General features: G+C 37.2%; 1 protein-coding gene across 2 annotated transcripts; it reads left to right on the top strand.

Annotated features, from left to right (window-relative positions):
• Nucleotides 1-13250: 13250 nt before the first annotated feature.
• On the top strand, nt 13251-72646 carry plod2 (procollagen-lysine, 2-oxoglutarate 5-dioxygenase 2). Of its 2 annotated transcripts, XM_048174697.1 has the most exons (20): nt 13251-13733; nt 36286-36377; nt 36555-36691; nt 39647-39810; nt 43132-43244; nt 45089-45152; nt 45546-45643; nt 49403-49504; nt 53828-53953; nt 54046-54167; nt 56228-56332; nt 57181-57306; nt 58646-58787; nt 64479-64541; nt 65723-65836; nt 66085-66150; nt 68557-68661; nt 68920-69066; nt 71274-71399; nt 71498-72646. In XM_048174697.1, the coding sequence occupies exons 1-20, from the start codon at nt 13637-13639 to the stop codon at nt 71651-71653; spliced, it is 2265 nt and encodes a 754-aa protein (XP_048030654.1). In that variant the 5' UTR covers nt 13251-13636; the 3' UTR covers nt 71654-72646. The 2 variants fall into 2 exon arrangements, with proteins under 2 accessions (XP_048030654.1, XP_048030655.1); XM_048174698.1 differs by lacking the exon at nt 64479-64541 and having other exon boundaries at nt 13253-13733.
• Nucleotides 72647-107500: the final 34854 nt, after the last annotated feature.

The raw sequence follows: 107500 nt of genomic DNA, 5'->3' as shown, positions 1-107500 counted from the left end.
TTATTTATATAGCGCTTTATACAATACAGATTGTTTCAAAGCAGCTTTACAGTGATGAACAGGAAAATAATGATTCAATGATGAAGAATTCAATTCTGCTGTAAAGCAGCTCTAAAATGACAATAGTAAACAGTCATGGTTACGTTGAAATCAGTTCAGTGGCTGTGGCATTTAACGTCCTTGTTAGCATGCCCGTCTCCCATGCCGGAGATGCCGGTTCGAATCCTGCTCGGAGCGGGTTGAGTAGGACTGGTTACGTTTTAGTGCCGTGACCCGGATGGGAGTGAGGTTTAGGGGGGTGCATGTAACGGGCCAGCCAGTAAGAGCTGTGCGTGTAAACCTCACTCCCCTGACCTCAAGAGGCACGCTAGAAACTGCGGTCCTTGTTAGTGTGCCTACCTCCCATGCGGGAGATGCCGGTTCGAATCCTGCTCGGAGCAGCTCTGGAGAAAGCAGAGATGTCATCATCCAGCTCAGTTCAGTTGTCATCCAATAGGGTCAGTGCAGTCAAGTATAGTATTGCTGAATATTAAGAAGAAGATAAAAGTGCTCCATTCTCTTGCACTGAACATTTTGCTCAACAGCTGACTTTCATCGAATGGAAAAGAGCAGCTTAAACATTTTGATTTAAATATCTCCTTTTGCGTTTCAGAGTAGAGAGAAGAAATTCATATAAAGGCAGAGGGTAGTTTTTGGATGAACTATTCGTCTATGGCACTCCAGACAGGTCGTTTTACTGTGATGTTACCTGTATGATATTTTATAGTCCATTTCACTTTCATGTATATTTAATCGTCCATGGGACACTGCGAGTTTATATCCACTTACAAGAACTGCTTACAGGGAGCAAAAATAGATTTTTGACTTGTTGGAATAATATTGTCTATTTTGGAAAGACTGTCGGGGGCTCAAATGTCAGAGTTGTAACAGTCTTGTTATTAAAAGGAAGAATTTTTAAGTCAATCAGATAGACAAACTTGCTTTCATGGCTCACTCAAAATACCAAGTTTGGACAGAGCCAAATCAATCTGCCAAACAGGATGCTGACGTGAAGTTTTCCTCTCGGATGTCCCTGTGAACCATGGGTGAAGCTTGGTTTGTGTGCTAAAGAGAAAAATAAAGCCTTATAATTGCTCAGGTAGCATTACAGGCCAGTGTTGCGATGCTTTACCACAAACCGCTATGAGTAACAAAATAAAAGATGAAGGATTGAAGCAACTCTGCACCCTTTGAAGAGCCTGCCTTTTATTTACTTCTGACTAAATGAGTTTTCCAAATAATATACTAAAAACTGTGCCAAGACCACTATGTCATCATGTGCAATGACCCAGATTTTATGATTTGAATATTTTTCTTTTTATAATTGAATGTTACAGTATCTAGACAAACCTTGTATGGCAGCTTTGGGAGCCATTTTGTGCTTTTTTTGAAAGAAGATTTCTGGACAAGGACTAATGTATACATACCCCATGCTGTACTGTGATGGGAGAATGGTATAAATAAAGCGTTCATCACTGAGCTTGTCAAACCTTAAGAGCAGGGTTGTGTTGAAACAGCTAAATGTTTACTTAAGCTTCGATCGGTGTGAGGAGAACTTCTCTGGCTTGTATCTCCATTTTTGTGTAATGACAGTAAAATAAATCGTTCCCTGTACTCTCATCTAAAACCCGGAAAATCATCTTCTGTTTGTTCTGTAACAACTAACCTTTATATCACGCCCTAAATCAAAGTAAATTGATGATAATGTTCTTTATCCTCTAAGAAAAGTCTTTCTCTGTCTTTAAAATCTGGTTAAGAGGAATGTACTTTTAGGACCAAAATGATGTTGATCCAGAAACATGTCCTTCTAGCTAAATCTTGGTAAACCACACAATATATTCACGTAAGTGACAGTCAGGAGGAGTCATTGTACTGAATTTCAATTCTAAGCCAAAATAATAAATTTTATTCCTTACAACTTAAGTTTTGTTTTTTTGTTTTTTTCTTGATTAAAATGCCTAAGTACTGAAAGTGATTTACTTTAGTGGGATACTTTGACTTTTAATTTAGTAAGTTTTACACAATACCTATACTTTAACATAGGTGTATAATTATTTAAAGTATAAAAATACCTGGTTGCATAAATGTACACACCCTTTTATAATATGGCATGGCATTCTGTTTGGAATTAACGAATCACAATTCTTGCTGAAAAGTAATTATAATCACCAGTCATCATTTAAGTGATGCTGATTAACCTTGAATAAAAGTAAGCTGTTTCTGTAAGATTTTCTTAGTTTCCTCTTGGTCACACCATATTACTGAAGCCATGGCCTGCAAAGAGATCTCAAGAATACAGGATATTGTTTTGTAATGGCCCACTTAGGGCCCAGACCTAAATACAATCAAGAAAACAAAAACAAAGCAAACATAAATAAATAAAAACATGATCGAATGATTTGAAGAAGGTTTGCACACAGTGGATCCCCCCACAATATGATCAATCTGGAGCATGAGTTTTGTAAAGTTGATAGACGCTTATTCATGAAGACTGTAAATGCTGTTAAAAAACAAATGGTGTTTTAACCAAGTATTAGTTGAGGGGTGTGCACACTTGTGCAACTCGCCTATTTTAAGTGTTAACTTTTATCTTTCATTGTTTTTGCCTTAAAAGTTTCTGTTTGATTGTTTCTTGGATTTTGTTGGTTTTAATATTGCATTCATGAGTTTGAGTGCCCATGTAATCATAGCATACATTGTTAACAGTCTAGGCGTGTTGTCCGCTATGGAGGAGCTACTTGAGCTTCAATTTGTATTTCACCACTAGGTGGCGCTGGTGCAAAACTTCTCAGATTCCTTCAGGGCATTGTGCTGATGACCAATACCGAGTTTCGTAATGATATGTTCATGCATTCTTAAAATACAGCATTTTAACACAAAATTCAGAACTGGATATCAATCGACTTGGCTTGGTGCCCAGAATCTAATGAGATTTTATGATTTTTTTTAACAAACCATTCAGAAGTAAATAGCCATTTGTTGTATCTCTGGACCAGTAGGTGGCGCTGAGCCGAAACGCAGCATGTAATCTCAGGTCATGCTTGCGATGACATGGACCAAGTTTGGTCTGAATATGATAAAGCATTGAGGAGATATAGCCTTATGTCTTTTTTCACAAGCGCTACGTAAAATTTGTTTGCACGTTTTTCGAAAACGGTTTGACAAATCAACTTGAATTCCACAGCATGGTCCAAAGATGATCTGTTTAAATGTTTGTGAAAATCGGAGCAACGTCCTAGGAGGAGTTTGAAAAATTAATTTTTTCGGAAAATTTAAAATGGTGGGAAAATTTTCAATGACAGAAAAAATCGAATTTTTCTATGATCCCTACATTTTTGTAGGGTCTGCTCATGCCCCACTAAGGGTTAGGTTAAGGAGTGTTGGAGCTTCATGCTTACTTTTCGTTAATAAAAATGGTACATTTTTGTATGAATCTGTGTTAGTGATGGAGTTGTTAGGTTATATTAATTTTCTCACGAGATCGGTTGGTCAGAGCTTATATATCCATGTATTCATGGAGAAACTTTGTTGGTTCTAGAACACATTTTCTGCCAAAACAGTCCCAATCCTTAACCTCTATCCTTAAATTCAGTGGAAAATATTTTGATAAGCACTAACCCTTGTCCTACTGTATCTCGAATCTAGTTTATAGAAATGCTGTTCCAAGACCAACAAGGCTGCTGATCCAGCAACATGTCCCACTTTGCGAAATCACAGTAAGCCGCCCAAGACAATGCATTTAAGTGGCCAAGAACATCAACATTCTACATTATTAGGTCTATGATACAGTGAATGATAGTATTATCCTTTCAAAATTAATATAACCTAACACATCCATCACCTCTCTCATTAAATGAATTCCACGATAGACAGCTCTCCAAGCTGATGCTAAAATACCAGAACATTCCTACAGTAGAGCGGGGGATTTACACTGCCTCAGCTCCAGATACAACGTACACTTTACCTTGATTTATAGGGTTCAACTGAAGTGCACATGTCAGAAAAGACAGAAGTGTGAGTTTTCTCAATTGAGTGCGAGTTGTTTTCAATCACCAGGCTAAATGACAGGCTGTATATAAAGGATGTTTAGGAATGTGCTGGCATACTTGCAAACAAATAAATTATGTCACTGTTTACATATGCAAACTTCAAGGACCCCTAGAAACAACATACTGTATGCAATTTCCTGTGTAAGTGTGTGAAGACCACACATTCAAACAGAGGTCCCACAAACATCTGTGTAAACAAAGCTGGGAGATACAGTCTTCCAGAGGGATGGGACACTGAGAACTGGCTCAGATACAGTGCAGCTGAATGAATCCACTGAAAACTGGGATGTTTAGGAGACTCTCCTCTTGGGTCTTGTCCAGATGTGATGGGCTCCCCTGAGATTTTCTCAGATATGCAGGGAACTGACCATATAAATCCTGCTTATGGTGCACATTCCTCGTAAGGCTTGTCCTCTCTTTTTCCTCCTGGAAATGGTGATGGTCAGGGTATATAAATATATCCGAGCATCTTATTTCAGGCTGGCCTCTCTAATGATCACGTTTGGTATTACTCTAATGAGAGACTGCTCATGAAGCTCACCCTGTATAATTAAACTTAAAATGAAGAAGTCTCCCAAGAGGACAACTAAAGTTACCCAATGGAGCCCTTCCTTGGATCCACCTAACTCCTCATTGCTTTAACCATCTCCTCAGTCAAACTTATGATGCCGTTGTGACCATGTCTCGTATGGTCAATTTGACTTTGTTTATTCAGTGGAAGGCAAAAGCAGATGTTTAGCAGAATGTTCATGCTGCTCTTTTCTGTAAAATGAAAGCATGCAGTGACTAAAGCACCACAAAAAAAGCACCAAAGTAGTCCATACTTAAAAGCTTGTGCACTAATTTTAAGTCATCTCATGACATATGACAGAAACAGACTGAAATGTAAATTATGCAAATTATATTCAAATGATATTCATATTCACTGTGAAAACATATTACATTAAGTTTGATGTCTATAAGTTGTGGGCAGTTATGGCCTAATGGTGAGATACTAGGACACACCTGTAGGTGTGTGTGTGTTCAATACTCACTGCTGTGTGTATGCACTTGGATGGGTGAAATGCACTTTTTTAAATACTGAATTGACTGATTATTAAATATTGATTGATGTTCGGTAACAACAACAATACAAAATGTATAAATTAAATTTCAGTGTTTTCCTTATTGTAGGGCCTCAGAAGATGTGGAAAATTCAATGCAGGGTCATATGTACTACTTTTTTTTTCTTTACATTTTCATGCTTGACAGCATCTCGGTCACTATACATGCATTGCTTGGAAAAGAACAGCATGAACATCTTCAAAGTTTTTTTTTTTTTTTTTTTGTGTGTGTGTGTGTGTGTGTGTGTGTGTGTGTGTGTGTGTGTGTGTGTGTGTGTGTGTGTGTGTGTGTGTGTGTGCGTGTGTTTCACAGAATATACTTCAGTGCAAACTGAATGGAATGTTTTCAGACAATTAAATGCAAAATAAGACCAATTCAATGAACAATGTATTTTAGATTACATTTATATTAAATGTAATTAGTTGAATATTAGAGTACTTTTTCGCCCACTTAAGTAGAACTTAAGTATGTAATTTTATAATTACTTCTGTTGTCTATAAAATATGGTCAAAGTGAACTGCCAAACGTATTGACAAGCATATACTGTTAGATTGTTTTAAGCAATTGTTTGGTTGGCTCACCAATATATTAGATTTTTCTAATACATAAAATAAGTGACCAGAGTTCTTGTGGGGAGAAGAATTTATTGAAGGTAGTAGCGTAGCACAGTTCTTCAGCAGCGATGTTAACATGTCAGCCTTCAAGAATTTTACCCTAAAGTTCTGTCTGTTATACAGAGACTCAATACACAAGATTGAATACACAACATCCGTCTGGCCTACACCATTCAGTTCCTATGGGCCATTTGGTTCACACCTACTGCATCTAGAGGCGCAGTAACAATGTAAATGCATCTGACTAAGGCCACATCTACACGAAGCCAGAGCTTTCCCTATCCAATCTTTTTTTCCTCATTCTAAAAAAAAAAAAAAATCCGTAAACACAGCATTGTCTCAAGAAATATCTGCGTACACACAAAATCACTTAAAACCTATTCAAAATGATGTAGTATATATGCCAGACCAGTATGTGGCGCTGTAATTCTGCCACAGAGATACACTAAAAACAGGGAATAAGACTCGGAGCATGTGCGTAAACCTCGCAGTATAAAAAACTCTAGTAAATTTTAGAAATAAAGCTTTATTTTAGTAAAGCTAATAGGCTCAGTGGCTTCAGCAGCATGAACACAAGCATGTAGTCCGCCGTTGTTGTTGTTGCTGTTACGTGGCGTGGCAGTGTCTGACTAGAGTCGGAGACGTGGGGTGATGACATCTTGTTTCACAAAATATACGAATTAGCTGTATACGAAAATGCAAGGGTGTCGTTTTTAGATTTATCCACTCTGGGGTCCGGTTTAAAAAATAAAAATAAAAAAAATGCGGTTCAGGCTCCCAAAACGATACAAAATCTTTATGTATACAGTTAAACGCAGCTCCGTGTGGACGGGCTCTAAAGCTTAACACTGTATGATAAACTAATGTAGTTTATATTGAAACTTGCATGTTATGTATCTAAAATATATTTGTGATTACACATTTGTAATGAAGAAGAAGTTGTAATTAAGTACATCCCTCTACTGCACACATGCTGATGGCACATGAAAAAAAAAAATTCCACACATTTTTTTGGTTCATTTGGGAACATTTTATTGATAAAAAAATAAAAAATAAATTCATAGAATCATAGAGAAAATTATCATCAAAATCAAAAAATTTAAAAAAAATTCAAGAAATCATTAAGTAAAAAGGGAAAAACGCTTGAAAGACATTGAAACCTCCTTAAAAAGTACCCCTTATCACACATCGTTGCCCTGAGGCAATGAAAAGAAAAACTGAATTTCTGAACATGCAAAATAAAAAATAAAAAACTTAATAAAACCTGACAAAAGGCTTCTCTATACCTTCATACACACACACACACACACACACACACACACACATTTTTTATGTACAGTTCATGTCATTTTAAATAAGATTACTAAAGCAAATAATCTTGCCTTCTTGTCACACCATGTGCTCCTGTGACCATGTGTCAGAACAGGACGTCCCACCTTTAAATGGTGCTTGATAGTGTCTCACACACCTTACTGGACTGTTCTTTGGTACTTTCTTGACCTTTCTAATTGGTTGTAATCATTTAAAGAAAAATGTACAAAACATAGGGCTTAAGAAAACGTTCTGTTGCCTGAGGGCAACACTGTGCTGTAGAGGGTTAAAATATATCAACTAAATGTAAAATCAAATAACACTATTATAAAATTATAAAGTACTTGACGTATTCTTTAGTATGTTAGTCAACACATCAAAATAAGTGCATTTCTTTAAAGCATGACAAAAGATAATTGAAACAAATACTTAATTTGACATTATTTAAAAGTGCACTTTTTAAAGTACTTAAGTGAAATGAAAAGTAGACCTTTTATTTCATTGTTATAATATTATCTGCAAATAAAATGTGAATTAACTACCCTGCTTGTGTGGCTCATAGACTCCATACCCTGTAATGTGTTTTTCTGAAATATCCAACGCTGTTATCTGCCTGTCTTCGATGTTGGAAATGGCGCCATTGCGGACGCATTGATTGCCACCCATATGAACGATGGGTTCTTGAGGCTGGTTATAGTGCAGGATGAGAAATGTGTTTCCCTGGAGGTCAAGTTCTCTTTATGATTTTGGCTGAAGTGTGGGATTTCCCGTCTTCACTTCACTCAAACCAGTATACAGATGTGGAAATGAGGTGGTCAGACCGAGAGCGACTGGTCTATCAAGAGGCACTGCATGCTCTTCTGTCGTTGCCAGTTTGTAATTAACGCAAAGTGGCAGGATCAAAGGCGTATATTTGAAACAAAAAAGCTATTATTGGAAATAATTATAGCAAAGGATTCATCAGGTCCATGAGATCATGGCGTCTTGGATGGGTGACTCATCATCGTAATCGAGAAACCATTTGCCAGGCCTGCCAGTACCGCAAAAAGACACGTATATGTATTTTCGGTTTGCCTCACTTGGGGAAAAAACTAGGTGGGCTGAAGCTTTTAGATTGTCTTACTGTGTGGTTCAAGACAAAAGGTCGCTACGTCTGTTAAAATGTTTAGTCCTGATTCATTTATTGGTTCTACCACTGCCTGACTCTGTCATCAACATCAAAACTCACTGTACTTGACATTTTCAATGAATGGAAATATAGATGGAGATTCATGACTGCCTTAATTGCCTGCAGACACTTAGATTAACTTTATTGGCCTTTTTTCTGCCTGGAATAGACACCATACCTTTGCCAGTAAGAATAAAAAATAAGGTGAATCTCTCATTTCACCCCAGAAATAAGAGGAAAACAGCTTCTAAATCATACAGAATGATCTTTTTTTTGAAAATCTAAAAATAGCAGAAGGTTTCCATTGATGGGTAGATTTAGCGGTAGGGGATAGAATACAGTTTTAAACCATTACAAATAAAAACATGCATTGAAAAACTTATGCTTTGTTCAGACTGTAGGCAAATCTGATTTTTTTTTTTCTCTCAAATCAGATCTTTTCAGGCAGACTGTCTTCATATCAAATAAGATTTGTGTGTCCAGGACTCCAGACATAACCAACCTATCTGCATGGGTTGCTTTGGCAATGACATAGGCGTACCCACGTATGTGACGAGGCTTTCAGGTAAAATGGAGGGGCATCGTCTCGCTCCCCCTGTCAAATCGCTGAGTTTTTCTGGTGCAACAGAGGAGACTGTCACCGCTTTTGACATTATTGTTTGCATTGCGCTAAGAGTGATGTAAAAGATCATTTGAAACCAGAGTGTCCACACTGTAAAAATCTGATTGGAATCACATTTTAAACCACCTCCAAATGAAACAGATTTGGGGCAAAAACTTTTTTTTTTTTCCTTTTTTTGCTGTCCATGCTTTAAAAACCCCATCAAAAAGTGCAAAAAATCTGATTTTTGTTTGCAACATTAGCCTTAGTAACACTTTTCAATAAGCTGTCATTTATTAACATTAATTGATGCATTAGCTAACATGCACTAAAGACTCAATATATTTTTAAAGCATTCATTTATCTTAGTTTGCATTAGTGAAATTCTAAGTGTTCACTTTGTGTTCATGTTCACAGTTCTTTAACAAATGTTAAAAAAATACAACTTTGGAATTTAATGTATTTCTAAATGTTGAAATTTCCGTTAATTAAGATTAATAAATTATGCAGAAGTATTGTTAATTTTTAGTTCACGTTAACTTATATGAAAGGTTTATAGTGTTATCAAATACCTAAAATGCTGTACAACAAATACCTTGATGTAAAAATGTTACAAATTCAATTCAATTATTTTGTTTTAACTCGTTATTCTGATGGGAATTGGTCAGGACTTGTTGTCTAAATGTACTTGTTTAATGTTGAAAAAGCATATATTATTCTGAAACTATTAATTATACATTCTTTCCATTTTGGGTTGAAATATGAAGTGTGGTTTTGTGAGATTTACCCTTTAACTGCAATAGTAAATTGACAGATTTCAGAGAACATGATAATGTCACTGGCAGTCTTCTGCCTCTATGAATCAAGATATGCATTAGCTTCTCTTCACTTTAAAGCTATAATGATGTAAAAGCAATCTCATACAGTTAACCACCCACACAAAATGTGTACATCCATGCTCACATCTATATTGTTTCGCAATGAATAACCAAGACCAGATGTAGCAAATGTGTTTCTCACTGTATAATACAGAAGTGATTTCAGCTGTTCATGCTTTAATAGTGGCCCCCGCTTCGCGGTCCATACAAACTCCTCTCTCACAAAGCTGTGAAATGTCATGGGATGTGCATTATCGAGAGTACTTTTGCATTTATTTATCATTCCTGCCATTATATCTGAAACAGTTTCCATCGGCAGCGACAAAGACAGAGAACTGTGAACCTTTGATGAACTCGTGTTTTGAGTATTTGTATAGCTCACTGCTACATGCATGAGTGAAACTGAATCGTGTAAAAAGATTACATTGGCCTCCGTGACAGCAATCAGTGGCTATTAAGAATGTTGGACGTGAACCAGATTAGCTCATTATAACACTGTATGCAACAACACCATATGTCTGAGAGCTTGAGACCACAATAAAATGCACAAATGGCATGATCAAGATCCAACTCTGCCATATAGTTTTTATTTGGCACAGAGGATCTTTCTTTTCAATGTACCGCAATGTCATTGTGGTATAGCAATGGAGCTCAATTTATATGCCCGCAGGGAAAATTATACAACGTTTAGTACCGCAGTAATCAAGCGGTCAGTGAATCTATGTGGGCAGCCTCAACATATTTGTTTTCCAAGTTGGGGATTTCTTTTGTTTTAATGCTGAGCTATATTTCATTGCAACATTATTATATGTTTATGAAGCTATTTCCTTATAGACGTTGTTGCCTGGTTCCCACAATGCATGCGATTTTTGATGGTATACTTTTGGTAACACTTTACAATAAGCTAATGCATTAACTAACTTTAAGCAATGCATTTGTTACAGTATTTATTCCTATTTATTGACAACACTTCAGTATGGGGAACACATATTCACTATTAACTACAACTTTATAAACTCAATAAAATTCTTAATTTATTAATAGTTATTAAGGTAGTTTTTGTAGCATTTAATTTAGGTATTGGGTAGGATTGAGGGATGTAGAATGTGATCATGCATAATTAGCATTAATATGTGCTTTATAAGTTCTAATAAACAACCAATATACTAGTAATATGCAAGCTAATAAGCAACTAGTTAAAAGTGAGAATTGAACCCTACAATAAAGTGTTACCACATTAGTTAACTGTTCATTGTTAACAGATACAAATTTTGATTTGTAATAATGCATTAGTAAATGTTAAAATTAACATATTGACATAACTATTTATCCATTATTAGTCGATAATGAAACGTTATTGTTAAGTGTTACCATACATTTTTATTACTATTGCTACACACACATATTGAATGTTTGTTATATCAGTGCAAATCTCCCATTGATGTATATTGTTCTTAACAATTGCTATAATAACTCTAAAATATCCTTTAGAAGTAAAATTAGACTTTTTTAACATTTTTCTTTCAGTTGACATCCCCAAAAGAATGTTCAGTATCAGTAATTTTATCCACAAAGTATAACACAAAATGGCATCAGATGGTACTACTGTACCACGCTCTTACAAATAAAGGTTCTACTTTTTTTTTTTTTTTTTTTTCTTTTTGCTGCAATTCCATTGAAGAACCATTTTGGGTTCCTCAAAGAACCTTTCAGTGAACAGTTCTTAAAAGAACCAACATTTTAATAATCAGAAGAACCACTAGTAACACTATTTTACAGTGTCCTTGTTATACATTACATGCAGTTACTGTAGTAATAACTTAAAATCATGCATAATTACATGCATCTAACCCTAAACCATCCTTAACCTATAGTAAGTACATATAGCTAATTATTATTATTCAACTGTATAATTACACTGTAACATGGACATCTTAAAAAAGAGGGTTACATTTTATTTTAAGGTGTCTTTGTTACATTGCAATTAAAGGATTAGTTCACTTTTAAATAAAATTTTCCTGATAATTCACTCACCCCCATGTCATCCAAGATGTTCATGTCTTTCTTTCTTCAGTCAAAAAGAAATGAAGGTTTTTGATGAAAACATTCCAGGATTTTTCTCCATATAGTGGACTTCAATGGGCACCAAACGGTTGAAGGTCAAAATTATAGTTTCAGTGCAGCTTCAAAGAGCTTTAAACGATACCAGATGAGGAATAAGGGTCTTATCTCGCGAAACGATCGCTCATTTTCGAAAAAAATACAAATGTATATGCTTTATAAACACAAATGATCGCCTTGCATGTGCTTCCGGTTTCTGTATTCTTCAAAACGCTTACGCTGTATGTCCTATGCCTTCCCTATACTTACGAAACAAACGTGGCGCCAGTTCCGTTTTTTCCATTTAAAGCCCTTTGAAGCTGCACTGAAACTAATTTTGACCTTCAACTGTTTGGAAGCATTGAAGTCCACTATATGGAGAATAATCCTGGAATGTTTTCATCAAAAACCTTCATTTCTTTTCGACTGAAGAAAGAAAGACATGAACATCTTGGATGACATGGGGGTGAGTAAATTATCAGGAAAATTTTATTTAAAAGTGAACTAATCCTTTAAGTACTCAGTAATATTAAGTAACTACATACACTTACTATAGGGTTGGAATTAGGGTTTGGTTTGGTTTAGGGTTAGTTGCATGCAATTATGCATAATTTATAGTTATTTTTATAGTAACTGCATGTAACATATGACACTAAAATAAAGTGTTACCAAAAAGGTGTAACTGAACTGTTTTCCACTTTAAAGAAACTTCTGTGCATTGGAAGTCATAGTGGGGACTTTATAGATCTACTTATAGTTTTTATATTGAGCCACTGATATTTTCTATCCACTGCCATAACTGTAACCCTCAAACCTTTTATATTTCCATTAAAGCATCATTTAGTATGTTCATTAGCCATTTTCCTCATGAGGGCTGTTGACTGCTCCCCATAATGAATGTGATTTCAGATTTTAAGGTCATTGTGGGGTCATTTGGTGCTCACAATGTATGGAAAACCTGACCCACTCTCTACACACATACGGTTGCTTTTATATGATGATGATGAGGACCTCCAGTTTACTTACTGCTAGATTAAGCTGATTATAAATTCTATAGACTAACCCTATCCCAAGCTTCTGGCATTTGAAATTTCAACTAGATTTTTAGGTTTTACTCACTTCTTTGCTTTATATTCAACTTATTTTCATCCATTCAGTTTATTTCTCATATGCACTCTGTAAAAAAAAAAAAAAAAAAAAATTCAATTTAACTTTCAAAATTTTAGTTTGGTTTTCTTAATCTATAACTCATTTCAAAGTAGTCAAAAAGTGCAGTGAACTTAATGAACTTGCAAGTTCTAACACAAGCGTATTAACATTTTACTTTAAAACTAAAATAATAATAATAATAATGAAGCAGCAGGTTTTCACTTTTACTGTGCTACTCTTTTATTATTCTGTTAGTGAAAGCAGCGTGTGACTCTGGGTGTGAAATAGGGCGGTGCAGGGGGGCATTATTTGAGCTCGTGTTTGAGGACTGCAGGAGGAGGGGTGCTCAAACACAGCTGTACTTGTTCAATCACACGCGCTCCTGACTGTCACCCTGTCTGGGGAACATCGAGGGCACCATCACAGTCAGCTCGTTCTTCGGGGACTAACCAATACGCTTATTGCTACTGATTTCCATTTGAAATGACTTTACTTTGGTGATCTTCGAGAAATGTTTTATCACTGACCCGGGACTTCTCGGACACACCGCGCGCTGACCAGCAGAGCCACACAAAACTTCGCAAACTTGCTCGTTCACACGGTCTCTGAGGACTGAAGCGACGATGGAGCATCATCGGTGCTTCTGCGCGTTCATTTTGGTGCTGATGTCCTGTGTTCATTATTCCCTGAGCATGGAGACAAATAAGGATATTCCAACAGGTAAGAGAGCCCGTTATATTGGGACCGCGCGCTCTGCTGCGTCATTGACACTGAATGCGACGCGACTAGAACGCTCGCGTTAAAAGCTGCCGCTAAAAAATATGATCTGAGCAATTTACTAATATGATGGTAACACTTAATTATTAATGATAACCTTCTTAAATCATTAACTGGTCAATAGTTAATGCCCCAAATATGGATCACCTGATTATAAATGAAAGCTCTTTAATGGTCTTTAATGTGTGAAAGTTACTGTAAAACGTCGCCTTTCCTTTATTGCTCATGTAGAGGAGAAAGGGCATAGTCACATGGGGAAGTTGTCACAAGGGAACATTTTAAGACAACCAACATATGTGTGTGTGTGTGTGTGTGGTGTGTGTGTGTGTGTGTGTCCTGGTAAACCCTATGTTATTTGGACGAAATGTCCACACGAAGATGGCAATATCAGAAATCTTTGTCCTTGTGGGGACTTTTTTTTTTTTTTTTGGTCCCCATGATCAAAAAAGCTTATAAATCACTAAGTGACAAGTTGTCACATTAATTACAATGTCTGTCCAAAAATAGGTTCTGGGCTTTTTGTGCTTCATTGTTTTACCCAATAAATTTAATATATAGGCTGTTTAATGACAGGTTACCCCAGATATATGACAATATTAGCCTACGGAAGAGGATTAGGGCCAAGCAATAATAAAAAAATAAAACCATCTCGAGATTAAAGTTGTTAAATTTCTAGAAAAAACTCTTTAAATTTCGAGAAAAAAGTCTAAATAAAATGTTGAGAATAAACTCGTTAAATTACGAGAAAAAACGTGTTAAATTTCGAGAAAAAAGTCGAGATAAAATGTTGAGAATAAAGTAATTAAATTACGATAAAAAAGTCGTTAAATTATGAGAACACATTTTTTCTCATAATTTAACGAGTTTATGCTCAACATTTTATCTCGACTTTTTTCTCGAAATTTATAATTTTTCTCATAATTTAACAAATTTGTTTTCGAAATTTAACGATTTTTTTCTCGTAATTTAATGACTTTATTCTCAACATTTTATCTCGACTTTTTTCTCGAAATTTAACACGTTTTTTCTCGAAATTTAACAACTTTAATCTCGAGATGGTTTTATTTTTTTATTATTGCTTGGCCCTAATCCTCTTCCGTACAATATGCCCCATAATAGAGGCCCCAAAATATATATATATATATATATATATATATATATATATATATATATATATTTTTTTTTTTTTTTTAATCGATAAAATGTTCCCAAATTAACCAAAAAATGATGTGGAATATTTTTTTTTTTCATCTGCCATCAACATGCGTGCAGTAGAGGGTTAAATGTTTGTGTCTATACAGAAAATGATACTGTAAAAAAAATAAATAATAATAATTGTTGGTTTAACTTAAAAAAAGTAAGTTACCTGGTTGCCCTAAAGTTAATACAACAAAGGCGATTGGTTTAATCAACAGAAACGCAAAATATATTATGTTATATGAACCACATTAATGATCTAAGTTGATTTGACAAAATAAAAAATGTGATAACAAATCATGAAAATAATTTTTTACAGTGTTTCAGAAATAACTCACCATGAGAAATATTCACTGGAGAATAAAAAGTCTGAAAACTAGCCTCAGTAAATTTAACTGAAAAGACCATAATAGACCTTAATGACGGGCTACCTCATATATATGACAATATGCCCCATAATGCTGGAATTTATAGCTTTAATATTTGTGTCTATAGAGAAAATGACTTTCAAAAAACACCATGAGAAATATTCACTGGAGAAAAAAGTCTAGCCTCAGTCTCCACTACAGAACACCTTGCTTCTCGCTGGGACGTGAGGGATGTCAGGTAGACCTTTTTCACACAGTCATGTTGCGAGGGAATGTGTGTGTGAGAGGTATAACACTATGCTGTTTAAACTACAAGGCTGAGAGTGCAATAACTAAACTGTTCTAAAATTGCAAAGCACACAGTTAATGCACACAATAATGAGTCAAGCATTTCTTTGAAGCACAAACAAGTTTTTTAATTACTTTCTGGATTCCATTAAGCTGTACAGTAATTTCTTTGCAATAATAAAACATTTACAGCCTAAAAGCGTGTTTAAATAATTAAAATGTCTCTATGTTTTGTCAACATTTGCCTGTGCATTTTTAGTTACTGTACAGGAATATAAAGTTCGAGTGTCAACAAGCCTAGTCAGAGGGAAAAATATGTCCTACACAGTTTTCATTCATTTTGGCGTTCATCATTTCCATGCAACATGACTGTGGCTGTCTTTATCCTTGACAGTGCATTTACATTGTATGCACAAGGCGTTAAGCTTAACCCATCTATCAACCCAACTCTGAGACAAAGTGATCTGTGCTTAAGGGTGCAATTTATTGCTTGCATTACTGTCAAACATTTTATAAACAACCGAGCTCTCAATTGGGTCTGGAGACTAAAGTCAATCAGTTTCTAATGCAGTTAGGCAATGAGCATTACATTTAGGTCAAGTTCTGGAAAAATGGAGCAACAAATCTTTATTGCAAGCTTTACTTAAATAACATTCCAAATCTTTATAGAAAGTTCACTGGGTAAAACATTCCAAAAGCAAAACCCCAAAGTGTCAAATGTCACATTTGAGTATTGTACGACTGTGATTTCACACAAATGGAGGCCAAAGGTGTGAATATGTATAGGCTATCCGCTGAGACGGTGACGTTTGTAACATCTGCTGTTAAGTATAACACAACTAAAGTACTGTTTAAGGAGTCAATCTTCTGTTTCACATTTGAAGGTGTTCCTGTACAAGTCATTGAGCCTTGTCACCCGCCAAAAGTGCTGTTTCCATATCCATTGTCATTGCAAAAAGTGTGCTTTTTTCCTTTTCCCTATTCTTTTTATTTTCTAGCAAAGGAAATCTACTGCCAGTTCACATATTTACTTCTGCTAATCTTGAACTACAGCATCTTGCTTGAACTAGCCTAAGATTGTTTGCTGGTCTTAGATAGTTTAAGATTGTCTCTTAGTCTGATTATCTGATTTAATCCCTTTAAAATCAGCCAACAGACCAGGCCAAGAGCATCAGTCCAGTCTAGGCTGGTCTAAGAGGGGTCAGAGACAGCTCTCTTGACTTAACAAATGTGTCTGTACCTGTTTATACTCCTTTATTTGGTTGAATAGTTGATGATATTTCATATGATCTATTTTTAAATAAAGCTTGCATTATTCATCATCGACAAACGGCACACATCATGTGTCTTTAAAATCAACATGAAACACCGTTTGTGAGCCATTTTACTTCCATAATCTGAAAACATGAGTGAAACCAGAAAAAGTGTAGGGTGGGACTTGATTTTATCCATCAGAAATTGATTGGATTGTAAGAAGTCAGATAGTTGGAGGGGAGGGGCTGAAAAAGAAGAGGGCTTGATGACATCACCCAAAAGCATAGAGTTCAGTACATGGAAATGACATACAGTGAGTCTCAAACTCCACTGTTTCCTCCTTCTTATGTAAATCTCATTTGTTTAAAAGACCTTCGAAGAACGTAACAGTCGGGATCATTAATATGTACGCCCCCAATATTTGAATATGCCAGCTCATGTTCAAGGCATTAGACAAGGACAGCCAGTATTAACGTCTGGATCTGTGCACAGCTGAATTATCAGACTAGGTAAGCAAGCAAGAACAATAGCGAAAAATGGCAGATGGAGCAATAATAACTGACATGATCCATGATATTTTTAGTGATATTTGTGAATTGTCTTTCTAAATGTTTCGTTAGCATGTTGCTAATGTACTGTTAAATGTGGTTAAAGTTACCATCGTTTATTACTGTATTCACGGAGACAAGAGAGCCATCGCTATTTTCATTATTAAACACTTGCAGTCTGTATAATTCATAAACACAACTTAATTCTTTATAAATCTCTCCAACAGTGTAGCATTAGCCGTTAGCCACGGATCACAGCCTCAAATTCATTCAGAATCAAATGTAAACATCCAAATAAATACTATACTCACATAATCCAACGCATGCATGCAGTATGCATGACGAACACTTTGTAAAGATCCATTTTGAGGGTTATATTAACTATGTGAACTTTGTTTATGCAATGATAGAGTCGAGAGCTCGGGAGGGGGCGGAGAGCGCGAGCAATTAAAGGGGCCGCAGCCTGAATCGGCACATTTCTAATTATGCCCCAAAATAGGCAGTTAAAACAATTAATTAAAAAAATCTATGGGGTATTTTGAGCTGAAACTTCACAGACACATTCAGGGGGCACCTTAGACTTACATTACATCTTGTAAAAAAAAACGTTCAATGGCACCTTTAAGAAGCTTTACAAAAAAATATTAATAATAATAATTTTGATTTGGTGACATCCACAGATAAATCACACAAAATAAGACCATGCTGAATTTAAACTGTACCACGTTTCATATGCTGTCGGTTAAACCACTGAAAGAAATCCGGCTGTAAATTTCCGAATTTAAGGTGCACAGCAGATTCAAATCTAAATTGGTCTCTTAATTGCCCCTGATTTTAGTTTTTTTTCCGTACCTTTGCACACAGTAATTAAGCTGCAGTCATTAAGAGTTACTGGTGTCTAGATGACGCATGCTCTCCTAAACACAGGGGAAGATATAGAAAGAAAAATACATGGCTTTATGTAGACAGAAAGGGAGTGAACGGCACAGGAAACCTCTGGCTTTTGCGATATGACATCACCCCAGTCTGAAAACCCATCCATCAGCCTGTGTAGCCCAGAGACTCAAACGTTTAAATCGGAACATTCTGGTCCGGGACTCTAGATGTCATCTACTCAAATGCCTGTGGGGGAACTAACACCTTCTGTGAGTTTTCAATGTCCACCCACGTTTAGCCCTCTGTGAACCTTTCACAATGAAATACTGCCCTTTGAGTTGAACTGCAGTGTGAGATTTACGACTTCCGAGTCCCAGTAAAACAGAACATATATGCTAGTCTATATTGTTGACTGCTGGACCTGGCAGCACAAGCCTGCAATTGGTCTTTTGCAACATGGTGTCAGTCAGCCACACACTTGATTAAAGAAGTCTGGTTTATGTAAGCAGTTTAGATTGATGTAGGCTGTGTTTGTCAAATCGTTAAACGATTGTCAGAGCCAAAAGACACATAACAAGAAATACAGTTGTGTCGTCAAATCCAAACTCTAGTCTTTTATTTATTCTTTGATCAGGTTTTGCAGGCAGCTGCTCAGATTTGGCAGAAATGATCATTTCTATCCCTGTGACTTTTATTTGATTGACTATGAGCTCTTAGGGACACTTCAGCATGTCTGTTCCCATAGACAACACTTAACACTTCAGCCTTCAGTAGCATGTTAAAATGACAGAATAAAACTCCAAAGATATAAAATATAGTAGGCTAATGTGTTTTGCTTTTACTTCTTTTATCAAATAAAGTCAAGCTGATTTTACACTCTCAGAAAAAATATGCAAAAATTGTACCTTTAGGAGTACAACAGCTGGTCACTGGGGCAATTTGTTAACAAGACAACGATGTACTAAAAACAGAAAAGTTTTTCCTTTGCGTTTTTTTGTATACAGACGACAACATTGTCAAAATGATCCATTTAAAAATGCTGTTTTATTCATGCCAGGCCAGTAGTTGGCGATGTCACTTTGTAAAGAAAAACGACGCACCTATAGACTGTAATATGCATGCACATAACGTTTTCACAAATTCACGTTTTTATACTTTACACAGAGACGATAATGGTATCTTTCCAAAAACGTGCACTTTGAAACCCGTTTCGAAAAGTTTGCGCTTTCAGGTCTCCAAAGTGTTGTGGTCGTATAAATGAATGGCCAAAACACAAACAGTTTTTCGTTTTTAGTTGAAAACAGTGTTGTATTTCTCAACCCTGCTCCTGAAGGACCCCCAACACTGCACATTTTCTTCGTCTCCCTAATCAACCTAATTAAACTCTGAACATGAAATTGGTGTGTCAGAAAGAGACTTTGAAAATGTGCAGTGTTGGGGGACCTCCAGGACCAGGGTTGAGAAACACTGCTCTAAGGTAATAAAATGCACCTTTTAGGGGTAGATAAGGTACAAAGTTGTCCTTTTAAGGGTACTGCCACAGTGACAAGCTGTTGTACCCATAAAGGTGCAATTTTTGGACATTTGACAGTGTAGGGACTGGTGTGGAGCCAGTTCATCTGGCCAAAAAACATTTTTTTCTGATGTGAAAACGCACAGAATGTTCTTTAGTGGTGTTTATTATATTCTGGATACTAGATCAGGCTTGTTCCCTCATTCAGTGGAAGCCTGTGGAATTTTACACTCACTTTATCCATTAAATCAGAACGAACAGCGTGTGCATCTCCTTAAGCCATGCAATTTGAGGTGTCATTCATGTCAATACCATGTAGTGTGAAGTGAGTTGCTCATCAAAGTTTGAGCAAACCACTAATGGTGTGTGTCCACTGGCGTGGAGCGAGTGGAACAGTGTGGGTATTTTCAGTTAATTCTTGTGAGATCCAAGCAAAATGCACATGTGGAAGATTGTGGGATTTTTGAATGTAGAAAGTGTTGGGAGTTGTAAAGTCCAAAAGTTGAGAAAAACTCAACTTAATGCAAATGAGCTGGACGGCAACTAGTCGCTGTGAGGTGCAAGAAGTGACGTCTGTCGTGGTTTACATATTTATAAATTTAATTCATTTTTCTGATGCAATTTGGATGCTTTCATTGTTTCTTGACTGGTTGGGTTTACAAAAAGTGTATTAAATTGTTTAAAGGGAACCTATTATGCCCCTTTTTACATGATATAAGTCTCAAAGAAGTAGCCCTACAGATCATTTATTATACCGTGATGTAAATGCCAATTTTTGAGTGGAAGGAAGAACATGCTGTTTTCGTGCATGTATCTTTAAATGCAAATGAGCTGCTGCTCCCCACCCCACTTTCCAGAAGAGGGCAGAGCCTGTACAAACCTGCCTTGAATACTCTGCCAAAATCTAGCAAAACATCTGTTTATTTTGAATATCATCTCTATCATGGTCACACTCAGATGACATTGCAGTTCTTTGATATCATCAAAGTTTATTATTTGCGAACGTTTTAATGGGCACCTATTATGACCCTTTTCACAAGATGTAATATAAGTCTCTGGTGTCTCCAGAATGTGTCTGTGAAGTTTCAGCTCAAAATACCCCACAGATCATTTATTATTATATGCCCTTATTTGGGTGAGAGCAAAAACACGCCGTTTTTGTGTGTGTGTCCCTTTAAATGCAAATGAGCTGCTGCTCCCGCCCCCTTTCCAGAAGAGGGCGGAGCTTTAACAGCTCAACAACAACAAAGCTGGAGAATCTCACGCAGCCAAAATGAGGATTGTCAGTAACGGTGTTCAGCCTTACATTGTTCAAACCGGAGTCGACACTGATGGAGAGACTCAGGAAGAAGTTACAACTTTTAGAATGAAACTGGACGTTTCTGAATGGTTAGTGGATAAATTGATGTAGTTGCTGTGGAGTTGATTCAACTCATCCACTAGCATGTGCCGTCATGTTCATCTTTTGTGGAAATCCAGCGTTGAATTGACCCTCGTTTGTGAAGCAGTCTGGCGTAAAATGACATCACAAACCCCATAATTTACATAAACCCCGCCCCTGATAACACATAATAATGGGGGTGGGGTTTATGTAAATTGTGGGGTTTGTGATGTCATAAACCCAGGAAGAAGCTCATTGTAGTCCCTACCAGCCATTTGTTGTAGTCCTTAAAAAGCGATTTCTGTAAAAGAAAATATCTCCCTTTGCATTGAACTTTGAGCATCGTAACTTTGCAGATGTTGTTTATGATCAAACAGCAACATTACACACTAACTAAAAGTAAGAAGTGAAATCATAATCAAGGACCCCTTTAAAGCCCTATCAGTTCTGATATATGGTTTTCTGAGTGCACACATCCGAAGCATGCACACAGAAAGCTGGCTGTCAGACGGCATGTCCTGCGAGTATTAAACTGATTTCTCTATTGCGTCTTATTGTGCTTAAACTGTCAAATGCATACAAGGTTGTGTCAAGAACACACAAAGTTCACAAACACAGTCGGTAATGTCTGTGAACGTAAACAGCAGGGAAATAAATTGCATGTGTATATTAGATCTGTGTATTAAAGTGACAGCAGCATAATATACATGACCTACTGATGTAAATGCTGTTAATATGAATCATAAGAAATAAGAAAAATCACTACACTCGATTAAATAACTAAAGCAGCTTTAATAAGAATGCATTTCTTACTCGAATGCTGCTGTTAAATGCTCTGTTGAGGAGTTAAACATGGCGGACTGTGTACAGCTCACTGAGGGGAGAAGCTACACTAATAGGGGAGATTCCTTTGCCAGTCGTAGCCGTGGCCTGTTACCGTGTTATGTCACATTGGAGTACGTTCCTGAACGGCTCGTTTTGAGACAGTGTTGCAGATTTATGGGTAAGTCGATAGATTTTTACCACAATAGGGTGGTTGCACACACTGCAGACACATATTAACAAACTATATAAAAGTGAATTTTGCATAATAGGTCCTTGGTTGAATTTTGAACAGCACTGAACAAACATGCACAGAAAAGCCCAAAGTATACTTCAGTTTTGACAGTAGCGTATGTGTACAGTGGAACTCTAAGAATGAGCAGTAGTGATGCTTGCCTTCGTATTTCATGTCCTTATTCAACCCCTATAACTGTGTGGCCTTCAATCCCAAAATTACGAGGGTTTCCCGAATCAAACAGAAGCCGTTCCTCTGCTTGGCTTGTTTAATTGGTCTGGCCAATACAGCATTCCAACTCCAAGGCAACGCTCAACTCAGTTCAGCACAGGAAGTGACCACAGTAATTGCAAGCATTAGGTCACGGCAGGCGCAGTTTTGATGATGTTAACCAAATATCCTCGTCCTTTTTCTCTGTTCTTCATATACGTGATTGTTTTTCCAGCCAAGGAAAAATAAATAAGAGTTACTGGTAAGTTAAAGCCCCAACTGAACTACTGTGGGCAAGCCCATGTTAAACCAGATGCTGCTGACGTCATGCAGTGTTCCATTCTAGAGGCATTTACAGCTGCTTTAGAGAGGTGCGTTCGAAGCACAACCCCCTCTGCCAGTGTACTAGAAGATTCTCGGGTTATAGACATGGGGGCATGTTTAAACAATCAAGGAAATTTCCAGGCCCCCAGAGAGAAAGTTTTTCTATTTTAGTTGCAGACAGCTGAAATAATGTCTGTCTGCAATCACCCACCACCCGTTTCCCCCTTGTTTGTTTTGTGCCCAGCCTTCAAATTTGTTTTCTGCTCCCTAAGTGATAACACATTTGGCAGTCAGCTGGCTACAGACACAGAGATTTAGAACGTGTTATGAAGTATCTGTGTTTATAGTATCTCGTTGTCGAGTCGCAGCTACCTGCGGTTACATTAAAATTCTTCCGATCTGACGTTGGCCGTTTTTCCCACAGTGTAATGAGGCGTAAGTCTGACCTCTAGATATTTGTGTGTATATGTATGTTCTGGCAGTTGATTCTGGTGATTTTGGTTGGGATTTCACTAACATGCTCATGTTAAGCGGGCAGAATAGGGTGCTCCCTACACCAATTCGGAAGTGCTGGTCTGTTGGAGAAGCACAGTGACACACTTATGATGTGAATGAATGGGAGCTGTGGTAAAGCCTGGCTGTTGAGGGATCAGACCGCCTAATGAGGTCAGTTATATGACTCAGTAGTGTTTCCCAGAACTGCCTGAATTGAGATCACCTCTGTTAGCTGTCGTAAGTGTTCTTATTACAACTGCAGGCTTCTGTTTTAGAAATAGATTATTTAGTTGATGCTGGTAATAATAATCAAAAATAATAATTACTGTTTCAGTTTCATTCTTTATTAAATTCATAAACAAATTGATTTCATCATGTTGCTTTTAGAGACCTAGTAGTTGTAATAATACTGCATTGTTAACTCCTAAACATAGTAGCTGCTGATCAGTGTTCTGTTAAAGTGCAACAATTGTAAGGACAATCCCTCTGGAGCAATCTGACGTCAAGAATTTCCCTGGAGGACACAAGATTGTGATCTCAGTTAAATCTCTAGTCTTACATTCTTTTAGTTGGGAAAGAATTTACAGCTGTTGTTTTAGAATGCCAAATCCTCAACTCTTGAGCACACCATTATTGCGCCATCTTGAGGAGAATAATTTGACTTTATAGTGCAATAAATATTAGTATTAATTTATAAAATATTAACATTTAATTTTAAATGATGCAGAAAATCTTACAGGCAATACAAAGGCCTATGCGACAAAGTGACTCACATAAAGCAATTCTTTTTTTCATTTTAGGTATGCAAACTTTTAATAGACAAAATTTGTGTTGTACTTTTGAATAGTGCACTGCATTTTTTCCCTACATCATTTGCATTATGCCATGAAACTCTAGATGGCGCAAGCTGATGGGTCTTAATACAAGCTGATTGGTCCATGTCACATCTGCAGCCAATGAGCTTGTTGCTCACACATTTATATGGCTTTCACTATAGCAGTTTGCAGCACGCTTCAGAGTTCCTCTAAAACCCACCACCTTCCCCAGCTCCACCTGTACAGATCTGCTATGGGTTATTCATATATGCTATTTGTGCAGCATAGGGCTGGACGATTAATCGAAAAGTAATCTAAACTGAAATTCAGAACCTCTAACCAACGTAATTTTCCCATATCAGTTATTTCGTTTTTTTAATCCTGTTATACTTCCCACTTAAAAACCGGCTAGCGCGCATGTTGCCATGTGACTCCGCCCCGTCTAGTCAACACTCAGGTGAACACAGAGTCAACACAGAGATGGCGCGCGAGCGGTGAGCCTTGCATCTTTACTAAACTTTGGCAGTTGTATGTGTATTACGGTTTGCCAGTTTAGACATTCAAGCCATTAGTCAATTGGATGTATATTATTATACTGAGCTACCGTGCTCGCACAGTGGCATTGTGGCACGAACACTCATACAAACAGTAGCTGCGCAAAACATGAAGATTGCGCACACTGAGGAGCAGAAACTAGTTGTCAGTGCTGTCCTGTGAAATTCAATAGTTATTATAGCATATATTTTTCTACTTTTGAAGTAACTATTTACAACCCACAGCTTCACAATTAATAGAGGGACACACGCAATCGCTCTCATTACATACTGGTACTGTACTAATTTATCTTTATCTGATTTACAACGAGCAGAAATCTGTAAGAAATTTTACGAACCATAGATAAAATAACTGCTGAAAGTGAGCTGTTATGTCAGATCACTCTTTTAATAGGAAAAAAAAAAATCCCACCTTTTAATAGTCAATCTTATTTACAGTACAAACTTTTTTAAATGTACGGAAGAGGATTAGGGCCAAGCAATAATTAAAAAAATAAAACCATCTCGAGATTAAAGTTGTTAAATTTTGAGAAAAAAGTCGAGATAAAATGTTGAGAATAAACTCATTAAATTAACGAATTTATTCTCATAATTTAACAAATTTGTTCTCGTAATTTAACGACTTTTTTCCTTGTAATTTAATGAGTTTATTCATGTAATTTAATTACTTTATTCTCAACATTTCATCTCGAATTTTTTCTCGAAATTTAACAATTTTTTTTTCTCGTAATTTAACGACTTTATTCTCAACATTTCATCTCGACTTTTTTCTCGAAATTTAACGAGTATTTTCTCGTAATTTAATGAGTTTATTCTCAACATTTTATCTCGACCTTTTTCTCGAAATTTAACGAGTATTTTCTCGTAATTTAATGAGTTTATTCTCAACGTTTTATCTCAACCTTTTTCTCGAAATTTAACGAGTTTATTCTCAACATTTTATCTCTCAACATTTTATCTCGACTTTTTTGTTGAAATTTAATGACATTTTTCTCATAATTTAACGAATTTGTTCTCGTAATTTAACAACTTTTTTCTCGTAATTTAAGTTTATTCTTGCTTGGCCCTAATCCTCTAACGTATAAATGAACTATGAGGGCAAAAAAACAAAAAACAAACAAACAAACAAAATAATCGCTCATTAATCGTAATCGAAGTAAAATGTTCAATTAATCGAGGTTTTGATTTTAGGTCATAATCGCCCAGCCCTAGTGCAGCAGCGTATCAGTGTATGTATTCTGCATGACCTTATTCTACATCCCTTAATCCTACCCAATACCTTAACTCAAATGCTACAACAACTACCTTACTAACTATTAATAAGCAATAATTAGGAGTTTATTGAGCCAAAATTTGTAGTTAATAGTTAGTTAATAGTGAAAATTAGACCCTAATCTAAAGAGTGACCTGCATTTTATATTGTTCATGGCATCAGTATATTATCAAATAATGATGAAATGATGGAGAAGAGCACCATTAATGCAGATGAGCTGTCTAGTCAAGATTTTCTACGTTTTAAAGAGCCCATTCAAGTGCATGGATGCTAATGGTGGAGCAGTCAGAACCAGCTTACCAGATGGGCAGTAACACCATGCAAGTACAATTGATAATTCATTCCCCCAGTATGATTTACCCACCTGTATGTCGAGCCACCAGAGAGCTGACCGAAAAAAGTGTGAGAGGCCATGTTATTGTAGACTGAGAGCTTTCTTAAACATACTCTGTCTCCAGAGCCTCAAGCATTACTTAGAAGATAAGCTGAGAGGGCCACAGAGAAAACAGAGTGTGTTCTCTAGTTTCCCAGTCATTAAGTTGAGAAATACTTACTTTAAGTAAGCAGTCTTTTGTTTTAACTTGGACTCTGACTGTCCCACTGAGACTTAATTGCTCTATGTGGTAGAAGTTGTGAGCGTATTACTGTACCCTTCCAGTGTATTGTGAAAGTTTACACAGACGGCCCTGCACTGTGTGCGCACAGGAACACTTTTAAAGCACCACTCTGAGAAAAGAAACAGCTCGTCTGTCTGAAGCAGCATTCCTCTGGACCTCAGCAGTTCACACTGATCTGTCAAACACTGTCTCCTCTGGTGAGCCCAGACTATGTACTACATTCAAAATAGACATCTTTTAAAAGTCCACACCGCTTTTTCCGAAAATTTCTCTCTAAAAACAGTGTTCCTACATCAAGGAGCGGAAAGTGAAATTCTTTGGAGTGTTGGACAGTGACCTCTCTGTCTGCATTGAATGTCTGCCTGCACTACATTAAGCATTAGGCCTATCTGTGGACTCCATTAACACACATTATTGCCCTACAGGGTGCACACTCCCATAATATGATTCTTCTGGTTTAGTAATTCTTACTGCTTTACATGTAGACTACATGAATCATGGAAAATAGATCTCGATAGAATGCATTATGTTTAATCACAGCTGCTTTAAGCTGCTTTAATACTAACACTTACTATTCTATATATCTATAAAAAAAAAAAAAAAAAACACCTTGCTACATGTACTGTGATAGACTAACTGGGACTTGTCACATCACTTGCATATTGTTGCCCTATTGTTGGTTTTATTGCTTCTTTGTTCTACTCATTTGTAAGTCTCTTTGGATAAAAGCCTCTGCTAAATGATTAAATGTCAATGTAATGCAAATGTACTCTAGAACTACTAAGCACATCTAATGCTCAGTTCCTATGAAGCTGACATTCTCCATATGCCAGACATCTCAAGATTAATAGCACATCATTATTTACTTTCAAAAGTGGCTTTTGAGAAAGTAATAAGAGAAACAGCACATCTAATCATAAGTTAGAAATCATGTTTAGTGGAGAGGACGTTTAATTTAATAAGCATCACTATAACTATTGCTCATAATTGGGGCTTTTCAAAAACCATGACTCTAAAAGAAGTCAATTGTCTGTTGTCATTAAACAATGGTTAACATGACAACACATTAAGTAATAAAGTGTAGGTACGTAATTCTTGAGCATCAGAACAGAAAAGCAAATTGAAAATTATTAGCGTAGCTGCTGTTCATAACATTAAAGGTGCCCTAGAACTTTTTTTAAAAAGATGTAATATAAGTCTAAGGTGTCCCCTGAATGTGTCTGTGAAGTTTCAGCTCAAAATACCCCATAGATTTTTTTTTAATTCATTTTTTAACTGCCTATTTTGGGGCATCATTATAAATGAGCCGATTCAGGGCTACTGGCCCTTTAATTCTTGTGCTCTCCGCCCACAGAGCTCACGCTTGCCTTGAACAGCGCATAAACAAAGTTTACACAGCTAATATAACCCTGGATCTTTACAAAGTGTTCGTCATGCATGCGGCATGCATGCGTCGGATTATGTGAGTATTGTATACTGTTGTATTGTTTACATTTGATTCTGAATGAGTTTGAGGCTGTGCTGCATGGCTAACGGCTAATGCTACACTGTTGGAGAGATTTATAAAGAATGAAGTTGTTTGTGAATTGTACAGACTGCAAGTGTTTAATAATGAAAATAGCGACGGCTCTTGTCTCCGTGAATACAGTAAGAAACGATGGTAACTTTAACCACATTTAACAGTACATTAGCAACATGCTAACGAAACATTTAGAAAGACAATTTACAAATATCACTAAAAATATCATGGATCATGTCAGTTATTATTGCTCCATCTGCCATTTTTCGCTATTGTTCTTGCTTGCTTATCTAGTCTGTTGATTCACCTGTGCAGATCCAGACGTTATTGGATGCCCTTGTGTAATGCCTTGAACATGAGCTGGCATATGCAAATATTGGGGGCGTACATATTAATGATCCCGACTGTTACGTAACAGTCAGTGTTATGTTGAGATTCGCCTGTTCTTCTGAGGTCTTTTAAACAAATGAGATTTATATAAGAAGGAGGAAACAATGGAGTTTGAGACTCACTGTATGTCATTTCCATGTTCTGAACTCTTGTTATTTGACTATGCCAAGATTAATTCAATTTTTCATTCGAGGGCACCTTTAACTAAATATAGTCATGTGCATTTGATCTGATGTAACTGGAGTACAAGGATATGAGATGCATTATGTGAACGCTTGGCTAAAGAGATGCGTCTTTAATCTAGATTTAAACTGGGAGAGTGAGTCTTAAACCCGAGCATTATCAGGAAGGCTTTTCCAGAGTTTAAGAGCCAAATGTGAAAACGCTCTCTGTCCTTTAGTGAACTTAGATACAGCCAGAAGAGTGTGAATGATACGGAACTTAATAACCAGTGTATAAATCATGAAATTGGTCTTATAAGATCATATTTTCTTGAGCTAGTAAGAACTCTAGCAGCTGCATTTTGGACTAATTGTAGATTGTTTATTGAGGATGCAGGACAACCTGCTAGTAATGCATTCCAGCACCCAGTCAACCACCCAGAACACCTTTGCAACCGTAATCTTCCTGTGAAATCTTGTATTTGAGCCGAGTGGAATGTTTAAGTCACCTGCTTATCTCCGCATCACTGCAGACGGTGCCGTTCGACCAGCACAGCAGGAGTCGTGCGTCATCACATACTTGTTGTGTGTACTGTATAGCTATGGCAACTGATTGTCTCTAAGTTTGGTGAGCTGGACTTGTCATCCAGGCCTCAATCTCTCTAGCATAACACAAAGGAAGACAGTGGCAAGTGTACACGTTGTCGGCTGCTGCGCTCGTTTGTTTTTAGCTGTTGTTTTAAGGTTAGGTCACTTGTGGGTCAAAGCAATTGGGGTTTATGTGTTGGCCTTAGGGGAAGACTACAGAGAGAGAATGTAACACTCCACCCCCGATTGCCCACCCTCTTCCATTATGCAAATGTTTCAAGACATGCTGGGAAATAGCCTCCAAATCTTTTCTGGTGTGACTTTCAGATCTGTGTAGCCAGAATGGAGTAGAGTCAGATGGATATCGTGTTGTGATTGATTATATACAGAAATGGATTATCGTGAAACTTTATTTTAAATACAAGCAGAAAACATTGAAAGATGCATGCCGGCTGCAGAAACAAGAGTCCCAGTGGTGTAATAAATTCTAGATTGGCTAAGCATAGTGTATACAGTATGTGAATGAAAAACATGGGCGTATTCTGAAAATAATGACATTTAGATGTCGATTCTAAACCAGATACATAGCTCAGTATATCTTTTTTAAACAAGCAATCATTGATTTATCCAGGATTTACACATCCCACAGGAAGATGTTATTTTTTAGTGGTTGCTCTCTTAAAGCTCTAAAGATTTTTTAATGGAGATCTTAGTTATATTACAGTGAAGATAATTCTCCTAAAATCCCATAAGAGAAATCAAAATAGAGATGAATGAGACACTTTTTAAGAATATGTATGGAGCTATACAATTAAACGTGGCCATCGTAGCTTGAGGTTATTTGATCTTGTAAGAATTTAATAAGAAAGTTCATAAGAGAGTTCATATTGAGATTTTGATAGAAGGCTTGCATCTCGGCAAATCTGGGCACATCTTTTCTGAAAACGAGGAGATGCTGAAGACCCCAAAAACCTCAAATGTAAGTCACCATTTGGTCACTATTTGAATTTCAACTTGTTGCTTCCTAGGAGAAACAGTTGAGATGAAGAGATTGTTTCCTGCCCATGGGAGTGAACAATGATTAAAGACCCTTCAGATTTTCTTTAACGTGACCCATGTTTAAGGCTGACGTAACCACTAGAGCAAGCCTTGCAGACATCATATTTCATCAAGAGTAGCAGTCCAGAAAATTTCATTGTATAGATTTCCCCAGCTGTTACTTTAAACCCAACCTGCTTTTAGAAAGGGGCTTTCTCAGACAATGAGGCTCAGTGAGACCTGGATGTTTGTAGGATGCCGTGTGCACAAGGCGTATCCAGCATGACTCTAGTGGCCTCCCGTTGGGTATTACATTACCATCTAAGCATCCGCATTAAACATTTACTGCATGCTATAGAACAGCATATAACTTATGTACGTGAGAGGAACCAGGCCTTTCAGTCTGGAATTTAGAAGTAAATCAGAGGGATCATAGTTAAAAAAAAAACAAAAAAACAAAAAACAATGAAGTATGCTTTGTGATGGTCTCAAGGGCTTCCAGCCTTTTCTTGAGAAGTCCCCACCGATTGTATTGTGTTCTTTAGAATATTTTGGCTCTTGACTCATACTTTATTCATGCTTCCATGGAAGCTGTAGCATTTGGTTTCTAACTTTGGGGGGTTGAATGTTGGAGGAAATTCAGTGGAAGTTTCTCGTATAGCTATTAAAATGCTGAAAGTATGTACACTCTAATCTACAGGCTTGAAATGTATAGTCTAATAGATGAGAAAGAGAGAGAGAGATATCCTGTTGGCCCATTTCCCCCCCCCCCCCCCTCCCATTTACTTAGATGGTCCAGCTGTAAGTATGTAACCTGGAGGCTGCCATCTTTTTGTCATTGACACTTTTTTGTTTTGTTTTGTTTGTTTTTTTGAGCCATGATCATATTACATAAACATATGTATATGTTAGGGGTGGGACAAAAATATTTTTTTAAATATATTTAAAAAAAAATAAAGCGCTATAAATAGATTTCTTTGCTCAAAGCGTCACTACTTCAAAGCGGCGCTCAACACATGAATGAGGGAAACGTGAACATAAGTTAACTAGCCTAAGAAAAAGAGGTTATTAACAAGATGGCGGACAACAGAATGAGTAAAATAGATGCCGCCAACCACGTTTAAGTTCAAAGTCTTGATGCACTTATATACCATTGGTGTGACAAATTAGACATCTTTGACGTTCTTCATCGAGCGCTTAGATATAGGCTACATGGGAGCATTTGAAAGCATATATTAGGGATCCGCTGATAAATGCCTGCTTTCGAACGCCTGTGTAATATCTGTGTAAGCGCTCTGTGAAGAACGTCTAAGGGTCTGTTTGCACCTGGTCACTTCATGCATTTTCTCTGATCGGATAGCTATCCAATCGTGAAAAGACCAGGTCTAAATGCCCTCCGAAACGCATTTGAGACGGATTTAAATCCGATCGCTCAAACCACTTCAGGGGATTGTCTGAGACGCATTCCAGTCAAAACTGTCTGCATCAATCTAAATGCATCTGGTTGTTGAAACTACATATGTAAATTTTACTTCTCCCAAAAATACTAAAACTGAAACATGTGAGAGTCAGATATGACAGCGCTACTGAATCACGCATTGCCGCAGATCTCTTCAGCAAGCTGACGCGCAAACTGCCGCATATGAAAGTGAAAGTAAGACGCATAACACACAATTATCTTCATTAAAAGTAATGAGAACTTACCAGTGCGGTTGCTGCTCTCTCCTATTGCGTTCTTCGAGTTTGAAATTAACTGATGGTCAATAAAATGCACCTCATATTTCTTGCTTTCGGTGACATGAACTCTATTAAATCTACATATATCGCAGGAACTGAAGATCGGATTTATCCGTTTTTAACCTTTTCACTTGCATTTTGTTTTCATATTAAGACCAATATCGTGATGTATCATTATAGGATTGTCTAGCGATATATCGATTATCGCAGAATCACTGACTCGCGATCATAGACTGTAAAAAAAGATGGACGACGCGACGCCGCTTCCTTCCATTGTATTGAACTGAAGCCAAAATGGGCTGATGAATGGGCGCTGACACGTTACGCAATACGTCAAAAAAAAAAAAAAAGTTTGGAGCCTGGGCATGCGCAGAAGGAATCGTCAGTGGAGCCGGAGGCGGAGTCGCGATATCAAACTTCCGCCCAGACGACTGTGTCATCATTCATGTATTTTAAATAGACTATAAAAATTATACACAATTTAAAAGTCTACCTATAAAATAATAGGCTATTCTGTTTCTAGAGCAATAATATTTTTGAAACAGCAAATTCAGTAGATAAAATCAAATATAATATGCCACTAGAAACAACTCTAAATCGTCAGAAACGGTCCTGCCATTTTAAATCAAGTTCAACTAACGTTACAGGAGATCGATTGCTGTAATTAGAGTAGGCTATCATTAGTTTTGTCCTGCTAATTATTATTTTATACCCATAAAAATAATAAGTAACTGCCAGATAACGATCACCTGCTTTTTCCCGACATGGTTAACATTAGGTGCGTTATCTTAACTAATAACATTTATTAATTAGCTTATAACGCCCACATTTGATGTTACAGAAAAAAAGTTCAGTGATCCGTCAGATCCTGTAGGTCGGTTGGTACAGTTTACTGCTGAACAACTCATTTTGTTGGTGTTAAATAACAAAGAAATCGAAAATTAACAGTTAGTTAATACATCTTCAATCTCCCCTCGAAGCTCCGACAGTCCTCAGACAAGCTGTCAATCAACTTCGAATCATGATGACACGCCCCGTTTTTATAGCATCAAATTTCTAGCTAAAATCTAAATCATCACAAAAACGAACAATTGAATATATATCAGTGTGATAACAACTACCTTAAATGACCAAAACCATCTTTCAGAAAGTTTTATTTGAAGCAGAATTTATTTTTAAGTTTTCACTGAAGTCTCATTCGACTGCATTGAGAGGGCGGGGTTTATGACCTGTACTGCATCCAGCCTCCAGGGGGCGATCAAAGAGCCCGTGACTTCACTTTTCAGAACGTATGAGACACACCCGCTCGCGATATTATCGTTATCGTGAGCCATTTATCGTGATCGTATCGTATCGTGCGGTACCCTCCGATTCCCACCCCTAGTATATGTTAATGCTGAAAAGAGCCAAGAGCCCTAGAATGCACACCAAAAACAGCAGTGACTAGGGAAAAACTCCCTAATATTCTTTGGTAAGATGAAGAAAAATCCTTAGGACAAAATACTGCACATTCATCCTGTAAGTGTTGTTGTTCCAATATCAATAGATGGTTCGGTTTTAAACATCTGACCCTGACATTTTCAGAAGGGCTCAGAAATAGATTATTTTCAGTGAGCTATATTCTTAAAATGTGAAAATCATTGGATTTTTAAAGTCAGTATGAACCTGAAGTTGCATTCGAATTTACTTCAGAAATCTGGCTTCAGAGTGAAACTGAATATTAAATGAGAAGAAATAGAGTTAAGGTTAGGGATGTGGATAATAGCATCAAACTGACATCAGAGAAGGAACAACATTCCAGAGGAGAAACCTTTTTTTTTTTTTTTCTGATTTTTACCAAAGATTATGAAGATAATCACATTTTTTTTTTTTTTTTTTACTGTGCATTAATTTACAAAAAAGTACAGAATTTTAAATGTTCAAATGTTCAGAAATCAAAATATAGTTAGTTTTTTTTTTTTTTTTTTCAACTACTTGTTTCAAATATTTCCATGTTTGGCTCAGTACAAATGGGGTACTAACACTTTATTCTGAAATGGTACAGTTGAGCCATTTCATGAGGTGAGAAATCCTGTTGCTCCTGCCATAACTCCTTATTTTATTGCTGGACGTGTAATAATGTGTTCCATTCCAAAATGAATGAAGACACTGACCGGTTGTGACTTTTCATTCAAGTCGATTTTCACAAGACATACTGAGAAACCCACCAAAGTTGTTCCTACAGCAGAGAAAGTATTTTAAGGTGCAGGGGTTTTTTGGTGGTCAAATAGCTTCTTCTAATCCAGTAAAGTCTGCAAAGACAACATGCATTGTGCCACTTTAGTTCATGGGCACTTAGTTCTGTATACCTGTTTTTTTGAAGGGGTCATGAACTGCATTATTTTATTATTTTATAATGTTTCCTGGGGTGCACTTATAATGTTAGTATGATTTTTACATCAAAAAATATCATAATTTAGAAATAAAAGGCATTTTTCCTACTCTGATTTGAATGCTCTGTTTGAAGGGGCGTGTCTACTGTGAGACTTAAATGTAAACGCCCACTGCTGTGATTGGCTGAAATCTTTGCATGTGGAAATAACTTGTATTACATGTGGAATTCTCTCGAAAACGTTTAGCACGTTTTTATTATAAGGTTTACTAATCGTGAAAAGTGTTGATTATAGCATTATATTTAGATCGTGACATGAAAGGTTGCAGTGATGAGCATGTAGCTGATCGTAGACATGTTGAGTGCATAAATTCAGCGATCTCGTCATTGTAACTCGATTTCTGCACACTAATGAATGCTTTCATCATAACTAACAGTGCAAACACGATGTAAATAAGAGATTTGCTGATTCTAACAGTTTTGGCAAGAGTCCAGAACACTCAAGCTGTTTGATTGACAGCTCCAGCGATTGTAAAGGGAGCGTTCTTTGATTGCTTTCTCTATATAATTTAATCTCAGTTTAAATAACCGATTATTTTCATCCTACTAAGAGAAACAATGTGAAGTTGAAAGTTTAGTCACAGGTTTGATTTACTGACAATGAATGATTTTGAGACAAAAACATCTGACTGTACATGAATCATTACATACCAGGATCCAATATAGATGGCACAGCATTGTTTTTTAATGCCAGGCTCCACAACCTGGCACTGCACAACATTTTGCACTCTTCAAAGGCATGATTATCACTTAGTTGCTCGATCCAGTGTTAGCATCTGTTATTTACCTACTACTACTTGTCATGCTCAAATCAGTGGGCGGGGCTACTGAACTTTAGGTTCGTGATGTCACTAACCCAGGAAGAAGCTCGTTGTAGTCTCTACCAACCGTTTGTTGTAGTCCTTAAAAAGCATTTTCTATAAAAGAAAATATCTCCCTTTGCACTGAACTTTGAGCGTCGTAACTTTGCAGATGTTGTTTATGCTCAAACAGCAACATTACACACTAACTAAAGTTAAAAAAGTGAAATCATAATTAAGGACCTATTTAAGCCAATCACCTGCACTGCAAATACCATGTGACAAAACACATGCTTCTGGACATGACTTTTAAATGCAAATCAAAGCACTGAAGAAGTTTTCTGAAGGCCACACCATCATGTGCAAGAACAATTGAGGTTTTATTCTACACATGCTTGCCATTTGTTTTCAATCAGTGCAGTTGTAAAACCTACACTGTTTACAGTGTTACAGCTGACGTACAGACATCCTGTTTCTTACTCTTAAGTTTGCTTAAGATTTCTCTGGGGCTGTTTTCCAAACCAAGAGATGACGGACGATTGAAGTTACCCAGCCCTTCACACCCCAGTCTGGAATTTATTTTCCCACACTGCTCTACTAGAGGGTCTGTACCTGCTCACTGGCACGTCCAGCGGAAGTGTAGCGGGTGCTTGAGAAACTTAAGCCCCTCTTCTGCTAACTAACCATCAGCACCACTGTTACCACCATCATATGTAACACCAATACTCATTATGGAACATGTCCTGCCAAAACCATTTCAAATCATGGTGATTTTTACTTTACTCTGCATTTATCCTCTCTACAGGAGGGGATGAACTTTAGGAATCAGTCTTGCGAGTGTTGACATAGGTTTGAGGTTTGGTTGTAGTTTGGTTTGGAGTAATAAGAAACCCTTTACTTCATACTGTAGGCAAAAAGCAACATATATAGATGTTGGTAAAGAATCTTTTAGTGAATGGCGGGGTTTTGGAAAACGTTAAGAATTCTAAATATCTTTAGGTTTTTGAAGAATACAGCCCAGACATTTATTTATTTATTTATCGATTATCTTCTGTCACCAGAAAAACTGCTTGTACTCACTGTTGCAACGGAGGAGACGGAAGGCTACCACCGCTTCATGCAGTCAGCAAACTACTTCAACTTCAATGTGAAGGTAAGGTTTATTTCTCACTTTAAACAATCACACAATGCCATGCACCAGACTCTCTCACACTACTGTGCGACTTCTCACATGATGGGTGCTTTATTTCTTTGAAATCATTGATAATATGCATGCAGATGGTGGTGTAGTGGTAGTATGTTGACTGAGCTTCTGTTTGAACTGACACAGGTGTTGGGGATGGGAGAGGAGTGGAAGGGAGGTGATGTGGGTCGGTCCATTGGGGGAGGCCAAAAGGTTCGACTGCTGAAGGAAGCCATGGAGTCTCTGGCTGACCAAGAGGACTTAGTGGTCTTGTTTGTGGACAGGTAGGTGTGCTTATCATTTGAATGGTTGCCTATTGGGAAAAAAAGATGGTTGGATGATATTTATCTGGCCATGAAGCTGATTTCTTTTAATACTTTGATGGGTTTGTAGATGTTTTGAGAACTCTTCAGATGGTCAGGCTGGGACCAAATATATCAGTTTAAACAAGCTAAGACCGCATTGTAAAAAGTGGTAATGTGCAAATGTTTCCTTTTATACCTGATCTAAATGTAGTTTTGTTAGTGTAACCTAATGCATTTAGGTTCATTTAGTGATGTTAAATAATATTTTTGATATGTGTTTTTATATTGTAATAAAGATGGACTGGGTAAGTCATATTGGCAGCAGTAAAGCTTTTATTTAATATCTTGTTACTCTTTACACAGCACAGGCAGAACATTGAGGTTTTCCCAACATGGAAGAACTCTCTTAAAGGAACATTACTGACAATTACTTACAATGTCTCTTAAATTAGCCATGACATATCAACTTATAACAGTCATAAATAGAATAAACTAGATGTTACAGTAACACTTTATTTCGATAATCCACTTTAGACATTCTACTAACTCTAAGTAATGTTGCAACTACATGTCATTAGAGTGTTAGTAGACTGATGATCCCCCGACAGACATTCTACTCAATATAGGCAACTTTGCAAGTACATGTCAACTTAACCCTAACCTTAATCTAACAGTCTACTAATACTGTAATGATGTTAGTTAGTTGGCATGTTGTTGCAAAGTCACTTATAGTTAGTGGACTATCGAAATAAAGTCTAACTGATGTTACAACATGAAGCAGAATAAAAAACAACTTTGTAAATTTGAGATGCTCAGCCAAGATGTACGGCTAGTGTAAAATTATTTTCTCACCACACTAAAACAACTGGTTTAAATGGAAGCTTGTTTCCACCATGGATTAGAGCAATTTAGAACATAATTGCGACTTTTTATCTCACAATTCTGACTTTTTTCAAGCTCTGGCTTTTCTCACAATTGCGAGTTTATATCTTTTCCCAGATTTGTGAGATATAAAATCGCAATTGCATGTTATAAAGTCAGATTTCCAAGATATAAACTCTCAATTCTGAGAAAAAAGTCATAATTGCGAGATATTTTGCTTTTTTCTTTCTTGCAATTGTGAGTTTACATCTCACAATTCTGACAATTTTTCAGTTCTGACTTTTCTTGCAATTGCGGGTTGTAAAGTCAGATTCATAATTGTCATAATTGCAAGATATTTAGCTTTTTTTCTTGGAATTATGAATTTATATACCACAATTCTGACTTTATAACTTGCAATTGCGAGTTTATATGACGCATTTCTTAGAAAAAATGTCAGAATTGTGAGATAAAAAGTTGCAATTAACCATTTTATTTTTAATTCAATGGTGGAAACAACCTTCCAGAAATTTAAGACATGTTCAACCTTGGGTAAATAAAAAAAAAAAATAATAAATAAATAAATTAAAGTGGGTTTTAGACTCTAAGTTATGAAGCCTGTAATAATCCTAAACTGCATTGCATGGCAACAACTAAAGCTGAATAAAATATGAACAGTCTGAAACATGGGCAAGACAGCAGAGGATTAAGTATTAACGATTTATAACCTTTGTGAACAATTCATGTGTGAAAAGCCCATAAATGGTATCAGATTTACTAGACAGTAAAAATACTGGTCCACATACCAGAGACAGAAAATGATCCAATATTCATTTCTCTATGCTGTGAATAGACTCTAATTTGCTATAAAATGCTTACTTTGCCTCAATACTTACTATACTTACTTACTTAGAGATTACCTGTAATTTAAAGTAAATGATGCCCAGCAAAATATCTAGTCTAGATAAAGACAAAATAACTGGCTAAAAATGTATAGCTTTCCATCAACAATAACACGTGTGCCATAAGTGTAAATGCATATCCTTTTCCACCCACCTCAGTAAGAGAAATATTACAGTACCATTGCCAATTCAATGGGAAACAGCAAGACTCTGTGTGAAGGTAAAACGGTCGGGCATTTGTTCAACAATTTTGTAGACCTACCTTTAAAACCAAGGCAGGCTCTGGTGGCTTTTTGCTCAATTTATGCAAATCAACCATAATAAATTGCCTGTTATTTAACTTCATCATTCAAGGGAAATTACAGCATGTCAATTTATAATGAAAGTTTTTTGCTGTGCAGGTCTGGGTGTGTTCTACAGAATTGTGCATGATTATTATGATCACAAAGTAGAAAAAGATTAGTGTTTGAAGTTAACTTCACGCTTACCTGCCAAGTGCAGTGCCGTTTTATCATAGGGTCATTTGTTTAAATCACCTCAAATCGAATCAAGTCCTTATTGCTGAACTCTCTGAACTCTGAAGCAGATATTTATACACACTCCATATCTGGAATTACACATATTTCTAGGTCTCCTAAACAGCTCAGAGTTCAAAGAAGTTTAGAATAACAACATTCGGGGCCGTGCGTCAGTGAATAGCTAGCCTTATGTACAAGCTAAACATTAGGAAAGTAGCTAGGAAATCAGAGTTCAGGGTTCCTCTGAAATATCTTTTACAGTAATATTTCCCTTAGAGGTGTAGTTGAGACCATAGCTGTGTCACATATTCCAGAGATGAATTTTAAGTCATGATAGAAAAAGGGAAATAATTTGTGTGCACAGGTGTTCCCCAGACGAGAGGAAACCATGGTGCCTCCCTCACAGTTTACTTCCTCTGAAGACATTTATAGTTACTAACGTTACCAGGCATATTAATAGTGTCTGAAATAGAAGACCAAAATGCCCTTCCAGCAGTTCAGTGAAAATAGACACAGCTGATTAAATAAACTGGATGTGGATTAGCAAGTATCATTTGTGCAACTGCTTGATGATGTCTTAAATGTGAAAATCGCTGATCCGTTGGGAGCGTGTTGAACAGGATAACAATTCACTTCTCCTTTTCACTCTTCAGTTATGACCTCATCTTTGCTGGTGGACCTGAGGAGATTCTCAGAAAGTTCCAGAAGACCAATCATAAGCTGGTGTTTGCTGCTGAGGGAATCATCTGGCCGGATTCTCGACTGGCAGAGAAGTATCCTTCTGTCCGCAGTGGGAAACGCTTTCTTAACTCTGGAGGTGTGTAAAAAAGGGAACGGGAAATGATGTGAAAATATGAAAGTCGCTTCGCCATGAAGTTATAAAGGTTTAGCAGACAGATGAGCCCAAAGTCATTGTATTATTGAGATTTCAACTCCTTCAATTCAGTTGAGTTGGATTTCTACATCTCTTATATTGTATCAAAACACTATGAGAGATGTGATCTTACACTGACTGTGTTAAATAACCCAACAAAGGTCATGCAGAGTAATGTAAATGTCTTAATCAATATTCTATAAGGTCATAAATACCACACATAAAAGCTAGAAACATTTGTATTAACTTGAATAAATCTGCATTTACATGATATATATTTTTTAAATTCATAAATGAGCTTCTCACCAGTTCTGATGTCAAAACATAAACTTTTGCATCCGATTGGCACACATTTTTGGCTGTTACCCCAATTTAAGCACCTTTATTGCCAATCTGGTAATGTATTCTTTGTGTGCACATCTTACAATTTGATGTCAAAACTGGACTGATTTTCTTATCTTATAGATTTGTACATTTTGCCTTCAGTAAACACAGTTTGCATTTTGCAAATGTAAGGACTAAAACAAGTCTTTCAAGTATATGAACAGACATTTTTATCTTTCATGCGTCATTGCGTTACAACACGTTTCAAACACATTGTTACCACAAGGGGCGCTATAAAGACCCATGTGAAATAGGTTGTTTCAGCAACAGTTGAAGTTAAAGGGATAGTTCACCCAAAACTGATAATTATCCCATGATTTACTCGCCCTCAAGTCATCCCAGGTGTATATGACTATCTTCTTTCAGACGAACACATTCAGAGATATATTTAAAATATCCTTGCTCTTTCAAGCTTTATAATGATTGTGAAAAGGCCAAATTTTGAAGCAAAAAAACAAAACAAAATGCATCCATCCATCATAAAAATAATCCATACGGCTCCAAGGGAGTTAATAAAGGCCTTCTGAAGTGAAGCAATGGGTTGTTGTAAGAAAAATATCAGTATTTATCAGTATAAATTCAAATAACTAGCTTCCGGCAGATATCCATACGCATAGCGGAAGAGTGACCTCTGACCCGACACATGACGCAATGATGAACACGGAAGCTCAGAGGATAGAGCAAAACACAACACCGGTCACAAATTAGAAGAAATTTTTAAGAGGAGCTTCAGTTTGTTCAGTTTCAGCCTTTCTTGCATACCGTCATCTGCCGGAAGCTAGTTATTTGAATTTATAAAGTTTTAAATATGGATATTTTTCGTACAAAAACCAATTGCTTCACTTCAGAAGGCCTTTATTAACCTCCTGGAGCCATATGGATTACTTTTATGATGGATGGATGAATCCCCCCCCCCCACTACCATTATAAAGCTTGGAAGAGCAATGATATTTTTAAATATATCTCTGATTGTGTTTGTCTGAAAGAAGATAGTCATATACACCTAAGATGGCTTGAGGGTGAGTAAATCATTGGATAAAACTATCCCTTTAAGAACACATGCACATTAAGAATGTGCACAATTGATTTGTACAATTGTTTAGTCGGTTTTAGTTCTTCACAGCTTGTAATACCTCATGGTTTACATTCTTCAACATTCCATGTTATTTATGTTTGCATGTTTTGCTTGTGCATTCTTTAAGCAAATCACTGGAAGACTTTATGCACAAGAGGTCATGGCCTGCTGCCATTTAGCCGTATCGTCATCGTGCAGTTTGCCCCGGATGCTTCTGTGTGGGTTTGTTTGGTCTGGTAGGATTTAGAACAATGCGAGGAGGGTGATTATAGAGAGCGAAGGACAAACAGTGGAATTTCATTATCGGTACAATATGATAGAGAAAGTGTTTTCTGTGTAAACGGCCAGCGGCGGCCACTCACCCTGTGGAATTTCCTGAGGGCCACCAGGCATAGTGCACTATTCATACAGGGGTCTTCATGAATGGTGCATTCATTTGAGTGTGTGTACGTGCGCGTCCATCCATCTTCCTCGGACTCTCCGTTGAAGAATGGTAACGTCAGCCCCTCTGAACTCTAAACCCTGTGGTCATTGCTCGTCTAAACTGATTCTGTCTATTTTAATCTGGTCAATTACTGCTTTGACTGCAGCGGTCACTCCGTCTTGTGTAGTGTCCTGTCGGGGCGTTGAGGCTGTGTCATTAACAGGACAAGTTTGTTTGTGTTGGACTTCCTGTTCGATTGCCTGTACATCCAAAATTGAAGGTTGGCTTTATCCCTTCAGCTGCTCCGTAGATTGCGGTGACTGCTGTTTTGTTTCGGTTGGACTAGAAATGTCATGTTGAGCATGTTTTCGTGGAAATAAGAAAGACTGCATGGCATAGCTTGTCTCTTTCTGATCGTCCCTCATGTCAAGATTCGTGAAGGTAGAGTTGATTCGATCTGTGGGAAAAACAACATTTGGATTCTAGATTCAAACCACATGTCATAATGCATTACATCTGGCTTCAACTATTGCTTTCGAACCTGGGCATTATGTCAAGGGTTTTACTTTATTGCACTGTAATAAAACAAGATTCATGTCACCACATCTGAGGTGACTGCCTTGAAGCTAAGAATATCTGCTAATTTCGCGAATGAACTGACATGTAAATCATATGTGCTTGAAAACTTGCCTTGTTTAGCTTCTTTTGGATTTTAGTGGATCGATGATTCATTGAAAGATCTCAAGATGTCCAGTAAAATCATTTGAGATGTGTCGGTGCCTACTGAACAGATTTGTACAGATTCCTACTAAAGCCTCTGGAAACATCAATTTGATGTGTTTTAAATGGTTTTCAGACCAGCCTATGAATGTAGGCTATAGAAAAAGGTTATTAGGAATGTCTAGGGCGGTAACTTAAAATAGTTCCTAATTCCTGCAGAATGATGGTATCTAAAACTGCACAGAGGCCAATGTGAGAACCAAGCCCTACAATTTTCAACTGTGGTTAGAGCTTCAAGAAAATGATGAGATATCCGTACGCAGGTTACTATAGAAACATAGAGAGCCAGCACATATACTGATCACTGTCCTCCATCTTGAGTGGATGTAGAAAGTCTATGCCATCTGAGGTTAGTCGTGACCACACGACACTTGTTGTTTGTTGGTCAGATGCTTCTGCCAGACTTCCCAATGTTTTGAGGGTTTGAGGAACCACACCAGAATCTGGAGTGATATTTAAGATTCTCAGAGAAGACGTAATTGAAAATGGAACTGTGTCCAGACATCCCATAATGTCAACGCTTCACACGTATCTTTTACATCCTATACTTTCTTTTACAACACAGACAATCTATAAAAAAACTACATGATGTCTTTCACAGGCTTTATCGGCTATGCTCCATACATACAGAAGATTGTGAACCAGTGGGACCTTCATGATAATGATGATGATCAGCTATTCTACACTAAGATCTACGTGGATCCACTTCAGAGGGTCAGTGAAGAAGCAAGCCTCTGGTGCTTCTCTGTCATTTTTGACCGAAAAAATTTAAGTTTAAGTTTTTGGGGGGTTTTTTCTCCATCTGAATGCAAAACGTACGAAGAGGATTAGGGCCAAGCAATACTAAAAAAATCAAACCATCTCGAGATTAAAGTTGTTAAATTTCAAGAAAAAAACTCGTTAAATTTCGAGAAAAAAGTCGAAATAAAATGTTGAGAATAAACTCATTAAATTACGAGAAAAAACTCGTTAAATTTCGAGAAAAAAGTCGTTAAATTACGAGAAAAAAGTCAAGATAAAATGTTGAGAATAAAGTCATTAAATTACGAGAAAAAAGTCGTTAAATTACGAGAAAAAAGTCGAGATAAAATGTTGAGAATAAAGTCATTAAATTACAAGAAAAAAGTTGTTAAATTACGAGAAAAAAGTCATTAAATTACAAGAAAAAAGTCGATAAAATGTTGAGAATAAAGTCATTAAATTACGAGAAAAAAGTCGTTAAATTACGAGAAAAAAGTCGAGATAAAATGTTGAGAATAAAGTCATTAAATTACGAGAAAAAAGTTGTTAAATTACGAGAAAAAGTCGTTAAATTACGAGAAAAAAGTCAAGAAAAAATGTTGAGAATAAAGTCATTAAATTACGAGAATAAACTCATTCAATTACGAGAAAAAAGTCGTTAAATTACGAGAAAAAATTCAAAAAATTTGAGAATAAAGTCATTAAATTACAAGAAAAAGTTAAATTACAAAACAAATTTTTAAATTACAATTTGAATAAATTCGTTTTAATGACTTTATTCTCAACATTTTATCTCAACTTTTTTGTCAAAATGTAACGACATTTTTCTCATAATTTAACGAATTTGTTCTCGTAATTTAATGAGTTTATTCTCAACATTTTATCTCAACTTTTTTCTCGAAATTTAACAACTTTAATCTCGAGATGTTTTTTTATTTATTTATTATTTTTTTTATTATTGCTTGGCCCTAATCCTCTTCCATAAAAATGTGGTAAAGGTTTTGTGAACACAAAAGAAAAAAAAAAAAAAAAAACATCATGGACATGATTAAAAAAAAGGTTAAATGGTCCTGAACATTAGAAACACAAATGATTGGAAAACAAGTCTATTGGAAACTTTTGCTACTGCACCCAAACAAAGTCTTACTGAAAGCTCATTTTTTGAGATATAAAGCTTAAATTTGGAACACAACTTGATTTTCTCACAGTTTGAGTAAAATGTGTTTTGGAAAATATATATTTCATATAAAAATTGAAAATAGTATTTGTGTGCATTTTTTTTTTTTTTTTTTTTCAAAATAAATGTAAAATTCTATAAATTTTCTTAAGTTCACCTTTTAAAACTTTTTTTTTTTCACTTCAGCAATAATCTGGCAAGTGTCGTCTTTAAAGAAAGAGACCAAACTTAAGTCTGTGCTCCAAAGCATTCAGGATTTATAACAGTTTAAGTTGGAAATTTCATGTTCCGGTCTTTGCACAAAAACTGAATAAATGGATTATAACTACAGCATAAATATAATTTAGTACCATAAAATCCTCTAAACTACACAATATTAATATATCGAACTAAAATATAGTACATTTTAAAAAAAGTCATTTTGACCGCTACGCGAAGAGCACCAGAGGGTTAAGGCACTGTGAGAGCACAAATGCTTGTAACTCGACCACATGCACTTATAAAACGCTTGCAAATGTATCATACCACTCAAAAGAAAACAAACTGGTTAAAAATACGAAACTATAAACAGTTTACACAAGGACAAAGGTCACACGTCCTATTTTACACAAACTCAAGTTTGTCCTCTTCTTTATTTTAGGAAAGGCTTAATATGACCTTGGACCACAAGTGTGAGATTTTCCAGAATCTGAATGGAGCAGTGGGTGAGTCAATCCAAGATGCTGTGTAAAACTTGCTATTAAACAATTTGTTTATTATATTGCATCATACATAGCTGATGAATAAAGGGGTTGTCAAAGTTTTGATTTAGATTTTTCATCAAAACAGTTTTGGTCTTGGTATTAGTTCTTGGTTATCTCTTTAAGTACTTGAGGCAAGCATCACCAATACTACTGCTCATATAAGGATTTGAACAAAACCCTAAGTGTAACTCATCTCACACCCTTTGTTCTACAGACACCTCATATTATGTAGCTTACTTGAGAAGAGGTGTACAGTATCTAGTCCCAGTGCCCAGACTTGCCTGTCAATAAAACACTCAAAATAATTCCATGGACTTACTGATTGTAAAAATATATATATTTTTTTTTATTTAGATGAAGTTCTCCTAAAGTTTGGGACTGAGCGAGTGCGAGTGAGGAACACTGTCTACAACAGTCTGCCTGCGGTTATCCATGGAAATGTGAACACCAAGGTAAATGTCTTCTTTCTCTGCATGTCAATGAATAATGCAAACAGTGTAGAAAATAGACCTGGATCAAAATACATGTTTCAGTCGCACCTTCTGCAGTTGGTTCATTTAAACAAATAAATATTTCATATACCTTCATTATTGTTCCTCAAAACTGATCATATTTTCCAGTAGAGCACTACATGAGGTATTTTCAAAATGATGCTCCTGACTGTAATTATACAGTTAGTGACTAAATACTAGACAGTCCTTTTGCCGAAATATTGCAGTCATTGTCCAACTCTCTCCGCCTTGCTGTGGAGTTTGACATTTTACCAGGATGCCTGGGTGATAATGTAATCTCAAACCCGTAGAGCTTTTCCTTCTGCTCTTCAGTGACAGATTAAATAAACACAGCCCTGCGTGGAGTCATCTTCTCCTAATGCCCAACCATCTGTGCTGTTTCTAATGAATAATCATCCATCCAGAGCTCACCCTTATGCTCTATGATTCATTCAAGCTGCCCCGTGTCCGTCCCTGATGATCTCTCTGATCTCCAGTGTCTTTAACATGCCCTGGGGATTACAGATGTTCTCGTAAATACTCAAACAAGGTCCAATAAAAGTAACAAGGCTTGAGGATACACAGTAGTAGCTTACGACCAGAATGTGAAGCCAGGGGCTTGGTTTACAGCCTCTCTTCATTTGGATTTTCTGTCAGTAATGTTTAAACAATTGACCTAGCACTTGAGGTCATGACCTGTCTCAGCAGTTAACTATAAATGTTAAATTATCTAAAATTTTCTAACATGGGATGAATAAGAAAGACTGCATCTGGAGACCATCTGTAATGTGGTTGAGGCTGGATTGAATTGAAGATTCCCTCCTTACTATTACATTCTAACTTCCTGTAATCGAAAGCAGCATGACAGGAGTGTGTGCAGTTGTTCTGCCAAAACCTGTATCCAGCTGCCAGTGAACAAATTAACAAGGAATAAGGGCTTGAGTTCCATGGAAGAAAAACTCAGAGTTTTGGCACATGGACAGTTTTAGATTAGGGTGCAGTATCACTTAACAAATCCACAACCATGTATTAAGGCAAGTTGTTTTGGATAGAAGCATGCAGGCATTGTATCTTGATTCCCCTAGTTCTAATGTTCATGACAGCAGTCTTCTGTTTCTGGCTGACACACATACAGCCGTGATAGCAGCAAGAAGGTCCCCGGTTCGAGTCTCAGCTGAGGGTGGAGTTTGCTTATTCTCATTAGCCACTTTGCCAGGGCTTTCAATGGGCCAGGCTGGGTTAATAGCCTCGGACCTGTAGCACCGAGCCCAAAATCACTCTGCATTTCCACCGTCGGGCCAGAAGCTCCGCAACACTTCACTAAAACCTGTCCGTACACTGCAAAAAATGCTGTTCTTACTTAGAGTTTTTGTCTTGTTTCTAGTGAAAATATCTTAAAGTTCTTAAATCAAGAAGCATTTTCTTGACAAGTAAAAATTATTTTCTTGTTTTCAGGAAAAATAAGTCAAAATTAAGTGAGTTTTTCTTTAAAACAAGCAAAATAATCTGTCAATGGGGTAAAATAATCTTATTTCAAGCCAGAAATAAGATGTATAATCTTGTTTTCGGTTTGGATTAAGATTATTTTGCTTACCCCATTGGCAGATTATTTTGCTTGTTTTAAGGAAAAACTCACTTAATTTTAACTTATTTTTCCTAAAAACAAGAAAATATTTTTTACTTGTCAAGAAAATGCTTCTTGATCTAAGAATGTTTAGATATTTGGACTGGAAACAAGACACAAATTCTAAGTAAGAACAGCATTTTTTGCAGTGATATCAGGACTCTCTGGAACAACATCACACAAACCCATTATTTCACCAACAAATGGAAGTTTTGTCAGAAAACTAATCAGAAAAAAATCGCTGGAAACTAGCGAGATCGCAAAACAAACACAATAAAAGCGGCCATTTGTTGGCATTTTTGTTGATTACTTAAAGATTCATAAACCCAAGCATCAATGTTTTGCCACAGTTTTACAATAATAAGTGATGCATTGATCATAATGAATTAATTTGTGTCAAGATTGCACATTAGTCACAGAAATAAAGTGGTATTTCCCGTTATTTCACAAAAGAAAGAGGACGCATATATTTATTCAGTTGCATCTGCATCTGTTTATTTGTAGTCACAGGACAGTATGTTTACATCACATTTAGAAAGAATGATCATTTCTACAAATTTTCCACCAAAAATACGACCTGAGGAGCTTTAGCACTCTCTCCAGTGACAGTCCCAACAGTTTCATTTTCAGTCAGACTTAGCTCCCGAAAAGCAGGAGTCGCTTTATTTTATGACATATGCAGAGCTGAATATGGATATCAGACAGTCCGGTTTAAAAAGATGAGACTAAAGTTACTGACAGATAAAATAAATACATGATTGTGATAGCCTAAATGATTTGTCTGATTTCCTCAAGTGGTCGTATTTACCATGTTAGCGCATATAGCTCTTTGCATGCATATAAATATTTCTGCCTTATACAGTGATCAGAATTCACATCAGATCACAAACAGAAGTTATTTTAAACTCTTGCTGCTGTCTGAAAGTCAGTTTTAAGTCTTTAGTGCTGATGTCAGCTGGTAACCTATATGAAATCATCCGTCTCCAGACTTAGATAAACACAGCCTTTGTTTGTAACCACTCCCTCAAGCCCGAACTGGCCCGCTTTGGACCAAGGTATTTGGCAGGCCAAAAAACCCTGGCCTTTGCTCCCAAGAAAGCCCCGACGAGGCACGATCAAGCCCCGGAAGTGACAGTGGAAATGCGACTGGCCCCAGGACGCACTATCACGCCTGATTTGGCCCGACAGTGGAAGCACGGCTATTGTGTCCTCCGGGTGCTCCAGTTTCTCCCACAATCCAAAAACATGCAGTATAGGTGAATTGGAGATGCTAAATTGTCTGTAGTGTGTGTTTGAGTCCCGAGCCATGTAACGGGGAGGGTTGGGGGGTAAAGACCTGGCAACCTACCCTGGTAAAATCATTGACAAGAAAACTCATGGTCAGTCTCTCGCGTATGGCGAGCGAGGGCCATCGAATCACCAAGAGTCGGATACGACTGGAATGGTTAAAGAGAAAGAGAGATAAACATAGCAAATGTTTGCAAGTGTAAATAATATTTGATCTGGGGTCCCATGGGCTTTACAGAGGGTCCCTTTATCACACCAATCAAAAATAAATATTTAAAGTTTATTTTTCAGCAAAATTTGAGGCAACCTGTTTATGGTAACAAGTAAATTTAATTATCCTGATCTAAGATAAAACGAGGCGTTTCCCATAAGCCAACACACAAGAACATTATTTCCCTTCAGCACTGTTAATCTGCTTGATCTCCCACACCGTTTAAATACAAAAATGATGACCAGATGCAAGTTTTCCCTCCCCGTGATGCTGTCTTGTAAATTTCCAGCTGAGACGGACTCATTCTTTAATGTGTGTTGCGTTATACATCTAAAGTAACAGTCCAGTGATAATTATAGTTCTAGTTACAGTAGTTCATGACAATTTGACAGCAGGATTCATTTTTGGGTTGTTGTCCTGACCAAAATTGGATTTAACTACTAGAGGTTGGGCTGGAATATGGGTGGACATTTCCTATCCTGGAGCTTAAATCATCTGGACCATGTAGAATAAATATTTTAGAATATACATATTTTATATTTTTAAATGTATAATAAAATAAATAACTAAACAAAAATGTATATTTTTTTTCCAACAGATATACTTTAATTACTTGGCCAACTACATCCCCAATGTGTGGAACTATGAGCGAGGCTGTACCATCTGTGACCAAGACATGGTGGATTTGTCTCAGCTTGAAGTGAGTCATCCAATGAAAGCCACAGTGGCTGTTTTTGTTCCTTTTCCTCTCATCACCAGAAAGTTATATCCTAAAACTGCCATTTAAAACAGTGCAACATTTCCAACACTATTAATACATCTTTGTATATGTAAAGTGGATAACTAGTTCCTTTTCAGTTTTCACTTTGAGATAAGCCAGGAGAAGTGAGGCATGGGAGTTATGTGCCATTTCCAACAATAGCATGTGTCTTATGCCACTCTATGTCCCTTTAAACATTCCTAAAAAGATTATACATGCCCATGAGGAGCCACTTGAGGAAGAGGAAGTTGTGTACTGCTGTGGTACAGGAAATGGCTTTTGGTTTTTGAACGGTTTCACTTACTGGGGTGTTGCTGTCAACCAGACCTCTCTTTAGCGGGCGGCTCAGTGTGGGGTTTTATCCACAGGGCAACCTATAGCGGTCGTCCTGAAAATTTGTCGTTGGGTTCAGCTAAGGTTGGCAAAAAGGACTTTGAGTTCTTTACATTAAGAGTGAGTTACTGAGGCAGGAAACAACTCATTTCTGCTTGTAGCACTTGCCTGTGCAAAATTGACCACAGTGTTGGAGCTGACCTTTTTTTTCAGAATTTCCTAACACACTGCTAAGGTTTTCTGAGTGGTTTCTAAAACATTATTAAAGTTACAATGAAACAGATTATACTGACACTGTGTGCAAATGAGATGAGTAAATGCATGTTCACATTTAGTCTAGAAGTACAATAAGAATCATGTTTACAATTTCTCAACATGAGGACAGGAGAGCTGGGGATCAAAGCAACTTGTGTTACTTATTTGAAAAAGTAACTTATTAATGCATTACTTTATTAGTTACTTGAAAAGTCAAGTCAAGTCACCTTTATTTATATAGCGCTTTTAACAATGCAGATTGTGTTAAAGCAGCTTTACAGTGATAACTGGCATATAATTTTGGCTGCACAGCAGCTAAATGGTGTCATTATCCATCTTAAGTAAATTCAGTATTGATTAATTCCGATGTAAGAATCAATATTTATTCATTTAGTTAATTTATCTATATCAGCACTGGAGTAAACAGTGATGTCATCATCCAGCTCAGTTCAGTTCGCATACAATGGTGTCGATGCAGGCAGAACAAAACACTGTTGAATATCAAATGTCAAGTGTCCCCAACTAAGCAAGCCAAAGGTGACAGCGGCAAGGAACCCAAACTCCAACAAAAAAAGTAATCTAATTACGTAACTCAAGTTACTTGTAATGTGTTACCCCCAACACTGTTGCTCATTGTAAGCTAATACATTACCCTGATTATCAAAAAGAAAAAAAAAAGTTGGTTCTATCCATCAGTTGTTTATTAAATTTTTAAATGTGGGCATTGCATTTAAAACTGAAAAACACATTTTTGTCAAAGACTACGTCTGGATCAGATTCATTACTATGATCAAAACATAGATGGAGTAGATCAAGTCCATCAACACCCCCAAAGCTTGCACAGTCGTAACCACTTCCTGGGTCGACATTTCACTCTGTAACTTTAGACCATTTTTATTTATATGCTGTTTATTGTTGATGATCGCATTATTTTTCATATGCATCTGCTTACATGTACTGCTTCTTCTTTGCCTGTGTTTTGATCTTGAGATACTGTTCTCATTTGGAAGATGTGGGATAGCACCAGGGGCGTAGTTTGTGGGGGGGATGGGGGGGAGGTAACCCCCCCCAATATTCAAAGCCATCAGTTGCAACCCCCCAATACAATACAACCATACCAACATTCAACCCCCCCAAAGTTGAAACCAAATCTACGCCCTTGGATAGCACCCCCTACTGTATTACAGTTGAATACATGGAAAGCCGTAAAAACGCATCAATGGCGGGGAAGCATTTTCTGATAAAATTGAGATAACTCGTCAATGGAGGCCAAGGTGGTTTTTAGGCTAATCTGGGTGAGTGCTTATTGGCCCAAGTCAAAGATCCCAAATGTCTAGTTATATTTTTGACCGTCTGTCACACATTTGTAGATTGTTTTATCATCCTCCTGGCAGAGATTGTAAATCAAATCTCTTAGAAAATGAGCACATTTTTTTTTACCTCAACAATCTACATGATATGAGATATGTAATCATTGTGAGTCGCGGCTGAAGGGCATTGTTAGGCACAATGTGAAACTGAGTAAATTAAAGTTATCAGCATCAATAAATGGATCAACTGTATTTTTTCTTAGTCTCTTGGGGAGGTATGTAAAGATATACTTGTTATTGTTATTGACAGATGACTGGTCAAGTGAAACAAAAAGCCTATTTTTAATATTTGATTTATTGCTAAAAAACATTGGAAAGGCTGATGAGATGAGGCCCAACCCAAAGTCTGTTGTTTGTCGAGGGAGTGGCTGGGTCGAACCACTCTCATCTGCTCAGTGGTTTTGGGCTGGTTGTTGAAGAAGGGACGAGGGTTCAAAATCTCACACTGCTTATGCAGTGGTTGAAAGGGCCCCCGTTAAAGGAAACTGTCCCGGTCTAGACTCCGCAGAATCCCCTGTGTCTCCTGTTTAGTCCCTGCTCTTCTGTCGGTAACAATTTAAAGACCTTTGGCTCGATCCTAGGACACTCCCTTCAGGAACCCAGAGCCAAGGTCGGAACTGGGAAATTACATGGTGTCACTCAGCTCCCGTTTCATCTTGTGAGCTGTGTAGACTGGTCAAGAACCACAAAAGTAGTGGTGAACGATCTATGTAACCTTAAGCTCAATGTCATGGGAAAGGAGCTTATACTTTCTCTCAGACCTCCAGCAGCGCTTCTTCCTATGTGAGAAATAAGGCTGGATGGTATGATGGCACTGTATATTATTTTCTTATACAATCTATACCATAATCAGTGTGTAGGGAAGCTTCATTATTTACATGTGAGAGAGAAACATAAAGAAATGTGAAAATAGAGTGAAAGCAAGTCAGGATAATGAAAATCTTATTTAGGGGTGTTCTAGAATCAAAGTCCCTTTAAGACAAGTCATTTCACTCAGCGGCTATCTTTGAAATGCAAGTGCAGCTCCTATCTCTTTGAATGGGGAAACATCAAATTCTCCAAAGCTGTTTCCAAGCTTTCGATTCAATTTCATATTTGAAATCATCAATGCAATCTGACAACAACTGTCTCATACATTTTGTTTCTAAATGCTTGAATCATGACAAAAAAACCTGGGTCCCACTTTATATTAAGTGGCCTTAACTACTATGTACTTGCATTTCAATTAATCATTTGATACAATGCACTTATTGTGTACATACATGTTTTCACATCGTACTTATATTTTAAAAACACATGCATGTTATTACATCTGTAATTAATTTCTGTAATTACATTTATGTTGACCCATCCCTTACACATTACCCCTACCCTTAAACCTACCCATACCACCAAAACTTTCCCTAACCTTACCCGTGTCCCACCTCAATAGCAGCAAAAGTGTTTTGCAATACTATATGACCCCAATAAGTACATTGTACTTATTTTTTTGATGCAAGTACATAGTAGTTAAGGCCACTTAATATCAAGTGGGACCAAAACCTGTATTTTTCAGGCTGGATCAAGCCAATGCGCATGCGCAGTCCTAAATGCGTGTCTCTTGTGCCTCATTTTGAAGGCGTGTGTCTGACTGTTTCTATATGAACCGGAGCTTCTAATGCAGATATGCAATGACTTTACCAATCGGCGATTGCCTCTTATTTATAAGGCGGGACTTATTCCACCATATTGCGCATTAAACTTTCTCCCATTCAGAACAATACAAGATACTATAGTCTTTGATAGAATTCGGCTGATATACATTCACAGGTGTAGTATTTTATCTATTTTACTACGGTTTGATTGTAGTTTATCCATTCAGACATATGAGTTCTTTTGGTTTTTAATTTAAGTGTTGGATAATGTGACGCTGTTTTTGCACTGATACTAGACTTATTTTTATGAATAACCGTATCTTTTTTGTGTCTATGAAATAAAGAGACAAAATAATCAAACTAGATTAAGTATCTTTTATTGTTCAAGTATTTAATGGATTATTAATAGCCATGTGATGGATTTCCAGCTTTCGGCCCAAGGGCAAGCGGTTTGGAGAATGGTTGGAGAAACATGGTTATTAAAATATAAACATGTTGAATTTCCAGCAAAATATTTATGTTGCGATACGCAATCACTGTGCAATAAAATGACTCCAGCTGTGATATTTTTTTTGGGTTATACCGCCCACCCTTAGTGAACACATTGTGAATAACTCAACGGCATGAAGAAGTATTCATGTTTAACCAGGCTTTTCTCTTTATCTAAACAGGAATTTCCACAAGTGACTGTTGGTGTATTCATCGAGCAGCCGACTCCGTTCCTGCCAGAGTTCCTCGAACGGTTCCTGAGTCTAGATTATCCCAAAGATAAACTGAACGTCTTTATTCATAACAATGTGAGTGTCAGGCTGACAAAGCAATAAGAAGCATTTGACCTTTTGGATTTTTAGAGATTGTTACCGTTCTTGTTCCATGTCTTGTTCTTCAGGAGGTTTACCATGAGAAGCACATACAGAAGTTTTGGGAAGAGAACAAGGATGTATTCCGCAGTTTTAAGGTTGTTGGCCCCGAGGAGAACTTAACTCAAGGAGAAGCAAGGAACATGGGAATGTAAGCGTCCCTTTAATTTAAGAGTGACTCTCGAAAATATGCAAATAACGAACTAAATTACAATGCAAATCTGAGCAATTCAAGCTCTAACTCCTGATCAAAGATACACACAGACCTTTTCCACATGTCAGCACACTTTCAGCTCCTTACAAATAAAAAAACACAGGAACAACTTCCGACTCACCACAAAGCAGTAAATCTGCCCCTCCTATTGCAATGTACCAACAAAACACAGAAAACGCTCCTGTGAACCCTTCTATTTGCTCTCAGTTTAGTACTCTCCCAAACACTGCAGTCTCCAAGATTCCCAGTCCGGCTCCAAAACCCTTTCAATCTGCTTATGCATGTCCGATTTCATACAGTGACGCCAAAAGCAATTAACACACATATGAAAAAAAGTAAATGTCACAATACTTTCTCACTTGACTTTCCTGAGTCTTTTTCACAATTATTTATAACCAGCTTCTTCCAATGTTATTATTGCTGCTTGTTTTAGTGTCAGTGTTATTAATGTTCATACTCAGGAAACCCCTAAAATCAGATATTAAATTTCAGTTTGAGATTTGCACAGACAAGCCCAACAACTAACATCCATTTTAGTCATGTACCATCAAATATGTTTTAGGACTGCTCAGTGGATTGACTATCTTAGCTGGTCCTGATGCTATTTTCACTGCATGTCTGTGTTTGGCATTACTGCTGTCATGGAGATATCACTCCAGTTGTTTATCTTAATTAGTAGGTCTGAAAAATGCTGGTTTACATAAGACGTCAGAGCAGACATTAGAAAATGTTTGTTTCAGACACCTGCTATTGTGCTTCAGAGCTGAACACAGAAGAATATATAAATAATTGAGGAACATTACTAAAAGACACTTATGTTTCATTTGAATATCAAATTAGTCTCAGATGTTCTTCTAAAGTACCTTGTACTGTGAGACATAAGTGCTCATGGTCTTGGGAGAATGTGTTGAGAAATGTTTACGTTTGTATACAGATCTCTGACTTTTGGTTGCAGACTTCGGTAACTTGAGCAGTTTTCAAATTTCAGGTAAAAACAAAACTCAACTAAGACTTCATTAAAATTTTCCATTTGCTTTATGAATTTAATATGAAGTAAACATGTGAAAGCCCTAGTGGATTTTGTAAAGCAAACCTGTCCGATCACAAATAAATGAGAGCAGATGCGAATGTGCCTTGTTATTTCATATGAAATATGTCAAAAACTACCGACTGATTTTGCATGTTGATTTTGCACTCCTGACAGAAATTATGAAATTTGACACTATAACCATTTTTTAATCACAAATAGTGGTCAAATATTGAAACTACAGTCCTAAAACTTTCTAATGATAGACAGTTTCAAGACGAACTCTTTCCCCGTCACTAACAGAGTTTTCCATCATTTATGAGACGTTTCCCTGCCATTGACGGAATTTTCACTGTTATCTGGTAGGAGGTGCTATTATGCATCTTCTAAAAGAGTACAGAAATTGTCAAATTTGCCCCTATTTGGGTGTGAGCAAAAACACGCCGTTTGGTGTGTGTGTCCCTTTAAATGCAAATGAGCTGCTGCTCCCACCCCCTTTCCAGAAGAGGGCGGAGCTTTAACAGCTCAACAACAACAAAGCTGGAGAATCTCACGCAGCCAAAATGAGGATTGTCAGTAACGGTGTTCAGCCTTACATTGTTCAAACCGGAGTCGACACTGATGGAGAGACTCAGGAAGAAGTTACAACTTTTAGAATGAAACTGGACAACAACGGGGTTTATGCAAATTTTGGGGTTTGTGATGTCACTAACCCAGGAAGAAGCTTGTTGTAGTCCCTACCTGCCGTTTGTTGTAGCCCTTAAAAAGCGATTTCTGTAAAAGAAAATATCTCTCTTTGCATTGAACTTTGAGCATCATAACTTTGCAGATGTTGTTTATGCTCAAAAAGCAACATTACACACTAACTAAAGTTAAAAAAGTGAAATCTTAATCTTTAAAGAGGTTGAGAGAATCAACATTGCACAGAATTTTGCCAATATTAATAATGTCACCCTCTTTTTTCCTACAGGGATGTGTGCCGGCAGGATCTTTCTTGTGATTATTACTTCAGCATTGATGCAGATGTGATGCTCACCAACCGTCAGACCCTGAAACTCCTCATCGAGCAAAACAGGTAACTTCACTTTGATGCTACGCATTTCAATAATCTGGAATCTTCCACAGTAACCTTTTTGTCTGAGGGAACGGATTCGAATCCCTCAAGTGCTAAAACCACAGGAACATTACAGCCGACTGAATGCAAATCCCTCACGGTTTAAAAATAAGCATGGGTGGCTTCCTGTTTTCCCATGGCACATAGAAACAGTCTGCTCTATATCGCATGAACTCTTAAAATGCCACTTGACTAACTAAAAAACAAGCCTGAACTCAGTCACATTTAACGTGACAACCTTAAGCGCTCTTTCGCATGACTATGGAGGAAGCCCTTTTCAGGTATTTTAAGAAGTCTTGGGAACTCTCTCTGCTGGCGTGCGAAATCGTGACTGGTAACCGTAGAAATGTGGAATTTCACTTGCTTGCTTTCACATTGTTGACCAACACTATAATTTCCACTAATGTGTTTTGAATGACATGCTTACCTCAGTAAAGTGATATTCTGCATGCTTGTAGAGTTTAAGGTCACACTAGATGTGAAGCCTTGACTGTGTTACTTTAGGTTCACACTTATGATTATAGAAACCATACCATATAAAACGGCTCTCATGTTCCTGAATAAAAGGATGCACTCTTCAACCTCACTCAAGAAAATGTTCTCACATGAATCACGTTAACCACTTACTTGTGCTATAAATGTTAAAGCAATATGCTATAGTGTCATACACCTGTTTTGTGGTCATTGCGAACACTGACTATCTTTCAGCATTAGATTTTCCTGTAATTTTAATGCCTTCTTAGTTTATTTATGAGCTGATGCAGATTTTTGTGTCATTTATCTTTTCCTTTATCCTTTTTCCACCTCAGAAAAATAATTGGCCCTCTTGTCACCCGTCACGGAAAACTGTGGTCCAACTTTTGGGGAGCCCTGAGCCTTGATGGTTATTATGCAAGATCTGAGGACTACATTGACATTGTGCAAGGAAAGCGTGTGTGAGTGACTTAAGAGAATGTGATTCAAAAATTAAGATCTGAAATTTTAGTATACATAATCTTATAAGAAAATGCATTAATTATCCTTCTTCGAATCAAAAAGATCAGATTACTTTTTAGCATGTACATTTCTCACCAGACCACTTCTCTAACAAAGTCAATCTATTTTAACATAATATTAAAAATTGGACTATATATATATATATAGTACAGTCCAAAAGTTTGGAACCACTAAGATTTTTATGTTTTTAAAAGAAGTTTCGTCTGCTCACCAAGGCTATATATAAAAATATAAAAAAACAGTATATTGTGAAATATTATGACACATTTAAATAACTGTTTTCTATAGTAATATATTTTACAAATGTAATTTATTCCTGTGATGCAAAGCTGAATTTTCAGCATCATTAGTCCAGTCTTCAGTGTCACATGATCCTTCAGAAATCATTCTAATATGCTGATTTTGTGCTCAAGAAACATTTATTGTATTGTACAAAATATGTGTACAATGTTTTTTTTTCAATAATTTGATGAATAGAAAGTTCAGAACAGTGTTTATCTGAAATCTAATCTTTTGTAACTTATAAATGCTTACTGCCATTTTGATTGTTTATGCATCCTTGCTGAATAAAAGTATTCATTTCTTTAATTTCTTTTCAAAAAAATAAAAATAAAAATTCTTACTGACCCCAAACTTTTGAACGGTAGTGTATAATGCTAGAAGCTTTGTATTTCAGATAAATTATGTTCTTTTGAACTTTCTATTCATCAAGGAATCCTGAAAAAAAAGTCACAACTGTTTTCAACATTGAAAATAATCATAAATGTTTCTTGAGCAGCAAATCAGCATATTAGAATGATTTCTAAGGATCATGTGACTGAAGACTGGAGTTGATGCTGAAAATTCAGCTTTGCATCACAGGAATAAATTACTTTGTCAAATATATTTAAATAGTACACAGTTATTTTAAATTGTAATAATATTTCACAATATTGCTGTTTTTTACTGTATTTTTAATTAAATAAATGTAGCCTTGGTGAGCAGACGAAACTTCTTTTAAAAACATTAAAAATCTTAGTGGTTCCAAACTTTTGGACTGTACTGTATATATATACTGTAATATTATGACACATTTAATATATTTTAAAATGTAATTTATTCCTGTGATCAAAGCTGAATTTTCAGCATCATTACTTCAGTCTTCAGTGTCACATGATCCTTCAGAAATCATTCTAATATGCTGATCTGCTGCTCAATAAACATTTATTATTATTGTCAATGTTAAAAACAGTTGTGCTGCTTAATATATATAATCCTTGTCTTTTCTTGTGTAAATAGTGGTGTGTGGAACATCCCTTTCATGGCCCACATCTACCTCATTAAGGGCCAGACTCTGAGGAATGAACTCAAAGAGAGGAATGTCTTTGTGTTGGAGAGACTGGACCCTGACATGGCCATGTGCAGGAATGCCAGAGACTTGGTATGACCGCTGAACACAAAGCTGTACTATTATAATAAAAATCTAGATCAGAAAAAGAAATATAATTTATCTAATGTTAGTCTAGGGTTTTAGTATTTAGGTATGCGATGCCAATATAATATAAGTTGTTTCTGTGGAATTAATTCATGCTAACCTCAGTTTTTGTATATATTTAATATTGTATTTAATATTTATATATAATGTTTAAGTTAAGCTCTATCAACAGCATATATGGCATGCTGTTTATTAATAATAAAAATAATAATAAAACATTTAAAGTAATGCACTTACAATGGAAAACACCGGGAAAACTGTTAAAATGCATACCGTTTTGAAAGTAGCCACACCTTTATATTTGTTATCATGAGTGAGAAAATTGCTTAACTTTTCGGTATGGCCAATATTTCAACTTTTATCTTGAACATATTGGGCCCTATTTTAACGATCTAAGTACATGGTCTGAAACACATGTGCGCCCACTTAGGGCATGTCCGAATCCACTTTTGCAAGTTTAACGACGGAGAAAAATGGTTGGTGCACCAGGCGCATGGTCCAAAAGGGTTGTACCTAGTCATGGGCGTCCCTGTGTGTGTATCAAGCAGAGTGTACACGTGTTGTGCACCCGCATACATGCGCATAGTACTAACAAGCCCTTTAAATAACAAAAACAAAAAAATACTGCGTTTTCAGTTGCCTCAAAATAGCAACACGCCAACAGTGCACCTGAACACACCTCGTTTTGGGCGAACAGATGGGTGCGAGTGTATTTGCTATTTAAACAGCGTGGTTCTGCATATGAAAATGATAGCTGCGTCCGGCTGAAACTAGCTAAAAACACTTGCATCGTCGCATTGCGCCGGGTGTATGATAGGGCCCTTAGAGTCAGTTATAATGGAAACATGATACACAAATAAATACTGTTCTTAAAGTAAAAGTACTAACATGAAATATGTTAGTAATACATAACTAAGTTAGCCTGACTTCGTCATACTCATATTCTAGGCAGAATGTGAGTCTGATACTGCTCCATTGCACTTGAATTATGGGGCGTGTAACCGAACCAGTAAAAAAAAACCCTCTGCACTCAATTGGATAGACCTACAACCAATCAGAGCAACGCAGTAAGTGACGTATGTTGAACTTGTACTTAAACTTTTGCCGAATCCCGTTGGAAGGACGGCAAACACATCTTTCCCATCGACAAATGCCTTGATTGCGGTTCTTTGTTCGTCTTTTAAAATTAATGCGCTGTCGATTTCTTTTATTACAGACGTGATAGCGGAATCTAAACATCTTACTTCTCCAGCTGCAGTCATCGTTGGTGAAAACCAAGGGTGCGTCTCAATCAGCTCCCTAGTTCAGTAGTCAGGGCACTGATCAGGGAATCGGCCACATTCATTTTCATGATATACTGATTCACGAGCTAGGGAGCTGATTGAGACGCAGGGCAATTCAACCCAAGCGCTCTTTGATGACGTGGGTGGTTACGTAACCGCAGATAGCCTGTCCATCATCGATTAAAGCCTGCCCTGGCAATTTGATTGGCTCGGCCTTCTGGGAGCCGAGCATAATTACTCCACAATGGATCGAGTCCAGACCGAACTTCCCGTCCAAAAAATGTTGTGGGCGGGGTTCGGGCTGGCACCCAGGCTATAACTAAGTCAATCCAGTGCTAAATCCAGTTATCCAATTAATCCCTCTAGAATACAATTCTCCATGAACTTCCATTGTACATTCATTACTGCTAATATGATCTTTGTATTTTACAAACTGGGGGATTTGTCCCCATTTGTCTGTGGTAACTACGGTGGCCCAGTAGTGCACAACACAACGACATTGAAAAAAGCAAACATAAGTTCACAACACAACAGAATAAAGCCACAACACAATGAAATCAAGCCACAACACAACAGAATAAAGCCACAACACAACGGAATAAAGCCACAACACAACGAAATAAAGCCACAACAAAAAAAAAAAAAGCAAACATAAGTTCACAACACAACGGAATAAAGCCACAACACAATGAAATCAGCCACAACACAACAGAATAAAGCCACAACACAACGGAATAAAGCCACAACACAATAAAGAAACACAACGTCGAGCCACAACACAACAGAATAAAGCCACAACACAACGAAATTAAAAAACAAGCACAACATAAGTTCACAACACAACGGAATAAAGCCACAACACAACGAAATGAAATCGAGCCACAACACAACAGAATAAAGCCACAACACAACGAAATAAAGCCACAACACAACAGAATAAAGCCACAACACAACGAAATTAAAAAAAGCAAACATAAGTTCACAACACAACAGAATAAAGCCACAACACAACGAAATTAAAAAAAGCAAACATAAGTTCACAACACAACAGAATAAAGCCACAACACAATGAAATCGAGCCACAACACAACAGAATAAAGCCACAACACAACGGAATAAAGCCACAACACAACGAAATAAAACCACAACACAATGGAATAAAGCCACAACACAACGAAATTAAAAAAAGCAAACATAAGTTCACAACACAACGGAATAAAGCCACAACACAACGAAATCGAGCCACAGCACAACGGAATAAAGCCACAACACAACAGAATAAAGCCACAACACAACGAAATCGAGCCACAACACAACGGAATAAAGCCACAACACAACGAAATGAAATCGAGCCACAACACAACGGAATAAAGCCACAACACAACGGAATAAAGCCACAACACAACGAAATCGAGCCACAACACAACGGAATAAAGCCACAACACAACAGAATAAAGCCACAACACAACGAAATCGAGCCACAACACAACGGAATAAAGCCACAACACAACAGAATAAAGCCACAACACAACAGAATAAAGCCACAACACAACAGAATAAAGCCACAACACAACGAAATCGAGCCACAACACAACGGAATAAAGCCACAACACAACAGAATAAAGCCACAACACAACAGAATAAAGCCACAACACAACAGAATAAAGCCACAACACAACGGAATAAAGCCACAACACAACAGAATAAAGCCACAACACAACAGAATAAAGCCACAACACAACGGAATAAAGCCACAACACAACGGAATAAAGCCACAACACAACAGAATAAAGCCACAACACAACGGAATAAAGCCACAACACAACAGAATAAAGCCACAACACAATAAAGCCACAACACAACAGAATAAAGACAACACAACGCCACAACACAACGGAATAAAGCCACAACACAACAGAATAAAGCCACAACACAACGAAATAAAGCCACAACACAACAGAATAAAGCCACAACACAACGGAATAAAGCCACAACACAATGAAATCGAGCCACAACACAATGGAATAAAGCCACAACACAACAGAATAAAGCCACAACACAACGAAATAAAGCCACAACACAACAGAATAAAGCCACAACACAACGGAATAAAGCCACAACACAACGAAATCGAGCCACAACACAATGGAATAAAGCCACAACACAACAGAATAAAGCCACAACACAACGGAATAAAGCCACAACACAATGAAATCGAGCCACAACACAACAAAATAAAGCCACAACACAACGGAATAAAGCCACAACACAACAGAATAAAGCCACAACACAACGGAATAAAGCCACAACACAATGAAATCGAGCTACAACACAACGGAATAAAGCCACAACACAACGAAATCGAGCCACAACACAACAGAATAAAGCCACAACACAACGGAATAAAGCCACAACACAACAGAATAAAGCCACAACACAACGGAATAAAGCCACAACACAACAGAATAAAGCCACAACACAACGGAATAAAGCCACAACACAACGAAATCGAGCCACAACACAATGGAATAAAGCCACAACACAACGAAATCGAGCCACAACACAACGGAATAAAGCCACAACACAACGGAATCAAAGCCACAACACAACGGAATCAAGCCACAACACAACGGAATAAAGCCACAACACAACGAAATCAAGCCACAACACAACGGAATAAAGCCACAACACAACGGAATAAAGCCACAACACAATGAAATAAAGCCACAACACAACGAAATCGAGCCACAACACAACGAAATCGAGCCACAACACAACGGAATAAAGCCACAACACAACAAAATAAAGCCACAACACAACGGAATAAAGCCACAACACAACGAAATTGAGCCACAACACAATGGAATAAAGCCACAATACAACGAAATCGAGCCACAAGACAACGGAATAAAGCCACAACACAACGAAATTGAGCCACAACACAACGGAATAAAGCCACAACACAACGGAATAAAGCCACAACACAACAGAAATGCTCCCGACCACTAGGGGGCTCTCAGAGCTCGTTAATATTAGTATTCCTTGCCAATGTTCTATAAAGTCGACAGACTTACAAAGATATCAATACCATGATTAGTTTTAAGTATGTAAACGTTGTATATCGACATGAAATATTAATTCAAAATCACTTGAGTGCACAATAGCTTCATATTTATACCTGTGAATGATCTGACGCGCTACCACGGATGAAGGGAACGTCTGACAATTCCACCAAGTGGTTAAAACGTATAATTTGTATTCATTACAATGACTTTGTTTAACATTTAAAAACAGACATGTTCAAATTCCAAAGCTTGTTACTTCCTGTTGGTAAGACTGACAAGCTTTGTAATTTGAACATGTCTGTTTTTATGTTAAAAGTAATTTTAATGAATACAAATTATATGTTTTAACCACTTGGTGGAATTGTCAGACGTTCCCTTCATCATTCGCCGTGGTAGCGCGTCAGATCATTCACAGGTATAAATATGAAGCTATTGTGCACTCAAGTGATTTTTAATTAATATTTCATGTCGATATACAGTGTTTATAGGCTATACTGTTGAAACTAATCGTGGTATTCATATCACTGCCGACTCTATAAAACATTGGCAAGGAATACTAACAATACCGAGCTCTGAGAGCCCCCTAGTGGTCGGGAGCATTTCCGTTGTGTTGTGGCTTTATTCTGTTGTGTTGTGAACTTATGTTTGCTTTTTTTAATTTCGTTGTGTTGTGCACTATTGGGCCACCGTAGGTAACTGACTATATGTCACACATTCTGTCGATAGAACTTAAGGGGGGGAAATGTAGTAAAGTGGATGATAACCTCTAAAACAGCCCTTGTTCTGTATTAGTTTGCATATGACATTTTTAGCCTGATTTCTCATTGCTTTTAAACATCTGCTGCACTTCTGTTACCAAGATGTAACTGGCAAGTATTCAAAGAATATCAATGTGCTGATGTGAAGGCATGACCTCTCTGTCCGTTTATGGCAGTCTCTGTGATGCATTCAAAGTGTTCATCATTCTTTTCCTCTCTCCCTTTTTCATATGCAACATGTGACAATGAACCAATGGGAATGTCTGGCTGTGTGTTTTTGCCTCTCCTTAAACATCCTACACCACTAATAACTAACTCTGCTGTTTTTCTAACTAAAATATTTCCTGTCTACTACTAACAGCACAAAGCTCTTTTCTGAGCAGAAAATCAGCCAACTAAAACACAGGCACCTCAGCTGTCCCGGAAGGGCAGTCTTCCCTAATATGCAAATTTCTTAATCTATCTCTCTCTGTTACTCACACTGTTTATGTCTCATTATATAATTTACATGGTGCTTTTCCTTCGTTTTAGACAGTACACAGAGAAAGAGCATCTCCTTCTCCGGAATCATTCCATATGCTCAGACCCCGACAGGTTCCTATTGTTTTGATTCTATCTTATATCATTTTAAGATTCAAATGTTTTAAAGCAAGGCGTCACTTTTCCAAATGGTTAGAAAGTTATATTCCAACCATACTAAATTACTAAATATAGTAATAAATGCATATTTTGGAAGGAAAAGATCCACTAACATTTAATATTTGCTTGCTTGAGGTACGTATATGTAATCTTGAGATCACAAGCATTGTTTGTCTGATTACAGAACATGTAATCTCATAGAAAAGGGTCAAGCAAATTTGAGAAAAATTCTATGCATGTGGAAAAAACCATAAATCCCCATTTTATGCTCAGTGTGGTTGTTTCATGGTTTTTCTATGTCATAAATTTAGGTGCATGTCCCAGTAGGCAATTGAACATTTGATTTAAACACCACCATTTCAGAATGCATCTTGCACTTGACAGATGTGTTCAGCTAACCAGTGGAACCCTTTGGGAAAGTGATGCCATTGTTTTGATAAGCTACCTCTGCTTTTTGATGGGGTTAAACCTGGACAAAGCACCAGATATTATATATGCATATACACAGAACCATAAAATTCTGCTAAGTTAAGTGGTGGAAAAGCCAATGAAGGATCTAATGGATATCCTGCATTATTGATTTCCCTGCAGTGCCATCTATATCCAAGAACAACCCTCTCCCAAGCACACCAATACCAATAACATGAAACTTACCCTCATAAGCTCCATGACTTATCTCAGCCTAGGTATTTATGTAGCACGTATTACTTTTTATGTTTGCATTGGATTCAACAAATATGCTAATATTTTTGAGATTAGTGCAAGACATGATTTGGAAAAGCCTAGACCGAGAGTAAGTCTGGATCTTCCCACATTTAGATGCAAGAATCCTTGTCCCTGCTTGTAGTTATAGTAAACAGGAATGTTGATTCCTGGAGTTGCACTTTTTTTTTCAGCACTTCCCTGTGTTCCCGTTCCATTCCCTCTCACAGCCGTTCCCAACATCTGTCCTCCAATGTTATTGATCACACATTATTTATCACAGATTATGCTTGTTTATTTTGGATTTCTTTCTACAATTTGTGTTTTGTTTATTGCTCATTTTACATATTTTCCTTTGAATTGTGAATGTTCGCTCTTTTTCCATTATAAATATAATGTTTAGTGTTTAACTACCTTTTCTTTGTCCGCCACAGGGAGTTTTCATGTATGTTACAAATCGACATGAGTTCGGAAGGCTTATTTCCACTGCCAACTATAACACATCCCATTATAACAATGACCTGTGGCAAATATTTGAAAACCCTCTGGTGAGTGACAACACAATTTGTGATCGAATGTTTTCTATATACAAAGTGTAAGTTACAAAAACCCAGAAGCTCTCATTTAGTGGTTCATTTGTCATCTGTAATGAAGTGGAGTGCTGACAGGGTAAACATAAGTCTGTGTTGACCTCCATCTAGGTTTCATTCTGGGAATGAATGCAGAGAAGCTTAACATTGTTTGCAATGTAGGTCAATAAATGGACTAAAGTACTAATTATCTTTTTTTTACACAGGACTGGAGAGAGAAATACATCCATCCAAACTACACTCGAATTTTTACTGACAACCTCTTGGAGCAGGTATAAACAAACAAGCATTCATTTAGAAGATGCTGTTTGGGTAGAGTGGGAAAGATGATTCCACCATGGATGTACAGTGAACCTTAATATTCCGGAAAGGGACTTTATTCTCTCGTTTAATGACTAGACTTGTGGGAGAAGGATAGATTTGCAAAAGTGGATATAAGTAGGAGGGCACAAATGTGGAGCCAGTGGTTTTCTATAGGCAAGCATCAGTACCTTTAACTTCGAGGGCACCAACTGGCAATCATTGAAGTAGTATTATTTTGAAGACCAAATGAACCACATTTGCAGTTTAAGTGTGCATGCAAGAAGCCAGCTAGCTGAGCATTGCAATACTCAAGTCTAGCACATTCCTCATATAGGAACTAGATATGATCTGACATTCTTGATGAAGTACACTGCAAATCTGCATGTCTGGACAGCCTTTGCAATGGTCTGTGAAGCTGAACTGGTCATCAAACACTACATCCATGTTCTTGCCTGACCTGGATGTTGTGTTCTGTGATGGGCCTAGCTGAATGATAATGCTGAAGACAAGAAGCTTTGTGTGTGTGTTAGGTTAGCAAGATTTGGGCAGCCGAAGGCATAGAAATGGTAGGAAAATCCATGGCATTAATGATAAGTCCAAACAGCGTTGTGTATATTGAGAAGAAGAAAAGGCAAAACACCGAACCCCGAATCATCACCATTGTGGTTACTTGATAGAACTTCTCCAACTACATGGGAGATGGGATTTGAACCGGCAGTTTCCAAGATGCCCAGTGTTAAAGGGGTCCTTGATTATGATTTCACTTTTTTAACTTTAGTTAGTGTGTAATGTTGCTGTTTGAGCATAAACAACATCTGCAAAGTTATGACGCTCAAAGTTCAATGCAAAGGGAGATATTTTCCTTTACAGAAATTACTTTTTAAGGACTACAACAAATGGCTGGTAGGGACTACAACAAGCTTGTTCTTGCATTGGTAACATCACAAACCGCAAAATTTACATAAACCCTGCCCCTGTGAACATGCAACAAATGGGGCGGGGCCATGTTGGGCTGCTTTAGAGAAGAGGAAGAGTTGTTGTAGTAGAGTGTTGTTGACATGCCGTCATTTTACGCCGGACTGCTTCACAATCGAGGGTCAATTCAACACTAAAGATGAACATGACGGCACATGCTAGTGGATGAGTTGAATCAACTCCACAGCAACTACATCAATTTATCCACTAACCATTCAGAAATGTCTAAAAGTTGTAACTTCTTCCTGAGTCTCTCCATCAGTGTCGACTCCGGTTTGAACAATGTAAGGCTGAACACCGTTACTGACAATCCTCATTTTGGCTGCGTGAGATTCTCCAACTTTGTTGTTGTTGAGCTGTTAAAGCTCCGCCCTCTTCTGGAAAGGGGGCGGGAGCAGCAGCTCATTTGCATTTAAAGGGACACACACAAAAACGGCGTGTTTTTGCTCACACCCAAATTCGGGCAAATTTGACAAGCTATAATAAATGATCTGTGGGGGATTTTGAGCTGAAACTTCACAGACACATTCTGGGGACACCAGAGACTTATATTACATCTTGTAAAAGGGGCATTATAGGTCCCCTTTAAGAATGTTGTTGGAATGATCTGGTGATTTACAGTGTCAAAATATCCAAACTAGACCAGTTCGAGTCCCAGCCTTTCTGCATGTTCTTCCCATGTTGGCTTGGGTTTCCTCTGGGTGCTCCGGTTTCTCCCACAATCCAAAGACATAGGCTCCAACATCCCCACAACCATATTAGCATGGCTGGGCAAGTCACTGATCTGCAGAGTTTATCTCCAACCTTGATCAAACTGACCTGCCTGTAGCTTTAGTAATCCTGAGAACCTTGATTAGCTTGTCTGGGTGATTGATTAGAGTTGGAGCTAAACACTGCTGGAAAGTGGATCACAAGCGCCAGAGTTGCTATATAGGACAAGCAGTTTGGAGAAAGGATGGATTTTGAGGCCTTAATGCAAAATAGTCATTAACTATCTACACTTTTGTAGCAATTTATTTTCACAGTTTTAATGCTAGTCAAGCTTTGTGCACCAAAAGTGATTGTAATTTAGACTTATATAACAATTGTGACCATTTTCCACCTTCTTTCTGATTCATAAACTGTCTGTTTTTGCTACTGTACCTTTCAGACTTCTATCTATAAATTACTTCTGTTATGACTGTCAGGTGGATATGCAAATATGAGCAGCCATAGATCAACAATAATGATCATTATTCTGAATGACCTGTTTTGTTTTTGTTTTTTGTAATAAATGAACTGGGCTGGGAGCTACAGTATGACTACATACTTCAGTGCTTTTATTTGTAAAAAAAAAAGAAGAAGAAGAAAAGAAAAGACACTAACCTGATGATATTAATCACCTGTTTATGTTTCTGCAGCCATGCCCAGATGTTTTCTGGTTCCCTGTGTTCTCGGAGAAAGCCTGCAATGAGCTGGTGGAGGAGATGGAAAACTATGGTTCATGGTCTGGTGGAAGACACGAGGTCAGATAAACCCGCCGGCCTTAAAACAGTCTGAACACTTTGTACAGGGATCACCCATGAATGAAAATTACTTTAAAATGTGTTAAAATAGATTAGTACTCTTAGCAGACGAAAACGTGTAAATATCTAGTCATGCTCATATTTAATCCTTATTTTTGGGATTCTTTGTTTCCAGTGTAAATTAACTTTTAATAGCAGTGCAATTGTGCGTTTTTTATCATTGACTGTTTGCCCAGTCATTGTGTTTTCTCTTTGCAGGACAGACGTATCACTGGAGGCTATGAGAGTGTCCCAACAGATGACATTCATATGAGACAGATCGATTTCGATAAGGAATGGCTGCACTTTATCAGGGAATTCATCTCCCCTGTCACTCTCAAGGTTTTCTCTGGCTATTACACCAAGGTGAGTCGGTCTGTCTAGGTCTGGACTGAGTCATAATCAGCTGTTAAATCAGAACGTCTCTTCTACCTCTCCCTCATCTTTTTGTAAGGCAATATGTCTTCTTATGTTTATTAGGATGAAACCAGGGTCAGAAATCAACTTTTCATTTAAAGGGCAATATTTGCCCCATGAAATTTATTTCATGGGCCATTTTTTATTTTACTTTGTAATGCAATGTTTATGTTTGTCTTTTATTGCTTCAGTTGCTTCAATCCGAATAATATGGACTGTTTCAGGGCTGGCGGCAAGTTACTGTGTGAAGTTACAAGTTACAAAATTACAAGTTACCGGTGACTCATGTAAACACCTCTGATTGGCCAATGCATTCATATGCTCAACAGAAACGTGCAATTAGTTATAATGCTCAATGCTGCAAAAAATAAAATAAATAAATAAAATAAAATCAGTGTGAACAGATCTAAATTAGATGCTGCAATCATTTTTTTTCATTAATTTTGACATTTTTCTTTAATCGACAGTCTTAATAGATTTACCTTAATTGTGCAGGGACATTTTTTGCCCCTTATCTTGAATTTGGTGAGCATTTTTGTTCATTTTGGTGGCATTTTTGCCCCAAGCCCCATTAATTTCTGACACTGGATGAAATCTTGAAGGTTTAATCTGTGAAGCTTACACAAAAAAGAAAGAAAAAAAACATGACTATTTTTTAACCTCAAGTCAAATTAGCTTGAGATTTAAGGCAATTAAAAAACATTAAGAACAAAAGACCATCAACAGTTAAGTACTGTCATTACAGTAATGCATGTTTTACTTTTAAAGAGCTTTATGGCTAATTTATTTAGAAACCAAACACAGATGGCACGTTTAAAATTTCAGCAAGTAATTTGCCTTTTTTTGGATGGTAAAAATTTGATCATTGAAGCTCAACATGAAAAAAAGGCTATTTTAAAAAATGGAAATGCTTGCAGAGGACTTAAAGCTAGCTGCGTTTTTGCACCAGTAAAAATCCATCAAGTGTGGAGAATTTGTTGAATTAATGCAAATTTGCATTTCAAGAAAAGAAACAGCCTTTTCACACACTCTGTATTTTTAAATTCCACACTAGATTTTCCGCCATTGCACTTACATTTGAAACTAACGGTTTTGAACACATAACTGCTTCTTGCAGCATTTTCTTTTCTTTGTGGCGTGAAATATGAGTTAGATATTTTCTTGATAGGCTTCTTGAAATTCATCCGTTAAGTATAGTTGATTTAACTCATGGCTTCACACTCTCATTGAGCTGCTGCTTATTAGCTGTAAATTAGGGCATTTTCTATCATTTGAGCAATTTAAAAAATTTTTTTTTTGTCAGCCACAAGGATCTTTTTTAGTACATTACACATCTATATGATTTCTGAAGGCTTATTAAAGCAGCCAACTAAAACACAGCTTGCTAGATGAACTTTGTTAGGTCTTTGGTTGACGTGACTCATGGAATGAGTCAAGTCATCTTTTTCTCCTGTGAGTTTCAGCTTTCCCTCTCTCACTGTTCTTTTAGGAAGGCTCTGTCCACTGTTGAGTGGATGAATGTTATTAGGTCTCCGGATGATTTGACTCATGGAATGTGAACTCCGGTTGGCACCACAAGTCTGAGTTCTTTGTAGGTCATCCATTAAAGGGGCAGTTCACACAAAAATCTAACTTATTTACTCAATCTTTACAAAGTGGAATTCAGAAGTAGAATTTCAGCAGAATCTCCTTGAAGCTCTTTTGCATAGATCAACAGTTCAAAATGACAGGGTCTGTTTACACGACACGGTAACGGACAACTTTTTATGCGTTTGGCCTTTAATTTGCATAACAACAACGTTTTGGGAGCCTGAAAATGCAAATATTTCAAAACGAGTTTCAAAGTGCAAGTTTCTGAAAATGATACCGTTATCGTCTCCATTAAAACAGCATGTACATTATGTGTTCAATCTATAGGCGTGTAGTGTTTCTTTACAAAGTGACATCGCCATCTACTGGCCCGGCAGCAGAATACAGCATTTTTAATATTTTTCCACACGGATCGTTTTGACAATGTTGTCATCTGTATGCGAAAAACGCAAAGGAAACCTTTTCCGTTTTTAGCACATCGTTGTCACGTAAACGTAAGCAAATCTGTCAGATACTTTTGAGAGTTGGGTTTTGATCGTGTCTGCTATCTTTTTTTTTTCTTCCAGGGCTATGCGATTATGAACTTTGTGGTGAAGTACACTCCAAACAGACAAGCCTATTTGAGACCACATCACGACTCCTCGACATTCACCATTAATATTGCTCTCAACAACAAGGGCTTAGATTTTCAGGCAAGCTTATTATATACTGGCTTTACTTTTCCTAAAACAGATTTTAAATACCTAAATCACACGTAGCTAAACTTACGACTCATTTCCTTCTATTTCAGGGTGGAGGCTGCCGATTTCACAGATATAATTGTTCCATAGAGTCTCCTAGAAAAGGCTGGAGCTTCATGCATCCAGGTAGACTCACCCACCTTCACGAAGGACTACCTACGACCAACGGCACACGCTACATTGCAGTGTCCTTCATCGATCCTTAGACTACCTGATAGTTCTAGCAGTAGAAATTTTCCAGGCCTTGATATGTTTGTGTAGCGTCAGCTGTTTGTCTGTTTGTTTTTACTGATTTATTCATGGTTTATGTGTTGCGTGACTGTTTGTGTTTGCTGTCTTTTGAAACATTTACTACTGTCGAGAAAGAAAATGCTGTTCATCAGAAGTTTAATAAAGTCGATGCACACATACACACACTCACTCACTCACTCCAGCAGACATATAAACCTTGTTCATTACTCAAAATTACATGTGAGATAACTTTGGCAAAGAAAGTGAGATCAGTAACTCTTAATTTAAACAGCTTTGGTTCATGGTGTTTAGCATTAGCACTCAAAACGACTGCCTTCTGGAAACTTTCTATATACTAGTTTGGAAATTGTCATTTAAATATGATTTGCATTTAAGTCATTCCCAATAGAATAAATTTGCACAAGCTGTCACCCTTTAAAATCTTAGTATGACTTTCTGGCAAACTAAAGAGCTACATCATCAACTTTATGATCAATATTAATTAGCTTCCACTGGGATTCTCAAACTGACACGCCCTCAACTCAAAGTATGGGTTAAAAATAGTAAATAAATAAAAGTGTGCACATGAACAATGCAGTTATTCCAACGGGATTTCAAGGCAGCAATAATTATACTGTAAGTTAATTGTTTATTTCAGTTTCATTGACAATTGGTAAAAAGAAGAAGAAGGTGAGCTCCAAGTACTGTAAAACAATCTAGATGTATTTTACTACTGTAAAATAATCTAGATTACTGTCAAATATTCTAGATCGGAGCGCTGTTAGTGGCAATGAAATAACTTGACTTCAGTAGTTCTTCCATGTAGCAGTTGACCATGGTTTTTTTTTAAAGCCATGAAGGTAATGTTACATGACTTACATGACAAGGTTACATAACTATGAAACTATGAATATGCTGTCAACAAAATAAACATAATTTTGTATGTTTGCACAACAAAAAAACGACAGGATTTTAAATTAATTCTGGTTAAGGTTTTTTTTTTTTTTTTTTTTTTTTTTTTAATTCGTTTTTTTTTTCCTCAAAGTTTTGCTGAAGGTGTTTTTTACTGTAAAAAAACAAGGTAAAATTTGCCTTATTTTCTGAACTGAGAATATCTCAGAGATGTCAAATGTTTTACTTTCTTGTTCCTTATAAATGTCTTAGCCAGGTCAGTCTCTTAACTTATTTTGAAATTGTTGAAATAATAAAATATGTTTTTTTAAAGAGAAAAAAAGCTTTTTATTTTTGACAATAAATGCTTTGTGTTGAAATTTGTTAATAAAAAAAGTTTTTTGCACTAAAAATATGATCAAGACAAATCAAGATTGGGAACATTCCGATCATTTAAACACTGACCTTGTAAAATACAATGCAGCTTTATAAAATTATGAACATTTATTTCATACACCATTGATTTAAACAAATTTGTGACGACACACCTATGTTATGAAACATGCACATTCCACATGTCGTACTAATGAAACACAGTATGTGAGTATGCGTGTGTGAACACTTGCATGTCCATCATATGCCACATGGCTTTCAAACCATGCATGTCTTCATACAATCAGTCACAGCTGAGAAAAGAAAGTGTTGACAGTGTTCATGCAAGAAACTGCAGATTGATGCAATCGCTGTTACAGTACATGGTCAGTGACTCATACTTAAACTTGTCTTTAAGTAAGATTGATGAGATGATGGATTTTTTTTTTTTTTCGCAAAAATTTAAGGATTGTGCCGGGGGGTTGAAACTAGTTCCTCCTTCCATGCATCTGGATCATTTTAAATGGAATCAGAGATGACCTTATACTCTTTAAATTATGATTGCTAAGTCTGAATAGTATAAGTGAGTAGGGCTGCTGCGGTGAAGGAATTTTTTGTGCAGTGATTTAGAGTGGCTCAATATTGCGATATAACCGCTATTTTTAAAATGTTTTATTATTTTGCTATATAAATAAGTGTTATGATGTGGGCAGGCATGGAGACAAAAGAGATTCAAAAACAAAACAGACTTTATTAATAATCCAAACACTCTGAACTCAGGAGAACTGCAAACCATACAATGCATAAATGAGAACTGACCAAGAACAATTGAAACACAGGGCTATATCCACCTTATTTTTCAACGGAGAAGGTGTTTTCTGTGAATGTGCGAGACTTTTACCCGCTATAAGAAAAATACCGAAAAAAATCTCAAAAGTGCAGTATACTGTAGAACTGTTCACGCTACAATGCAGCGTGTTTATAATTAAGACAGTATATCAAAATAATATGGTAAGAAATAGCAGTTTGCAATATCAAGCAGCATAACGAGCTGTTTTGTACAGAATGACGCTGGAAGTCAGACACATTAAATTTACAAATGGCCATGACCGCTCCAAGCTGAAAAATAACGAGGATAAACAGGGATAGAACAAAGGAAAGAAAAGACATATTTGAAACTTAGGGCCGGTTCACACAAAACACATTTCTGATAATGGTCCAGAGATCTAGAGAACTTATTTGAACTTGAGCGCCACATACTTAGAATGCCGTGTCATGCGCAAAATGCTTCAAATGATGCGAGACTTTAGTGCAACAGTTAAAGATGTCCGCCTAGCATGTGTTTACATTGATAAAAAAATGGGAAAGTAGCTCAGTGGAATGGAACACACATTCTGTGTGAACGAACGGCCCCTAATAAGTAACTATAGAAACAAATGAGTGCATAATCGGTAACTAATGAAACCAAAACTAAACAGAGCAGGGAAACAGGAACTAAAGGAAACAGAACAGACTGTCAAAATAAGGGTCCACAAAACAGAACATAAGCTTGTTCCGATCTTCAAATCTTGATATTTCACCGGTATCAGCACTGCGTGTCTCTGTGCTTTCTAGACAGGCTGTCAGTCAGTGTAGTTACATTGGCGGCAAGGGACTGTCTTTGAGTGAGTCATTAAACCGTTCATTCAACAAAAAACAAGGTATTGCAATTATTTTAACTTTGAGTGCCAGTTTACAAGGCTCATCCGACCAGCAACATAGAGAGCATTGATTCAATGCATTGACCAACGCTGATGCCTTATGCAAAAGAAAAAAACTTGAACATCGCGGTTGCGGAAGTTGCTTGCACTCCTCTTCGGCCAGTATCGTGGTATTACATTAATGCGGTTATCGTGATAGCCCTATAAATGAGTGGCACAAAGTGATAAAACTGTCACTTAATATAATCAACAAGCCAAAGTCACGTCGGAGCAGATAGCCTACACAAAGCGCAATTGCGCCTCAGCCAAAAGAGTTCGATTCCTGACTCGAGGTCCTTTGCCGATCCCGTTCTTTTCTTTCTTCTCTGTGCTTTCCTGTCTTTCCTCTATACTGTCCCTTCCGATAAAGGCAAAAACATGCCAAAAATATAATAATGAAAAAAAAAAAAATAACAAGCCAAAGTCACGTTGGAGCCGATAGCCTCGTGGGCAGCGTTCTGATATATAGTGCAACTGCGTGTCCAGCGACCGAGTTCGATTCCCGGCTCGAGGTCCTTTGCCGATCCCGTTCCCTTCTCTCTTCCCTGTGCGTTCCTGTCTTTCCTCTATACTGTCCCTTCCAATAAAGGCATAAAAATGGCAAAAATATAACTAAAAAAAACAATCCAAAGTCACATTGGAGCCGATAGCCTCGTGGGCAGCGCTCCGACATAAAACGCAACTGCGTGTCCGGGGACCGAGTTCGATTCCCAGCTCGAGGTCCTTTGCCGATCCTGTTCCCTTCTCTCTTCCCTTTGCTTCCCTTCTCTCTTCCCCCTCCTCACATTGGAGCCGATAGCCTCGTGGGCAGCGCTCTGACATAAAACGCAACTGCGTGTCCGGCGACCGAGTTCGATTCCTGACTCGAGGTCCTTTGCCGATCCCGTTCTTTTCTTTCTTCTCTGTGCTTTCCTGTCTTTCCTCTATACTGTCCCTTCCGATAAAGGCAAAAACATGCCAAAAATATAATAATGAAAAGAAAAAAAAATCAAGCCAAAGTCACGTTGGAGCCGATAGCCTTGTGGGCAGCGTTCTGATATATAGTGCAACTGCGTGTCCAGCGACCGAGTTCGATTCCCGGCTCGAGGTCCTTTGCCGATCCCGTTCCCTTCTCTCTTCCCTGTGCGTTCCTGTCTTTCCTCTATACTGTCCCTTCCAATAAAGGCATAAAAATGGCAAAAATATAACTAAAAAAAACAATCCAAAGTCACATTGGAGCCGATAGCCTCGTGGGCAGCGCTCCGACATAAAACGCAACTGCGTGTCCGGTGACCGAGTTCGATTCCCAGCTCGAGGTCCTTTGCCGATCCTGTTCCCTTCTCTCTTCCCTGTGCTTTCCTGTCTTTCCTCTATACTGTCCCTTCCAATAAAGGCATAAAAATGGCAAAAATATAACAAAAAAATCCAAGCCAAAGTCACACTGGAGCCAATAGTCTCGTGGGCAGCGCTCCGACATAAAACGCAACTGCGTGTCCGGCGACCGAGTTCGATTCCTGGCTCAAGGTCCTTTGCCAATCCCGTTCCCCTTTCTCCACCCTGTGCCTTCCTGTCATCCCTCTATACTGTCCCATCCAATAAAGGCATAAAAATGCCAAAAATATAACTAAAATAACCAAGCCAAAGTCACGTGTAGAGTGATGCGTGTTGTATCAGCGGTTTCTGTCTCTCTTGTGACTCCAACTGTCAGTGAAAGCAAATGAGTTTGGGATTCTTTGTAACTGCAAATCACGTCAATGTGAATGCCCCTTCAGTGTCGACAACATAGTAAAGTTTGAGAGTTGCCATGGCTATGGAAGGTATCGGATATGCCCTCTAATGTTGAGGTGTGAGATCTTTTTCCTTCTCTTCATCTTTCATCTGTTAGTTGGGGCTTGCTGGGAAGAAATCCCTGACTTGTTCAATGTTTCCGTCTGTGTCTGCGGGTTTGAGAAGCTGCTGAGAAATGCAGCGAAAGAGGGAGGCATGTAGGTCAGAGACACGAGCGCAGCAGCAAGCTACAGAAAGACCCCTTTGTGGCCGCTCTCCCCCTGCTCATGGCTCTGAAAGATGACATTGATGCAGGGCAGCGGCACAGGAAACCTGCAAGGCTAATAAACTTACAGGTTTGCTGAGGATAACTTATCAAACAGAGCTGAGAGGGAAAGCTGTAGTCAAGACGATCAGTGTGAAATGTGAAAGTGGACAGGAAGTGTGAAGTCAGATCAGGCCACTTGGCTTGATTTATTTATTTTTCTGATACTCTGTACATTCAACAAGACGGTGAAGCTTTAAAACCGTTCTGTGTAGTTTTTGCAACACTAGAGGCATCAAATGGAACTCCAAAAACACTGATACAGTAGCTTCAAAAAAACGTTTCCTAAACACTTGGAGTATCTTCAGACAAATAGATAGGTCCACTTTTCAGACAATCAGACTATGAATGGCTTACCTAAAGATGTTTAATTTGTAAAGACAGCTGTTTGAAACAGCTATTAACATTCAAGGTGCATCCAAGATGTCCATTTAAGGTCAAAGACAGGAAATCATGGTTTGTGAAGGAAATACCAGAGAGTCGTTGTTGAATGTGTAATGCCGAGTTCAGACTACACAATATCGGCCTGAATTTGGCACAATCTGGTTTCTGATGTAGGGTGACGTGGTGATTCGTGAACGACTTAGACTTCTGCCTACGTCACGTGTGATTATGGAATGCGTGGCTCATTGCAGAGCATTTGTGGTTAAAAAGTATATAATTTTATTTTTTTTTAGAAAATGACTGATCGTTTGGCTTGATATTCCTTATTCCTCGTCTGGGATCATGTAGAGCTCTTTGAAGCTGCACTGAAACTGGCATTTGGACCTTCAACCCGTTGAAGAAAAATCCTGGAATGTTTTCCTCAAAAACCTTAATTTCTTTTTGACTGAAGAAAGAAAGACATAAACATCTTGGATGACATGGGGGTGAGTAAATGATCAGGAAATTTTAATTCTGAAGTGAACTAATCCTTTAACAGTCAAAATCGCATAATCTGACACAGTGACTATCATAACAGTATTGTGTAGACTGAACCCGGCATAAGTCAATTGACGTGTCCCTCTAACTGCAGTGCCCATTGACAGGTAATGATTACACAAGTGCAGGCCTGACCACATAAGAAACTTGGCCACCCATCTGTTTATGTCTAAGAAGAATTCTAGACACACAAATACCCTTTCTATTTTTCCAGTTACACTTTCACACATTTATTATGGGGTGGAGTGGAGATAAATCCAGGTCTTAAGAGTTATCATTGACTGGAACCACCCTGTTTTCTGAGGCATCAAGGTGGAGTGTCTTGTATAGCAGTTGGCAGAATAAAAACTGGTGCTCACAAACCAGTGCCAACCATTCAGCACAGCAGACTACAGGCTGGAGTTTAGGTATTGAAAATATTCTGCAGTTTACAGCACAGCTATTCATACCACTATTTAGAGGGAAAAAATCTTCATAGCCTACTGAAATGACTAGCATGTTTTTATGAAAGCTTGTTTCCGCCACTAAATAAAAAAAAAATAATAATGAAAAGGTAATTGCGACTTTGTATCTCACAATTCTGACATTTTTTTTCTCTGAATTGCGAGATTTAAACTCGCAATTGCAAGTTATACAGTCAGAATTACATGACAAACACAGTTGCATCCTATAAAAGTCAGAAATGTGAGATCTAAACTCACAATTCTGACTTTTTTTCTTGCAATTGCGAGTATATCACGCAATTCTGATTTTTTTCCTCAGAATTGTGAGAAATCAGAATTATGTGTTGTAGTCACAATTCCAAGTCACAATTCCAAGTTTTTATCATGCAATTGACCCTTCGCCAGGAGTTTGATTGACAGGCGATCTAACCAATCATAACGTTGAATCCGCCATTTTGTCAAAGAAGTCAAGGGAGTTAGCAGATTAACATAGGTGGACTTGAACTTGAAAAATGGTGTGTGCTGATGTCTTTCCGCGATTGAAACAACATTCCTTCTGATGTTCATTCGATGCTATAAATTAAATAGTAGGAAGAGATGATCGTTCACGAGCCGCTTGAACTGAGGCACTACAGTGATCTGTCACGACACATTAAAGAGCCACAAAATGGTATTTATTGTTTAAATTTCTTTAAAAATGACAAAATTTGAAATTTGAAATTTTGTTTCATATCAAAAGTAACCTGCTCTGTCTTGTCTGTCGATATGAACTCACAATTCTGACATTTTTCTTGCAATTGCAAGTTTATATATTGAAATTCAGACTTTATACCTCCAAATTCTGACTTTATTCCTCCAAATTCTGACTTTATTTCATGCATTTCTGATTTTATAACTCGCAATACACATTTCTGACTTTATAACTCGCAATTGTGAGTTTATATCTCGCAATTCTGAGAAAAAAAGGCAGAATTGTGATATAAAAAGTCACAATTACCTTTTTTATGTTTTTTATGTTTCATGTCGGAAACAAGCTTCCATATGTTTTGGATACTAGTCTAAAGCATATGCTGTGTTCTGGTGTTCCATCGCACCTGCTTGACCTGGAATTTGTGCTGGTTTATGCTGGTCTTGTTAAAAAACAATATCTCTTGTAATACTATCCCAGAAACCCAACCTCTTATTTTTCATATGCTATATTCAGAAATCAAACAAATTCTCTGACCATGGGTTTGTTTAGTCTTAGTTCATTTGGTAATAAAGTGAATGAGAACATTCAGATCTTCCTGGTTTGGAAAGAAAAATCAGAGGTCTGAAACTGAGACATGACATCAGGCATATGAGAGGAGGAATGTAGACATTTCAGATGTTTTAAGAAATGCTCACCCTCTAAATGAGCCCTGCATTCACTCAACTCCCCCCTCTAATGTAATGTGGGAATGGTAAGTGTGATTAGAAGGCCTTCAATGTATCTTCAGTGAGAGGCGTTTCACCACAGCTGGACCGGCACGGAAAGCTCAGTGGGGAGAAGATGAACTGGTGACTCAGACCCTGTTTTGACACATGGAAAAGTACTAATGGAGAAAATTATGAGAAGCAAGAGACAAGGTGCTGTCCTATTAAAATAACTGCATGTTAATATGCCTGTATATCATGGATGGTCCTGTTGGGTATTCAATAATTACTTTGTGTAAGGTAAACTTACACAAGACAAAACCAGTCTTGTAGGTTCTAGCCATGCTAAGCACCTAGATTTTATGCTGTCTTACGGTTACAACCACGCCTGTCCTGGACTCCATTTCCCATGTTCCTCCTTGTTCATCACCTGTTTGCACTTCCCTCATCAGTCTTCCCGCCATTCCTGGATTCCCTGCACCTGGTCCTCGTCATTAGCACTCCCTTTAAGTTGGACTCATTCCCTGCACTCCCAGTCCATTCTCATCGTTATGTTTAATGTGTGTATGGTTCTCTGCCTTCCTTTTGATAATAAAACCCAGCTCTGTTGAAGTCCGTGAACATCTCCTCTTTACCGCAACCTACACAACTGTGACACTTATGAGTTTGGAAGGTAATTTAAGTTCTGAAAAAAAAAGAAAAAAGCACATTCGGTGAATAATTTAGGCTTCTCATTCTGCCTCAGAGAATGATCTAGCAGTAGCTGCAGCGTTACTGCAATTCTTCAACAGTACACAGAATGTGTACAAACTAATTGTACTGTCAACATTCACAATTAAAACTTACTAGTTAATTAAAAATTAAAAAAAGCAGTTTGCTTCTGCCATTATTCTTAAATTGACATGCCCCCAATTAAAAATGTCTGGACTCGTGAGGTTCCCCTCTGGTAAACTCAAACTTTCTCTTTAGGGAGCAAGTGTTTTTTTTGTTTTTTGTTTTTTTGAAAGAAGCTCACATACTTGTACTGTCTCTGAAAATCCAGTACAGCTGACTCACCGTCTACTGCCTACATGGGCAGCAGCCTACATAAACAGCATCCTAATAAATGTTGCTAACAAGTTCATAGGCTACTCCAAAAATATGCAACACACTCAAATACTGGTTAGATTTGTTATATTTAACTTTCTCTACCGATACTTTATAGTGCTCAATAAAAATACATAATTAACATATTTTTTTAATCTTGACTGAAAATATTTGCAACATGTTATAGGATTGACTTGGCAATACCTACAATTTTGGCAATAATGAGTTGTCTTAAAAGGTAATAACTCCACTATCTACTAGGGGTGTGGCGAGACAGTTAGCTCACGAGACGAGATGAGACGAGACACTTTTACGCAGTATTTTTAACAAATTCTCAATGACAAAATACATGACCATTAAAATGAATGAATGAATGAATGAGGCATTTATATAGCGCTTTCATATGCACTACTGTACACCAAAAGCGCTTTACAATCATAAAATAGTCTGCAGTGTTTTAACTAATCATCTTGTAATGAATGTCATTTATACTTTCTGAGTATGAATTATCATATGCCGCAAAAGACAACAATGCTCAAGCACTGTAAAAGGTTTTGCCACAAACTCAACTGAATGGCTTCTCTCATGTATGATTTCATATGAGTCTCTTCAGACTTTACTGTACATGATTTATGAGCTTCTACAACTTATGACCTCCTAACTGAACTCCTTTCCACAAATTGGTTATAACAGTTTTCTCTTAGTCTTAAGTGCAATATATAAGTGCAACCATAATCAAAGTACTCTCTCAATATTCAAAGTGCAAATAAAGACCAATTTTTCTTCAAGCATGATAAAGAGCTGAGAGATGGTTACAACTACATAGACCAGCTTAAAATAGCTTTTTATAATTACATGCATCAGGGAGCCGAAATGCGGGGTATTGAAATTGCGCTTGAATGTGCGCTCGCGTTTTACTTTCGCTTTCTATTTTGGGTTCGCGCATACTCTCTGAATAGTGAGTGCCGGTGCAAAGATAAGACATTTATCAGGCGCTTAGGCTCAACGTGCAATGAATCCTCCGCCATGGTCTCGTCAGTCATCCCGTCACTTACTCTCGTCATGTGATGAGTGAACTCTGATTCCTGCTGCACTATGTATGACGCTGCAGCTCATTTTGAATGAGCTGGATGGAATTGAAGCAACTGAAATGAATAAATGATATTTATGACAGTGGAGGCATAATGTAAATGTAGCAGTGGCATATTCTATCCTAATTTCACCCTCACACTCCGTCATGGCAATTTTGCGAGATAGCTTTTCACCTCAATGTGAACTCTTGTCACATTTTGATCTTGTGGCATGAGATCTAGTCACACCCCTACTACCTACAATTTGAGACACCTTTGTTTGGAAGTGAATCTATATTGCTTAAAAAAGTCATCTAGGTATGCTGCTCATTTTTAAAACATAACTCCAGAATTTCAAGGCTAATATCATTTTGTCAGCCGAGCAGTCCTATCGTAAATGCATATGAAGAGAATGTTTTCTACATTTTCTCATTCTGCTGAGCTATTTTACTTATGTGGCATTATCATATTTCTCAGAGGCCCAGGGTGTGACATCACACTGACTTCCAGATGGTTTAAAGGACTTTCAGCCTCTGGGCAACACGACAAACACCTCATAAACGTCCTCTCTTTCGTTTTTATTTAGTGGGCAGTGAATGTGGGCAGCTGCCACTGGGGCCCCGTAGGTCCGTTTCAGACCGCTCACAGGCCGTAGAGCTAAACACAGACACCACAGTGTGCAGAATATGTGTTAAAAATGCTTACTGCCCTCATAGTTAAGACCAGTCATTTGACGCTAACACCCAGCCATTACTACTTTTTCAGGTGAGTGGTATATCCTTTCTCCTAAATAGTAATTAGGGTTGATTGCATGCTTGTGAGTGCATCAGCTTGTTTACTATCCAGCAATGAGATCCTTTACTGGATTGTTTTAAATGCAGGGCAAAGCCCATTTAGCCAAATTACACAGCAACACTCTGGAAAAACAATCTAAAACTCGAACACTCCCAGACATTTATCCTTCAACTTATGGAAAGACACAAAAGGAGATCTTTACCCACAAACAGTTTCATGAGCAAGGGTGCGTGGCACTGTCTCCAAGGCTGTCTTTCTTTTTTTTCCTTCTTTTTTTTAAATACCTACCCTCTCTCCATTGGATTTATGTGTGTACTTGAGGGTAACAGGGTCATTGGCAAGACCTCCTCTTAGACAGCTAAGGGTTTATGATGTTGACACTGAGGTGTTTCTGGAAAGTAGAAAAGATCGCATGCATGTTTGTGTGTGCAATCGTAAAAGCATGATGCCTACAGGTCTAATCTGTCAGCATGGTGTGCCAACCATGGCCAGACACTGAGCACATAGAGAATCAGTCAAGTTTGTGTGTCAAACAGTCTGTTCTGACATAGACACATACTTCATGTGGTTTTACGGGATGAATGGACCCAATGAAGCCCAGTGTTTTTTCATAATAGTGTTTCTCTTTCTGAACTGCCAGACGATGAGGAAGAGGAAGACTTCGGGGTGGATGTAATATGTTTTTCAAGCTTGAGCAGCGAACCGAAACGCTCCTCTATCAAATCTGACGGCCTGAGTCAATAGGGCCGTAACTCTACAAAGTGAACCTCAGCACTTCTTTCTGCCCGAATTGGCCAGTGTCTATCAACCGGACCGCATGTGAGCGAGCACAAATGACCAGACCAAACAAAAATCTAGTCCTCAGTAATTCAACAAACAGTGCTGTGGGAGAACCAAAACAGATTTTTCAATCAAGACAGCTGTATTCAAACAGATGAATGAAGGTTTTTTGAGGTATGTGAAAGATGTGAGTCTCGGGGAAATATGTTCACCTTATGACTGTCTGATAAATCATTATAGATCATGCACAGCAGTGGGAAAATGCTGCATGTGTTGGGCGCATCCCTGTCATGTTTGTTTGCAGTGCTGTCATCTTGTATTTGTGCTGATTTTGAGTCACGGCTGTCTGCTCAGTGTTTATTACTGATTATTTCTGCCCACCCAGGAGCTGTCTCTCTTGAGACGTCCAAAATGAGTACTCTTCACATGCACACATTAAACATATGACACACACAAACTATACATCCCAGACAATTACACGTCCTGCGCCTTGATCTCTGTCTCTATATGACGACACATCTTTCCAAAATACTAAACTCATAAACTTCACACAAACTGACCATACTTTGTTGTATAAAACCAAGGCACACACTATAAGTCATCATCTTGTGCACGTTTAAAGACAGATTTGTTGATGTGAACCTCACACAACTAATCATGAACTAGGTGAATCAAGTATGGCAGTGTTTTCCAACCCTATTCCTAAAGGCACACCAGCTCTCTGAACTCTTCCTAATCAAACGCACGTTATTAAACTCACTAGCTTGTTAGTAGAGACTCTAGGACCTGAAATAGATGGGTTAGATAAGGGAGATATCCAAAATGTGTACTTTTTCTGTGCCTCCAGGAACAGGGTTGGGAACACTGCTTCTATTATTGATTGCTATCAGGATGTATAATTTTTTTTTTTTTTTTTTATGGAAAGCATTTCCTACCCCACCTTAAACATTCTGTCACTAGATGGTTAGGAAAGTAGGCTAGCTAGCCACAACTTCAACATATAACGTCATTGAACTGAGTACAACAACGATGAAGTGATGCTTATTTTTACTATGGGAAAAAAGACATCATCATGAGCCATATTTATATATTAAATCTTCTCATATTATATGGCAAGTTTCAAATGCATAAATGAAAGTGGTCTGAGAGGAAACCTAATATTGTACAATTCAAGAATGAAACATTTGAAACATTGGGAAAGGCATTTAAGCTGTAAAGCTATTTTGACTCCAAATTCCTCTTAATTTGAATATACATGTAGAGCCTGTGTATTCTTATTGTTTATTAGCATGACTGATATTTATGTCCGTTGTATATGCTATGTAGTATTTAATTAAAAAGGACACACATATGTCTGTATTGTTTATTCTGGCACCTTCAGTTCGGCTAATGCTCTCAAATCAATGTTTTTATAATAGTAAAAACTCTTTACATGTAATCTTAATGTTATATTGTTGATATGCCAAACAACTTGCCTTGAACGTAGACGAGAGTAGGTGCTGCAGTCATCCTCTGGTAGGATTTGAGGAAGATATAGAAGGGACTGGGAAAACTCTTTATAAAACTTTATTTCGGCGGTCCACTTTCAATATTCTACTAACTAAGTAACTCTGCAACATCATGCCAACTAGCAGTCATTAGAACTGCTGTCACTTAATATCTGCCAACACTTTATTTTGATGGTCCACCAACAGACAATCTACTGACTAAAAGTAACTTTGTAACTACATGTCAACTTATTCTACTAACCTTCTATCAATACTCATTCTTCTCGATTTAAGTGCAGCTTTTGACACCATTCCACATGGCATTTTATTGGAGAGGTTGACTTCCATTGGAATCTCTGGTATTCCTTTTGATTGATTTAGATTGTATTTATCGGGTTGGACTCAACGCTCAAAGTTTCAAATCACGTACGTTTCATATTACTAGTGGTGTGCCTCAGGGCTCAGTTTTGGGCCCTCTTCTGTTTATTTATCTATTGCCTTTAGGACAATTTTTCCATAAAATCAGTATAAACTTTCAATGACACTCAGCTATATATGTCTTCAAAGCCTAATTCAAAATTATTACCTTCCTCTCTTTTGCTTTGTTTATCTGAAATTAAATCATGGTTTACATGTAATTTACTTAAGGTTAATAGTGGAAGACTGAAATTCCTTCTGCAAAACTGAGAAAGTTTTACACTGACTATTGACTGTTATCTCTCCTTCCCTTCAGGTTAAGAGTCTGGGTGTCATCCTTGACAGCACTTTATGTATCTTTTGAGGCACATGTAAATAACATTACACAGTCAGCATATTATCATTTGTGAAATATTAATTGTCTTCGACCATCTCTTTCTGCTAATAGTACTGCTGTCCTTGTAATCACATCTTGTATTGACTATTGTAATTCTCTTCTCAGTGGTGTTTCACAGAAACTTCTGTACAAACTTCAAATGGTCCAGAATTCAGCAGCCCGGATTATTACATAGACACCACTGACTGAGCATATTTCTCCAGTTTTAAGGCACCTCCATTGTCTTCCAGTTAAATATCGGATTCAATTTAAGATTTAACTTTTAACTTATAAGGCTCTTCATAATCTAGCACCTTCATATTTGCATGAACTTCTTCATATGTATTCACCTACCCAGTCTCTCAGGTCTTCTGCTTCTATGACTCAAGTTGACGTTTGACTACTATGGGATGTAGAGCTTTTAGTTGTATGGCTCGGAGTCTTTGGGATACCTTACCTCAATATATATGTATATATATATATATAAGTTCTAGTCTTTCAATTTTTAAATCAGGTCTTAAAACTTATTTTGTTTTAGTTTAGCTTATTCTGTGAGATATTTATTTTTTGTATTTGCTTTTTTATTTATTGATTGTGTATCTTATTTGGAATATGTCCTTGAGTGTCTTAAAAGGCGCCAATGATTATGAAATTCATTCAGTGATTGGGGAGATGTGGAAAGCTTTCTTTTCTTTCTTTTTTTTTTTTTTTTTTTTTTTGCTTCTGGTCCTTCCTTACTTTCCTCTCACATTTCTTTCCTGTCTTGCATTTTCATTGGTTGTTGTTCATTATTTCTCAGAAATAAAATTTCAGAACAGTCTGAAATCTGTTTTTAGCATTTTTGACTAGTCACAGCATGTCTCACAACTGCTTATACTATAGACTAGAGGAGCGTCTGGGGTGGGCACGTGCTGAGAGTTGGCTACAACCCGGGGCTTTCTGTGCAGACTAACAACATGAATGGGCGACAAGCTTCAGTCTTATAATGTTTGCTTGGCTTAAGATAAATCTCTCGCATGAATTAGCTCTCTTCAAATTTAGTAAATGAGATGGCTGCTGAATTCTCTGGCAGGAAGAAATAGTGATTACTTAAAAAGTACAGAAAGTTCGGGAACTGTTGGAATAATTGTTGGAATTAATCAAACATTCAACATCAGTAATTAAAAAGCACCATATGGAGACATTTGATAGAGTATATCATCAAATGGTTAGATTTAGCCAAGAAAACCTCATGGAAGTGCAATTACATTACAACCTCCAGGCATATCACATTTTGTACAAACCTAACATTGAGTGAAACCTAAATATGGGATGCTAATCACGGGTCTCCATGATTAGAAAGGATGATGAATTCTCTCACTATGTTAGAGAGAGAACACCCCACAGGCAGACTGAGTTATTTGCTGCTGTGGTTTATGTCAAAGCTGACTATCCATGATGGTGAATAACCCAGTCAATTAGAGCCAATCATGAGCCAATATTCCAGACTTATCCCAGTTCCGCGAATGCTGTGCATCTCCAGCTGAATATAGTAACTGTATACTTCCTTTGGCCAAGTGCTTGTTTCATTTGCATTTAGCACTATCGCAAGTCTCCAGATGCATGCAGAAGCAAAGTCTAGTACATTCGGGGCTGCATGAACCCATCACCCTTCTGTTCCTCCTGTGAAAACACTAGTACAGCTTTACTCCAAGACCACAAAGACCTGGAGATCAAATCTAGCTGCGCTTTAACCCAGTGACTTTGTCACCAGAATCTCCAAAGAATCCTGACCAGAAATTCAATATGTTGGTCCTAGATGTCTTTTTTTCCCCCTGGATTCTCTTTCGAGACTTGCTTGCGTGCCTCTAGAGACCGTTGCCACTGTGGATGCTGGACAGAAGACTGAGGTTCTGTCTTGTGGCGAGTCTAATTTACTTTTGGGCTCTGTGTCTTTCCCATTCCTCTCTCTCTTTCTCTTTGTATAAATTTACAATCATGGTGATGGATGCATAGCATGAATCGTATTGCGTTATGCCCAATTTAACAACAAAGGCTTTTACCACAATAACCATGCCATCCTGTATTCTTACTCTTTGTCCCCTCCAACTCTCTGTCAGTCCAGTTGGAAGTGTCTTATTTTAGCCCCATCATTACAGTAAGAACAGATTCACTGGGCGGCTCCTCTGCTCTTTTAGGATTTCAAAAAGCACAATAGCTAATGGCAACCAGCAAAGTCTTCCAAGAAAGCAGCCACATGGGGAGGAAAATGAGCTGGAGAAACGCAGTCAGACTAAACAACAATAGGTTGCCACTTCAGCATAGACAAAGAGAATGAAGACGAAGCAGCTGAATCCGTTTGGAAGCACTAAAGCACCATCTCTTTCTGAAGTCGCTTCTTAAACCCTCCTTTTCCCTGAAAACCAATAAAAATCCAATAACTTCAAACTTCACAGAGATATTCTTAACCACAAGATTTGCTGGGTTTTAAACAGCTCACTCTCCTTCATTTATTCCTTTCCCAGTTCTCTCGCTCCTGCCAAACACTATGCTATTGGGACTAATGGTGGCCCACATCTGATGGTGGGCTGTTTTTCCTAGTGGACATGTAAGCGGTGGACTCTGACTATTCCGGCGCACATTCTTGGCAACTCTCTAGTTTCTTCTGCTCTATCAGACCGGCCCTGTTCACATTCCATGATGTCATTACCTTGTGCAACTGGAATTTCCTACACAAAACACAGCACTAACCACATTAAGTGATGTTTAATGGATCAAACTGTTCTCTCTCTCTCTCAGCTCTGCAATTATTACTTAAAAGCATTTCTTTCCATATTTACCGCATCAAGTTGGATGGTTGGTTCCTGGAAATTGCTGGATGTTTTATGAGAAATGAGTGTCATTACTGCAAGGTAATGAAGCGAACCTTCTAAATGGCAGACAGGTAGAATTTAGTAGAGCAGGTTGATCCTTCCCATTAATACCAGTGCTATTTTAAATCAACCAAAGCGGATTCGAGCAGATCAGGCTAAGGTGTTTTCTGTTGGTCAAGTAACTGAGCAGAAAAGCTGCAAACAACAAAGTTCGGGAGGAACACATTCAAATAATTAACACGATTCATTAATTAACAACTCATTTAACAATAAGCGGTATACATACAGCAGACTTACTTCTGTTCATTGACAGCTTATCAGCATTTCTCCACCACCCATCTCCTCCTTTCTAGTCCTAACTCTTCTTATCAAACCCGGGGGAGTACTCTGGGTTCAGGCCAAAATTCTGAGCTCGAAGCCGTCCCCCGGTACAGCACGCCAAATACGCATAAGCTTTACTCTACTTAATTATATATAAGTGTGAAATTGTGAAACTACACTACATCGGTAGGTGAACACACTTGCAGACATGATGTACAAGAAAGATTCATAGATCATACAAGGACTGAAAGGATGAATCAATTAAGGATGCAGAGATTACTAATATCAATATGAATCAGATGAATAGAATTCTCTGAGTTCATATCACAGAATTTCCATTAACTAGGTTGTAGTGCAAAATAAACTTTGGCTTTAGAAATGAGCTACAATCAGTAGAAGAACACAGTCACATCAGAGGTGAATGAAGGTTCAACGTTTGTTTTGGCATCCTTAACCCTTATAGGGTCATTGGGGTCTGCACAGACCCCAAACGACGTTTGCTCAATTAAAAAAAAAAAAAGTACTCTTTGTCCAAATGACATGAAACTTTGTACAGTTGTTAACACTTTCTAGATCTACAAAGAAAAAAAAAAAAATTGGAGTGATATCTTGTTTTTATGTTAGTGTAAAAAAAAAGGGTCACACTCAGGGTCTTCGGGGTCTCCACAGACCCCAGACAACAAAATGTAATTTTGTAACAAAATAATTGTTTTTTAAAAAACAAATGTAATTTTACTCTGTTTATTGAATGTTTTTACTTCATATTTGTGCAGTTTTTTTGAGGATTTGTCATATCTTTTAAATTTATATAAATAAATAAATAAATATTTTTTTATACAAAAACAGCTTATTATGTAAAATTCACTTTATAAAAGACTCACATTTCTAACTTTCATTCATGGGGATAACATGGATAATTTGACATGGTTTAGTGTAAGATTTTTGCCCATCTTTTGGAAAATGCAGTTTTAAAAGTAAAAAAAATATAACTTTTACCAGTAGATGCTGCAGAGCTCCACTATTTGCTATGTGCTATTTGACTGAAAGACATCTTTTCACAAGTATTTTTCAGCTGGATTTATATCTAAATGTTATGAAATCACAATTATGACAATAAAAGACAATAAAAATGACTTTTTGTCAAAGTTTAGCACATTTTTTTTGTACTGAAAAAAATAAGTTTTTCAAAAATGTTGATTTTGAGGATGAATATTGTCCATTTTATAAGTGGAGTCTCATCATAATCTAACAATATTGAAAAACTGATTTTTTTTTTTTTTCATTACAAAAAATACTAAATTTTGACAAAAAGTAGGCTTTATTGTTATAATTGTGATTTCAGAATATTTAGATATGAATCCAACTGAAAAAAAAAACAAAACAAAAAAACTTATGAAAAGATGTCTTTCAGTCAGTCAAATAACACATAGCAAATAGTGGAGCTCTACAGCCATCTACTGGTAAAAATGATAGTTTTTTTAGTTTTTTTTAACTGCATTTTCCAAAAGATGGGCAAAAATCTTACACTAAACCATGTCAAATTATCCATGTTATCCCCATGTAATGAAATTTAGAAATGTGGATCTTTTATAAAGTGAATTTTACATAAAAAGCTGTTTTTGTAGAAAAAACCTATTTAAAAAAAAAAAATTTTTATATTTATTTATATAAATTTAATAAATATGATAAATCCTCCAAAAACCTGCACAAACATGGAGTAAAAACATTAATAAACAGAATAAAAAAAACAACAAAAAAAAAAACAAGTATTTTGTTACAAAATTGCATTTTGTTGCCTGGGGTCTGTGGAGACCCCGAAGACCCTGAGTGTACTTCCCAAACGAAGACCGCACAAGGGCTAAACACGTAAAGTGGGGAAATAAGGAAGAAAAAACAGAGGTGTAAGGTGGCTTGTAACCATTTTGAATGTTTGTGAAGACATTGCTAATGTGTGGTTTCTAAGTCATTGCTATAGGGTGTTGTGGGTTGTCGATAAGTGTTAAGTAATTGCTAAGTAGAGCCTCCACTGAAGTCCGTGATGTTCTTGACCCTAGATATACAGTCAGTAGCTGATCTATCAATGGGATTTATTCATTTTCTCATCAACCATTTATCAGAGTGCTTAGAAAATTACTAACTCTTCTCGATAATCCACATGATTTGATGTGTCATTCATATCTGCAGCACAAGTTGTGAAATCAAGGTTTAATACTTGGAGTTAGCAGCAAACCCCTAACACCGAGCAATATTAATAATGATGTTTGCTTAGCAAACACCGCTAATGAAAATGGACTTTCGTTGGGAATTTGGTTTGCAATTTTTGCAGACCAACTCCGAAAGTTTTAATTTCCTTTGCTGAAGCTTTTCATGCTTCAGAACTGCACAACACAAAATAAAAAAGCATTGCTTATTACAAGTGTCTGTAAAACTGCCTTTTTTTACACGAGCTTTGGTTTTCTCAGGGTAAACTGTGAATGAGCAAGTAGAATTTACACATCTTTCTCTAGCCAAAACAACACTGCTCAGCTGGGTACGTCTGAATGCATGAAACAGACCTGGGAGTGAGAAACAGACTACACATTCCCCTTCCAGTCAGCCAGCAGGCCTGAATCCACCCACTGCCAGCCTGTGGGGATCCAGTGTGTCTGCACTGAAAACAGCGAATTGTGGGCTATTCACAAAGCCTGAATGAAAGCTGAGAGATTATGTGAGTAATGTAATGTATTTCATGACTGGTGTTCAGTTTCACATGGCAGTGCTGACCAAGTGGAACTGATTCTCTAAAGAAGGAATGGCTGCAAAGCCCATTAGAATTAATGAGATCACATCATAGTTCCAATCTCAGACTGAGCGTAACATTTTTTTGACACTGCTGAACATTTTGAGCACATTTGTTGAAAAGTAAATTACTTTGTTTCCTTCCAGTCTTGGTGCAATAGGAGGTTTGGTCACTGTGTATTAGCAACACCGTCATAATTTAATAGGACAATATCCATTTTTTTTTTCTTCTATTTTTTTCTCTTTTGTTACCATGTCAGTAAAATAACTTGTTAGGTTAAAGAGGACCTATTATGCCCCTTTTCACAAGATGTAATATAAGTCTCTGGTGTCTCCAGAATGTGTGTGTGAAGTTTCAACTCAAAATACCCCACAGATCATTTATTATAGCTTGTCAAATTTGCCTGTATTTGGGTGTGAGCAAAAACACACCGTTTTTGTGTGTGTCCCTTTAAATGCAAATGAGCTGCTACTCCCCGCCCCCTTTCCAGAAGAGGGCAGGGCTTTAACAGCTCAACAACAACAAAGCTGGAGAATCTCACGCAGCCAAAATGAGGATTGTCAGTAACGATGTTCAGCCTTGCATGGCCCCGCCCCCTTTGTTGCATGTTCTCAGGGGCGGGGTTTATGTAAATTTTAGGGTTTGTGATGTCACTAACTCGGGAAGAAGCTTGTTGCAGTCCCTACCAGCCATTTGTTGTAGTCCTTTAACAGATAATTCTGTAAAAGAAAATATCTCCCTTTGCATTGAACTTTGAGCGTTGTAACTTTGCAGATGTTGTTTATGCTCAAACAGCAACATTACACACTAACTAAAGTTAAAAAAGTCAAATCATAATCAAGGATCCCTTTAAGACATCTGCAAAACACACAGCTGAAATGACTGGTGGCTATAATACAGTAACTTGTCTGACATTATATGGCTGTTTAGATGCAATGCTTAATGTCCTTCTTTACCTCACATGACATCTTTAGTGAAACAATGCAATACTTTTATTTATTTATTTATTTTTTCATTTTCTGAAGAAGAGTTTTGAAAAACTCAAATACCTCAAATAGGTAAACAATGTACTGCACATCAACCGCTTTAATTCTCAGCGTTTACATTTGTGTTCTGGAGTTTGTGTGTATAGCACTAATGCACTAAAGTCCAGATCGAGGGTTGTGGAAGTCTGCAATTATTTTTCTGGTGTTAGCTGGTATAAGCTGATATCCAGACTTGACCAGCTGACAAGCAGCCAAACCTTCTCTAAAACCAGCAGATCAACTGATCAGGTTGGGAGACCAGCTAAGACCAACAAATCAGCAGGATTAAGAGATGCAGAGAAGTTGTCCATACAGTGCAACACACAAATACAATTGCATAGGCTATGATAACACTCCTAACCACCCTGCATTAATCCTCAGACCTCAGCAAGCCTCCACAAGGTGTCACTGTATATACAGGGTAAACCTAACCAGACACACACAATCCATATCCCCATCCACATTCTGCCCCCTTGAGGATAAGTGACAGAAACAGGACCAGTCAAATCAAAATTAGAGCCATGGACCACACAATCTAAAATAATTATTGCGTTACAAAATAAAATAATATGCAATAAACAAACCATGGCTAAAAATGTTAAACACTGTCAAAATTTTTATTTTTTATTTTTTTTTTTCAGTAACAAAGGGTTTTTGCACCACTTTGCACCACAAGGAGGAACCAAAGATCTTTGAATAAAAACTTTGCTAACTTGTCCCCTACTTCCCATAAACATTATTAGTCATGTTTGATAACACATCTATAACTTCTTGGGGTCAGGAGTTTGAACAAACAATATGGGCTACTTGACATAGCAACCACACACACACACACACACAACTGCATTGCATTGATTGTGCTGAAAATGACTCTAAACACCTCTGATACCAACATAACTAGCCACAACAACCTTTGTAACAAAAATGAATACACACTTTTACACATATGCATTTTTTTTTTTTTTTTTTTTTTTTTGATGATTCACCATTATGCCAGTTAACAGAGTAAATAAATGATTAAAATTTGATCATAATTTAATGAATTTTATCTATTTCTTTTTTAAGAAATCTTATGTTTAGTTCTTTTATTAGCCTGAAGGAAGAATATATTTAGCACAAGAACATTGGCTCATTTGCTGATCGTTTTCCAATAAATTTGAGGTATTTAAGCTATTTTTCTTGATGACTTTCATTAATTCTGAGCGCTTGCTCATTTGTTTTTCTCTGGCAGATAATACATTAACAGAGAAGAATAAACAAAAGAATCTTTGTACAGTGAACAAAGATGTTTACCTATGTACACAAAACACACACACACACACACACTCGCGCACACGCACACTCAGGCCTTGTGTCAGAATATGCCTACTGTATACAGTAGTATGCATTCAAAAAAAAAAAAAAAAGCGTGTAAAAAGAGTATGCCTGAATCCATAGTATTCATGAAACAGTAGGCGAAAAATACCCGGATGACTTACTACTTCTGGTGAGATTCTGAAGTGGACACTTTACTGTCCCATAAGGCCAAGTGAGAGGATTCGTGAATGGCAGTGAAGCAACACAATTGATGCTGTAGGTCACATGATAATGTCCGAATTTCATTCATACTGCAAATTTTATACTACTGTATTTAGAACATATATTTTTTAACAGGTTTAAACCAAATGAAGTCTCTATATAGCCCTTGAGGTCCACTGTCCCACAGAGTTTAGCTCCTATCCCAATCAAACCCACCAATCGAAACGTTCTAATCCTAGCTGCAGACCTTGATCATCTTGTTCGGGTATGTTTGATTAGGATGGACTCTGTTGGACTTCATGGAAAAAGGTCAACTTCAGCAATATGGACATGAATAGATGATGACAGAATCATCTGAAGAAGGTGCGACTCCACTGAACTGATCAAATTTAGATGACTATACCTGTCTTCAGGTTCACTGAATTTAAAGAGGGTATGCACATGACATCACAGTACAGGTGAAAGCACCTGTGGTTTCTGCAGTGTTTGTTTTCAGACTGAAAGCCACAAAAACACAACAAACACCTAAAGTGAGAAAGAACTGTTGAGAGGGAGTGTACAGATAGATTCAACAAGAAACAGGAGCTATCTTTTCACAGACTGACAAAAGCTACTCGATCACTGAGGTCCGGGGAGTGACAGAGGTTTGTTGAAAAGTGTCAAGAAAAAAATAATAAATAATAAATGAAAATATCTGAATATGAATATATTAATTAATGAATAAAAATGTAATAGAAAATATTTGCTAGTTAAAGGGTTAGTTCACACAAAAATAAAAATTCTGTCATTTATTACTCACCGTCATGTCGTTCCACACCCGTAAGACCTTCGTTCATCTTCAGAACACAAATTAAGATATTTTTGTTGAAATCCGATCTCTCAGTGAGGCCTGCATAGCCAGCAATGACATTTCCTCTCTCAAGATCCATTAATGTACTAAAAACATATTTAAATCAGTTCATGTGAGTACAGTGGTTCAATATTAATATTATAAAGCCACGAGAATATTTTTGGTGCGCCAAAAAAAAAACAAAATAACAACTTATTTAGTGATGGCCGATTTCAAAACACTGCTTCAGGAAGCTTCAGAGCGTTATGAATCAGTGTGTCAAATCATGATTCGGATCACGTGTCAAACTGCTGAAATCACGTGACTTTGGCGCTCCGAACAGCTGATTCGATACACTGATTCATTTGTGCTCCGATGCTTCCTGAAGCAGTGTTTTGAAATCGGCCATCACTAAATAAGTCGTTATTTTATTTTTATTTTTTGGCGCACCAAAAATATTCTCGTCGCTTTATAATATTAATATTGAACCACTGTACTCACATGAACTGATGTAAATATGTTTTTAGTACATTAATGGATCTTGAGAGAGGAAATGTCATTGCTGGCTATGAAGGCCTCACTGAGCCATCGGATTTCAACTAAAATATCTTAATTTGTGTTCTGAAGATTAATGAAGGTCTTACGGGTGTGGAACGACATGAGGGTGAGTAATTAATGACAATTTTCATTTTTGGGTGAACTAACCCTTTAATAATCTCTCCCTCTCTCTCTCTCTCAACTGGTATCGGAATGGGACAATTTGGTTGTAAAAAAAAAAGAAAAGTGAAATCGGCCATGAGAAACCATAATCGTGGCATCCCTAATAATATAAATAAATAAAACATTTTTAAAAATTAAAGGTGCAGTATGTAAGAATTCTGTCCTCCAGAGGTCACTAGAGGCCAATTCAAAACAAAGGTTTGATGACGCCAAGTTTGAGCGTGGAATCTTGGGACATGTGGTCTTCACCTCAACGGCCGGTGGAAAACAATTGAGATAGGACTCGGGAAGAAATCATGTTCATGGATGTGATTATTAATGTTACTGTAGTGTGAAGCAGAGCAGGAGCGAGTGTTGTGGAGCTGAACGAGGAGCTGGAGCGATTGATCAACACACGCCTCACGAGCAGCGGGACTTTTATTATGACACAGTCGCCGGCGCCGCTTCCGCTTTTCCGGTCATGAGTATGAGGTAACACAGCTCTGTTTATCATATTAGATACATTTGAGAGTGTTGAAAATGATGTTACAATGTTACTCTGTGCGTTCGCTCGGCGGCTGCTGTGAGACACTGTTACACACTGCAGTAAGATAGATCGATTTTACAATATCATATTAAATGCTGGATGGCTTGTGTTGATAAATGGCATGGAAATAATTTTAAAATGTATTACTGCTACTAAAAATAAAGCTGCATCTGATTATGCTATGTTAGCTACTTAATAAAATAGTGTTTTTCTCTGAGGCATGGTAAAGTGTAGTACTAACAAATTACAAAGTAGCAAAACAAAATCAAGAAAATTAGATTTAAACAATAAGACTAAACGTGTTGAGCTATACAACAATAATTAGTGTTCTGTCTATAAATATATCAAAACAGTTGTTCCCTTGCCTATTAAAACATGTAAATATTAAAGCGTCTTTGGTGTTTCAATGGTTTCGACAAAATAAAACCGAGGGTAACCCGGATATGACACAATTGACAGGCGACTCCCGGAGCCTTGGTTAAAAATTGCAATTTTCTAACGATTTACAAATAGTTGCAAACATTTTGGATATTGTAAGTACTCAAGTGAACAAAATATATAACACTGGCCTAGTTGTTTTACTGCAAAATATTACATATTGCACCTTTAATAAAGTCTTTTCACTGTAAAAAGGCAGTTTTCGCAGAGCAGTGTGTTTTTCTAGTTTTATTAATTTGTAGTTTGTCTGGTTAATATTACTGTAGGCTAATTGTCAGCACACTAAGGGTTAAAAAGGTAATTCGGCCTGCATATGGTTACATTTTTTCCCATGCGGCCCTCAACCTAAAATGAGTTTGACACCCCTGCTCTCTGGCATCGCTGTCGAAGAGTAATTAGCTGGTGAAGTAGATTTACTTATTGTAGAGTTAACTAAAGTTATCATGAGCACTAATGATTGAAGCGGATATCATAACAATGTCATTAAACCAGGAAGGTTTAAAAACGAGTGATTCATTCACATATCTTCATGCTGTGGAAATACAAACTGGAAGACAGAAACGGTGTGGGGCTACATAAGCTCTATTATATTAAAAAAGAGCTGTAATCAGCCCCATGTGGAAAACTAAACCATATTCGTACCGGCTGGGCGGATCGGCACAGAATGGAAAGGTTAAGCAACGCCGGTTTGGCCTAACTGTGGAAAAATGGCTATTGTCATGTAACAAAAGATCAGTGCTGGCATATTCGATTATTAGATGTGTGTATCCTTGTGCGTGAAAAATCACCTCACTTTGTTTTTGACCAGCAGCACAAGATTGATGACCATGATGACTCCTGTCATGAGGCTTGTCCTGATCTAATGGAAAGTCAAGGATTTTAGTCAAGGTTAACTCTATGGAGGCAAGGTGTCCAGGGCCGAAGGTGTCCGTCCAGACAGCCGACAATGTGGAAGAAGTTCAGGAAATCATCGGAGAACTCACTAATCTCTTCACATTACAGCCCAGAGAGACAGCACAACGATGCACACAGCACCTAATGCCTCTGGTCCTGCTCTTTGTGTCAGATAAATGTGACAGCTTGGGGTTTTCACTATAATAACCTCTCCAAGGACCCTGATACCTGTGTCACTTTCCAAAACCGCCCACAAAACTGCCAGAAGAGGCGACTATACGAGTAAGAAGAGATACTATTAAAGCAATAAGCCAAGCAAGGCCATTTTAGAGTATTCTTCACCATGATCAAGGAATGTTATGTATACAACAAAGCAGAAACTGCTCCAACCCTGGCAAAATCAATGTAGAACGCAACCTCAAAAGGCTGTTTGTTTAATAACATTACAACAACAGTAATATGTTAAAGACAGTATAAACAAATGAATAAGTAATGTAGTTAATTAAACCATTTCAAATGTCTCAAGTCAGGGTTTCAGTGCATCTCTCAACACAGAAGTCATGCTCCAGTTTGACCTCCTCAAGAAAAGCATTGCAGATAGTGTTGTACACAGAAGGGTGATTTTACAAGGTTGCTAGGTAGCAAGAAAGTAGGAATTGCACACAGTAAACAGAGACAACAGTGAAAGAAAAAGAAATGTATTGGAGCTTAACAGAAACAAGACCTGGCAATTGCTTTGATGCATCACAAAAAAAAACTGTTTTTGGGTGCTCTTCTTGAATTTAAATTGCATATAGAACAAGTTGCGTAACAGCTAGGGTGCTTTTTTTTATACTTGCTATTCCTGTACCTCCAGTTAACACTGCTTTTGCTGCGTTCACGCCATGTCATAGTTATCAAAATTGCGAGATGACAACCTGTGACGTTCTACTTGGAGCTGTTCATGTCCTTGGATTTGGATACACTATCAACAACAAAACTAATCTGCAAGTTGTAATTGCAAATTCTATGAGGATGTGAATGCTTTACAAGTCGGAATCCTATAATTATGGTAATTCCGACATGGCATAAATGCTCCTATAGTTCAAACACAGAAATGTTAAGGGTCCATTGTAGACAAAACTGATCATCTACTGAGAAATATTCAGTCTGATTGGCTGGATTTACACAACTTCCAATAGTATGCCACACAGGTGTTTTTAATCAGTCCATCTGGAAATAAAATTCTGTTAAAAAGGAACCAGAAGGATACAATAAGTGCTTTAATTTGAGGATGATCAAATTGCTGGATTTGGCACTGGATTAGTAACATCAAATCTTTGAAAGACTTTTTTGACACTGCCACAGCAGGTTATTTGTTATTAGTATTATTCTTTTGTCCATGCTAGAGTTAATATATCACAAATAACCCCTAAACAAAACATATGAATAAAACAAACTGCAAAATAAATGTCAGGCAGACGGCCTGAATCCAGAATAGGCTGCTGCAGTGTGGTCTCTCAAATCACAAGCCCCAGAAAATTTTCTTTCCCTTTTTTCTTCTTTTTTAACAAAAAATAAAAACACACACAAAAACATTTTAACTATCATTAATGCAACAATGAATGAATTCAGAAGTTACATTTAAAACTAATTCAGCCCAGAGTTAATATTCACCTTATCACTGATCTTATACAGGTGCTGGTCATATAATTAGAATATCATCAAAAAGTTGATTTATTTCACTAATTCCATTCAAAAAGTGAAACTTGTATATTATATTCATTCATTACACACAGACTGATATATTTCAAATGTTTATTTCTTTTAATTTTGATGATTATAACTGACAACTAAGGAAAATCCCAAATTCAGTATCTCAGAAAATTAGAATATTGTGAAAAGGCTCAATATTGAAGACACCTGGTGCCACACTCTAATCAGCTAATTAACTCAAAACACCTGCAAAGGCCTTTAAATGGTCTCTCAGTCTAGTTCTGTAGGCTACACAATCATGGGGAAGACTGCTGACTTGACAGTTGTCCAAAAGACGACCATTGACACCTTGCACAAGGAGGGCAAGACACAAAAGGTCATTGCAAAAGAGGCTGGCTGTTCACAGAGCTCTGTGTCCAAGCACATTAATAGAGAGGCGAAGGGAAGGAAAAGATGTGGTAGACAAAAAGTGTACAAGCAATAACTGCACCCTGGAGAGGATTGTGAAACAAAACCCATTCAAAAATGTGGGGGAGATTCACAAAGAGTGGACTGCAGCTGGAGTCAAGAACCACTACGCACAGACGTATGCAAGACATGGGTTTCAGCTGTCGCATTCCTTGTGTCAAGCCACTCTCGAACAACAGACAGCGTCAGAAGCGTCTAAAGACAAAAAGGACTGGACTGCTGCTGAGTGGTCCAAAGTTATGTTCTCTGATGAAAGTAAATTTTGCATTTTCTTTGGAAATCAGGGTCCCAGAGTCTGGAGGAAGAGAGGAGAGGCACACAATCCACGTTGCTTGAGGTCCAGTGTAAAGTTTCCACAGTCAGTGATGGTTTGGGGTGCCATGTCATCTGCTGGTGTTGGTCCACTGTCTTTTCTGAGGTCCAAGGTCAACGCAGCCGTATACCAGGAAGTTTTAGAGCACTTCATGCTTCCTGCTGCTGACCAACTTTATGGAGATGCAGATTTCATTTTCCAACAGGACTTGGCACCTGCACACAGTGCCAAAGCTACCAGTACCTGGTTTAAGGACCATGGTATCCCTGTTCTTAATTGGCCAGCAAACTCGCCTGACCTTAACCCCATAGAAAATCTATGGGGTATTGTGAAGAGGAAGATGCGATATGCCAGACCCAACAATGCAGAAGAGGTGAAGGCCACTATCAGAGCAACCTGGGCTCTCATAACACCTGAGCAGTGCCACAGACTGATCGACTCCATGCCACGCCGCATTGCTGCAGTAATTCAGGCAAAAGGAGCCCCAACTAAGTATTGAGTGCTGTACATGCTCATACTTTTCATGTTCATACTTTTCAGTTGGCCAAGATTTCTAAAAATCCTTTCTTTGTATTGGTCTTAAGTAATATTCTAATTTTCTGAGATACTGAATTTGGGATTTTCCTTAGTTGTCAGTTATAATCATCAAAATTAAAAGAAATAAACATTTGAAATATATCAGTCTGTGTGTAATGAATGAATATAATATACAAGTTTCACTTTTTGAATGGAATTAGTGAAATAAATGAACTATTTTTATGATATTCTAATTATATGACCAGCACCTGTATACAGACACAACAGACATAACAGCATTTCAAGTTTCTCAAACTTCACTTTCAAAATATAGCTGCAAGCAGCAATTATCAGGGTTCAAACGCTTTAAGTCTGGAATAATGTCACATTAATATGTTTGGGAAAAAAAAAAAAAAAAAGGGAAGATGATTAAAAATGAAGGCATTTCTTGCTGAGTACCACCTGACATGTTAAGAACTAACACAATTAAATTGTAGTTTTAGTTAAACATTTAAATTGAAACATTGTTTTACAAAAATAAAGAGACCGCAGACACACAATTTGTCTATTTTTAACTTCAGTCCCATAAAAATTTGAAAATCATCATAAATGTTACATTTGTAATTACATTGTTAAATTGCAAATTGTTATGAGCAGGTAGATGCTTATTTTATACCAAGTTTTGTGTAAAATTCGTTTTAAATCTGAATGGGAAAAACTGAAAATTGTCATGAGTGCCCGTGAAAGCCAACAGAGAGCATTCCAACAAGGACTTTCACCACTTCCATAAAGACTTCATTTCCCATAATCCTTTTCCCAGATTAATCTTTCATTATTGTTTTCACCTGTGTCTCATTAGTGTTATTAGCTCACCATATATAAAGCCCGGTTTATCTTCACTAAATCTTATTTGTCTGTTAGACTGTATTTCAGAGCCTTGTATTCTTCTTTCTTCCCCTGTCTTGTTTTTTTTGTTTTTTCATGTTCTCTGAATTTTCTGTTTTGCCTGCTATCTGGATTTTATCGTTGTTTGGACTGCTCGCTACTGTGTATGATATTTGCTTGTTTTTTGACTCTGTTTATGGATTACTCTCTTATTAAATGCACTTGGATCCTCATTTTTCGTGTATCTGAGCAGTGCATGACAAAAATAATAAAAGGTCTTTAAAAGAAGTGAAAATATGATTTGTTTGTGGTTTGATATTTGTAGTTTAAAAAAGAAAAAAAATCCAAGTTGAAATATTATCGAATCCCAGAAATAACTATTTAGTGCAAAAAAAAAAAAGTTTCCCATTTGTAAAATATTGTCTATTTTAAAACTCATTTGAATGTAGCTTATCAGATGAAAACTATTAAACTATCCATTTTATAAGACTTGTTTAACAACTCTTCTTAATATGTACAATTGACTGCACTGATTATTAAGTGTTCAGTATAAAGGTTTATAAGTGGTGCAAGTCATAAAATCATTGTTCCAGCGATCGTTATGCTGTAAATGGTTTGCTAATATCGCTGTAGTCTGAAAGTCGTGAGTTCTTATGAACGTTTCTGAAGTAGTCAAAATAATTGTGCATACTAGTCTTGTATTGAACCATAGGAGGTTGAGATGAACATGAAAACAAAACTAAGAAAGCTGCACACTAAAGTAAATAAATTTTTTTGATCTGGCAAGCTGTAATCTAATTGGCTGAATTTATGCAGCTTCTGGGTGTCTGAGTGCATAGGTTTGTATCAGTCCACCCAATAAAATTTTAACCATAAGTATTTTTGAGTACAATACAATCAATGTTTTTGCTAAATTTTGCCAGATTGAAAAATTAGCAATAGCTTTATTTGGAGCAAGTAAACTTGATTGTCATTGCATATTCAGCTTAGTTCTCTAATCTATGTGTCAGTAATCACAAGAACCTGCTGTAGTCATTTTAAGAAGGACCTGCAAGCAGAAAAGAAAGACATGCAGGTGAGGAAGAGGGGAATAAAAAGTGTAGTATAAGAGAGAAAGTGTAGCTGAAATACTGACGTCCCACTTCTCTGGCCTTCTCTCTCATAAACGCTGTTGTCAGCCAGCGACACAGTGACAATTAATCTCTGCGAGGCAAAAATCACAAACGTACAAACATTAAAGCTGTCAAGATGACAAGACAAGGCAGTTCAATATACCACATTTTCATTGCCATCAAGTACACAAATAGCAGTGATAAACATGTTGAGGCTGAACAGTAACAGATTGCCACTGTGGGATTTTGTTCATATGTCCGTAATTGAGATTTTCAGTTTGGTAAGATGAGCTGTAACACAAATTTTTGTTTGTATTCAGAATGGAGAACCAGTGCCCGGAGACAGTAACTTAAAAAGCAGACTAGTAAAAGCATAGATTGGTATGAGGCTTTTGATACAGGTTAAAAAAAAAAAAAAAAGATTGTCCAATTTAGACTGACTGACTATAAGTAACTTTGCAATGCTGCATAATTAATCATATTTTATTCGTAATAACAACATCTGCTTCTCTCAGTTAATCAAAAAATAATTGTTGTGATTTTGGCCTACTGGATATTTGTCCTGAAAACATTTTGACAATTTGACATTTCTTTTATCTTGCATTGGTTATGAGCCTCCACTATCGTTCCTGCTTGGGGTTGCCAGATCTCAAGAGCATAAATCCCCCAAACAGAGCTTTTCTCTTAAAGTGGCCCTATTATGCAAAATTCACTTTTGTAAGGTGTTTGAACATCAATGTGTGTCTGCAGTGTGTGAGAATGGACAGTGATCACATAATTCAGAGGAAAATGACTAGAAATGATATTCTGTATAAAGAACATGTGAGAATAAATCTGTTCTCAGATACCAATAATAATCTCCTCCTGGATACTCTTCTTCTGTGATTGTTTACACTAGTTTTTGAAACAACGCCACCACTCTCGCCCTTCTCTGCAACAGCAGCTGCTCCAGGCACATAATCTAAGGCCCAGCTCTAATTGGACGGCCGTTTCATCATGGAGCGATGGGGGAAAAAAATCGACACGCAGGTAGGAAAAAAAAATCCTCGCTTTTTCGTGCCACGAATGTTCGCACCCAGTGTGAATAGCCCCATAGAGATCTATTGTTTCGATTGCATCACGCCAAACATCCATGCCAAATTTCGTGTTCATTGTGAAAGGGCCTTAAGACTGAACACTGCTACTGACAGTTTATGACATTTTCAGTGTGTGAGATTGCCCTGTTTTGTTGTTGCAGGTCTGCTGGAGCATGAACCTCTTATCATTATTATGCAGTCCTACTTTGGAAGTACATGTCAATTTATACTACTAACCCTAACCTAACAGTCTACTAATACTCTAATGAGAGTTAGTAGTCTGAAGTGGAGTATCAAAATAAAGTGTAACCAAAAAGAAATAATAAAAATAAATCATGGTCACCAACTCAACACCATATATGCATATTTTGTGATTAATTTCCAATGAAATGGCTGGAGAACAGTGTCCCAAGCATCGTTAATTCACCTTCATGTTCTTGTGGCTTCATTCATAATGAGAATTGGCCATGACTCCTTTGTTTGATTCCCAGTTAACACGTAAACTGATCAATTGTATACCTTAAATACATTGTAAGTCACATTACGTTTTCCTACCAAATGCATGAATATAAACATAAAACGTCTCATATAATGGCAAGCAATTGTGGTTATGGAAGGCATACAAACATCACCACAAATGAAATCCGATAGCATTTGTTTCCTGGAAACCTCAGCACTCTAGCAGCGCAGATGTAATTATTCAACAGATATTTATTACCGTGGTGTTTGTTTGAAAGTGTCGGCTTGTTTTTCCAGTGCCCTGTCTATTTCACCTTCTCTCAGTTCTTTTCATAAAATCTACAGTACCAGCAGAGCACAGCGAAGACTTCTAATAAGCCTGAAATCCTCTTGTCTCACTCCAGGAGTAGAGACGGCGCATGGGAGAGCGGGGAGAAAATGCATACCAAATCAGAAATCATTATTTTTGCCCTTCAGAAGTGCAAAACAAAGGGCAACAGGTTAGCTGGCGGAAAGTAGATAGAATTTTCCTGCCGTCATTGAGTGTAGGTGTGACAGAGACAAATGGAGAAAAAGAAGCTGTTTTGTTCAAGCTGTCCTTATAAACCTGCACATACTAAAAAAAAAACAGCTTATCTTGTATATATCACTTTATGAATGGTAAAATCAAGGTCAACTCAAAGTTAACATGCACAAAAAATAAAATAAAGATAAAGCACGGCACTTTTGACGATGACCTCGTATTTAACAGTGTATTTTATGCAGTTGTTCTAATACAGCTCTCATATAACATGCATTATTTGTGAACCATGTGGCCATTAATGATTATTTGTTTTATCACTGGCTATTAGAAAGTTTTACATTTTTCCCAACATGTTTGCATGACCTTTAAACCTCACTGTGGCCAGTGGTAGCAGAATATAGAGCTGCAGAAGCAACAGTTTTTGACTGAGATGGAGGAAAATGTTGGAAGTCACCAAGTTGTTGTCCAGCTCCTTCCTCCCTAGAAACAGGCAGTGACAGATGGGCCACAACCAAGCGTGCTTTTCAGGTGAACCCAGCATCTGCTTATCAGGGCAAGGTTAATTAATGTGCTAACAAATGATTTCAGGGATTTTCAGCTTTTTGAGATTTTTTTCCCTAATGATTTGTGTTTGAAAAATTTGATTGACTGAACAGTTAAGCTGTAAACTCGATGTGTGTCCCAGTCCCACATGTAATATGAGAACTATACATAAATAAACAAAATAACACTGAAAGACGAAGAAACGTTAATTATAAATATACCATCTGGGCCCATATTCATGAAAAATCTTAATGCAAAGAGTTGCTTAGAAATTTTCCTCTTAAAATTAACTAAAAAAGTAGTGGAGAAATGTACGAAACATGAAGAAGGAGAAGCCCCCCGACTAAGCCTGGTTTCTCCCAAGGTTTTTTTTTTTTCTCCATTTTAACACCTATTTGCCACCTGTTTGTCACCTGATGTCACCTGTTGGAGTTTGGGTTCATTGCCGCTGTCGCCTTTGGCTTGCTTAGTTGGGGACACTTGACATTTGATATTCAAAAGTATTCTTGACATTTATTCAACAGTGCTTTTGATCTGCCTGCATTGACACTATTCTTTAATAGCTGCTGTGCAGCCAAATTATATACCAGTTATCACTGTAAAGCTGCTTTGACACAATCTGCATTGTAAAAAGTGCTATATAAATAAAGGTGAAGAAGAAGAAATGTGTGACAGTGAGTTAATAAGACGCTACACATTAGATCATGCAGGGATCATGTTTGTGACCGATATTATTAGAGACATGTTCCGACATCTCCGACACAATGGAAGTAATGGAAGTAATCACTACATTAACATATTAGGCAACTGGAAAAAATGCAACTATGCAGCAATGATGATTTGGATCTGTTACAACCTTCTATAAGCAAAGTGATCACAGAGTGACTACAACGTAGCCCAGGAGACAATGGGCCTACAGATCCAGTTCTGGCTGCATCTATAATTCAGATTTTTAATCCCCGTATCCGCTTACATATATTTATATATAATCTATTTTTAATCTCTATAATAAAATGTATAATTCAGATTTTGATCTCCATATCCATTTACATATATTATATATATCTTCCAAGGGGTTTTTTCCCTCCTAGGACTTTTTTCCCAGTGTTAGCACGCTGGGTTTTTCTCCTAGGGGGGGTTTTTCCACCCCTGGGAGTCAGCCGACATTGGCTTAATGTAGCACCATCTTGTATATGTTACATATTACCACGCTTGTTTGTACATCTTATTTTTAACCACTTCCCTTTTTTCTGTGCTTCTAATATGTAAAGCTGCTTTGAAACAATTACCAATTGTAAAAGCGCTATATAAATAAATTTGACTTGACTTGACTTGACTTGATCACATAGCAATTTCAGAACCTCTTTTTTGTCACTGTTAATTTCCTATCAAATTCTGTATGTTAAAGGATTAGTTCACTTTCAAATAAAATTTTCCTGATAATTCACTCACCCCCATGTCATCCAAGATGTTCATGTCTTTCTTTCTTCAGTGAAAAGAAATGAAGGTTTTTGATGAAAACATTCCAGGATTTTTCTCCATATAGTGGACTTCACTGGCCTCCAAAAGGTTGAAGGTCAAAATGACAGTTTCAGTGCAGCTTCAAAGAGCTTTAAACGATACCAGATGAGGAATAAGGGTCTTATCTAGCGAAACGATCGTCAATAAAAATGTAAATGTATATGCTTTATATAAACAAATGATCACCTTGCTTGATCACATGCTTCTGCCAAAACTGCACTTTCATATTATCCAAAACGCTTACGCTGTATGTCCTACGCCTTCCTTATTTAACTTACGGAACAAACGCGGCGCCAGTTCCGTTTTTTCCGTAAGTAGACTTAGAAACACTAAAATAATTTAGCAGTAACTAACATGAACGCCAGTGGGCGGGGCCTGTGGTGCAAAGATGTATAACTGTTCGTCAATGTTTGCTCTGGAGGCAGTCTTATGCAAATATATTTGCCCATGTGATGTCACAGATCCAGCAATATCCAAATGAGCTGTTTTGGGAGCTTGATGAAATTCTTCGTTTATAAGGAGGAGGACGTTTTAAACTATGAAACGTGTGGTATGTTTTAATGGTATCTACAAAAAACTTCTATGTCAAAAGATCAAGACAGATTTGATTTCTCATGTCATGACTATGGAAGCTTGTTTCTGCCACTGAATAAAACATAGAAAAGTTTTTATCTTGCAATTCTGACTTCTTTTCTCAGAATTGTGAGGTATAAACTTGCAATCGTGAGATATAAAGTCAGAATCGCATGTTATAATGTCTGAGTTGCGAGATATAAACTCACAATTCTGTCTTTTTAATTTATATCTTGACTTTATAACACAATTGCAAGTCAGAATTTTGAGTCAGTCTTTCTTTTTCTCAAAATTGAACTCTCAATTGTGAGTTATGTCAGAATTGTGAGATAAAAAGTCACAATTACCTTTTTTATTTAGTGGTGGAAACAAGCTTCCATACATGACCCCTTT

Source organism: Megalobrama amblycephala, linkage group LG22 (assembly GCF_018812025.1).
Source record: "Megalobrama amblycephala isolate DHTTF-2021 linkage group LG22, ASM1881202v1, whole genome shotgun sequence".
NCBI classification, from domain to species: Eukaryota; Metazoa; Chordata; class Actinopteri; order Cypriniformes; family Xenocyprididae; genus Megalobrama; species Megalobrama amblycephala.
Note: the sequence above shows the minus strand (reverse complement) of the source record. Positions and strands in the feature narration are given on the sequence as shown.

Coding starts and splice junctions, on each gene's coding strand:
- plod2 (XM_048174697.1), top strand. CDS start 13,637: ATGGAGCATCATCGGTGCTTCTGCGCGTTCATTTTGGTGCTGATGTCC. Junction 45,153..45,545: donor GAATCTGAATGGAGCAGTGG/GTGAGTCAATCC, acceptor TTTTTTATTTAG/ATGAAGTTCTCCTAAAGTTT. Junction 64,542..65,722: donor ATATGCTCAGACCCCGACAG/GTTCCTATTGTT, acceptor TGTCCGCCACAG/GGAGTTTTCATGTATGTTAC.